This window comes from Aotus nancymaae, unplaced genomic scaffold (genome assembly GCF_030222135.1).
Source record: "Aotus nancymaae isolate 86718 unplaced genomic scaffold, 86718_ANA_hifiasm-v0.15.2.pri h1tg000155l, whole genome shotgun sequence".
Taxonomy (NCBI): domain Eukaryota; kingdom Metazoa; phylum Chordata; class Mammalia; order Primates; family Aotidae; genus Aotus; species Aotus nancymaae.
The window spans coordinates 4,270,961-4,415,139 of NW_026988570.1; the positions used below are offsets into that span (position 1 = coordinate 4,270,961).

General features: G+C 38.1%; 2 protein-coding genes across 2 annotated transcripts; both read right to left on the bottom strand.

Moving 5' to 3' along the window:
• Positions 1-93,667: 93,667 nt before the first annotated feature.
• On the bottom strand, positions 93,668-94,687 carry LOC105732249 (small ribosomal subunit protein RACK1-like). Its single transcript, XM_064371623.1, has one exon. The coding sequence runs from the start codon at positions 94,646-94,648 to the stop codon at positions 93,695-93,697; it is 954 nt and encodes a 317-aa protein (XP_064227693.1). The 5' UTR covers positions 94,649-94,687; the 3' UTR covers positions 93,668-93,694.
• A 1,463-nt stretch (positions 94,688-96,150) lies between these two features.
• Positions 96,151-98,065, bottom strand: LOC105732238 (dihydropyrimidinase-related protein 3-like). Its single transcript, XM_064371622.1, is given in 2 exon segments — positions 96,151-98,023; positions 98,026-98,065. Coding segments are annotated over 2 exon segments (1,707 nt in total). The 3' UTR covers positions 96,151-96,356.
• Positions 98,066-144,179: the final 46,114 nt, after the last annotated feature.

A 144,179-nucleotide genomic window follows, 5' to 3' on the forward strand; every position in this document is an offset into this window, starting at 1 on the left:
TTTGTCTTTCTCTTGTGACCTTCCTTTTTGGAAGATTTTCTTAAACTCAGTGGACAGGTTCAATAGTGTTTCTAAATTATGTTTTGACCTGTTTGTTTGTTTGTGAAATTTAATTCTAGTTTGCCCAGTTTGAAAGACTTTACCTAGAAAGTCACATGCTGGATTCTTTGCTGCATACCACACCTGGTGCCAGTCACAGAGGCTGGGAACTCCATGGATAGCCCAGGGATCTCCACACAATGTGTTGAATGATGGCTCTGCTCCAGGTGGTATGCCAAGGGCTGCAACAGGGATACAGCATCATCTTCAAGGAGCTTAGAATGTTCTAGAAAGGACAGATTCAACTGCCACAAATGTGCACAAGGCAGGAAGAAATTATTTCTGACTAGAGAGAATAAGGAAGGCTTTATGGAAGAGACGTGATTTGGGTAGGTTGAAAGATGACTGAATGGTGAGGAGGTAGTGAGTAAGATACAGAAGTAAGAGTTTCAGAGAGAGAGAATTGAATGAAATCCATAGAGAGACTGTAAGGGACACTGCTGTGAATACTTGGATAAGCTTGCATTGTTGTCAGTGCATGTTGACCTAAGTGTAAACTTGGGCAGTGTTTGTATATTTTCCTATTTTAGTCTGCAGTTATCTTGCAAGAAAGATATTATTTAGAAGAGTTTATTTCCAGAAACCTCTTTGGAGATGCAAGCCTGGCAGCTGGCATGATAATGAACCCATTTCAGTGGAATAAATCCCATTACTATTAATATTAAGCAGCCACAGAATGATTCATGAGGCTCTTTTCAAGATTCAAAAAAGTGCTTAATCAAAAGGAGGGGGAGGAGAAAGAATAAATAGAAATCATGTCGGGAGTTGATTGTTGTTGGCATTCTTTGAGAGTCAGTTCCACTGTGTCTCAGGCTGACTGCAGTGGAGGTAGAGGGCATTGATTTATTTTACTAAACAAAACCGTGCATTTGGGCTGGTAGAGGAAAATCTAACAAAAGGTCCTAAATGCCCAGAAAGTTAATTGATTTTTGCAGGTCACACAACTGCCCCAAGGTTTATAAGTTCTGTGTTCAGGATTTTTGATATGTTTCTAGCTCATGAATTTTCTTTTTGCCTCTCTCTCTCTCTGTGTGTCTGTCTCTCTTTCTTTCTGTTTCTTGATATTCACCTCTTCCTGCCCTTTGTTTCTCAACAAATAAATTCCCCTATTTTCTGTTGTTACAAGAGAAGCTTTTCAGGTAAGCTCTTGGTTACTCAGGTGAGAGTCAAATTTTAAATCTAAGATTGCATCATTATAGAGAGTTTCATCAGACAAAATTGATAGAACAAATTTACAATTGAGAAAGAAAGAAAGTTGCTATTTTAGGCAAGAAGGACACTAGAATGGAAGCTGTTGGGCAGCTGTATTACTCTAGTCCCAGGGCAGGAAATGAGGGTAAGTTGTCATTTCTGCCTGTTACTTTTTCCAGCACTCTTTTGACTGTGTTCCCTGTAAGAGTTTCTGTAAAGCCAAAAGTACACCTTTCAAAGGAGCTCCATGAAATTTAAAGAATTCTATAGGGTACTGGAGATTGCAGTAACTGTTACTATAGACACACCTGCATCAGCAAAAAATGCAGGATCAAAGTCACACTGATGTCTCCTTCCTCTCTGTTCTGCAAACTCAGCCAGCCTTGGATTTCAGGCTGAAACCTGTTCTCAGGAAGGACAACCACGCCCCTTCCTTCCCTTTCAGCTATTTTTTCCTCCTCCACCAGGTTTGTACACTTTTAAGGGGTAAATCCTGCTGTATCAGTTATCTCTTGCTGCTTAAAAATTACCTATGACTCAGTGGATTAAACAACAAACACTTATTATCTCACAGTCTCTGTGGGTCAGGAACCAGGTGCAGCTTGTGACTGAGGTGTCTGCTGGGAATGGCCAGTTTCCAGGTCGCTGTCCTGGTGGCCGCAGGCCTGGGTTGCTGTCTGCTAGCTGGAGCATCATTGCTTTCACACACAAACTTTCCTTAGGGCAGCTCACAGTATGGCAGCTGGCTTTCCTCAAAGTGAAGGAGAGAGCCAGAGAGATCACTCAAGATGGAAGTTTTTGTAACCTAACCTTGGAAATCAGATTTCTTTACTTTTGTCATATTCTACTTTTTGGAAGTAAATTGCCAGGTCCAGCCCACTCTCAAGGGGAGGACATTGCAAAAAGGAGGTGGGCACCATGCCAGCTGTCTTAGAGGTGTCTCCCACGTGTGTTTGTGAGTTATTGCAAACCCACACATTCTAGGAGAGAACTCTCTGAGGACAGGGGCTGGCGCTGCAGCATCTTGATGTTGTTGGTATTCTCTTTTAGTTTGTCTTTTTTGGGATACCAAAATACAAAGGCTTTCCATACCACCTTCCAAACATGGGAATTCATCTTAAGGAATTCTCAGATCAGTCTCACCAAGGAAAGGCTGTCTCTGGCCATCTGAGTGGCTCTCTCTCCTCCCCACCCCTCCTCGGATGCGTGTTCGTGGCTATCCCTTCACAGCCTTGCATTCCATGTGCCCATTGTGGCCAGCCGTGGCCTCTCTCCAACTCCTTTCTACATCCACTCTCATTGCTCTTTGTGACTTTCTTCCCAGGGCCTCATGCACCTCCTGAGATCACACTGGTACAGGAGCACGGCCAAGTAGTTCAAGCTCCACCCAGTTCCGTCACATTCAGAGGCTCAGCCCAAATGGACCCCACAGAGTTTTCAGCAATGATTAATGAATGATTCTGTCTCCTATCACTAGCCTTCTGCACCTGGAAAGAACCTCCCCACCTCCCCTACCAAGAACAGTTCCTCTCACCACCTTCTTGCTCTCCATCCACTCATAGGGGGTCACTTTTCCCAATCACCTACTGCTTTCTGAGAGTTTCTGCTCCACCTGACATTCAGAAATCCATCTGTATAGATTTTTTCTTCTGTTTGCTTGCCCATTTTCTCAGTTCTTCATCACAAAAGGATAAAGGAGCTATTTTAACAAAGGCAGAGCCCTCTGCACAGAGGAAGGAATTAAGGGATCAAGAGATACCTAAGGAGTGGGTGAGGGGAGGAGTCTGGGCTGCTACGTATTTGCTGATACAGTTGTGGTTGTGTTGCTTTTCACATTCTTCAAGGACTTATAACTGGATAGACCAACTCATCGCTTCAAAACAGCACTAATTAGGTGACCAGCCGTAATGTAGATGTTCTTCCCTTTCATTAAGGGACATCCGTTTATCCACATACCTTTGGAGATTCTGGGTTGTGGTATAGGTAATGTGGTCATTTAGGTAGCAGGGCCTGGGGGTGAGGCAAATCCCTTTAGAGTCAAGTACTGTCAGGGATGGCAATGATTAAGTTAAGCCCATACATTCCTAATAAATGCAGAAAGTATAATCTGCATATGCATTAAAAACCCAACAGGATACTGGTTCAGTAGAGATATCTAAATGATGTGAACTTATGTAAGAGTAGATGCTCAGCAAAAGAATGCATATATTCCAGTGGAATGGTGATCAGACTCAACGTTTTGGAGAGCATGTCTTCAGGGAAAGGCTTACCCTGATCTTTATCAATACAGGACTAAAAGAACACAACCTCTTCCAAACTTTCATACAATCTGACAGCAATAACCAAAAACAGCTATTTTAATAATCGCATCAAGACAATAATAATATCTGATGAATGCTTATTATGCAGAAAATAATTTTATGTGCACTAATTTATTTAAATTACCCCAACAACTCAATGAGATGGTATGATTGATATACTCATTTTACTCATGAGAAAACTGAAGATGGTGAAGGTTTAGATACTGGCCCAGGTACAGGTGCCGAATTCAAACTCCAGAAAAATATGTTTGTCTCCAGACTCTATACTTGTACCCACTGTAGTGCACTGCATTCAAAACACCAATATTGTGGGAACATCAGACGATTACATCTCAAAGAACATTTTAACAGAAAAAAGTATGTCACTGAACTAAAATTAGTTCCTACCCTTCCAAATTGAGCAGCTTCTTAATAAATAATTTTGTCTGAGCAAATTCTCTGTGGTTGTAAGAACCTGGTGAGCAGGCTGGGCAGAGAGTGGAGGTTTCTGTGTAGTTGCAGTCTGGGCTTTGCCGCTCCTAGATCTATGACGTGGATTCATGTTTCTCCTCTTTCTGGCTCTTCTATGTAATCAGAGCAGATGTGTGTCTTTGAAGAAATGTGTGATAAACACCAGGTGAGTAACACTTAATAAATGAAAGCTACTGACATTATTGCTACTGAATAATTTCAGAGCTATGTCTAAAGAAGAGACCATGCTGAGAAAGCTCACAAAAGTTATTAAGGTAGGATCCACACAGGAGCAAAGGCACTGGATGGAAATATTAGGAAAGCATTTTTTTTTTTTGAGACAGAGTCTCACTCTGTCGCCCAGGCTGCAGTGCAGTGACGTGATCTCGGCTCACTGCAACATTCGCCTTCTGGGTTCAAGCAATTCTCCTGCCTCAGCCTCCTGAGTAGCTGGGATTACAGGTGCAAAGCATCACACCTGGCTAATTTTTGTATTTTTAGTAGAGATGGGGTTTCACCATGTTGACGAAGCTGGTCTCGAATTTCTGAACTCGTGATCCGCCCACCTCGACCTCACAAAGTGCTGGGATTACAGGCATAAGCCACCGTGCCCAGCCAGGAAAACAGCTTAATAGATACCTGCCTGGTGCTGCATGTTCAGCTGTCCTCCAGCTGAGTGATGAACTGAGATTTTCCACATTTTACCTGGGGCATAGACAAAGTCCCTATTTTTCTACATTTCTTCTTATGAAGATAAAAATAATTCTTACCATCAACCACAAAAAAACAATAGGAGAGTTTGCATTTTAAAGTGAGTTGACTTTCTCACTACAAATAACCCCATGTTTATAATTTATAGACCAGCCACTTTTTATGATTCTTAATGGAGTAGTTTATTCCTGAATTTACTTATTGTCCAGAATTCTATATGCTGCATTCCTAACTATTTAACTGTAAGTGTCCTGATTTGTGAGAGGAATTGCCATTATTTCTGTGGTGGGGAATTGAGAGTAAGGATACAAGATCCATGAATGTTAAATCTACAATCCATAGAGCACTATTGTGTGAGGGGTGTAATAAGAGATAGTATTTGTTTAACTCCTATAAGCTTTTCCCTTTCTCATTCCTATGCCTGTCCTCCCACATTTACCCAGGCTTATTTGCTGCTTTGCACCCCCATGCCAGCTGAAGAAAGAATTTCATGTATATAGTGTTTAGGTAGATTTTTTTTTTCCCTATAGAATTTATGGCAGGAAACTAAAATTGTCACTTCTATTTCTAACTAATAATGCAGATGCAAAATAATTTGAATTTTCTAGCTTGGCACATCTTTTCAATCAGTAGAACTTGCAAAGCAAGGTGGAGTGGTAGAGAGAGAGACACAGAGCAGGAGCCAGATGGCATCTGTGCATTAGAGGGAGCATCTAGGGAGCCTCTCTTTTTCTATTACTCTAAACACCATAAAGAGGAGCCAATCTTTACGTCAGTGGTCCCCCTCAGGAACCTGTGGCAGGATCAACTCAGAAGAAATAAGATCAGAATTTTATGTCTCCCAGGAAGGAAAATAATGGATTGTTTTCCCTCACAAACCCTGGAAGTTCTTCTTTCTTTAGTGCAATTATATGAGATATACAAAGAACATCACATGACTTAGGGAAATGCCTCCATGAGAGAGCATTCATTTGATGCCTCATTAGAAGGGAAACTAGTGCCTCGACAGAATCTGCTTTGCTTTCAGGATAAATTAATAACCAGTATCAAGCTTGCCATCCAGAAGAGGACCGACCCACAGAAAGCACTTGAACTGTTAGCCCACCCAGGCATCTGGGGTCGGGGGGATCAGGACATAACCCTTCTCAGGCATTCTCAACCTGGGCATCTACTTAGGGGCACTTGCCTCACTTTGTCATGAAGATTACCATGAGGAATCTGGTGGTTCACAAATGTGACTTTCCATGACAGTCCTCCCTTTTGAAATGTCCTAACTACAAACTGTGCGGTGGTGGTGGAGGGGGGGGCGCTGTTTCTATCAGTTGTGTGAGTTGTGTGATGCCATCTTTGATGTTTAGAAATACGTGATTGATTTCCTTTTCAACAGAAGAAGAGACATCCAGGCTAATTGTGTTATTGCTGCTTGTTTTGAGCTTCCTCCCTTTACAGCTTTCACTAAACAGTCGTATAATATAGTTATTTTCTCATATACACAACATGGTTAATAATGATTTATATTTCCTGTTGCTGCTGCTGTCAGAGCAGCAGTGAGGAATCTTCTTGCTTAGGTCTGCTGGGATGCAACTTTTTAAGTTTTGCTAAATATCCTTCCAGGTTGGCAGCAGTATGGACGAGGTGACAAACCCAGCTTATCTGATGAGAATTTTTTATGACTGTGCTGATAACATACTATGCAAACCATATGTAATTTTCAAAAGGTGTGTTAGAGCTGGCATCAGTTTGTCTATTTGGAAGGTTCTAGCTGTCATATGTTTTGCTACAACATAAAAGCAAGCCTCCCCAGAGACGCAGAGCTAGCTCCTCAAGTGGAAGCCTGGCTGTGTTGTTTCCACTTGATGTGAGCTCACCATCATTGAATGGAAGATACTGCTTCCCTGTGGGAGGAGAACGTTGTGTGCCATAAGGCACTGGAGAAATTCATGTGGACTCTGTGTGACTATTTGCTGGGGATTTTATAGAGGACATGTTTGTACTCTGAATGGTTAGACTCTCAATATTTCTTATTTGATTTCGCCAAAATACCCAGAATGACTGAGAAGATTCAATATTTATCCTTAAGGTGATAAAGGCAGGTAGTACTAAATTACCCTCCGCAAACATAAAATGTCTTTGAAGTTGTAAAAGCCATGCATAATTTACAACTTAAACCAAAATATATTTGTGTTTATCTTAATATGTTCTATTCAGATTATTATGGTGCAAGGAACTAGAAACTTAGTTGAACAAGTGAGGTAAAAAAGGCCAGTTTATGTTAAATGAACCTGTCACATAGAATCCAAGAACTGTGAAGCCCCAGGGTAGCTGTACTTTGTGGGGTGTTGGAGAGCTGTCAGGATTGAGGGGGCTCTTCCCATTTCTCAGGGCTGCTTGTGTTTCCTCTCAGCTTCTCTCTGCGGGTCTGCTCACTTACATTTATTTGTGGTTTAAAACAGAACTCTTTACTTTTGGGTCTACTCAATCTTTTACTCCCAGCCTTCAAGATCAAATATCTACAGCCTATTAGCTCAGAATTGGAATGGTTATGTTCATTGGACCAGGTGACTATCTCTAGAGCAAATTACCTAAGGCTGGGAAGGCAGTGGGTTTCAACCACTTGATGTATACAGTTGGTGTTTCAGGGAATAAGGTAGGACAGGTCAAATGACAGGGGGAGTTGTACATACAAAGCAGGTAATCTATATGTAAATTGATGTTCCAAGTTACTTTCCATCTTGAGAAGTCAATTACAAACAACAAAAAAGTATTTCACTTTCTCCTGTACCTTAGTGTAGCATGGAACTAGACAAGGCCTAAGTTAAGGCTAAATTCTAGATTGTATGAGCTCTTCCAAGGCCTGAATAATGTAATTCTTTTGCAAAAGGAAAAAAAAAATAGTGATTTTACTTTGAAAAGTAGAATAATATTTATCAGACCAGACCTCATATGTTTTAGCTGTGTGCTCACAGAGTACAAATAAAAAACATAAAGAAAAGTAGTTTTTGAAGTCGCCCTCCAGTTTAGTATTAAATAGAATGACATCTTCAAACTTGAGTGATGTTTACATCTTTAAGAAAAAACACTGTTATTGTGGTGAAGTATGTTACATAAAATTTATCATTTTAACCATGCTGAAATGTACAATTCAATGGGATTGAATTGAAGATATTTTACTCTTTTAGATCCTATTGTAAATATGATTATTTGCTGGTGTATAGAAATACAATTGAATTTTGTGTATTTGATCTTATACTCTGCGAATTTACTGAGCTCATTTGTAGCCTATTTTTTTAAATTCTTTTGGAATTCTTCATGTAAGGATCATGTCACCTGTGAATAGATAGTTTTATTTTATCCTTCCCCATTTGGAGGTCTTCAATTTCTTTTCTAGACTAATTTTTAACAAAAATATATCATTTAAAATATGTCATGTAAATATATCAGTTGTTTAAATATATCATTCCATCCCCTTGCTGCTAAATATGTAATTCTGCTCTTTAAATACATCTTTTCTCTTCCTTCTAGTCTCCATTATTTCTGAAGATTCATTTACTGATAAGATTGTTGAGAATACCTTGCATATAACAAGTCGTTTCTTTTTTTTGCTTTCAACATTTTCTTTTTGGCTTTGACTTTGGCAGCTTGACTGAGTGTTTTTATGTGTATCTCTGAGTTTATCCTACTTGGAATTCATTGAACTTCCTGGATGCATAGATTTATGTAATTCATCAAATTGGGTCAGTTTTTGAACTATTTTTCAAATACGTTTTTATCCATTTCTCTTTCTCTTCTCTGTCTGGAATTCACACAAGTTCAATTGGTCTGTTTGCACTAGTCTACAGATACCTTAGGCTCTGCTTAGTTTTCTTCATCCTCTTCCCTCTCTGCTCTTCAGACTTAATAATTTCAGTTGTCCTATCTTCAAGTTAACTGATTTCTTCTTTTTCATGCCCAAATCAACTGTTGATTTCCTCCAGTAAATTTTTCATTTCAGTTATTATGTATTTTCGTCAATAACTTTTGTTTTTTAAGAATATTTTCTGTCTATTGACATCCTCATCTGTTCATACATTGTTCCCCTTATTTTCTGTAGCTCTTTGTCCAGTGTTCCCCTTAGTTCTTTGAGTATATTACAACAGTTCTTTTAAAGTCATTGTCGATCAGGCATGGCAGCTCACACCTATAATCTCAGCACTTTGGGAGGCTGATCACTTGAGGTCAAGAATTCGAGACAAGCCTGTTCAACATGGTCAAACCCCATCTCTACTAAAAATACAAAAATTAGCCAGGTGTGGTGGTGCATGCTGGTAGTCCCAGCTACTCAGGAGGCTAAGGCAGGAGAATTGCTTGAATCCAAAAGATGGAGGCTGCAGTGAGCCAAGATCACACCACTGTACTCTGGCCTGGGCACAGAGCAAGACTACCTCAAGAAATAAATCAATAAAATAAAGTCATCGACTAGTAACTCCAATTGTTGGACTTCCTCAGGGATAGTTTCTGTCAATTTATTTAGCTTATTTTGTTTTTCCAATAGGTCATATGTTCTTGTTTCTTTGTATGCTTTATGATTTTTCATTGAAATCTGAACATTTTACTACTATAATATAGTAACTCTGGAAATCAAGCTTTCCCTCTTTTCCAGAGTTTGCTAATTTGTGATTGTTAAAGGTTAAATTTGTTTAGTGACCTTTCCAAAACACTTTTAGAAAAACCGTATTTCTTGTTTGTGGTTACTGAAGTCTCTGTTCCTTGAGTCATCCAGCTAATATCATATATATATGTTATACACACACACACGTATACACATATATTATATATACATATGCACATATACATGTGTAAACACACACACATATATAAATATATGAATATATATATGTGTGTATATGTAATGTTCAGCTAATAATTTGACAGTGATTTTCTTGAATGCCAAGTGTTTAAGAAACAAACATCTTTGCAGTTTAGCTATGTGTCAAGTTATGCCTTCAGTGGTTAGACTGGTCTTGCACTGAACTTAAAGCTCAGTCAAAGATAAAAGATTAGGATCTTCTGAGGTCTTTCTAGAGAATGCATCTTGCTTTGGGCATGTATGTGGCTTTCTATATTCCCCTGTATACAGGGCTGCCTTTTAATTCCTAATTTGCTAAAGAAACTCTCTCCAGCTTTTCTTCTGAGGCCTTAGGCAGTCTATTACCTGTTTCTTTTTTCCTTCTTTCTTTCATTCTGTTTTTTGTTTGTTTGTTTTGTTTTGTTTTGAGAGAGAGTCTCACTCTGTCACCCAGGCTGGAGAGCAGTGGTGCATGGGTCACTGCAGCCTCAACTCCTGAGCTTAGGTAATCCTCCCACCTCAGCAGCCGGACTATAAGTGTGCACTACCACACCTGGCTAAATTGTGTGTGTGTGTGTGTGTAGAGATGGGCTATCACTATGTTGCCTAGACTGGTCTCAAACTCCTGGGCTCAAGTGATCCTCTCTCCTTGGCTTTTCCAAGTGCTGGGATTATAGGTGTGAGCCACTGTGCCTGGCCTTGTAAGTTTCAACTGTATGTTACCATCGCTCACTATGAGTGGTTGGTTAGCCTAGCAGAGGCTGCCATCTTTAACACTGCTACAGATTTGACTAGTGCATGGGGTAAGATAAAGAAAAAGAAAAATGCTACAAAGCTTTTCTACCATTTTCATGTTTTCTTTTCCTGATTCAGCGTTCTCTTAGTTGTTATAATATTTTGAGAGTGTTCTGACAATGCTGATTTTGAAAGTTTCTGTTTTATTAAAATGTTTCTGGGAGTGGGGCAGGAACTTGAAGTTGCTACTCTGCCAATTTGCTGATATCATTCCAGTATGGCTTATTTTATTTTTTACTATTTTGAAAAGGGTGTTTGGTTTACTTTTAAAGCACAAATTGACAAACTATATCCTGTATATCACATGTGGCCTGCTGTGTGGTTTAATGAAGTTTTATGGGAATAATCATGGTCATTTATTTATTTATTATCTATAGCTTCTTTCATGCCGTAACAGTAAAGTCAAGTGGTTTTAACAAAGACCCTATGGGCTGCAAAGTCAAATATTCACTATCTAGACCTTTACAGAAGAAGTTTGAAGATTTGTTTTGAAGCTATTCTGGTGGACCCATTATTGTTTACTTAAATTGTTTTCTATGTAATTTAAATATGTGTGAACAAATAAACTGTGTGTACATATAGCATTCACAAATGTTTGAAACAAAAACAAATTTTAAAATGAAACAAAACACCTTAAAAACTTAATGCAGCTAAAATTAACTAACTTGATTTAATGTGAGGTTCCTTTGATAAGGCAAAATTGGTGATGCTGGCTTTAAGTAGAGAAATTATTCAACTTCATTTAGTTCTTGTGGACTTGATTTTATTTTTTATTGAGAAAATGATTCGTTTGAATTTTATTTATTACATTTTAATTTCTTATTTTTTAAAAAATGAGCTTACTAAATATCATTGCAAAGTCCCTTCATTTTGAAAGTACAACCATTAAAATTGTGCATTTTTCTTAGTTTGGGACCTTAGTAACATGCTTTGAGAATAAGCTTCTCATGAAAGTGATATATTTGAGAAGTTTTCTCAGGATAACTGAGAAAAGAATGGTAGAAGCAATATGGGGAAAAGAAAGAATCCAAGCAAAGGCTTGATTTTATTAGAAGCTCTAGACTTAGCCTGATCCTACAGGGAGCTCTGAAATGCAAGGTACACCTCCAGGTTTGTCCAGGGTTAAAGTCAGAAAGCTGGGCTCTCACTTTCATGGAATCACTCTGACATTGCCTAAGGATGCCTAGGGCATATACACTCCAAGACATTTGTGGTTCCCTGCAGCTGTAAACAAAGTGGTTTCAGTAGCCAAACAACAGTTCCATTAAGACAGTTACAAGGGCTATTTCTTAATGAAAGAGTACACAGAAGCCAGGGGAAGTGGTGCACAGAAACACTGAGAGGAATCTCAGGGAACCCGAGCAGAACACTGTGTCTGCTGCATGCTCTTAAATACAATGCTAGAAAATCAAGTATATAATGACAAACTATTTATTGTATATTTGCCACTATATTATTTGCTTTTTTGATTGTAAGTAAATATGAACAGAACAATATGTTGGCCCACACTGTGAATATAATACCGATTGCTGTGGCGCAAGTTTTCATTAGTTTAGGATATCTATACTGCAATGAACTGTGGAAGGACTGAATTCTCTCACCATATTTTTCTATTCAAATGGCTGCACGATTTTTATTTGTACAGTGCAGTGGCAGGCCATTTGGCTCCCACTTTGAGAGGATGCATTATTTACATATTAAGTCCTTTGTCCTTTTCTCATTATCTCTCAGCTAGTAAAGTAATATATTTTTTCTGATATGTTATGTGCTTTCTATGATGTCAAATCGAAATTTTGATTTACTAAATAATTTACAAAATTTGGTCTTACTGTAAAAAGTTTCTTTCAATTGTGAATTATCGCCCTCATTTCTGTCACCTTTATATCAAGTAAAATAAGTTCATAAGTTCCATGGCAAATGAAGAATTGTTATGTCACTTTGATATTACAGTATGTTGACTCCAGGGTGGACAGACATGCTCTGTAACATGTTAAAAATTAAACACTATCACTCTACATGATCATTTGACTCCAACACATTCATAAAAACAAATCAAACAGAAATACTGGAACTAAAATTTGATTACAATGCATTTAAAAAATTTATCACAAAATAAATTTACTTAATTAAAAACTATTGTTGCAAACTTGTGGACTCCTGACAATATGTTGGCAGGTCCCACAGGGTCTGAGGACATGATATGAAATACTAATGACTTTAGACTTGCATGTACGTGCCTTTGTACTGGTTTTTGAATTGCCTGATGTATACTTGGTCTCCCAATTAGTGTGATGATTGAGAGCAGAACTTTATTTTCTATTTCTTTAGAATCTCCCTAAGTCACGTGGGGTATGGTTTGTACATAGCAGATGCTTGGTAAGTCATATAATGTCATAGATAGGAGGAATTCAGACAGAAGCCCAAAGACTTCACATGTCATTTAAATCAAGGCTGGGAGTTGGAGACTATAGAGATGTATCATGAGAAGACCTGGGCTTATCAATGATTGACTACTTATTTGCTGTATAAAAATGCACAAGTTCAACTCTCTCATTTGTAAAATAGGAATAATAAAATTAATAAATAAGGAGACTTTAGTTTCAGCTTCAAAACATGAAGAACTTGGAAATGGTCAACTCCTGTCTTTTCAATCAGAATAAGGTGGGAAAACTGAAGTCAACAGAGAAATAAATAAACAGGGTAAATTGCCACCTTGTAATCTGGAATGACAGGTCATTTAGAGGGACACAGCATCCAGGGCTTTCTTACCTGGGGCAGAAGCCACTGGACTACATAAATCAGTAAGAAAACACTTAAACATTAATCCTGACAAATAGTTGAAGACCAAGCATGGACTAGTATCAGCATGAGAAACTCCTAAGGGCTACAGACATAGGGGAGCCCCACAGGTGTATAGACTTTCCCTGGAGGAACTCCACCAGGTTCTCATGGTGACGGTCTGAGCAATATCCCATTGTGGCCCTCAAAGAAGAAGGAATGAGAAGCCATCGTTAAACATTTCTAGATGGTTCACCTAACAAAGGCACTGACTCCAGGGGACGGGATTCATCACAGAGTGATTCTAAAGCTTTATCTCAGCTGGGTAAAGAAATTTCACCTCACTCCAGTCAGTCTTAACAAAGGGGTAAAGAGGAACACAGTTAATAAGGAAAATCGTTTTAAAAAAATTTGTTGGAAGGGTTATATCCAAAAAAAATGAGAAAACAGCTATACCCCCTGGAGAAGGAACAGAAACATATGTGAAGGACACAGGCCTAAGACGCGGCATTCTTATAGTCAGATAAGACTCCTCAACCTCACCTTCATACTCTCCCCCACATCCCGCCTCCACCCCAACAAGCCTCCAGCATAAGAACAGCTTACAGCCAGAAGAACTGCAAGACACAGATTCCCTGAGAGAAGCAGGAGAACAGGAAGTTGCAAAGCCAAAAGCAGAGACAAAAAATAAGAGCACCTGAGGGCTTTGGAATGGCCAGTACCTGTAGTTTCAACAAACTTTAAACCCAGTCCAACTTCTACCAGTCTAACCAATCCTCACATAAAAAGCCTATTTATCTCAATTCTTATGACCCAATACAATATGTCTGTATTTCAACAAAAAAAATTACCAGGCATATCAAAGACAAGAAGAAACACAGTCTGAAGGGACAAAGAAAGTATTAGAGCAAGACTCAGATATGACACATATAGGTCATGGTTCTTCAGGAAACAGAATCAACAGGATGAGAAACTGTCACTACACACACAATAGAATGGCTAAAATCCCAAATTGGAAACACCAGCTGCTGGTGACAATGTAGAGCAATAGAAGCTCTTGTTCATTGCCGGTAGGAGTGGAAAATGGCACAGCCACTTTGGAAGGTGATTTGAAAGTTTCTTACGTGGCCTAACTTTATCTTACCATATAATCCTGTAATTTCACTTCTAGGTATTTATCCAACTAATATGAAAAACTATGTTTTTAATGTTCATGGCAGCTTTATGCATAATCACCCTAAACTAGAAGCAACTAAGATGCTTGCTATGTTTGAATGTGTCTCCTCCAACATTCAAGTGTTGCCAGTGTGATAGTGTATTATTCCATTCTCACATTGCTATAAAGAACTTCCTGAGACTGAGTAATTTATGAAGAACAGAGGCTTAATTGACTCACGGTTCAGCAGGCTGTACAGGGAGCATGGCTGGGAGGCCTCAGGAAACACAATCATGGCAGAAGGTGAAGGGGAAGAAAACACATCTTCACATGTAGGAACAGGAGGAAGAGAGTGAAGGGGAAAGTGCTACACACTTTTAAACAACTAGCTCTTGTGAGAACTCACTCACTATCATGAGAATAGCAAGGAGGAAATCCACCTCATGATCCATTCACCTCCTACCAGGTCCCTCCCCCAACATTGGGGATTACAATTCAACATGAGATTTGGGTGGGGACACAGAGGCAAACTATATCAAACAGTATTTAGAGGTGGATCTAAGAGGTGATTAGGCCACAGGGGCTCCTCCCTCATAAATGAGATGAAGGCCTTTATAAAAGGGGCTCCAGGTAGCATTTGGCCCTCTTGCCCTCCTGCCTTCTGCCAGGTGGAGACACAGTCTTCCTTTCCTCCAGAGGACACATATTAGGAGCAGAGAGCAGCCATCACCACACATCGGAACCTGCTGGTTCTTTGATCTTGGACTTCCCAGCCTCTAGAAATGTGAGAAATTTCTTTTCTTTATAAATTACTCATTCTCAGGTGTTTGTTGTAGCAGCACAAACAGACTAAGACAGACTCTTTTAATAGGTGAATGAACAAAAATCCTATAGTCTATCTGCATGTTGGAATACTATTCAGTCATATAAAAGGAGTTACCTATCAGGCTTATAAAGATGTGGATGAGTCACAAATGAATTTTGCTTAATGAAAGGATTTATCTTGAACAGTTTATGTAGTGTATGATTCTCTTTATGTAACATTTTTTTTTTTAAAGGCAGAACTGTAAAGTTGGAGAACAGAGTAATGGTTGCCAGGGGTTTGAGGAAGGAGGGAGGTAGAATAGATGAACTACAGGAATATTTTTAGGGGAATAAAGCTATTCTGTATGACACTGTAGTGGTGGATACACAACACTATGCATTTGTCAAAATTCATAGAACTTTGCAGCAAAAAGAGCAAACCTAATGCATGCAAATTAAAAAAAATTCCAGATTGGAATGCAGACTCTGAGAGAAGAATCTAGTTGTATTATAAACGTATGTCATATTCTCACTGAAAAAGGTAGAGTAAAAGGGGCTGCCCTACACAATTTTGGATTTGAGTGAAGACAGTAAGACTAACATTAAAAGGACTTGTACACGATTGCTGCACACTAGGTGGTAAAGTTGTTTTCCATGGCGGTATAGGCTTGCAATTCTGAAACCACTACTCATTATGCTGAAATTGAGTAAGTAAGTAAATGGATGGAAGAAAGTCAAAGCCAGATTTGTCACTATTGAAGAGGGAAGTTACAGATAAACAGAAGGTAGGGGCAGAATGAACCATATGCTGCTGAACTATATAGTTGGAGACATCAATATAAATTCATGTTTATCTTAATATACATATAAATAAAAACACATTGCAATAATTATAGACATGTATGGATACCTGATTTAGTATACCTACTTCTATTTCCATTTACTAAGAGGGTCTAGAAGTAATGCCACTGCAGTAGGAACAAGTGCACCTATTATCCAGATCTTGTTTTCACAATCATTCTCTTACAAAAGGAACTGAAACTCCTTGGAAAAATGGCTGATTCTAATACTAAGCAGGAATACACAAGATGAATGTGAAGCCTTTTGCAGTGCCAGAAAATAAAGAAGTGCGCACACACACACACATGCACACACATGCACAAACACATAATGACAGAAATATTTCAAAGGGACACTGAAGCCAACTGAAGGAGTTCTCAATGGCCAAACCTGGAAAAATTTGAGCTACAAAATAAACAAAGCAGTATTGCATTATAACCTAAGTATAAAATAAATATTCATAAATCTGTATTGTTATTAATAAAGGATTAAATAAATAAATGGGAGAAAATATGCAAATCTCCCATACAGAATTTCAAATAATGTAACAATTACTTTCTTTTAAGCATACAGTATAGAAGTTGAGGGGACAGAGAAGTAACTTTACAGTGGACAAACATGACAAACTTTGCCTTTTCATCAATCTTAGCATCCTTAGTGATAAGTCACATTGACACGATGTGACAAAGATAGAAATTTACCTCTGTGGTCTTCCTCTCAAAGACATATAACTCCAGTCTGGTCACAAAAAAAATATATGCTTCCAGATTGAAAGTCTACAAAACACGTGACCGCTCCTGCTAAAATCTGTCAAGTTCATCAGAAACAAGAAATGTCTGAGAAACTGTCACAGCCAAGGTTAGCTAAGGAGACATGATGACTAAATGTAATGTAATATGGGATCCAGGATGAGATCCTGGGATGAAAAAAGGACATTAGAGAAAACTAGGAAAATCTGAATGTTACTGACTTTAGTTAATAATAATATTGTCTCATTGTTGGTTTATTATCTGTGACAAATGCACCATAGAATTGTAAAATGTTAACTAGTGAGGACACTGAGTGTGGGGTTTATAGAAACTCTCTGTATTAGCCTTGCAATTTTTCTGTAAATCTGAAGCTATTCTAAATTTAAAAGTTTATTTAAAAAGTAAATAAGCAACTCATGAGATTGTCAAGAATTTTAAATATACATACATATATATGTGAAATCATACATATTTGTAAATAACAGATATTAGTTACAATTGAGATTTTGAGGTGAGGTCAATACAGAACACCTCTTTCTTAATTTCTTGAGTTCAGAATTAACTGAAAAATTGACATACATATCAGACAAAATGAAGATCAAAATATCAACTTTGTTGCTCATAGAACCTGGACTGGAATACATGGCTCTGTGTGTAATCATGGTAGTCTTTCTAATATTTCACACCAGAACTAAATTAAGTCACCCAGTTAGAGGTATAAGTTACAACTCCTTGTGGCCTGGGAGAAATCACCTCCAGATTGAAATTTCTCTGCAGGCAGGTGCTAAGAAAACAAAGCTCACAAAAGGCCGAGCCACATACCTACCCTACTCTTTTTTCCAATATCACTAATTAAAATATGTCACACTCCTTCTAATGGAGAGGAATGAATGAGGAATGCAGAAAGACTAAGAAAGCTAACCTGGCTGATGTCCTTCCAATTGGACACACAGATCCGGGAAAAGGGTACTTCTATCTCTAGAGTTAGAACAAACACTCGAGAAGAAGCTGCATGAGACAAGGCAGATGTACACCAGCATCTTCTGGTGCCTCGCTGATGGTCGTTCTTACACATCACAAGGCTTGTGAGCTAAATAACTGAATTTGAAGGCACAGGCTCTTTGCTCTGAATCTCATGAAACAGTTGCCAAATCATTTTGAGTCCATGTGATGATTATAATTCTTTCATGCTGACTTTGTAAAGAGATCTAAGCAGACCCTTGGGAAGTCACTGAAAACATACTGTGCTCTAGTTCTTCTAGCTGGCCATATAAAGAGGTTGTTTATTGTTCATCATGTCTAGCTAATGGGGTAATGAGCTGGGAAATAGAAGGGAAAACGCTATGGGAAGGAAAATAAGAAGATGTGGTTCTGCATACTATTATTAAAAGGTCAAGAATTATCTAATTGAAATTTTCTTCAGAGGCAAAGTTAAGGAGATTCACATCCTACTCTGAAAACCTAGAGATCATTCCATGAATTAAATTTAAATTGTTTTCTAAGTATATTAGGAAAATGATAAATGTATTTTAATTGTCTATACAGAGACACTTCGTGTACTTTGTATTTAACTCTGCTTATGGATTGTTGCAATTTTAAATATATTTAATTTGGATAGAGACAAAATAATTCAAATTATAGTTCTGCAAAACTAAATTTCACAAAAAACCTTTGGAAAATTCTACATAGGTAAAGAACAGGTATATGTATTCCGCTACTACATGAAAAAGTATATTTACAATAATTTAGAGTAACAAAAGTGAACCCAAAATACTATATAGATAGCAATTTTTTCTTCCATAGCTTGATATTAATTTTTTTATTTACAGAAGACTTGTGAAGATAATAAGAGTTCCAATATATTATTCGCTTAGCTTCCATTAATGTACCATCTTACATAATTATGGCACATTCAGAAAAGCCAACAAATTAGCACCAGTACAATACTATTAACCAAAATGCAGACCTTATTTGGATACCCAACTTCTTCACAAATGCCCTTAGCACAGCACTTTTAACATGTACTATGCGGAGGTCCTCTTCTCCTTCCGCCACTGTTTCCATTACTCGTGGCCACCTACCTGTACTTCCTCTCCTGCTTCCCATCCATTCTCTGTCATACCCCCTCCAGAACAGTCTTGCTATTGCCAGTGTTGTTCCTGGAGATTTTGCTGCAGAGCTAGAGAATGGCAGGGCAGGACCAGAACACGTAGTCCAGAGGAAAGAGGGGAGAGGACGCAGCCCTTAGACGAGGGCCGAGGAAAGAGGGGAGAGGACGCAGCCCTTAGACGAAGGCCGTCTACACAGAAAGGAGTTTAGAAAAAGCAGAGGGAGGAGAAGCCAAAAAATGCATTTTGGGAGCTGTAACTTTGGCTGATGATATATCCTAGATTCATATGCAATACAACAGAGTTGGGTGAAAAGAGGCTATGGGAAGTACTAATGGAAGAGTAAAATATATTAGACTCGTTTAACTTTTCTTTGAAGAGATGATAGTTACAGAATTAAACTCTACTTCTTTTTAACATTTTAATGCTTACACTGTTTTTTTGGGGGAACCACTTCCTATTAAGACTTGACCACGTAGACCTATCACTTATTTAGATGATAAAATTGTATATGTATAGATTCTAATACTATATAAATTTAGATTAGTATAGACTGCAATGTACGGTAGGTCTTTATTTACTTAAATATTTTCTTTAGTAAAGTCTCTGTGAGTGCTACAAAAATAGAAATGCTAAAGAAATATTCAGAGCCAGTGGATTAGATAAGTCAACTTCTGTACTACAAAGGTAAGACGAGGTGTTCATGTTTTAAAGGTACATATTTATTTAATAGTAAAAGTCTCCATGACTGACTACTTTAAAGACATCATGCTCTCATTTAGGTTTTTTTTTTTTTTTTTTTTTTTTTTTTTTAGGAATCTTCAGGTTAAATACCACACTTCTCAGTGTGGGCTGAATCTAATCTTTCATTTCTGTTTGCTAAATGCTCACTCCATCTATCATTAGACACAACTTCTTACTGCCTGAGACAATGGCCCTTTTTGCCTTGTTTCAGAAGTTTTGCTTTAAGGGGAATGCATCTTGACATTAGTTCCTTACCTCCTCATGTCCTATTAATATGTTTCTTACAGCTCCACTCAAAATTAAAATTTTTCATCTTAGTTAAATCACTTTTGATTATCATGGCACCATTAACAGCTGAAAACAGTTTTCTAAGTATGCACTGCGAGTAATATTAAGATGTCTGAAAATACAGAGGTTGAGTTTAAATTCTTCAAATACTGCCAAATGAAATCTTAGAGTCCAGGGAGCCCTCCCGTCAATCTAAGCAGCTGGTGATAATCAGCACAGTTCCTAACAATCAGTGTGGTCATCTGTTCTTAGCAGTCAAGGTCATTACCAATTTTAGATTTGATATTTGTGTGATGGTGTCCTGCCTCTAGTGAAACTGCCAAGGGCAAAGTCTAAACCAAGGCACTTGACATGTCATCCAAGGAGGCTCAAGAGAACCTGAGAGAGACCCTTTCTTTGTTTTCCTTGCTGTTCTCGTGGTCCTCAACACAGTAATAGTCAATAATGCAGTGTAAGCATCAGACATTCTCCTACAGAATCTAGGCTATGTGGATCACACTCTAATCTCACAGGTCTCTGACTGTACATCTCTGTGAAATTCAATAATGTGTGAACTGGTGAATTGTTGAGTCAATTCTTGGTCGATGATATCTTCTTTAACAACATGCATTGGCATTCTTAGGCAGATTTCATAATAACTCTGAGCATCTCTTTTATTATCTGTGGAAAGGAGGTAATTATTATCTCAAAGAACTATTGTGGGGATTAAATTAGAGAGTGTGTGTAAAGTACCCAGCACTGCACATGGGAAATAGTTGCATTTCCTGAAGATATGTCAGCTTTCATGTGCCATGGAGATCCGTATCTGGGTGTGAGCTACCTGCCAAAAAGTTATGTTCCTTGAGCAGTATGTTTTCATTCTGATTATCTCTGTCTCACTCACAGTAGCTGCCATGGGACAGGTAGGTGCCCATAAAAGCTGCTCAATCAATATTTTCTGTATCCTTGGTGTCTAGCTCAGTACCAGGCACAGAGTTGACCCTTAGTACTCTTCCTACCAACACCCATCCATGGGACTCATGCTCAATCTGGAGTTAAAACTTCCCTGGCTTCTGCAGAGATTGGATCTCCTGATCTTCCCAGCTCTGTCCTGACCTGGGGAAGTAGTGCAAGGTGGAAGGAAGAGAGAGGGAAAACAGAGGCTTCAGTAGGCAGTCCAGACCACCACCTCTGGCATCTTAGCAATGATAACTGAAGAGCCAGCATGTTTAAATCTATCTCAAAAGGTAAAGCTCACAATAAATTCAAATTGCCTAAAAATTTATAGAGTGACAGCAGCTGTTATTTGACTTCAAAGTGACTCGAGATGTAGGTGGGTGTCCCAAAGCTACTTTACCATTCTATTAATCAAATTATCCAAACTTACTTTGCCACTTTCCACTCTCTTGTTAATTGTGGCATTCAGAATTTACTAGGTTACATTTTTAATCTTTTAAAGCTGAGGATCCTTTTAGTATCCTCATAAAAGCTATAAATCTTTTACCAGAAATTTGTATGCACACATACACACAAAATTGACATGTAATTTCTATTACTTAACAGATCCTCCAAAAATAACTTTTGGAATCCCATTTCCATGGACCTTGAGTTAAGAAATCTAGTGTAGAATACTTTATACATTCAGCTAGCAGTAAAAATAGGCTGATACAATACAAGATGCTGGAGATACAGACTCACATGGATCTTTCAATCTACCTATCCTTGTAATGTGCAACGTTACAACCTGTGCAAATGATGTTATAGGAATGTGTGAATAGAGGCATTTCTGTAAAAATTTCCATGACAATTAAATTCCTGTAAGAGAAAGGATCTTTTGGAGAACGGATCCTCATCAGAATCCCAAGTATAATGCAACATCTATCTCCCCAGCAAAATGCCAAAGACTTCACAGTGGGAGAGGAGTCACTCTACCTCATGGAGAGATTGATGGGTACTCATGGCCTTAAGAAGTCGACCAAGACCACGAGGGAAGTCTTGACCTTCTCAAAAGCAAAAATGTCTTTTTAGAATGTTCTTACATAGATATTCCCAGTAGTAGTATGTCAGTGACCAAAGTGAGCACAATGCCCATTTTCTTAAAGCATTAAAGATTCTTCAATAAGATATTGAAGAATATTTATCTAATATTGAAGAATATTAATGAATTAACCCTTATCAATTCATTAATCAATTATATTTCACAGTAGCTTAAGCTAAAGCTGTCTAATGTTTACTTTCAATTGCCTACAGATCTCTGTTTTTCTCTTTCTCTCTTTCTATCTCTAATAGTGGGTATACAGATACATGTATATCACCAGGCATGGTGGTGCGCACCTATGATCTCAGCTACTCGGGAGGCTAAATTTTCCATTTTATAAATGGAAAAATACATCATGCAGTCTTTTCTGTTAGGTTTCTTTTGTCTGACATTATATTTATGTAATTTATTTGTGTTGAGTATAGTGGTAGTTCTTTTTCACTTTGATATAGTGAATTTCTGGGCTCAAGCAATCTTCTGGCCTCAGCTTCACAAAGTGTTGGGATTACAGGCATGAGTCGCTGCACCCAGCCACATATGTATTTTAATAGATATTAAATATCCAAAGTAAAACAATATCCAAAGCATTTTTACCAATTTATTCTTCTACCAATGGTGGCTAAGTATTCTAGCTGTCACTGTTTGATATCATCAGTTTATTTGTTTTTGTTGTTGCTATAGGAGGATTGCTTGTGTCAGGGAGATAGAGGCTGCAGTAAGCCACGATTGTCCCACTTTACTCCGTGTGTGTGTGTGTATGTATTTATGTGTGTGTATGTATGTAGGTGCATGTTCATACGTGTGTGTATGTGTATATACACCAACATACACAAACATACCCACATGCAATATACACATATATGTATAAATATTTTATGTAAACATTATTGAAGTGTAATATATATATAAATCCCAAAGATACAGCTCCATTAAATTTTTAAAATGTAAACACCAATTTAAACCCACTCAAATAAAAAGATAGACTATAAGTACCCCAGGAGTCACTATTGCTTCCTATTCATTTACTATCTAGACACCTTCTTTCAGGAAAAGTCAGGTTGGTTTGTTTTTATAAATGAAAAAATACATCATGCAGTCTTTTCTGTAAGGCATCTTTTGTCTGACATTATATCTAGGTAATTTATATGTGTTGAGTGTAGTGGTAGTTCTTTTTCACATTGATATAGCAATTCATTATATAAATGTATCACTATATATTTTACTATTGATGGACATTTGTATCATTTCCTATTTATCACTTTATGAATGATTCAGCTGTAAACATTTTTATATAAAGATGTTATACAAATGTATTTTTGTACATCTGTATTTTTGCATACAGATGTTATTCTATATTATCTTCTAGAAATTGTATTGTTTTTAGCTTTCTTGTTTAGGTATACAGTTCACCTAGTTTGAGGTAGAGGTCAAAATTTATTTTTTCCATATTCCTATCCAATTGATTCAGTATTAGTTATTTACAAGATTATCTTTTCTTCACTGTATTGTATTAGAAACTTTGTACAAACCAAGTAACTATTTGTGTGTGTTTGTCTTTTTCTGAACTTCTTATTTTGTTCAATCTGTCAATTTATCTGTCCTTGCACAAATTTCACACTGTCTTGATTGCTGTAGCTTTAATAAGTCTACCTGTTAATCTAAGTCCTTCATATAAAATTTAGAATTATCTTGTCAATTTTCTAACATGAACTCTTGATAAGGGAAATTGACATCACTTGAAGAAATAATATATTTGGCACATTGGGTCTTCCATATTCATGAACATGGTATATCTTTTGTTTGTATAGGATCTTTAATTTATGCAAAATGTATTATTTCATTTTCTGTAAAGTAGAAATTTATTGTATTTATTTCCAAATATTTGATGTTTCTTTATGGTATTGTAAGTGGCATAATTTTAAAATTGTATTTTGTAATTGCCTGTTGTTTATATGTAGAAATGCATTAGACTTTTGATGGTTCACCTTATGTATAGGGAATTTGCTATATTTACTTATTAATGCTATAGTTTGTCTATAGTACCTTATTTATTATTTTGTGTTATTGCATGAGCTGGAACTACTAATACAATGCTGATTCTGCTGGTATGCTTGACATTGCCCTTTCACTACCCAGCTTTTCTATTCTATTACCTTTCTTCACCAGTGAAAAAATGATTGCCTTATTTCTCAACTTTCTTCATATTTCAAGCTTCTACTTATTTAAGAATATTAATAGTTTGCTACATAAAATTGATTTTTTGAGGTTTTGTTTGCATTTTTCAAATTTATTTGTTGTCTGTTATTTGCCTTGCTCTAACATAGTATCTACAGTTCAGCATACGACCTGTATATGTAACTGTATAAAGAGCAAATATATATATATATATATATATATATATTTTGTGCAAGGACAGATAAATTGACAGATTGAACAAAACAAGAAGTTCAGAAAAAGACAAACACACACAAATAGTTACTTGGTTTGTACAAAGCTTCTAATACAATACAGTGAAGAAAAGATAATCTTGTAAATAACTATATATATATATATATCAATACTGGTTGTTTTGTGATCAAAAAGCAATTTTGTGAGAAATTTCGTCCTAACATGATAGTTTGTTACTTCTGTGAAATATTTTGCTGAGTTTTCACTGTGTTAAGAATTGGTTAGGGATTTTGGCTTAATATGCAATGCATTGCATTTTTTTTTTACATTTAAGATGAAGTGTTTCTACTTTGCATTTTTGTAAAGAAGGTCTGGTTTTAAGGAATGAATTAATGGCAAAATGGGAGATGCCTGTATTTTTAAATGGTTCCATTGCTGTGCTAAAATGAAAATAATAGATAACATAATGAATCTATACCCTTGATTTCAAAATCAATAAAATCACCTCATTATATTTTATTGGGGAAATAAAATGACAGTAATTAATGGCATTATATATTTCAATAAGTAAGCTCTTGGACACCATTATGGTAGAAGACATAGTTAAGTAGTGAGTTGTATACATTGATATATAAAGAAGTGATTAAGAAAGTAGCAAATACAGACTACCCAAATATCACAAGTGATCCTGTCCAGGAGATATGATTTTCCAAAATAGTGAACTCCTTTTGGAAAGTTCTGAATTAAGCAAAATACAAATTTTCTTTAACTTACATAGCATTGCATTCCTGGAAAATTCAATGTATAATAAAAACAAGAAACATTTTTATGATTTGTATATAAAAACAGAGTTAGGTTCTCACTCATATAATTTTAAATAGATTTTTTCACTTATATAAATTTTACTTGGGTTATTTGAAAGTTGAGCAGGATGCATGATAATGCTTCACTCTATGATACTGTTCTGTATTTTGCATGAAGTATAGCACATCTGAATTGCAATCACTACATTCTTGTAGAGTCTCTCAATTATTGCAACTGCCAAAAATCACCCTGATAAATTTTAAAAACACCTTATGAAGATCACAGGTGGTATAGATTGTTAAATAAATAATTGTTGATTGTCTATAGTATTAGGGTTTAGCCTAAAGCGTAAACATCAAATGGTTGAGTATTAGCAGGCATATATGATCAAAACCTAGATGTGATCATAATTCTTTTGGGTTTGAAGATGCATGAGAGTCCCATCTTTAATTTCCAGGATTTTTAGGACCAAGGATGCTGAAGAAGGCATTGAAATTCACAGTCCAGTTTAGAGCTCTATTGGCAGCTGTCCCTTTAGAAGCTGGGTAAATGCAGAACTAAAAGTGAGTCATTTCACTAGTTTGAAGTCAATTTTCTAAATGATCAACATAGGAGAAGTTGTGAGTGTTATAGATTGAATTGTGTCTACCTCCAAATTTTAAAGTTGAAGATCAAAACTCCAACATGACTATATTTGGAGATAGGCTATTTAGGGAGTTAAGTAAGGTTTAATGAGACCATCAGCATTTGGTTTCAATAGACTGGTGTCCTTCTAAGAAGAGAAAGAGACACCAAAGCGCTTTCTCGCTCTCTCGCTCTCTCTCTCTCTCTCTCTCTCTCTCTCTCTCTCTCTCTCTCCGCCCCCCACAAAGCAAAGGGCAGTTTAGAACACAGCAAGAAGGTTGTGAGGTTGTGGTCTACGAGCTAGAGAGAAAGCCTTCATCAAAACCAACCTTTACCCTCATCTTGGACTTTCAGCCTCTTGACCCATTAGAAGATATATTTCTGTTGTTTAAGGCACCTGGTCTGTGATATTTTGCTATGGCAGCTTTAGTAGACTAATAGAGTAAGATTACAATTTATATGTCTAATAGATTTCATTTTCTTTATTATATTTTCGTATTAGAATAATATCGCACAGATGGAAGTTTACGTCTTAAAATAATTTTATATCAGCTTTTATCTGCAATCAACATTCTACCTGTGTTAGCCAAGAGAGGAGTGAACCTGGGATCTCTCTGGCCACCAAGAATAATCATAACTATCCCTCTACCTTGCCCTCTTCTATGGGATTGCCTTGCTGATCAGGTATTCCCCAGGAGGAGAGGGTTGTCTGCCTGGAGTGTATTTGCATTTGGTGTTCTGTACAGTTTTCACATCTCCTCTTGCAAGCATTAGCCATCATTTGAATTTTAATGATGAATTATCTAAATATGATTTCTGCTCTGTGTTTTTGCGGCTCCTTGAATTTTAATCTGCTGCTACTGTCAGTTCCAGTCACTCCATTTTAAATAGACTGCTCCATCTGTGGCTCCACGTTTTTGGCATCATCAGTGGGAAGCTCTTGGTGGCACATAGTAGTCACAGACAGTAAGAATCTACCTGTCCCACATATCAGAATTCAAAAGGATGCTACATCTTTGATGCCTGACTCACCCACTCTTGGGTAGCAATGGCACAGTGATTCCTAGGCTTACATAGTCAAAGGGAATTAGCAGAAAAATTGGGTCTGCAGGTTGCTAGGTAATCAGGAATAAACAGGCATAGAAGTGGGGAGCTTACTACAGAGGGAAGGCAACAGGCACAGACATCTTAAGGACATGTTAGAAAAGCCCCAGATTTTATTTAAACCTTCTAAAAATTCAAAGACTGAATGTCAGAGACTCACCACAGTTTTTTTCAATAGAAGAATATGTAATAGAAAAATGCTATTCAAATACTATCTTCATCTTGAACTTGTGAGTTGGGATCAGTTTGGAAGGTATTAATTTTCCATATTAAGCCACAATGCTGAGGCAACTGAAGGAGGTGCTGAATTGTAGCCAGGTGGGCAACAATTACTTTTTTTTTTCATAGCACAGATTACGGCATATACTAGTCACTCCATAAATGTTTGTTTTCACTTGCAACTTACTATTTCTGCTGGTTCTGTGTTACTTAGCAAGTGATTTACTCTCTTAATTTATTCAATTAGTATTTACCAAATTATCCAACCTCCAAGTTAGAGAAAAATGAAAACAGATACATGGATCTAGGGATGCTAATCTGTAAGGGAATATAAACATAAACATAAGTAATGTTTTGCTTTGATACTATAAAGCACCACACCATTTTTTCTTGCAATGCTGAGATTGGGCAGGCACAATCATTGCTACTCAATGGTTATATGTTGACTAACAAATTGATCTCTGCAGTCAGAGTATGATCTAGGAAGCTGGTGATCACAGATAGGATCAAATGCATCTAATGAAACTATTAATCACAACTTTCATTTTACAGATTAAAAAAAAATAACTGCCTGAGAGAGGTAAATGGTTTGTCAAAAGTCATGTGACCACTATGTGGCAGACCCACCAATTGAACTCAGATGGAATTCCAAATGCCAAGCTCTTTACCTTCTTTCATACTGCATAAGAGAACTTCAGACAAAGTGGTTTGCAAAGAAAGAAACTGGAAATTATCTGTGCGCTCCACAAATGAAGAAATGAGTATGTGAATCATGATATTGCTCAGTGGTAGAAAATTATGTAGCTATTAAATATTATATTACTAACTATGATCTTTTGAGACAGTTTTATGCAGCCATGTTAAGTTTGTGTGGGGATTAGAGCTTGAGTGGAGGTTGTCAGCATAGAAGAGTGTCTGTTTGGCACAAATTACAACCATATTTAAATATAAATCAAAAAAGTATAAAAGAGGAAATCTACCATAATATATTTTTATACAAGAATTTTTCCTTTTCTGTCACCTCTTCTATTTATTTCCTTCTGCTTATGTTCTCTTTTTACTCCTTTTGCCCTCTCTCCTTCCTGTTTTCCTTTTCCTTCCTCGTCCTTTCTTTGTTTTTATTGTTTCCAAATTTTGGATAATAAGCCAGTATTATATTGATGAAGAGGAAAATGGAAATTCTGAGGAGAGAAATTACTTCCACCTGAAATGCTCAGACAGAGGAAAGGCTCTGTGTGAGGAATGGCATCCGAGAGGCTGGGTGAAGAGATGCCACACCCTAGGAGGTGTGCAGGGACAGCGTTCCAGGAGCAGGACAGCAGATGCAGAGACAATGTGCAGGCTGTATGGAGAACCCTCAGAGCAGTTCAGCTCCTGGAAGCAGAAGATGCCAAGAGTGAAATAGTGCAAACTAAGGTTGGTGAGGTAGGCCATGGCCACTCTGTGCATTTGTGGGGTGGGAGGGAGTTGTCTTTGCTTCTCTGTGCTGTGATTTGGTTTTATGTAATTGGAAAGGAGCCTTGTATTTTTAGTGCAATCCTTAGGAACAAACTTGCAAAGTCTGTTCTGTCTGAAGGCGCAGAAGGCAGAAACCTCTTAGTTTTCTCGAAACAAATAAAATAGTGAGAAATTGTCATGTTCATAAGGAGATGTTAAATCTAGGACGCATACTTGCCAAAAACATAGGGCACTTGGCAAGCTCTCCCAGAGCCATTAAACATGAACGCTTATTACTGAATATTTATGGTCTGCACCAATCTTGAAATGACCTAATTTGAGTGCCCTCCAACAGTTTATGGCAGGTATTTCTATAGCAATCATGAACACACTAGCGAGTTTCAGCAGCAAGGAAGTCAGCATTATTTTTGCCTTGCATTTTCATGCTCCCTCAGTAGCATACATGTACATTTCATATAAACATAGTATAGCACAGATAGTATAAAAACATTATTTTTCAACTTCAAGTATTTTCACCTGGAAATAAATTTCTCTTTTAAAGAATATCTACTTCTATTTTTATTAGGTAGGAAGAGAAAACAATTAATTCTAAATATTGCTGGGGTGGATTTTCGTCATTGATTCCACCTAAGCCTTCTTTTGTCCCTGATGAGTCCCATGATTTAATTTCTCTTCACTGGTACCTTAACCTGGGGCCAATGACATCAGGGTGCGTTTTGGACTTATTTTAACATCTCCCGTTATTGTTTTTTAAAAATTCCTTTAAATTTTTATTTATTTTGAGACAGAGTCTCGCTCTGTCTCCCAGGCTGCAGTGCAGTGGCACGATCTTGACTCACTGCAACTTCTGCCTCCAGGGTTCAAGTGATTCTCCTGCCTTAACCTCCTGAGTAGCTGGGATTATAGGCATGTGCCCCCACACCCAGCTAATTTTTTTTTTTTAATATTGTTGGTAGAGATGTGTTTCACCAAGTTGAGTAGGCTGGTCTCAAACCCCTGACCTCAAGTGATCCACTTGCCTGGGCCTCCCAAAGTGCTGGGATTACAGGCGTGAGCCACTGAGCCTGGCCTCTTCCTTTATTTCTGACTACGAAAGGAGATGAACCCTCCCCTCATATTCTGTTGTTCAGGGAAGCCCATTGCTACCTCAGTGTGCCAACCTCTGATGGTCTATGGGTTCTTCCCAGTTTTAGTTTTACCCAACAACTGGAGTCCACCCAATAGGAAAATGTTTGGGTTTTGAGGTGATCAACTTAAATTCTCCCACTTCACTAACACCCTGGGAAGTTACTTCCGTCTTGGTGCCTTAGCCTTTTGTGTAAGAACGGGACTAATAATACCGTACTCTTAAGAATGGCAGAAGTGTTATTTGGGGTAAGAGCTACAACCTTGCTGAACATAGGGCCAGGCCCCGGGCAGATGGTGCAGTCTGACTCAACTTCCTAGTGTCCATAGCACTTATGTTCTGTCTTGCTCTGAATTAGGCTTTCAAGTCTTGTCGTGAAAGGTGAGGTGAAATTTCATGATTTTTCAACTTTCCCTTCTGCTAACATGGTTTAAATACTAGTCTAAAAATGGTCCTTTCAAATGATTTATCATTTTTATTTATCACAGTCATTTTTCCAAGGGTAGTCAACAACTGATGTCATGTTGAAAATAATCCCATAAGGTGTAGAGTGGATAAAACTGGGACTGACAGGAAATCCATGATATAGAGAGGTGTCTGTTCTACTCCCTAAGGCCAGGTCCCTTGGGGAGATTAAAACTGTGAGGTGCCAGGACTGCATATTCAGGCCAAGGACACCACCACGCTATGTTCCCTGACAGCCCATTCTTCAGAATTAACTGTCTTCGATGCCAGGAAAGTCTTCCATTTAGTTGAGTCTAGCTCCAACACTAATTAAACCTGTTAGACATGAAGCAAAAGTATTTCAAGGACTTTGCCAAAATTTAAGTAAAAATTGCTCACATCTTGGTGCAGATTCAGGAGCGATTAACTTGTTACCACTTATAGCTCTTATATCTTCTTATCTTTTTATCTTGAAAATGAACAGCAGGGCATTATATAATCTGGCAGGATTTATTGTATCAGATAATAGAAATACATATGATATTTGTTGGCAACACCATTTAATATTCATTTCTAGAACATTCCTCATATAGACATAGAAGTGAGTAAAATGTACTCTGAACCAGTTTCAAGATTTGGGGTTAATATGAAATGGGAGATGTTGGGATGAGTTTTCTTTTCTTTTTCGGAGACTGAAATGAGACCAGGGCTATTGTCATGTAAGTCCAGAAGTGAAACTTCCGGCACCTCATTCCTTCCATAGTCCTATCATGGTTAGTCAGGTGTGGTGCTAAAGTGGAAAGGAGGATACGAGATGTGTTTTAGAAGCATAAATACAGGGTGCTAATGGGGAGGTATAAGGAGGCCTTTCAGCAAATCGTAAAGCAGCAAAAGGTAGGTAAAATGTAGCTACATATAACTTCCACCCCAAGTTCATTCATTATCTTATTTTTTGCTTCATTTCACAGTCTTCCCTTTCCCTCTACACACACACACGCACACACACACAGAGCAGCCTGTAAGGTGTAGAACTGTCATGATTCTACACTTTAATGTAGGGGTTCTGCAGTCTGGATGAGTAGAGATAATGTGGGGGTTCTGCAGTCTGGATGAGTAGAGAAGAGCTAACTAAGAGATTTAACCTTTATCAAACTGCTTTTCTATTGGGGGCTGAGAGTGAGGAATGCATTGCAAAGGGATGTAGAAATCTTGGATCCCATTGGATTGATTGTAACACCAAATCAGGTCTTAGCTGAGGATTGGGGCAGAGTAGCAGAGTCTCTTGACATTTAATAATCATGCTTCTCAGTGGCCCATTCAATTTAAAGCAGGACTTCAGCCAACCCTCAGATAATCAGAACAAGGCTGAGCTCCAAAGACTTGGTGAGGAGCCTGCCTTCATTGTTCCAACATATTTTAACTGCACCCCTATTTTTTTAAAAGTACCTTCTTCCTCAATGTACACACATTTATTTTATATAAATTATATAAATGTTCTATTTTACATCTTAAAACAAAACATCATACATGTACCTCATAAAACAAGCACAAAAACTGAACAATTATTTTAAAAGGATAAAATTTTAAAAATAACTGCAGGTAGAGGTTGTACTCGTGCTTCCTATGCTTCAGTGGATCCCTTTGCACAATCTCTGTCAGACAAATGGGCCAGAGATCATGAGAAGGCTTGGACGCTACTGGGAGCAGTTCTTGGAATCTAAAGGCTAAGCCAAGTATGAAAACTAGGATAAGGCCAGGTGCAGAGGTTCACGTCTATAATCCCAATACTTTGGGAGGCAGAGGTGGGTGGATACCTGAGGTTAGGAGTTCGAGACCAGTCTGGCCAACATGGTGAAATCCCATCTCTACTAAACATACAAAAATTTGCTGGGCATGGTGGCACGTGCCTTTAATCTCAACTACTTGGGAAACTGAGGCAGGAGAATCGCTTGAACCCAGGAGGCAGAGGTTGCAATGAGCTGAAATCATGCCATTGCACTCCAGCCTAGGCAACAAGAGCAAAACTCTGTCTCAAAAACAAACAGACGAAACTCAAACAAACTGGGGTAGCACAATGGGCATGAGAGGACACCCCAGTTGTAGGGGAAGGGCAAGGGAGCCCTGGGGTCACCTTCAGAAGAATGGATATTACATACATGACAGCAAAACTGATGCTATGTACTCTAAACTGCCAGAACTTAGAATCTGAATATACTCCTTCCCTCCACAAAGATTGCTCTGGAATCTGCATAGAGCTAAGTATGCAGACAGAAGACAATAGTGATGCAGGTGAATAGTATGTATATTTATGATATAAACTGGTAGAATATGCGTACCTTTTCCCAGCATTTTCAGTCATTTCTTAGAGGTCTCTCAGGAGAAAGAAGCATCTCTATACCCCTTTTCTTACTAAAGTAGGCTAAAAGAAGTGAATGCAAACTTGGAAAGTCATGAGAGAGAGAGCATCAACTTCTGAGTTTAGGAGTTCTCTGGAATTCCAGGAATGAGGTACGTATGAAGTGGACTGAAACCCAGCAGAAGCCTTGATCCAAAGGCTTTTTTTTAATCTTATTTTCTCAGCAACAGAAGCAACATGGATTTCTTAGAAAACATATGCTTTAGCCCATGCACCAAAACACAGTAGCTCTGTTAGGGAGGTATGTTGTGCAGTAGCAGTTTGAGAGCAGGTGTAACCTTTGAGAATTAGTCTGTGATCTCACTTATTGTTCCAAACTTTCTGCTATTTTTAAATTGTGGTTAAATTCACATAACAAAATTTATCATCTTAACCATTTTTGAGTGTACTGTTCTATGGTGTTAAGGGCGTTCTCATTGTTGTGCAGTCTTTAAAACTATTTGTCTTATAACACTGAAAGCCTATACCCATTAAACCACAGCTTCCCATCTCCCTTCTTCCTCTTCCCCGCAGCCCCTGGCAACCACTATACTACTACTTTCTGTCTCTGAATTCAACTACCCCAGGTATCTCATATGAGTGGGATCATACAGCACTTGTCTTTTTGGGACAAGTGCTGGCATAGCGTCCTCAAGTCTTATCCGCACTGTAGCATGTGTCAGACTTTCCTTTCCAAGACTGAATAATATTCTATTTTATACACACACACCACATTCTATTTCTCCTTTCATCTGCAGATGGACATTTGCATTACTTCCACTTCTGGGCTATTATTAATAATGCTACTCTGGACAAGGGCATGCAAACATCTATTCAATATCACGTTTTCAATTTCTTTGCATGCAAACACACACACACACACACACACACACACACGCACGTGTGGAGTTGCTGGATCATATGGCAATTCAATCTCTAATTTTTTGAGGAAACTCCAAACTGTTTTCAATAGTGGCTACACCATTTTACACTCCCACTAACAGTGCACAGGGATGGCCGTTTCTCCACATTCCCACTAACACTTGCTATTTTCTGAATTCCCTTTTGATAGTGGCCATCCTCTTAATGGTGTAAAGTGATATTTCATTGTGGCTTTGATTTACATTCGTCTAATGATAATTGTTGTTGAGCATCTTCTCATAGCCTTGCTCACTTTTTAGTTGTTATATGTATCTTTCATTGTTGAGTTTAGGAATTCTTCATATATTTTTGACACTAACATCTTATCAGATATATGATTTGCCAGTATTTCCTCCTGTTTTGTAGGTTGTCTTTTACTCAGCTGATAGTGTCCTTTGACACACAGACCTTTCTGGGTACAAGGTGATATGTGCTCTCCTTTCTCATCCTTTCTGTACAGAGCTGCTTCCCAAGCATGCTGCCTCTGCAACTTTTTGTTTTGTCTTTTATTCTTGTTTTTGAGATAGTGTCTCATGCTGGAGTGCTCACTGCAGCCTTCACCTCCAGAGTTCAAGTGATTCCCCTGTCTCAATCTCCTGAGTAGCTGGAACTACAGGCACACGTCAGTCACTACACCCCAGCTAATCCAGCTATTTTTTTTTTTTTTTAGTAGAGATGGGATTTTGCCATGTGGCCAGGCTGGTCTGAAACTCCTGGCCCCAAGTGAGTCACCTGCCTCAGCCTCCCAAAGTGCTGGGATTACAGGTGTAAGCCACTGCGCCCAGCCTGCCTGTGCAGTGTTATGCAGTTCTATGCTTGGCTTAACACTCTACTGTGACCGCCTTGAAATTTTTAATACCTTTTGAACAAGGGGCCTTGCATTTTTATTTTGCACTGGCCCCACAGGTGATATCACCAGCCCTGCTTCCCTGTTGCACTGTCGCCCTGCTCTACCCTCCTACTGTCCTTGGGCACTCTCTGAACTTTCTTTTTTGATCTTCACATTCGCCTTTATTATCCACAAACCCTAGATTTTCTTTGTTTTACATTTTGACAAAGCTGTATTTTACGTGCAACTGATCAGCACAGAAATCCCATCTGCTAAAGTGAATTAAATTGGTTTGACTTAATTTAGGGTCGGTGTGGCAATCATAACATGTAAACATGCAAGAAATGATATGGAGAAAAAATTTCAGTACTTATTAAAAATGTCAGGAAGACTTTTTGATCTGAAAGGATATGCCTAACATTTGGTTATATCTTGGTTGACTCATACCCATTTGTGAGAGCAGGTATTATTGGGAGAGTCTTTTAAACATAGAAAACATAGCAGCTGAACCACTATCACTCTGCTAAGGCTGCATCCATAAAGCATTTCCCATTGAATGAACTGTCAGGAGAGTTTTGTTAGAAAATTAGCTCTTTTGTTCGTAGAATACAGGTAAAAATAAATGACAAGAAGGCAGAGAGTTGCCAAAAGGACAAAGAAAACCAGAATTTTGTACTGCTTGCCTTTCACACAGTAATTTTCCCTAATTGTGGTGTTGGAGAGCCTCCGGAGGAAAAGAGAAACAGGGAATATGTCACACCGTGTAACTTTTCTCAAATAAATAGCTGGTGCTATCTATCTATCTCTCCATTCGAGATGAACTGCCAGCGAATACTAATGGCCGGGAGATCTGCATCATTGATCTTCATCAGGCGAGTGTATTATCCTTAGTGAAGTGATGCTGTGCCGCCTGTGCGCCCACCTCCTGGTACAGACCACCACTTCCTCTTTCTCTTGCCTGTAACTTTCATTTTAACTTTTGAGTCATTAATCAAGCAGTGACCTTGACTATGAAAGTCTAAATTTGGTGAATAAATGGAATAGAAATCTGAAGATGTACAGCTCCAGAAACAGAGACCGCATACACTGATTCTTGACTTTTAGTAGGAACGCTGAAGGAATGATACCATTTACTGCAAACTTCTTACACCTGCCCTAGTGTCTCAGCTTCCCACTGTCCTCCAGTGATGGAATTTAGAAAATTAATGTTACTTGTAAGTGCCTTTTATTGTTCAAATTTTTAGAAAGAGTGATTATAAAACTTGCAGATGAGATTTGACATAAAAATGCAAAATGAGTCTCATTTTTCTCAGTTCTGATGGTAGATTTCTTCTCTACAAAATGTATTGATGTTGCATACGGGCAGATTCAGATTTTAATCCCAATGAGACTGAGCAAATTTCAGGGAGTGTCAGGGTCCAGGGGTCATTGGTAGGACTTCACCTTCACCTTTCTACTCAGCTGCAGTCCTCCCTCTAGCTGTCCCAAATGAACCCAGGATCTCTGGAACAGCCTGTTTTCTGTGTAAGCATGACTATTTGCGATGTAGATCCTTTGCCTTGCCTTCAGCCAGAGCGCTTCCCCAGGGATATTTACAGGGGACTTCTGGAGCCTTCAGCAAGGGAAGCTCAACTTTTCACTTATCTAAGTTTCAGTTTAACATCTGTAAATCTGGGATTCACAGTCCCTGTCTTGTAATATTTCCTGTGAAGACTAAATAAGGCACATTTATAGAAGTACCTAGTACAATGTCTGAGATGAATGGGATGCTATTTTTAATGCAATAAAGCTTGTAGTTATAAAACCAGGCAGCCAGAATCTGTGAACTTGTGACAGGAAGTCTTTAGAATGTGTCATTCTGGATGGGTGAATATTCTATATAATCTGCAATTATCCTTTCATGATCCTGAAAGTGTTTCCAAATTTTATAAAAATATTTCTTATATCTAGAATACAATTTCTTCCACTCACAAGTACATTAACTATAATCGTGTGTGTGTTGTGTTTCAGTGTGTGTGTGTTTGGTGTGTCTGATATGGAGGGTGTACGTGTGTGTAGTGTGTTTTTGGTGTGGCTGATATGGAGTGTATGCATGTGTGTGTGTTGGGGTGGGTGTATGTGTTTGGCTTTTCTGGTGTGGGGGTATGTGTGCATGTGTGTGTTGTGTTTTGGGGTGTTTATGTGTATTTGGTTTGTCTAGTGTGGGGGTGTGTGCATGTATGTGTGCCTGTGTGTGTTGTGTGTTGGTGTGTGTATATGTGTTTTTGGTTTGTCTGGTGTGGGGAGTGTGTGTACTGTGGGTACCTACATGTGTTGTGTTTTGGGGTATGTGTATGTGTGTGTTTGGTTTGTGTGATGTGGGGGTGTGTGTGGATATGTGTATGTGGTATTCTGATATCCCTGTTGTCATTATGAACAGGAGTCATGGAAAAACATTTCTTTTCCAACTAGAAGTGTTATGTCTCTGAAAATCTCATGGTAGAAATTCGAGGTTGAGGACCTTAAATATGTTATAGGGCAATAGTGTTTGGTGTTACTTGCTTGTGAGAAAAACTACAAAAACATTTAAAACTAGTTTGACATTTATTAAAATAATGGTACCATAAAAAGGTTATCACTAGTGTCAAAATGTCACTGTATCCCAAAAATATGTACAATTATTATGTTCCCTAATAATATAAGGAAAAAAATAAGGCTATCATTAGTATTTTGCATACCTGAAAATTGTAAGACTAGATATGTAAAATGAAATTATCTCTTTTTATCTCTTATTTACTAATCTTCTGCCTGAAAATTCCTCTGAAATGATGGAGTGGATTTATTTTATTTAATACGCCAAAGGAATGTTGCATTGTTTATCTCTCCTTTTCTGATTTTGTCTCCAGCTTCTGACCTTTCCTTTCTTGGGTCCTCCATCTTCCCCATGCAGGTCTAGGCCTAGAATCTGAAACATTGCACCCAAAGTAGCCCTGCAAAGTCCCTCCCCTCCTCCAGGCCTTCTCTTTTTCCAAAGGGTACTTTCCTTTTTGCTATTATTTCCTAAAAGGCATGACGTTTATAAATTTAAATAAACATTCTTATTATTTTGGAAAGAGATGTGCAAAAGTAAATCTGTATTTATGTAATTATACGAAAGGGAACATGCAGTTGGAAGGATTACTGTGGCCCTCAGTAAGGGATGGCTAACCTGTACTAACTGGCCCTACTGAATCATACTCTTTTATGTTTCAGCATTCATGTCAAAGATCATTTGATGATATATGTGGGCTTCTCTTTTATACGTCTAAATGACCATCTTTATGTTCTTACCATACTACTTGATTACTGTAACTTTGTAATATGTTTTGAAATCAGGAAGTGTGAGGCCTCCAGCTTTGTTTTTCCTCTCTCAAGATTGCTGTGGTTATTAGGGGTTCTTTGAGGTTCATATAAATTTTGGGATTTGTTTTTATAGTTTTGAAAAACTTTTTCAAATTTTGGAAAAAAAAAATGCCATTGGGAATTTGTTAGGGATTTCATTGAATCTGTAGCTCACCTTGAATAATATGGACATTTTAACAATATAAAGTCTTCTAGTAAATAAAGATGGGATATTTTTCCACTTATTTGTGTCTTCTTTAATTTCTTTAGGCAATCCTTTGTAGTTTTCAGTTCACGTCTCATGCCTTTTTGGTCGAGTTTATTCCTAAATATTTTATTATATTTTTTGATTGCCACTGTAAATGAGATTAGTTTCTTAGTTGTCTTTTCAGATTGTTCATTGATAGTGTATTGAAATGCAGCTGATTTGCTGAATTGTTTTTAGTTCTAAGAGTTTTTTTGTGAAATCTTTATAGAGTATTCTACTCATAAGATTATATTATTGTAAACAGAGTTAAATTTAGTTATCCCTTTCTGATTCCAGTGCCCGTTTTTTTTGTTTTCTTTTTTCCTTGACAGATTGTTCTGGCAAGGATACCCAGTACGATGTTGAATAGAAGTGGCGAGACTGGGCATCCTTGTCTTGTTCCTGATCTGAGAGAAGCTTTCAGTTTCTAAACATTAAGTGCTAGCTGTGGGCTTTTCATAAAGGGCTTTTTAATTTTGTGGTTATTTTATTTTATTCCTAATTCATTAAGATTATTTTCTAAATCATAAAAGTGTGTTAAATTTGGTCAAATGATTTTTCTGCTTTGAGATGGCAGTGGCATTATTATCTATCATTTCATTAATATAGTGTGTTACATTTATCAATTTTTATATATGAAACCATTCTTGCATTGCATGATGGTCACATGTGTAATACTTCTTTATATATATATATATATATATTTTATTGTATTTTAGATTCTGGGGTACATGGGCAGATCATGCAGAATTGTATAGGTACATACATGGCAATGTGGTTTGCTGCCTCCATCTCCCTGTCACCTATATCTGGCATTTCTCCCCATGTTATCCCTCCCCAACCTTCCTACCCCCTGCTGTCCCTACCCTAGTCCCCACAAACAGACCCCAGTTTGTGATGCTCCCCTCCCTGTGTCCAAGTGTTCTCATTGTTCAACAACTACTTATGAGTGAGAACATGCAGTGTTTGATTTTCTGTTCTTGTGTCAGTTTGTTGAGAATGATGGTTTCCAGATTCATCCATGTCCCTACAAAGGACACAAACTCATCTTTTTTTGTGGCTGCATAGTATTCCATGGTGTATATATGCCACATTTTCATTGTCCAGTCTATCATCGATGGGCATTTGGGTTGGTTTCAAGTCTTTGCTATTGTAAACAGTGCTGCAATGATCATACGTGTGCATGTGTCTTTATAATAGAATGATTTATAATCCTTTGGATATATACCCAGTAATGGGATTGCTGGGTCAAATGGAATTTCTATTTCTAGGTCCTTGAGGAATCACCACACTGTCTTCCACAATGGTTGAACTAATTTACACTCCCACTAACAGCATAAAAGTGTTCCTATTTCTCCATGTCCTCTCCAGCATCTGTTGTCTCCAGATTTTTTAATGATTGCCATTCTAACTGGTGTGAGATGGTATCTCAATGTGGTTTTGATTTGCATTTCTCTAATAATCAGTGATCATGAGCATTTTTTCATATGTTTGTTGGCCTCATATATGTCTTTTGAAGAGCATCTGTTTACATCCTTTGCCCACTTTTGAATGGAGTTGGTTGTTTTTTTTCTTGTAAAACTGTTTTAGTTCTTTGTAGATTCTGGATATTAGCCCTTGTCAGATGGGTAGATTGCAAAAAATTTTTCCCATTCTGTTGGTTGCTGGTTCACTCTCATGATTGTTTCTTTTGCTGTACAGATGCTCTGGAGTTTAATTAGATCCTGTTTGTCTATTTTGGCTTTTGTTGCCAATGCTTTTGGTGTTTTAGTCATGAAGTCCTTGCCTATGCCTATGTCCTGAATGGTTTTGCCTAGTTTTTCTTCTAGGGTTTTCATGGCATTAGGTCTTATGCTTAAGTCTTTAATCCATCTGGAGTTAATTTTAGTGTAAGATGTCAGGAAGGGGTCCAGTTTCTGCTTTCTGCACATGGCTAGCCAGTTTCCCCAATACCATTTATTAAACAGGGAAACCTTTCCCCATTGCTTATTTTTGTCAGGTTTGTCAAATATCAGATAGTTGTAGATGTGTGGCATTGCTTCTGAGGCCTTTGTTCTGTTCCATTGGTCTATATCTCTGTTTTGGTACCAGTATCATGCTGTTTTGATTACTGTGGCCTTGCAGTATAGTTTGAAGTCAGGTAGCGTGATGCCTCCAGCTTTGTTCTTTTTGCTTAGCATTATCTTGGCTATGTGGGCTCTCTTTTGGTTCCATATGAAGTTTAAGGTGTTTTTTTCCAGTTCTGTGAGGAGGGTCATAGGTAGCTTGATGGGGATAGTGTTGAATCTATAAATTACTTTGGACAGTGTGGCCATTGTCACAATATTGATTCTTCCTAACCATGAACATGGAATGTTTTTCCATCTGTTTGTGTCCTCTCTTATTTCCTTGACCAGTGGTTCATAGTTCTCCACATATGTAATACTTCTAATGGTTGTTGAATTTGGTTTGCTAGTATTTGTTGAGAATTTTTATGTCAGTATTTGTCAAGGTATTGATTTGTCATTTTCTTCTCTTACAGTGTCTTTTTTTTGCTAAAGTATCAGGGTAAACGACCTCACAGAATAAGTTTGGGAGTGTTTTTGTTCTTCAGTTTTTTTGAAAGAGTTTGAGAAGAATGGGTATTTATTTTTCTTTAAATGGTGGGTAGAACTCTCCAGTGAAGCCATCTGGACCTGGGCTTTCCTTTGTTAGGAGATAGTTGTTACTGATTCAATCTCCTTTCTAGTCATAGGTATTTACAGAATTGTTATTTCTTTGTGAGTTAATCATGGCCTCTCTTTTTCTTTTAATAGCTACAGATTAGTTTCTCCCAGTGTTTAATCTGGATCTTTTTTTTTCCGGTTCTGAATTTACAGTTTATGAAGTTTACCTAGATAAGGCAGAATATCAATGGAAATTGTACCAACAAAGATTTCCTGGTGTAATTTAATAGGCCGAATTTCAAACTCAATTTGGTTATAATGACTGAATTGAAAAAAACCTTGAAAAACAATGTTCCAAACGATCTAGCTGTGTTCAATACTTATAATAGTAATTGTTCCTTTTCATTTGATTGAAGGGATAGAGAGATATAATAGCCATTAAATAATTTTGATTTAACATAACATTTCTGTTCAAGATTGAAAATTATTTAACAATCCATAGATTTCAATAGAATTGTGACTTCTTATTTTTTTATCACCTTGTTCACCAAATTTCAGGCTCATGTTTTACTCATGTATTTATAATCTGTATTTCCATAGCCCACTCCCTAACAACCCATCACAGCTCAATATTCTAAGGTGCTTAATGTGATTCATATTGGTTTGCTTCATTCTCATAAATTATGTAGAATTGATCTATGCATATAAAGCTTAAATTTATGTGAATGCCAAATTCATGTTAAATACATTAATTTGATTCTCAATTTTTCCCTCAGCAGCCTATTTTTAAGATCCAGCTATATCAAGATGCATACAGTTAATCTGTCACTTCTAGGTGCTTCATAGAGTTCTACGATGTGCAGTCATATTTCATCTGCCCACTCCCCCACACATGGGCACATGGCAGCTGTCCCCACCCCCCACAGCTGCAGTGAACTTCCTTGTACATCTTAATTCTGGTTTTGTAACACCTCAGACTGACATGTCTCCCACCATCTCATGGACTTTTGTAAAACTCTCAGAATATCCTCAAAGAACAGTTCATTTTAGCTCACTTAAGATTTTATAGTTCCCCAAATCGAAATAGTAAGTAGAACATCAGAATTTTAAGAGTTGGTGAAAACAACCAAAGGCAGGTCTACCGCAGAATATATCAACACAACTCTAAAGATTACTTAGTATAACTTCTGGTTCTAGCAAGGACTTCACCAGTCTTCAAATTTCTTTTGATCCCCTTCCAGGCTCATCCAAAGAAAAACTAACACTTTTAAGGGCTGGTTTTTGCCTCTTTATTTTTTTCCACCATCTCATTTTGGTGGAGTCTCAGTCTTCTCAGGGAACCCCACTTTGGCCAGATGTTCAGTTTATCCTCCTTGCCATCACTAGCATGTTCTCATCTTACACCTGTGTTACGTAGTCTATTCTAGATAATTAGACACTAGGATGGCATGCAAAGTATCTTCCAAATTGGGATACTTTTTAAGAGTGAGAGGGACCCTATCAATAAAGAAGCTGGGATCATAGGCAAAATTCTGAGCTGCGCTAAGCAAATGAGGATGCCTGGCCATTGTACTAAAAGCCGAAAGGTTGAATTGAGTCTTTAGAAGGATTTATATATTTAGGATTTATCAATTTGGCTTCCCATGCCTTTCCAACCAAAATGCCTACAGTGGAAAGTTCAGGTGTTATGACAAAGTCGGTTGGAAGGCTATTTTTGGCAGACACAGGGCATCCTTCCAATCATACCACACAGGCAGCTGCCAAATCCCCTGTTTTAACCACATTTATTTCTGCCTTCTTCTTCCCTTTCTGTGTTCTCCAACCCCATGAGGCATGGGCTCTGCTTACACTCCACACTCCCAAGGGAGAGCAAGAACAGGTGGTTCCCGAAGATGCACAGTCGCTGAGCCCTGGTAGGCTTTCATGTGATTTTTCTGGGTCCAAGCACAAACAGAGCTGTGCTTGTGTATATGTCTTCACATATACCTTCTTTTGTCTGATCTCCCTAATTGGAATTGAAGGGAGATTAACAGAGATGTTAGAGGCGGTGGATTAGTCTGTGGTAGACCTGACTTCTTGCCAGAGCAGTTTATTCTTTCTCCAGCTAGACTGTGAATTTCTAAAGGGCCATGTGTCTCCCTTAATTTCTTAAAATCTTATCCTCAAAACCCTATTCTTTGCTCATTTTTCATGAAAACAAGTAGGACAGGTTTCTAAAACAATAGATACCTAATAAGTCATTTTTATCTGATTAATCAAGCTTCTCATTTATCTAGATTTGTCAAAGCCCGATAAATACTCTCCCTAGGAATTGCTTTATTAAATCTTTGCTTTGCTTGCAAAACAGCTTTTTTCTAAAGTTTGGCAAACAATACCTGTTTGTTTGAAAGATGATTTGTTTACCTTGAGAAAGGCCTTTGGATAGTATCACTTCTCTTATTTTTTATGTTAATTTAGAGACCCAAATCTTTATCCACTAACCTTATGATCAAAGATGTATTTGTGTGTTTACTGGCCTTTAACACTGAATTGAAGAGTGGATAAGTCAGTGATTTCCTTGGTTCCCTTGAAATGGCACAAAAGAGATCACATACGGTAGGAGCGTGCTCTCTGTGATGGTGTAAGAAGATTGATTGACGTGTGTCTAACGGTTGCTTTTATCTTTTCCCATCCTGCTGCCATCATGTGACTTTTTGTTTCTCCCTCCAAAGTCTTACCAAATGTGTTTGAAACTTCTTGAAACGGGCCCAAACTTCTGCCCTTGAGCAGGATGTGACACCCACTGTTCCGCACCCCTTCCTTTTGATGACGACATTCAGCTAGCTCCAAAAATGCCTCCTCACAGCACTGTGACTAGTGCTGACCCCCTCCTCATGCCTCTTGTTTTGGGGCTTCTGACCTCAGACAGAACTTCAGCTGCTTTGGGAATATGACTCCTTTCCAACACACAAACACTTGGGCCATACCAGTACAAGGTTTCCACAGGAAGGCTGTGCTCAGTCCCAAAGTCTGAGGGAGATCTTGGTGCAAGCATTTCAATTTCAGCACCTTTTCATATCCCTTCTATAAAATGTGGCTAGTGACAATACTTTCCTTATAAGATTGTTGCAAGTTTGAAATTGCTTATCACATATAAATAGTACTTAGATCAATGATTGCTTTGTAGGAAGCCTTCAGAGAACATTAGATACTAGTGCTATCATATATGCATCCACTTTCTCCTAGAGTTTTAAGATGAACTCATTTGTGTTATAGAGTCATCATCATAGAACTTGGATTGATAATACAAATCCTGGAGGATTTGACTAGAAGAGATTCTGCTAAATGTCAAATCCATTGACAGAGGCCCTTTATATAGACCTCCATTAATTTTAGAATTGAGGGAACTGAGCAAAGGGAAAATTGCATCTACTTTATTTCACACATAATGCCAAAGTATGGCAGCAAATACTATAGGGTAAGAAGGATATTACCAAGAAGATGATTTTTTTTTAATTTCAAAGAGATAAAAATGATATAACAAACTGTCAAATATTTGTAAAATCTTGAACTTCTCCTCTGCCATCCTTTTTGTGTTCTGTAATGTGCTGTGATGAATTGTACAGCATGGGTCATGGGAAGATGTGGGTTTAGGTTATTTAAGACTTTTGCCACAAGAACAAGTCACTTTATTTTTCGGAATCTACATTTTTCTTCTGAAAGTTGGAGATAACAGCAGTTGCTTCACAAACCTCACAGGATGGGTAGATCAAACAAGATCACATCTGAATATGCTCTGTAAACATCTAAGTTCTGCCAGAAAATCATGCTTTTATCTTGTTATTAATACTTCATTAGAAACATTCTATAACCTCCTTTGAAAAAATAAAATCTGCAATATTTGACTCTTCCCTGGCCTCCAAGACCTTTAATAATCTGACCTCTGCCAGGCAATCCACTCACGCTATTGCTCCCTCCTACTCAACTAAAAAGCAATCTACTAAATGCCTACTTTGACCACTTTGGTCTTTAGTCATTAATTTTCCTGTTTAGATTGTCCTTTTCTCTACTTGAATAGCATGATAATATTAATTATTAGCCATTCTAAGTGTTTTGCATTAACACCTCAGAACAATAATGCATTTTTATTACTTACCCTTTGTACGATAGAGACAGCAAGTCTCAGAGCAGCCCACACGGGCACAGCTTGCTATGGACACAGCTGAACGGTAACCCTTGCGTGGGTTAGCAGGTATTCTGAACACACTCACAGTCACCACCTTTCATTGCCTACCTAGATTTTCCTGAGCACGACCTTGTTTGTTCTTTATGGATGCTGAGCATGTACCCTCTGCCTTATGGAAAGGATCTCAGAGGTCAGCCTCAACATTTGTGTCTTGGAGACTCTTCTTAAGTAAGAGAAAAATGTTCACTATGTTTCAAGATAGTTCATTGAATTACTGGGCAGCTATAATTCACAGAAAAGAGTTTTCTCCCGTAGAATACATATTCCACTACTGTTGCCTCACTGCAATCTTTAGCAATTTGAATTCCACTCAGTCTCATCACCAAGGACTAATGCAGGATTCCCATCCCCTAAGTTATGTTTAGACCTGTACTCTTAAATAATACTGATTCTCTCTACTACCTCTTTCTATAGCAAAGCTTTAAAAATGGCTGGAGGCTCTCATAGATTTCCTTATATAATATGCTCTGATATTTTGAATGCCTATATTGAACCAGACTCCTTATTAAATAATAACAACAACAAAGACAAAGTTAATGTTTACTGAATGTGTACTGTGTGCCAGGCATCTGCTAATAACTTTTCCGGCATTAACTTATTGAATCTTTAGCACGCTCACGTCTGAGGACCTGACCACCAGGCGTCTTTTGTCACCGACATCTCTCACCTTTCAGTGGACGTGACAATGAACATAATACCCAGCTATGAGGAGAGAATCAGCAGAGAAAAGAGCCTGAACTCCTCTTGTGCTGGACTCTCTATGACCCTCCCCACCAACTAAGCCTTCCTAAAGGGCACAGCACACACATCTCCTAATAAAGCTGTGTTCTGCACTCTTCTCCGGTGAAAGTTATTTATGTTCAGGCACTATGCTAGGAGTGCTTTTCATATAGTTTGTCAGTGCTTGAATTTGACAAATAAAAAAAAAAAGACTCAGGAAAATGAAGGGCACAGTCCAAGGTGATGTAGTAAGCAGCAGAGCTGAGGTTGGAAGACTGACCTCTCAGCCAATCCAAGGAGCATATCTTCTGCCAGTCTTGCACTACTGAGCTGGCCAGTTTAATAATCACGCATCTAGTCTAAGCCTTCTGCTGTTTTCTAACTGCTTCCTGGATGTGAGAATTTCCATATCATCTCTAAGACAGGTTTCTGGTTCTTGAAGATAGGTGCGGTGATAGTCTTCTCTTGTATTACCTATAATAAGCACAGTGGCAGGTGTGCATCAAGGACACTATTCATGTCTCTTGATTGGAATTAAGGATGTAGCAACTCTCTGAATTCCTTTGTTTTATGTGCAGGGAAAAACATTTTCTCAAGCTCTAGCTCAATAATTTGTGCTCAGAAGGACAAAGTAAAAATTTTAAAGCAATTTATTAGGATGGGTCAGTTTCTTCAAAACATGAGTGGTCTCTTTCTCATCGCATTAATTGCTTGCCAGTATTTTAGAAGAAACAGAGAGGTGTTAATGAGGCACTAATCACCCCCCCATACACACACTCTTTTAAGCAACTAATTATGACTAACAGCTACGAATCTATATCAGCTTTAAAACCGAATGAATTTAACCTTATGAAGAAAAATGATTAATTACTATGTCTGCACATAACAAGAAAAGGTAATGGTGGCTATTGAGAGTAAGATGTTGAAAATGTTGCAAATTACAAAATGGTTTTATCTTAATCTTTTATTTGAAACAAAAAAGGGTGTCTTCCTACCTCGTTTTTATAAGCAATCTGAAGGTTCAGCCAGCACTCTTTACTCCTAGGGCCAAGGGAACCTTTGAAAATTGAAGCCGTTCTCTCCTTGGAACAGTCAAGGATTTCTTTCTCTCTGTAGGGTTGATACCTCATTTGCAAGTTTTAAGAGAGCTTTGCAAGCTTGAAGGATTTGGGACTCCAGGGCAGGAATGAACCAGGAACTCACGTCTGTCCCTGTTGGTGCTGCTGTCTAGATTCTGTGCCTGCTTAATATCCTTTTCAGTGACTGACCGTGTAACTGCCCTCTGGCTACATATTAACTATTTTTCAACTTTACAGTTTCTCCTGGTTTTGGCTGCAAGCTCATCTTTAAGTTTTTACAGTGCCCTTGAATGATAACATAGAAATAGGATATAAAAATTAATAGGACATTACCTATTTTTAAATTGAAAGAACGAGGTTTTTCTTATTTTAAGTTTTGTATTTTGTAATAACTTTCCCTTCACACTGGTCTTGAAAGGTAATTCACACAGCTAATATATATGCGTGCCCAAGGCTCACAACACAGAGCACTTAACCATTGCCTTACTGCAATCTGTAGCAATTTGAATTCTGCTCAGTCTCATCACTAAGGACTGATGCAGGATTCCCATCCCCTAAAGTATGTTTATACCCAAAACTGTTCTTGTAAGGCACTCCTCAGCTGGGAGGCCTGCCGAGCTGAAGCTGCTCAGGGGTTTCTGTTGATTTGGGAGACTGCATCCCAACACTTGGATTACACTCAGATGCCTGCAAAGCCATGCTTCTTGTGTCCTCGTGTTATAAAGAGTTCCAACTCTTTCAGTTCTGACCTCCATCTTTGTCTCTTTCAAGGTTCTTCAAGATACAATCTTGGAGCTGGATTGGGAAGCACACAAATGAGAGCCAATAGGTAGTATGTCTCCCATCAAAGTCATGAGTTTCCATGCCTGGATCTTCCAGAGTTATAAGAATTGTGAATACGTACCCAGGAAACCATAGGACAATTTTGTGATACCCAAGTCAATAAGTTTTCATTAAGAAAAATTTCCTCTGTAACCCTGAATCTGTTAACCATAATTCCCAGATATGGTGTGTGCCATAGTTGGAAGTATTACGTTGATGCAAAAGTAATTGCGATTTTTGCCATTGAAATAGCAAAAAACACAATTACTTTTGCACTAATCTAATATCTGCTTCACTCCCTCAAAATCTGGTGGCTCCATTATATTAATATTAATGCCTCACTCATGTTAACCTGGGAGATTTTGGTAATCATTTGCATGTGTTTTCTAATTGGTCTTCCTTACAACATGTGATGGCTTGCTTTTATATAAATATTATCTTAATAAGAGTTAAACATACTTAAATTAGATTACTTTCCTCTTTTTTAAAATCAGCATAATTACTTTTACATCATTAAGATGTCTAAAATAATTAACAAATACGGAAACTAATAATCTTTCAATAATTGGCTCAGATATATTTAAATGTGTATAAATTTATGTGTTCTCACATCAATACAACACACGTTTACCAAATGAATTACCTTCCTTTAACCTTCAAGTTTAATACTTAGCTATCCATCAGATTTTTAAATTCTTGAAGGTGCATTGAATCCTTATTTTTTTTTCTCATAACATCCAGCAGAGTGTTAGTACTAGAGTCTATCACATAAAAAATATTCCACGTGAATCTTTTGGCTATTTATCAAGTTACTGATTCAAAATACAGACAATTATATTGTTACTTGTCAAGTAGTATTTAAGGGTCTGGATTAGAGTCGTCCTAGGTCTGAACCTTATTTCTGCCCTATATTCATTGCATGACCCTGAGCAAGTTACAATACTTCTTTCTCCTTCTGTTTTCTCATCAGTAAAAGTAGGATAATGAGAAAATATACATCATAGGGTTGTTGTAGAAATTACATGAATTAATACTTGTGTAGCATTCGCTACGTAGCTTGTATAATGAGACATTAAACAGAGGTGTGTGAAGCAAAGCAAGAACTGAAAACCAGTATCATAAATTGAGCAGCATGATCAGAAAGTACATTATTTGAATTCAGGCTTTTCTATAATATTCCTGATTTCCAATATTCTCTTCAGTCACTCCTATGATAAATATATTTGACAATGCTCCCCGTAGTCATGTCTATAGAGTACTTGAGACCTCACATGATAGCCAGCATCAGGACCAGTAAATAACCTTTAAACAAACTGTGACAAGGATGCTGAACTAAATTTACAAATCTTTAAGTAGTTTAACCACTGCCCTCCCCCACCCCTCCTGCCCAATTAACAGGGGAGCACAGGCAGGCTGGGGTCAACCTGACAGTGCCCTCCTTTTTTTCCCTGACTCTGTGGGACTATTAATCATTAGCCAGGAAGAGAGGCTGCAAAGTAGCAAGTCCCTGTCATCTTATTGTGAAAAGTGGAGTATCCACCCTGACAGGCAGACCCTGCCTGCATCCTAAGCTTCTGTTACCTGCTAGAAATTACCTCACCACTTTAAAACAAAGCTTCCTGTTAACAAATGTATTGAAGAAAAGAGTTAAATATTTTAAAAATAAAATCCTGTGTCTTTTTCTATCTTGTACTTTACCAGCAAGGAACGGTTCCTGTTTTCTTCCTATATTGTATTTTCTGCAACAAAGCTACTAATCCACAGTCATGAAAGTCTAAAAATGTCTATCCTGACATGGGAAGCCTAAAATAATCAAATTCTATTGGAAAAAAATTAGTGAAGTGCAGTCTAATGCATATTTTATAGCTTACTTTTATCCATCTACTGGTATAAACCTTTAATCCTTAGTCCCACCTCTTGTTTAGGGATTGCTTGTAGAAAGTCTCCAAAATCAGGATTATATGGCCTAATGCTAAAAACAGTTGATGCTCTTAAAGTATTTAGCTATTTGCATCATGAAAATATTGGATTGCACTAAGTACTGGCTAAGTGAGATTCTGGTGATGCAGGCTACATTTTACTGGGAAGTTAAGTAGGAGATTGGTTCTCTTTTCCTGGCAGCTCCACTTGCAATTGTTTTAAAAAGCTTTACCTTCTGAGAACAAATGTGGCAGCTTGTAATATTTAAGTGTCCAACATTTCATCCTTTCAAACTAAAGCAAATTGTGAGGAAAGGCTCATCGGCATGTTCTGTACCAAAAGGTAGATGAATGTATCTAGAGAGACTCTTAAACTCAACACCTTCTTGCTCCTCATCAATAAGGAAAGCTAATTTCACAGTACTAACGTGATGTATTTTTGGCACCTTTGTTAGGAATCATTCATCATGAAACATCTGGCGGACTCATAAAAGCCTTGCAGTTTCAAATAACTTTCTAGCCTAAATTGCTCTGAATGTACCAGCATTTCTTTGATTATTAATATAATGGACAAGTTTTGTATTGTTTGGTGCCAATTCGAAGGAGCAGTGGCAAATGAAATTGGTTCTCAATGTGTCTAGTATTGCGCGAGTGAGGAATGCTCTTCTCCTGAGAGCTTTATCTCCCCTTTTGGTGAACTTGGCAACATAAACATTTGCTCCTCATGAGGATCACATCTGGGTGGAATTACAAATTCTGCATTAAGCTGTTTGAGATTTTCTTTTTTTTAAAGGGTTTTCTTATTTGGAAGTTTGCTTCCATATATTGTATTATTATTGTGCAGCCATAAAAATGTGATTGTGGTTGACTTCAGTTCAATAGAAAAGCAATATATGCTAAATGCACTAATTTTGCATAATTTGATAAGCAAATCGATCTTCCATGAAAAATGAGCTCTGCAATTTTGAGACTGGCATCTATCAGAAAATAATCCACATAGCTTATAAAAACATGCCTCATATGAAATTTCCAAATATTAAAAAATTGCACACTACATATTTTCCAAAAACCCTTCAAAACTTTAGTGTCATTTAAAAGAACATAAAATAAGAAAATAAAAATTGGAATACAATGTGGGGTAATGAAATAAAATTATAAAGAAAATGAAGCATTTTGATTGTAATTATTAAATTATACCTATATCTGAAGAAAAAACTGAGTCTTCAGCTTCCTTTTAGCCAAGGCAAGCACAGCATATGACAAAATGATCTAATTCTAATGATCAGTATGGAGGAAACGGTTTTCTTTAAGAATGTGTGCATTTGATTCACTGATTTATCCCTCAAACAACAATTGCCTCAATTGCAAATAGCAGTGTAGAGCCCAAGGTGCTTCAAAGGAGCTAATTAAAACAAGTTGCATATGATATTTTGTTTCTAATCTCCTTTATAAATTAAGTGGTATGGGTTGTTAGTTACAATATCATCATCTAATTAAGGCACACTTATTGCATAGTCATTATAATAAATATGTAAATATAATGGCAATTACAGCTGTAATGTCAGGTCATAAATGTGGTTATGAATTTATAAGAAGTTCCTAGAATAATTCATGGTAAAGTATTTCATTCAAATTTAAAGATGGAAATTGTCACTAAGATGACAAGAAGCTCAGACTCTGCAGACTTTTTAATCCATTTAATTGTACATAGAAATTGTATAAATTGCAATTGAGCCTACATAACATTACTGGGAGACTTAAATTAACATCATGGGTCTCATGTAAAAGATCCAGCATCAAATCAGGATTTCCATCCCTAGATATATTTTTCACCCTTCTGCATCTGCTGTGTATCCCATGAAGCTGACCTGTGTGTTGGGTTTGACCAGTCAGGAGCATTCAGGGATCAAAGGCAGGGAGGACAGAATTTGGAGAACTTATTCCTTTGGATCCTTCCAGTGGCATGATATGATCCTCTCCTTGTGGCGACAGCTCCTGCCAGGCAGCCCTTTCCACGCACCTCCTGCCTATTTTTTCCACCTACTCCCACCCTCTTGCTCCTTCAGGGCCTTGAGTAAGGGCTCCCTGATGTTGCTAGTCCCACGGTACTTCACTACCTCTTGGTTCTCTATACCTGTCCCATTTTGAAAATATTCCATTGTTAATTCTCACATTTTCCAGTTTCAGTTAGTCATGTTTCATGTTTGTACACTGACTGTTATACATCACAGATATTATTAATTAGGCCTTCAAACTCCACATAGACATTCTTCCATTGAGAATTTGGTTGTTGTAAAATTTAAGTTTCCTCAATTTTCATTATTTTATAATGACAGAGATAATAAAAAGTCAAAGAAATGATAAGAATAACAGCAAATGTTTCATAAACACAAATCAGATGCCATGCTAGGACTTTTACATTCTATGTTTCATTTAAACTTCATCAAAATCCTTTGGAGTGTGTAGTGTTTTCATCCCATTTTACACAAAAAGAAACTGTAGCTGGCAGGTGAAAAGGTCTGGATTGGCATCCTGTGTTTGGATTCTGCAGTCCCTGTATAAATAGGAAGAAGGGCAATTCAGACATGGGGTATGTTGAACTGGGAAGAAGGCGGAGAGTCCTGAGAAGCAACACCTTATAGGAAAGATTTTGTGAAAAGAAAGGAGAAAACAATGATGAATAACAGAGTAACTGGTGGAGAAAAGTAAAAGGACTAAGTGATTAGAAGAAAGCAGTGAGGGAAGAACAGAATGGAAAGGAGAGGGAAGGCATGAGAATGGAAGAGTGAGGGAAGCTAGGAAGGTTCTGGAAATGACATCTTCATGTGACCTGGCCTTGAAGTTCTGACTTACTCAAAACCAAAGAAATGAGACAGAGAGAGGGAGTTGAGAGGAAGGGATGTGAAGGGAGGAAGTGAGAGAAAGAGAGAGAAAGAGAGAGAGTGAGTAAAAAGACAAATTATCAATCATGACCACTTTTTAAAATGAAAAATGCTAATAGTTTTATTAGCAGTATCTAGTTAAACATAATATGGAGACCTGGCCTTAGTGGAATTTTAAATGAGAGAGACATAGAGGTAGAAAGCATCTTTTTAAATGAAATATCCACCACACCAAGCAACTGTACATTAATGGCAGAGTTGCATGTTCACTTTAGAACAAGATCGTCTAGTATTTGAGTGTTGTACTTGGAGAAAACATTTTAAAAATATTCAGCATTTGATGCTTGGCATTTTTCAAATTAAGAAAGTTTTTATTGTTATATTTGAATATAGCTTGAGCATTAATTCTATTGCTCACTCTCTTGACATTAACCATTTGCTATTATAACAACTTGCTTATTAACTAAAAAATGGGACATAATGAACCTTTGCAATATGTGCTGGGTATTTTTGTTAGAGCCATCTGGCAACCATAGTGCACGTCTCATTTGGAATTGTACCAGCTATTGATGATTGCAAAAGGCGTCGCCCATTCTCCTAATCTCCCTTCCTACTTGGTAATTTCCTTTTATTTCTTCATTTCCCTTTATAATAGAAGCTTTCTGGGTTGTTTTACTCCACATCACCACCTCTTCTTTATTCTCATTGGGCAGACATTATCCAGACTTTTGTCTTTATCACGCCACTAACATTTTCCTTGTTAAGGTCACCGGTAACTTACATGCTGCCTCATTCTGGGATCACTTCTCAGCCCTCATCTTACTTGCTCTATTGGCCATTTGACTCCTTCTTTGAAACACTTTCTTATGTGGCTTCCAGGCCACCACACCTTCTTGACTTTCCTCCTGCCTCCCTGGTTGCTCCTTCTGGATCTTTATTAGAGGGTCCTCCTCCTGGTCCTGGTTTCAAAGCTCAGTTTTTTGTTTTTTGACTTTTTGAGACAGGTCTTGCCCTGTTGCTCAGGCTGGAATGCAGTGGTGCAATCATAGGTCACTGCAGCCTCGACTTCCTGGGCTCAAGTAATCCTCCTGTTTCAGCCTCCTGAGTAGCTGGGACTATAGGTATGCACTACTATGCAGGGCTAATTTTTTATTTTTAACAGAGACAGGTTCTCTGGGGTCTTTCTATGTTGCCTAGGCTGTTCTTGTACTCCTGACTCAAGCCATCCTCCCTCCTCAGCCTCCCAAAATGCTGGGACTACAGGTCTGAGCCACTGTGCTGGGCCAAAACTCAGTTTTAAAGTTCTCTGTTTGTTTCCACTGCTCTGCTCCACATCTTTAAGTGGCATCTCTATCCCAGTGGTTCCCAAATTGACCTTTCCAGCTCCAGCTTCAGCCTTGAGCTCCAGACCGCACATCCAACTCTCCACTCTGCATTTACCATTAGATATCTAGCAGACATCTCAAATTCAGCATGCTTCAAATCAAAACTTTTTAAAAAGTTTTTTAAAAATATGTAATTGCAGCTTTCATAAAACAGAATGAGTTCATGTCCTTTGCAGGGACATGGATGAAGCTGGAAGCCATTATTCTCAGCAAACTAACACAGAAATAGGAAAACAAACATCACATGTTCTCACTCATAAGTGGGAGTTGAACAATGAGAACACATGGACACTGGGAGGGGAACATCACACAACTGGGGCCTGTTGGGGGGTGGAGGTCAAGGGGAAGGAGAGCATTAGGACAAATATCTAATGCATTCGGGGCTTAAAACCTAGAGGATGGGTTGATGGGTGCAGCAAACCACCATGGCACATGTATACCTATGTAACAAACCTGCATGTTCTGCATATGTATCCCAGAACTTAAAGTAAAATAAGAAAAAATTAATTGACGCATGCCAATTATACATGTTTATGGAGTACAGTGTGATTGTTTGGTACTTGTATAAAACTTGTAATGATCAATTCTGGTAATTAGCATATTCATTACCTCAGGCATTTATCATCTCTTTGTGGTGAGAACATTCAAAATCCTCTCTTCCAGCTATTTTAAAATATGCAACATAATAATTAACTATAGTCACCCTATTGTGCAATGGAACACTAGAATGCATTTATTTCTCTTATCTGACTGCAGCTTTGTACCTGCTGATTAATCTCTCCCTCTCTCCCCTGCCCCTGTCACTCCCTTGGCTTCACAGCCTCTGGTAAACACTGTTGTACTCTGCTGCCATGATAGCAACATTTTTCTTTTATTCCACATATGAATGAGCTCATGGAGTATTTGTTTTTCTTCATCTAGCTTATGTCTCTTAGGCAATTGTCCTCCAGTCTCATCCATGTTGCCAGTGACAGAATTTTGTTCTCTGTATGGCTGAATAATATTCCGTGTGTGTGTGTATATAAAACATATTTTTACCCATTCATCCACTGATGGACACTTGGGTTGATGCCATATCTTGGCTATTGTGAACAGTGCTGCAATAAACATGGGAGTGCCGATATCTCTTTGGCATACTGATGTCATTTCTTTTGGATATATACCTAGTGGAGGGATTGCTGGAACATATAGTAATTTTATTTAAAATTTTTAAGGACCTCCATACTGCTTTCCATAATTGCTGTACTAATTCACATTCCCACCAACAATGTATAAGAGTTCTTTTTTCTCCACATCCTTGACAGCATTTGTCATGTTTTTTCTTTTTAGTAATAGCCATTCTAACTGGCGTAGGATATGTCATATGGTTTTGATTTACGTTTCCCTGATTATTAGTGATGTTGAGCAGTTTTTCATATACTCAGTGGCTATTTGTATATCTTCTTTTCAGAAATGTCTACTCATATTATTTGCCTTTTTTATAATCAGATTCTTTTATTTTTTCTATTGAATTCCTTATATGTTCTGGATATTAACCCCTTATCAAATGCATAGTTGGCAAATATTTTTTCAAATTATATAGATTGTCTCTTCATTCTATTGATTGTTTCTTTTGCAGTGTAGAAGCTTTGTTTTATATAATCCCATTTGTCAATTTTTACTTTTGTTGCCTATACTTTTGAGGTCTTATCCAAATACATTCTTGCCTATACCAATGTCATGAAACATTCCCTGTATATTTTCTTTTAGTAGTTTTGTAGTTTGAGGTCTTACATTTAAGTCTTTAATTCATTTTGAATAGATCTTTATAAGTGGGGGGAGATAGGAGTCTAGTTTCATTCTTCTGCATGTAGATACTCAGTTTTCCCAGCACCATTTATTGAAGAGACTGTCATTTCCCCAATGTATGTTCTTAACGTCTATCAAGTATCAGTTGGTTCTAAATACCTGGATTTCTTTCTGGGTTAGCTATTCGTATCAATTTGCCTATATATTTAATGCTGGTATCATGCCATTTTGGTTACTATTGCTTTGTAGTATATTTCAAAGTCAGGTACTGTGATGCCTCCTGCTTTGTTCTTTTTGTTGAAGATTGCTTTACCTATTCAGAATCCTTTGTGATTCCACACAAATTTTAGAGTATTTTTTTTCTATTTCTGTGGAGAACATTATTGGTATTTTGATAGGGATTGCATTGAATCTGAAAATCACTTTGGATACAAACTAAAACATTTCACACGTCCCATGAATCACTTCTTTCTCAGGCTTTCCCTTCTCAGCAAATAGTACCAAGAACTTAGGAATAATTCTTAATTCCTGTCTTTCTTTCATACCTCCATCTAACTCATTATCAATTTCTGATAGTTACACCTTCTAAATACATCCCGAACACAGTCACCTCTTCCTGAAAGCCACTGCCACCCTATGCATTCACGCTGACGTTCCTTTGCCTGAACTATCACACTAACTGTATTGGCCAGCTTCCAGCTTTGGCTAGTCTTGTTTCCTATTAATAGACAGAGTCTTGTTTCAGAAAGACCAGGTTATGCTTCTTTATTTCCTCAAATTTCCCAAGTCCATCTTTTCATACTGGGAAAAAGTGTCTAAGTCTTTACAATGGCTTAAAGGACCCTTCAGCTTTCCAGCCCTGCCTGCTTTCTCTGCCTTATTTCCATCAGTGCCCTCACTCTTAAATCCTTATTTCATTCCAATCTTATTGGCCTTTTCAACAATATTTGAACATGCTACGCTTGTTTTCACCTTTAAGTCTTCTCCCTTGCTATTCTTTCTTCCTGAAATTCTATTTGCTTTGATATTTTTATGACTGCCTCTCAAACTTTATTCAAGCCTTTTCTCAAATTTTAGCTTCTCTGATCAATTGAAAGTAGGGTTTTTTTCTTTCTAGAAAACTTACAATTTGGATTCTCACATCTTGCTTAATTAGTTTTGTAACACTTATAATTATCTGAAATTATATTGTACATTTATTAGCTTGTTATTTTTATTTAATACTACAACATAACTTCAGGAAGGCAGGGACATAGATGGTTTTATTGCTATGTCCCTAGTGCTGATACCTATTCATTGTAAATGCTCAATTAATATTGAATCAATAACTCTCTATTGACTATCACCATTCCTGAATACTCATATGTAATGAGAATCTCAGAACTCAAAAAGAGGTGTGTGTGTGTGTTTGTGTGTGTGTGTGTGCATGTGAGAGAGAGGGAGAAAGAGAGAGATAAAGAGAGAGACAGGTATCCTAGAATTATCTTCTAAAAAAATCTAAAATGACACCCTGGCAGCAATGGACACACCTAGCACCCAGATATTTACTTCTAAATATTTTCCCCATTTAAAGTAACTAGAATGCCTTTGAGAAATGGCTGATTCTAGGCATAGAGTAGAAAAAGTATAATGTAAGCCTAAAATATCTTGATAGGTCAGAAAGCAAGAATTGCTCTAAGGCTAATGTGAGTGTTTCAAGGAAAAATAGAAAAAATAGGTGTGCTGTTGGAGAAATTTTCACTGGCCAAATTCAGAGAAACTAAAGCATGAAAAAGGAAGAAATGCTATTTATTAAAACAATATGTTCAAAGTTTATGTGGGAAGGGCAAAAAGCAATGCTTTTTTGAGAGACAGAATGTTTTTTACAAGTAATCTTTTTTTGTACCAGAATCTAATTAAGTTTTTTGTGTTATATTTGATTATTAATTAAAGTAATTGAAAAAAGCTGAAAAGCAGGAAATGTTTCCTAAATGAGGGTTTGAGAATGTAATTTTAGGACTTACTGAAGAAGAGCTCTTTCCTACTCCTTGGCAAGATAAACCCCGGGAATATGGCAACTGAAAACCTGAGTCCCTCTACAGGGGCTGGCATCATTAGAAAGTAGTGGGGTTGGAGGTAGCAGTGCCAGAGGTGGAGCAGCAAACCCAATTTATTGGCTGCAGAGACCCTCCATAGAAAGAGGTGAAAGCTGCCCAAGTAGCCAGCCAAAGGTGGGGGTGAGGTTGCAGAGGTTAGGTCTGAGGATTGACCAGTTACTCCTGATATTGGTACCCATATCTCCTTAGCTCAACCTGGCCCAGGTGATGATGCTGAAGGCAGGAAATTCATACAGAGTGCAAATGACATTTTGTAATGATGTACCATTAACATATAAGACTAGTATATATTTGCCTAAGACTGGAGGGAAAATACATTTCCCCAAATGTGCCATTCCTCAAAATCCTGGATTGCAAGGAGAGAAGGAAGAAGCTCCTATAGGTGATTAAAGGACTATCTGAGTTACAGCTTCAGGCAGCAGTGTGCCCTATTGTGTGCCAGCATTATCTGGGTGAATTTAAAGTGATGATAATTTGCTCCTTTCTTCCTTTACTGTAATTCAGAGAACAAGCTCCTTGAGCCAGATGAATGCGTTATGCATCTTTTTAAAATGAAGGACTAAAAATAACTCAGGGAGTAACCAAACAAAGTAAAGATTATTAGAATTTTTTTTTCTATACAAGTGCAATATTCTAAAAGGGAAAAGAAAAGAAAAATCCAAAGCTTTGTTTTTCGTTGCTAATTGAAAAATTATCTTAATGGCATAAAACAATATTTAGGAACAGCTGTAGGACTAAGGACCATGATGGAACTGAATAAACACCCACACATCCTTATAATGTAATTGAAACCTCACATGAATGTTTTGGAAGCCATTTAGTGGGCAAAACTCAAAATTGCTCATATCTGTACTTAAACATGCATTAAAATCATAATGAAGTAGAAATCTCAGAATACAGGTTGGTCTCATTAATGAATACTTTGGTAAACAAAATTTGTTTTTATTTCTTTTATATCTTCTTATTTCCTTTTATAGTGTGATAATCATTGTAAAGAGCATGAGTGTGCTTAGATTAAATATGATACAGTGAGCATGAATTCATTCTGTAATGGTTCAGGTTCTTGTAATGCCCTCGGGATACCATTGCTACTATTCTCTCTGCAGTAATTATGCAAGACCGTGTGACTGAGGATGGTGTAGTGCATAAAACCAAATGGTTATTAAACTCAGGACAAATCATGGATGTCCGTTCCTCCTATGAACTGGGTTTTTCTGTCATTTATCTGACTCTTCGCTCCAGCAAGATACTGGAATTACTTTCGCTGAAACATCATTTTCTGGTGTTAACTCACTGATCCTGCTCATCCCACCCTTTCCTAAGGTACTGTGTAATATCTCCTTGTCATGGAACCTTCACAGCCCCCGTATTTCTCCTCTACAGTGACAGAGACTCAAGCCCAATATATATAGGACAACCACCTCAGTGAATCCCAGGTTTCAGGAAAAATTTTGCACTACTTCACAATCAGTTAGATTACAAGAAAAGAAACGCCTATTTAAGTCCATTTGTTACATAATGCTTTCTCAAGTATTACCAGAAAAACTAATAAATTGTTGAACATGTATTAGTTATTAATAAAGGTTATAGGTTATGAATAAAGAGTCATTGTTCTTTTTCAAAACGGATGTAGATTTATAAGCAGTGGCCTAATTCTGTTGTAATTTAGGTCCAAACTCCTTTCTTTGAAAATTTCAAAGGAAGGTGATCCCCAGGCAAGCAGAACACACAGCACTGTCATCTGAAGTCAATCATTCAGTGATGATGAGCTGGGGTTTTGCTGTGAAGTTTTATGCGGCTGTAGGAACCTACTGGCAAAATGATAGCCTTTGTATATTAATGTTGTAGTATGCTCTGCTACCACCACTGGGTCTAAATCCCATGGAAAACCTCTTTTTCTGGCTCTGTAATAATCCTCCTAGTCCAGTGGTCAGTGTGATGTCTCAGTACTTAGATTGCTGTGCATGTTCATCATCAGAATCGGTCTAGACAAAAACGGAACTGGGTGAAGTTTCGTTTGGCACCTTCTGTTTACTCCTGTGTTCCCCTTTAGCCCCTGCCCCAGGCCTAGCCCATTTCCTGCCCTTTGATTATTAAAAAATGTCCCCTCTGACTCTATACTTAGCCACCATGATTGGCTCTTTCTGTTCCTTTTTCTATTGCTTTTCATCAAAGCATCCCGTCTTATGTTCCATTGAAGCTGAGGAGGCTGGCTTAATATTTTCTGAAAAAATGCTTCATTCAAATTCAATGTCATGTAATATTTATTAAGCATCTATTCTTCAAAATAACCAGGCATAGAAGAAACGGCATGGTTTGCAGAGTGACCAGAGTTACTTTCACACCTCCACCCTCACTCTTATGGCCTATGTGATCTGGTGCTGGGAATGGTGATGTTGAGTGAAATAATTTTAAAATATCATTTTGGTGGAAAAGAAGCACGAGGAGGATAGGGACTTTAAATTATCACCGTACTCGGGCACCTAGAACAGTGTTTGGCACAAACTAGAACCGCAATAGGTATTGGTTCTGTTCTTATGTTACGTGTCACCCACTGAGCTACAGGCAGAGGGTTCGTTCAATGACATGTTAGAAACGGCCCAGCCTGCAAAGGACGTGCTGTGCTGGCCCAGCAACGGGCCTTCCTGACACTCTTTGAGAGCTTTGGGAGGCAACAATTACTGTTTCTTCCATTGGGAGCTGCTTAGTTCTAGCATGCCATACTCTGCAGAGTGACCCATTACCTTGAGCAACAGCCTGTCTGATAAGGGGTGGGTGTCTGACCCACCTGGAAGACACTCAGTGGCCTCAGAAGTGTTGTAGTTCATTAGCTCTGCCAGACAGGCTCTGTCTGCTAGAGAAGGGGTCAGCAAATTTTGCTGTAAATAGCCAGATAGTAAATATTTCAGGTGTTCTTGTAGAGATATAAAATCTAGGATATTCTGTAGGTACTTTGATAACAAGAGGGAGAACTGCTGCCTTGCTCTTTACTTTCTGCCTGGGAAGAGTCATCCCTGGTGGTGAGCTGCTTTGTACCCAGTGACGTCCACTGGAAGAGGAGTGACTGCTAAGGAGCAGAGCCTGGCAGGCCAAGGAGAAGGTGGGTGGTGGCATTGGTCAGTTTCACTCTCTACACTGTGACACCCAGATCTGATGAGTTCCCTGGAAATCATGGCTGTCTCACCATTAGGAGCTTGGCTGGAGTGAGGTGACTTGGAGTCACCTTTGCTGACCCCTTCTCTAGCAAACAGAACCTGTCTGGCAGAGCTAGTGAACTATAATACTTCTGAGGTCACCGACTCATTGGCTGGAGTCACCGTCTCTGGACTGTCACCACTCTGTGCTGGGCCACTGACAACAGCAGAGTCCTTAGAGTGTCAGTGGAAACTAATGCAGGCTGTAGGCAGTGGCAAGAGGTAGCCATCAACAGGGAAGCTGGCGCTGGGGGTAAAGGGGCAGTGAGGTGCTGGTGTTGCGTCTGCTACTCTACATGCTAGCTGGAGCACGCCTGACTTTGGTGATATCAAAGCTGTTGTTGGATGGATTTGGTCTGCAGGCCATAGTTTACCAATCCCTAGATGCCTGCTGGCTGAACTATCAGATATGGTTGCTTGGGGGAATTTGAACTTCAGGTTTAGAAAGAGGGCGTCCATTATTTGGTCACCCTACGTAAGCAGTCATCATGACGGACAAACACTGAATTAGGAGCAAGAACTTCTGCTGCGGAAGGCTGTCCAGATAACCTGGCTCCCAAGGCCCTGTCCTCCCTGCATGGTGTCCCAGTGTGCTGGTGGCTGGGGTGGGGGTGCCTAGCTGGGAGGTAGCTGAGATTACTCTCCTGGATTCCTCAATTCTCTTTTTATTTTTGTAAGAACTCAGGTCACTTCTGTCTTCCTCGAAGCCTAAAAAGTCCTAACCGCAACAAAGCATTTGCTCTTCATGCCTGTTTCCTTCCTTGACTCTTTAGTTTTCTTTTGATGCCTTTATCAGAATTCGCAAAACAGGATGTCTCCCTCAGGACACTTGTACTATTCCACCTGAGGGTGAGATGTGTTTGCCTTTCCCAATCTGAGAGACCATATCTGTTTTAGCTCCTAAACTTTGATGAATGAATGAATGATTTATAAGCCAAAGGGATGAGGGTAAGCCGTACGCTCTGTATTATAATAACTCATAGCTCGAGGATTTCTCTGTGTAATCACCATGCCAAAGACGCGTATATTTATTGGTTTGTTTACTGATATTTTTCTTATACATCTTTTATTTATTAATTAGAATAATTAATTTTCCAAAGAAAAGCTGGAAATTGTCTTTATCACTGGCCATTAGACGGAACATTTACTGTGGCTAATTCTGCTTCAGGATAGTCACACAAATGCCTCCAAATTCCCTAAGATCATGTTCAGCTTCAGTCATTTAATGATTCAGAACAAGATTCAGTACAACTCTCTGTTCCTCTACTTTTGGGAACACCAAGTGCTCAGGGCGTGTCCTCATCACTGCTTATATACAGATCCATTGTGACACTTTAGGCATGAGTGATTAGGCCTTGGAGAAATGAATTGCTTAACCAAATGCATAGGAAATTAATGAATAAAATACGATATTAAATTTAAATTTGATAGTTAGCAATGTAACTGCTAGGTAGTTAGAAATAGTCTTGCCTGTCGGGCACTGTGGCTCGTGCTTGTAATCCCAGCACTTTGGGAGGCTGAGGCGGGCTAATGACCTGAGGTCAGGAGTTCAAGAGCCTGGCCAACATGGTGAAACACTGTCTTTACTAAAAATATAAAAATTAGCTGGGCACGGTGACGGGTGCCTATAATCCCAGATACTTGGGAGGCTGAGGCAGGAGAATTGCTTGAACCTGGGAGGCGGAGGTTACAGTGAGCCCAGATCACATCACTGCACTCCAGCCTGGGTGACAAAGTGAGTCTTCATCTCAAAAAAAAAAAAAAGTCTTGCCTGATATTGCACCCATACCAACCTGGGGACACAGCAGGAGGACCAGAAGACACTGAGTGTCAGCTCATGGGTCGTGGGCAATGTTGACAACACACCGAGAAACTCCCACCACTTGCCTTTCCCATTGCTAGGCATCTGACACATCCCTCCTTCGGACTTTCAAAATCATCTAAGATCAGTTCAATCAATTGTGTCACAACCCATCTTGTATTTACCACATTTTTTCCCTTTTGTGGAAGTTGGAAATATACTTTAGTTTGGGTATTCTTAAAATTTTTGTGTTAGAACCTCTTGGACTCTCTGATGAGGGCTGTCACCCAGCTGAGCATGCAAAGCTCACATTCCCCAGCCCCGCTCTCGCCACCAGCATTGGCACTCACTCCAGAGAGTCCACTGCAGAGCCCTGCAACCCCAGTCAGTCTCAGCTCTTTTTCATACACTGTGGCAAGGTATCATTTATCATTGGTAAGTAGTTCGTAAATCTCTTGCATATTAAAATGTCCATCATTTACTTTATCAGTTTAAGCTGAAATTCACTTGCTTTCCTCAAGATGATTAAAGCTAGTAAGAAATATTTGAATGGTAATACTTCATTTTTAACATTTGGCCATTTAAAATTGATAACACAGTTATCAATGTGGTGAGTTTATGACTGAAAACAGTGTAGTTGGTTGTAATGTTTCTACTTTTTGTAATGCTTTTCTCTACCTTGACTGACACTAGAAACAGTTTCAGGAAGAAGAGAGTTAAAAGGTGACTTTGGCCGAGGTCTTACCCATGATACAATTAGCTAACGTTTTATGAGCGTGTACCTTGTCCCGGGCATTGTGCCTCACCAGTGTCCATGCCTTCTTTCATGTTGTCTTTACAACAGCTGATGATCTGGGTACCATTAACACAAGCACAGCTGAGCAAAGATTTTTGGTTTGTTTGCATGCGATCCTCATGCCAGCTAGACTGCCTGGTTAATGTAGGTATCGTATATACATTTTTGTTGAATGAATGAATCATCACAATGGAAAGGAGACTTAGAGAGTTTAGCGACTTACTGAAAGCTAAACAACTCATAAGTGCTATAACCAAGTCCAAATCCAGATTCAGGTCCTTCATCGGTGGGCTGCCCTTCCTTCTCTAACTAGACAGACTGCCTTTAATGCATTCTGTACCTTTTGATCCTCATGGTTATTAGATCAGGTGTGATCACCCAAGGTGAGGAAGCGGAGGATGGGGAAGTTAAGAAATGATTGGCAGCCTGGTAGTTCACACAGATGGAACTAAGTGAGGTTAAGTGACTGCAGCTTCGTGAGATGATAAGGTTTCAGTAGTGGAGTTCAATCTGCTGTAGCTCTGAAATAACAATACAGATCATCACAATGGCCAAACAATGTTAATTTGATTTTTCCACCCACAAATCTTGATACTCCTCAGTCTCTTAATTTTCACACTATTAAGGTTCTCCTTGTGTGATGACGTGACCACACTCATTGTCCTGCATTCACCTACGTGCTCGTAATTCCCAATCTCAGTCCCTAGACCTCTTCCTTGAGGAGTAAACTTCTATTCCTTAGTGTGCAGGAGATACCCATGGATGTCTCTTATCTGAGTGGCCTATAGTCATTGCAACTTACCCTACTCTGAGGAACTTATCACATCTGGTCTTTATGCCCTGTCTGCAAGTTTATACCCATCTTCCACCCGCTAATTTGACTCATCCCAACCTCATCCAGCTGGGCTTCCAAGATAACATGTCACAATCATCTTTACCAATTCTCCGCTCATCCAAGTAGTTGCCAAGTCCTGCTCAAGTCACTTTTCAATACCCACTCCACCTCTGCACCTCCGGGGCCACTGACTAATTGAGGCTGTCTTTATCTCCTACGGATCTACCACAAGTCTCCTAACCCTTCCTGCCCAACCTTCACATTCTATCTTCTTAAAACAATCTAACCAAGCTACAGACTGAGTGACCTCTGCTGGGCTCCTGATTTCTGGGGAGGAGACAGAGTTACAGGCCCTAAAATACATTACCAGCTTTTAATCCTACTCCTGGACAACATGAACCCTAGCCTGGGGTTGCACTGTTGTCTTTCATAGTTCTGAATTTTAGAGTTTACCATTTATTCTCCTATCTTTTTCAAGATTCAACCCATATGTCATCTCCTTAGTGTGGAGTTTTCTTCACCTTCCCACCTTCCCTACTTCCCTACGTCAACATTAGCTTTCTTCCTTATTTTTTTTCTTTTTTCTTTTCTTTGAGATGGAGTCTCGCTGTGTCACCCAGGCTGGAGTGCAGTGGTGTGATCTTGGCTAACTGCAACCTCCACCTCCCAGGTTCAAGCGATTCTCCTGCCTCAGCCTCCTGAGTAGCTGGGATTATAGGCACTCACCACCATGCCTGGCTAACTTTTGTATTTTTAGTAGAGACAGGGTTTCGCCATGTTTGCTAGGTTGGTCTTGAACTCCTGATCTCAGATAATCCAGCTTCTTTGGCCTCCCAAAGTACTGGGATTACAGGTGTGAGCCTCCACTCCCGGCCGACATTAGCTTTCTATGCAGTGCTTCTTTAAAGTCATTTTAATGTATATGCAGTCAGGTGAAGCATAATGACATTTTGGTCAATTATGGGCTATATAAATGACAGTGATCATACCAGATTATGATACCACATTTTTACTGTACCTTTTCTCTTTTGATATATTTAGAGCCATGAATACTTACCATTGTGTCATACTTGCCTACAATATTCAGTGAAGTACATGATATAGAGGATTTTTTTTTTTAGATGGAGTCTCATTCTGTTGCCAGGCTGGAGTGCAGTGGTGTGATGATCTCTGCTCACTGCAACCTCCACCTCCCACGTTCAAGAGATTCTCCTGCCTCAGCCTCCAGAGTAGCTGGGACTACAGGCGCATGCCACCACACCCAGCTAATTTTTGTATTTTTAGTTGAGACGGGGTTTCACCATGTCGGCCAGGATGGTTTCCATCTATTGCCCTCATGATCTACCTGCCTTGGCCTCCCAAAGTGCTGGGATTACAGGCATGAGCCACCGTGCCCGGCCTGCTGTAGAGTTTTGTAGCTTAAGAGCAATAAGCTGTACCATGGAGCCTAGGTTTTCAGTAGGCTGTTCCATCTAGTTTTGTTTGCATAATGAAAAAAAAATCACCTAAGGATGCATTTCTCAGAATGTATCTCTGTCATTAAGCAATGCATGACTGTATAAGTACATAAATATGCATATATTTACATATGCATATACATAAATATGCATATGTAAATATACAGAAAAGTGTATGTATTTATATATGGTTTTTATTATTCATTTTATTGAAATTGTTATTTTATGGATCTTTTTCTTTGACCTTATTTACGGTTATGTTTTGGTTATGTTTTTAGCATGCAAAGACAATTTTCTTAAATGCTAAACAATTTGTATAAGTTACAGAGGCTCTGGATGATATTCCCTTCTTCCAGAGAGGCTCCTTTCTGTCCTTGGAAGGCAGATAGATAGGAGTAAATTATCTCAATCTAAACTGAGCAGACTGAGATGGGGTTGTAGTTTCATGAGACCTTGTCTACCTCTAGTCTATTTCACACCCTCTTCAGGAGTTCCAACCATGAACCTTAGGTGTCTACTGGGGCTTCTTCCCTTCAGTGGAGTACTCCCTAGGCCACAAAAATGGCAAACAAAAAGTTTATTCTGCCCGTTTTTTGTTTTATTTTTATTCCCTTGCTCTTTGCAATTCCAGATGTCAGCAGATGCCTCAAGGGGAACGAAGCTGAGAGCAGGATCGCCTCCCAGTACGCACTTTGTCACCTAGACACCGCTCCCCACGTCTTGCTGATGTGGCCAATGTCAAATCTGCTTTGTTTTTCCAGCATCACGAGATTGCAGAAAGCTCTACCTGCTCCTTTCCCTGCTGGCGGTGGCCTTGTGCCCAGGCCCTCTGGCTGCATGCTCACTCTCTGCCTCCCACAGAGAGCTGGCAAGGTCTCCAAAGAGAAAGGAGCAGTGTCAGCACCTAGGCTCACCTCCTTAAAGTGCCTTCTCACAGGGACCTTGGCCACCTAAGTTCTTGTTACCTCAGCAAATCATCAACACCTTCAAGCACTTTCTCTGTCTCTCTCTTTTGTATTTAATCTAGTTTTTCCAGTTTTTCTTCAGGGAAGTGTTGGGGTCTGCTGCAAGTCCTTCAGCATAGTCAGAAATGGGGTCTGAAATCGATTCTTTTAAGCAATAGTATTTCAAAGCAGAATATGCTACATTTTCTGTTACTTTTGAAAGAGATGATGACTTTTATATCTTGGAGTTCTGCTTCATAAATCTATAATGGGCAATGCTGAGAAACTAGACAAATAGTCAAAACTATGCATTTCTTTATATATATTCTATGTTATTTTATAGTAATCTAGAAGTCTTTTGTGTTTGTACACCATTCTAAATTTTCCAGAAGTCACACAGACAAACCAGGAAAATAAGCCTCCTGGAATTTTATTTGTCTATTTAAATCTATTATATCATATAACCATAAATACAGTCATGCCTAGCAAAATATTATAGCAAGTCCACATATACTTATATCAGCATATATAAATACGTCGGAGATATACTTCAACTAGTAAAAAACTGTAGTAGGAATGTAACTGTTTGGAATTCAAGCTTAAAATGCATCAGTCAAAGGAGACAGAAGTGTAATTATTCAGTGTTAATGCTTTGCTTATTACCCTAACTTAAATAAGAAAACTCTGGTTTCCTAGGATAAAATTCAGATGACCTGAATTTACATCCCTGTTGTTTGGCCTTAAGCAAGTAGCATTTTCCCTGGGTCCATTTTCTCCTTTATAAAATGGGCCAGTATTATTTATTTTATTCTTTTCTTGTGGCTGTTTAGAGAAAATTAGGTCATTATATACAAAACTACTCTGAAAAGTTAAGCGCACTTATTAATATGTGTTATTAGTTTTTAAAAGTTTTGGGGGATTATTAGCAATATATTAATATAGAAGTTCAGACAAACTCACACTTGGGCATCTGACTCAGAAAATCGATTTAAGGAAAACAAGCTGGGTTGCAAAGCAAAAGGAGGTTCTGGCAGCTGAGTCTTAACTTAGTGTAGGTGTTCATATACCTGTGCTGATTTTGAAGGAGCGAGGGCCTTTTCTGCTTCTCTATTTCTGGTCCTCTTCCCTCTCCTTTTATCCCCACTCTCTCCCAAATACATGAAAATACACACACACATACAAACACACACACTCTCTCTCTCTCTCGCACTACTCCAGGATTTACACCTAAATTTGCATCCTGACATCACTTATTCTATGGGGACAAGCACATGTGGGGAGGAGTGTTTTAGTCATTTAGTCCCTTCACACAAGCAAGGCCTAATTTTGTAGCCTAGGAGTAAAGAGCTGTACCATCAGCTTATTGTAAATCGCTACCATCAACTATCTATTTATTTGTGATACTGGAAGTTCCAAAGGGCCTGAGAGCTTGGAATTTCCAGAAGGATGGGCTGAAGCACTGGAAATGAGGAGGAAGGTATCAAGGGGGTTCAGGAGGATAATATGAAAATAGCATCTGCCTCGCTTGACACAAGGCCTAGGGCCAACCTTAGGTGTGCGGAGATGAGAAAGGGGCAGAGTCACTTGGCAAGGGTGCTTTAGCCCTGTCTGCAAGATTCTGGATAAATAAGCATCAGCCCCTCCTTACGGGAAACACTCTGTACCAGGTGCTCCACTGAGTACTTTGACATTTGATCTTCACAATAACCCGCAATCTAGACCATATGTAATGGGCTGAATTGTTACCCCACTTTCTACCACATGCATATGTTGAAGTCCTAACCCCCAGTACCTTGGAATGTGACTGTGTCTGAAGACGGGGTCTTTAGAGAGGTAATTAACTGAAAATGAGGTCATGGGGATGGGCCATAATCTAATCTGACTGGTGTCCTTGTAAGAAAAGGGGATTAGGACACAGGTGCACACCAAGGGCTGACCATGTGGAAACACAAGGAGAAGATGGCATCTGCAATTCAAAGAGAGAGGCCTCAGAGGAAACCAACACGCTACGAACACCTTGATCTTGGAATTCCAGCCTCCAGAACTGTGAGAATAAATGAATAAATGTCCGTTGTTTGAGCTCCCAGTCTGTGATACTTGGTTACGGCCATCCTGGTAAGCTAGTGCACCACCGTATACAGCAGAAAATGGAGGGCAGTTCCGGGTGGGGAGAAAAAGACACTCACCATTGTCTTTTGAGCCCTTTTCTGGTACTACATATAAATATCAGAAAAATATTTCTTCATCTTAGTGTCAGTTTTGAATAGACAAGTCTATTTAAGCTTCATAACTAAAAGAAACTAGGTTTCTTCATCTCGTTATTTTATGCGTGCTTTGTAAACTAGCTTGGGTTTTATTGGTAATCCCTTTTTTCTTTTAATTTGATCCTCTAACTTTGAAATCCATAGATTCTTCTTAATCCTCCCCTAATCATTACTATAAAAATTGGGCTTGCATTTAAGACTTGTTTTATTAAGATCTACCTAATGTTCTCTTAATATTCCTCTCATTCAGTAATAATTAGTGATAGAAACTAATATTATTGAGTAGTCATTTAGTGCATAAAGAACTTAAAATTATATGACTTCAGTTTTTAAATAAAATATATATATTTAGAACAGTTTTAGGTTTTCAGAAAAATCTTTAAATCTAAATATAGTAAAGAGAGTTTCCACATAGGTTCTCTTGTTATTAAACTCTACATTGTGATGGATATTTGTTGCAATTAATGAAGTAACATTGATACATTATTATTATTAGCTAAAGCCTATGCTACATTAGAATATCCTTAGCTGTTTCCTAATGTTCTTTTTCTATCCCAGGATTCCATCCAGGATACCACATTACGCCAAGTCATCCAGTCTCCTTAAGCTCCTCTTGGTTGTGACAATTTATCAGACTTTCCTTGTTTTTGATGCCCTTGATATATATATATATATTTTTTGAGATGGTCCCTCACTGTGTTGCCCAGGCTGGAGTGCAGTGGTGTGATCTCAGCTCACTGCAACCTCCACCTCCTGGGTTCAAGTGATTCTCCTGCCTCCGCCTTGGGAGTAGCTGGGAATTTAGGTGCCCACCACCATGCCAAGCTAAATTTTTTTGTATTTTTAGTAGAGACAGGGTCTTACTATGTTGGCCAGGCTGCTTTTAAACTCCTGACCTCAAGTAATCTGCCCGCCTCAGCCTCCCAAAGTGCTAGGAGCCCTTGATAATTTTGAGGAGCACTGGTCAGGTATTTTGTAGGCTGTTTCTCAACTGAGATTTTTCTGATATTTTTCATATGATTAGACTGGGATTATGTGTATCTTGGAGGAAGACCACAGGGGTAAAGTGTCATTTTCACCACATCATATCTAAGGTACACACTATCAATATGACTTGTCATTGTTGGTGTTAACCTTGACCATCTGGCTCAAGTAGCATTTGTCTGGTATTTCCACTGTACAATGATTCTCTCTCCCTTTCCATAGTGTATTCTCTTGTGCGGGTCACTAGGTACCTCCCACACTTAAGAAATGAGGACTAATTCTCTGCATAAATTATTTGCAATGTTTCTGATTTGGAAATGTGTCCCCCTTCTCCATTTATTCCAATCAGTTGTGTCATCATGGACCCGGGGATGTTTTACATATATGCATTTAAAATTTATTTTATTTATATGTTAAACATCGAGTTATCATCTAATACCACTTTTGTGGCTCAGCTCACTCCCCTCATCATTGTGACATTTTTTTGTTTGCTTGCTTTTTTTTTTTTTTTTTTTGAGCATATCTTTAGTTCCTGGTACTATAAGGTGCTCCAGACTCATCTTGTGAATTTTGATTCACTTTTAGAGTTGACTCTTTCTCAAGGCTCCCCTATTCATTTTCCTGGAGAATAACACTAGAAACCAAGCTCTGGGTGCTAGAGGAACTGGTGCTACTGATGACTAATGGCTTCCAGGCCCGCAAGAGATGTCCGTATACTAACCCCTGTATATACATGTATCCATAACTATTTCTGTAGGTAATCTTGCATCTATATTAGTCTATACATCAGTTTATACTGCTGTCTGCAACTCCATTTATGACCACATGGATTATTCTAATCTCCCCCTGGCTTCTGTAAATCCCTACCATCAGCTCTCTAATTGCTGAATTCCAGTGTATATCTATAGCGGTATGAAGATTGTGAAACCATGCCTCTGTGGGAAATAACTTTACCATTCAGAGTGTAGTGCTTTGTGCTGTTTCCTCTGCTTTTATTGCACATTTAAAGCTTTTTCAGGTCAGCACCTTTTCTCCACCCATGATGTAGTAGTAATACGTTAGATCGTTTGGTGACATTCTGCCCTCCATCCTGGAATCCTATCATTTCATTTTTGTTTTCACAATAAACCTTTTAAGGAGAAATTTTAAAAATGCTTGTTTTCCAGATAAGGAAACTGAGGCACAGAGAGTTTAAGGTGCCCAGGGATTTCACAGCTGGTAATTAGTGGAGGTTAAATTTGATGTTAGATTTCTATGTCCCAATTTGAAGGTTAATGTTTTCCTTGAAAAGGTAAACATTTATTACATTTTCATAAAACAAACCCAAACGCATGCTTTTCAATGAAAGTGAGCCTGGAGATGAAGACATGTCGTTGGGGTGATGGGTCACACTCAAAGCCACAGCACGACACCATACTATCACTTCTTACAGCTCAGTCCTCACCCAAACTGCTACTGGAGGGATTCATCTCAGGGAATTATGTGGTTTCCAAGTATTTCTATATCAAGTGAAGGTCTGAGGTAGCAAAATTGAAAACCTGAGCATTTAAGGTAGATGAACCATTTTCCTTCCACTGATGTGTGTGGGTTCTCTAGAGAAGGAGAACCAATAGAATATATATGTACAAAAACGTGCAAATAATTAGAAGAAGAAATCCACTTTATTTTTAGAGGCATTTAGCTCTATAAGGTTAAATGCATAGACTTATGCTAGGAGAATTAGAATTTCATATATATGATTTAGGTTGCATTTATCCCATACATATATTATATGTGATTTATTGAAAGGAATTAGCTCTTGTGATTAGGTAAAGGCTGAGAAGTTCAAAATCTGCAGCGTGGTCCAGCTAGAGACCCTAGAGACCTGAAAGGGCAGATAGTCTGGTAGGCCAGCTACTGGAGAAGGAGTACTTGAGGACCTCTTGCTTGGAGAGGTCAGTCTTATTGTTCTGTTAATAGGCCTTCTATTGATAGGTTGAGGTCCACCTACATTTTGGAGGGCAATCTGTTTTACCCAAAGACTATCAATTTAAATGTTAATCTCATACAAAATCTCATCTCTTCAGGCTGACAGATAAACTTAGCAACCATTCCTGAAATGGCTACACAGAGCTTGTACTTCCCTTAGGAGTGGAAGAAAAACGTTAGGAAAAACGATGCCTCTTATAAACTATATGCAAACAGGTCTCATTGGAGTAGCATTTGTACATGTTTAATTGCAGCTAATTGGAGGACCCTAGAAAGGTTTGAACTAGCTTATGCCTGAGTTAGGCATGTTGTGAAGAAAGAAAACACTTTTCAAAGAAATGAACAACTTTCTTGTTATGCCTAAGCAGCTGCAGTTTCTATTCTTAGCAGACAAGGGGATAATTGACTAAACAAAAACATCACGGCATTGAGGCATTCAGGCTTCACAAGGTGAAGCATTATTGCACTGACAACTTTATTGCCTTTTTTCCCCCCTCTCCCTGAAATGAGTTTTCTGGGGATGAGGGCTGTTGCCTTCGGTTCACCAGCTGCTGTGTGCTCTATCGTGCCAATGATAATGAAGATCCCCCAGAAGACCATGGCAGACACAATCAAAATATGACTTACTCATTTTGGAGACTGGTGGAAATAGTCAAATTTCCTGTGATATAAGGTGAAGCTGACAGCCTAGCTTGTCTCAGAGAAACTCTGGGCTCTAGTGGATTAAGATCATAGTTTCTGAATGAATGGTGTTGTCAGAGACACCGGCTGTAAGCAAATATTTTTCCTGGATGGGGCTACATGTAGTCTGAGGGTTGCAATTCAGAATCTCTGGGGCCTTTTTCTGCTTCCAGGAAAGCCGTGTGGCTTAACATTGATGATTGACTTTAGTATTATTATTTCATATTAATAAATTTTTCAGATATGTACAAAAGTACAGGGAAGTTAATGGAACCCTGTTGTCCATTGGCCACTTCAACAATGCATTCACTTATCTTGTTGCAGTATAACTCCTCACACTTCCTGTCATTCCCCCATCTCCCTTGAAGTGTTCTAAAGAGATCCCAAACATAATATCACTTACTTATAAATACTGCAGGATGTCTCTGTAGCAGATGAGACTTTAAATCATAACCATAATAACTTTTTCACACCCAGCAAACTTAAAGTAATTTCTCAGTATTATTATATATCTGGCCTGTGTACAAATTTCTACTTTTCTGAAAAATGTCTTTTTGGAGATGATTTGTTAGAATTAGAGCCCCAAAGCTTCCTGGGCAGCATTGCTTGGCGTGTCTCTCAATGTCTCTTTTTTTCCCTCTGTAGTAATTCTCTCTCCATCTTTTTTCCCAGGCCATATATTACATGATAGCAACTAGATGATTTAAATAAAAAGCACCAGCTACTTTCTGCATTGATAATGGTTTCTTCAAGACGTAGTTACTCATGCTTATGCTTTTTCTATTACAGAGGCTGGACTAGAATGAACAACTTTCTTACTTCTTTGGTGACACTGGGTGTTTCGTTACAACAGAAGGCTCCTAGGAACTCATGGTCCTACCTACCGCAAGGTGTTTGAACAGTGGGTTTCAATGTTGTCAACCCAATTCTGCATTCTAAAGTTGCCCTTTAACTTTTCACTAAATGGCTCCACAGCCATTGATGAAAACAGTCTACATCCACTACTTCATAGTAGTGGTGGTACAAAGTAGAAGTGGTGATTTCTTTTCTCTCTCCTTTCTTTTTTTTTCTTTCTTTCTTTGTCTTTCTTTCTTTCTCTTTCTTTCTTTCCCTTCCCCCCTTTCTCCCTCCCTCCCTCCCTTCATCTCTTCCTCCCTCCCTTCCTCTCTTCCACCCTCTCTTCATCCCTTCCTCCCTTTCTCCCTTCCTTCCCTCCTTCCCTCCTTCACTCTTTCCTTCTTTCTTTTTGATGGAGTCTCACTCTGTCACTCAGGCTGGAGTGCAGTGGCATGATTTAGGCTCACTGCAACCTCTGCCTCTCGGGTTCAAGCAACTCTCCTGCTTTAGCCTCCCAAGTAGCTGGGATTACAGGCACCTGCCATCATACCCAGCTAATTTTTTTTTTTTTTTTTTTTTTTTTTTTTTTTTGTAGAGAATGGGGTTTCACCATGTTGGCCAGGCTAGTCTTGAACTCCTGACCTGAGGTCATCCACCTGCCTCCGCCTCCCAAAGTGCTGGTATTACAGGCGTGAAATAGTGAGTTTCTAATCCTGCCACTTAATAATAAGCTTTTTTTTCATACAAAATTTTCCATCATTAACTATACGGGTACCAGAAGTAGGTTTGTATGGAAAAGATAGGATATATGCTGACCCTTTCCCTTTATTTACCAATTTTCAAAAAAAATAAAGCTGATGCCTTAGCAACTTCCAAGAATAAGCAAGGATTTTTCTTTTCTTTTCTTTTCTTTTCTTTTCGAGACGGAGTTTCGCTCTTGTTACCCAGGCTGGAGTGCAATGGCGCGATCTCGGCTCCGCCTCCTGGGTTCAGGCAATTCTCCTGCCTCAGCCTCCTGAGTAGCTGGGATTACAGGCACGCGCCACCATGCCCAGCTAATTTTTTGTATTTTTAGTAGAGACGGGTTTTCACCATGTTGACCAGGATGGTCTCAATCTCTTGACCTCGTGATCCACCCTCCTCGGCCTCCCAAAGTGCTGGGATTATAGGCGTGAGCCACCGCACCCGGCCAAGGATTTTTTTTATCATTATGAACATATAAGTTTTTATGAACTTGACATTTTAATCCATTGCAGACATTATTTTATTTTTTGATGCTTAAAATATCTCATCTTGATTTTGGGGAACTCCTTTAGGCTGAGTCCTTGACATGATTCCTGTGGTTGTTGGTAGCCCTGTTGCCTTCCAGCCACACAAGATGCTCAGGGTTTACTTTACACATGTTCTACCTTAGACTTAGAACACTGTTCCTTTGGTGGGAAATGGTAGCCAGAGGCCACAGTTATGTGTGAGGGTTGCTAATTACTACTAGACTGTCCTTCCATTTTCTTGGCCTTTCCACTGGACCGAACTGGGAAGTCTTTGTTTTATAAGAACAAGAAAATAAGTCATGAGCCCATAATAGTATTTCTAATTCAGATTTAAGATCGTAGTTTTCATGTTATTGATTTTGTATTTTTACCTCTTTTATGTTACGCTAAACTTTGTTATTAACTATGTTAACATTATTTGCTTAACAATTAACAATTACATGCAAAATTACATATTTTTTCTTGAACGTATATGTCAATTTCAAAATAACACTAGTATATTAAAAACTATAATTAACTACATGCAGTTTAAAATTCCTTTGTGTAGATGAATATACACTAAAATTCTTCTATTTAGAGCCATTGGAAATATTTTTTTGCTTTATGGCAATACACTAACTTGATATGCAGTTAGGTTCATTTAATTTTCAAATGGTGATTTCATTCATATTTTGGATTGTGGTGGGGGTGGGGAAAGTTCACACATTTCCTGGCCATCTCTCTGTTAGCTGGTGCATGCCCCAAGGTGTCTCCTGGGTCAGGCAGTTTCCCAGGTTCCCTGTAAGCCCAGCAATTTTCTCCACCTCTGCACTCCTCTCAAGAATCCTTTGGGATGGACCAGGCAAGTGGGGAGGTCGGTGTTGATTCAGTCCCTACTTACACTGCTCATACACAACCCATCTAGAAAGCTACTACAAATTGTACTTCAAATTGGATATCACAGTTGATCATGGGTTTACTTCCAAATTCACGTCAGATGGAAATCTGGCATTGCAAATGTGACTGTCTGCTTCAGAGTCTGCCCATACTCTATCATCCTTCCAAGTGTTCTCCATTTTCCCAGTACCTGAGCAACTTGATCTGAAGTCAGTTACAGAACTGTTGAGCAACTGGACTCCTATGGGACTGTCTACCATTCATAGACCAAAACCCCTCAATAATTTCCTGGTAGACTCCTTTACTAAGGCCAAGTCTACAGCGTGATTAACACTGCCCTCTAGGCTTCTCCTTCTCCTCACCCTGTGGGTAGAGATTTGCTAGCCTAAAGCTGGGAGGGTATTAAAGAATAGATGTTCTCCTTCATCCTTCCAACCTGTTTCCCCTCCGGATTTCTGTAGAACAAGCTGAATTTGTTTTGTCCTATTACTGCAACAGAGATGTTATAAATTTCAACCAAGTCTTAGGGCTGCAGATGTTTCTCCCAGTGGTCCAGTGACATTCTCTATCATCCGTACCCGAGGTTCCCTTTTACATTCTTCTTTGGCTATTGTAATTCACACAAGCCCAAGGACCTCACTGCCTTGGGCCTGTGTGAATGAGCAGATACTTCCTGGACATCTAAATTAACCTTGCAAACACCTCAAGTGGCTGAACAGAGCCACTCAAGAGGCTGGATACTATATAGAGATTGCTACGAAAGCCATTTTATTTTCAAAACTTGCTAGAATTTCTTAGGCATACTTGCCAAACATAGGAATCTTTGGTGATAAATAGGCCTTTAGATACTCAAACTTTGCATGATTCATATAATAGGAGAATAAATTTGCTAGCTAAGTAGACACCAGGTTGTTAAGGATTTGTTCACTTGGCTGTAGGTAGAAGACATTTATCATTTGTTATCTTTAAGCCCTCTTTCCCCTATTGCAGCTCTAGAAATATATTTCAGCTAAGAGCTGTCCAGGTAAATGGATGATGTTGCTGTATGTTAAATTTATGGCTCAATTACAATCAATCTTATGCTATCGCCTTCTAGTGTCTGTATATAATTAATATAAACAAAGTAGTAAACCGACATTTCTTATGCCACTTTGTTTCTTGCTGGTAAAAAATAAAATAAAATCAATGCCTACTTTTAAAGTAATTGGCTCCAGATGTGATCTTAGATTGTCCAGATAGGCGTGATGGTAAAGAGAATTATTTCCTTGGGTAGCATTTATTCTAGTATTGTAAATTAGTATGTGATATTTACCTTACTTAAATTAACAGCTCAAATTGTTTTTTTCTCCACCTCCAACTCCCATCATTCCTGGCAGGTTAATTGGGCTGTGGGGATCAAATGTACAGAGGTCAGCTTCTAAAGCTTCCACTAGCAGTATGACAAGACAGTACAGTGGTTAGGTGAGCTGTGTCATTTGAGAATATCGAGCGCAAACAAAGTCACTGTCTACTTTGCCCAGCCAGAGTCAATCCTGGGCCATCTTGGATTAGTATCTATGTTTTGCTACACATCTGTCATGATAAATCATTTTTAAAAAGCCTTGTAAATATTTGCCTTTTAAACGAACAGAATTCTAAACTGTAAGCCAATCAAACATATTTCTCTTGTTATAACAAAGCCATTCAATTAAAACAAAATGGCTTGCTCAGAGTGACTTCCTGGCATTTAGATATTTCGCATTCTGGATCCAGATGCACTGGGAAGCTGAGCTGCTTACCACTTATGGTCCATGGCACACTAAGGTTGCTGAAGACATTGGACACTAATTTTTCCACTGAAAACTTTATTAGGCATTCTTTCGTTTGGCCAGATAGACATCTGTGTTTTCAGATTAATGTATTAGGAATTTTTAAATCCTAGAAACACATTTAGCTGCTTTGCAGAAATTTCAATATGTGCTCAAAGGATTATCACAGATCTATAAAGGATATTATTATGTACATTCATCTGTTCGCCCTGCAAAAGACTGAGGCTTACAGCAAATCTTTTTTTATATATATATATATATATATAAAATCAGAGTTGGTATATATTTTGGCAAATCTCCAGATTCTTTGATAATGAGTGTCACCTTGGTACTTTATCCGAGTGTTCTTCTCAAAATATATTTCCTCCTGAATTTAAATAGCTCATATATGCAAGGTGACTATATTTATGCTATTTTTAAGAATAGCATAATATTTAATGCATAAAACTAAACAGTTTAGCATTAACCTAATTAATATGAAAATGAAGGTCAAATGAAAACTGGCATCAAATTGCAACATAATGTAATGTGTTAACATTCCTAACATATAAAGAGCATAAATACATTTTAAAAATGATATTTATCATAATTAGAAGCTAGGTGAGAGCATTAACAAGTAGTTTATAAAATAAATTCAGATAGGCAATAAAAATAGAAGAAATGTTAGCCTTGTCAGTAACCAGGAAAAGGCTGATTAAACAAAGAGAATCATTTGTTTCCTTAAGAAAGTCCAAAGATGAAAACAAAAGAAGAGCCATAAGAAACATCAGGGAGCACATGTTCACTTTAGCAATGCTGGTCTCGTTGACCAGGGAGCCCCCCAGAGAGTAAGTTGTCAGCATATATTTCAAGCTCTAAATTAATGAATCTTCTCCTGATCCACCAACCAAACAAGATTACAAAGTGTATATAAAGCATTTTTGTGTCACAGTGTTTTGAAGGGAAGAGAAAATAAAAATAACAACCTAAATCTCTAATGATAAGATCTTGGTTAGATAAATTATGGTATAGTCATATAATAGGATAATAGGCAGCTACTAAAATAGTTAATAGAATTCTATTTCTTGACATGAAAAGATGTTGATTGCATATTTCACTAGAAAAAATCAAGTTATAAAATAGCTCTGCAGCAACAAAAACTATTTTAAAATAAATTGTAACACCAAGAATATCAAAAAGTCTAAAAGCATGTACATCTCCTTAGCAGGCTTAAGGATGGATTTTTTTCTCGATTTGGCTTATCTGTATGTTTTTTCCTCTCTGCCTTTCTCCCCACTTTTATATTTAATAAGCAAATATTACTTTTGCAATATAAAAATAAAAGTAACATATTTTTAAAACAGAATGCATGCATCTGAATGAGCATTATCTCTTGCTGTCACCTTGGGAAACAATAAAAGTCTAATGATTGATGTAAAACTACTTTTGTGCCTCTTCACTAGACTCATGTTTTATACTGAAAAAGCATCAGTTTTCATCAGCCTTGCTGAGATGACATCTTAATATTTCTTATTTCCTGTGTTTTCTTAGAGGAGGATTGCAACCTCCAGTGTAACCTGTGTACATACCTGTCTTCACAGCTGGAAAGAACTTAATGCATCTGTGTAAATTAATTAAGAATTGCAAATCACAAAGACAAAACCATCAATGAGTTTCTTTTGATAAGATCCACATATATTTTAAAGGCCATACATTGTTTTTCTCATAAATGTAAGCATGCAAGCATTTAAGATATATTTTGAAAAAAGTCACACTTTCATGATTTAAAAAAATGAATACAATGTAAGATCATCTTGATTCGAGACACACCCACAGACACATATATTTCACCATTAACCATCTTTAGATTATACCAATTGAAACAAAAGTCCAACCCAAGGGGTTTTGAAAATACTGTAGTAGTAATTCAACATCAGGAAGCTGGGAATATGGCAATCCAATCTGCAGCGCATCTGTCTGGCATAAAAAATGACCAGACCACTATTAGCTACCATTTACTGACCGTATGCTCCATGTTATATCCTTTACATCCGTGATCTCTCTTAATCCTCATGACAGTCCTAAGAGGAAAACGCTGTTGTCCTCAAATGCTGAGGCCTAGAGAATCTCAATGACTTGCTCAATTTCACTTTCTATAAAGTGGCAGAACCCAGGAAGTTTTGACTCCAGGGTTCTTGCTCTTCACAATACATTAAACTAGTGGTGATGAGGAAAATGCAATTAGAAAAATCATGGATTTGCTGATTGCATTTCTTTTGCGGAGCTAACTCATTTCTTTATTTTTTGTACTTTTTAGGAAATAAGACTTGCTTTCCTTACTGAAAACACCATCTATGAATGAATGACAGAGTAGGCACATTCCACAAATATACTTAAATTTCAAATATTTTCATTTTCTAAAGAGACCCAGGATCAGTCAATTATTTATTCCCTATATAATATTCTACTGATATCTATAATCAAGACAATTATTCGTTACACATGTGAAATTGTATTGCTACAAATAATCAAGGCAGAGAATTTTTGACACACTGACAAGTGATAACATTTTGCAATAAGAAAGTCCTCTGGGGCCCTATAGAACACTCCTTAATTGTTCCTCCTCTGTTTTATTTAAATTATTTTACTCTAAATTATAAAGATGAATGTGAATGTCATTTCTGTTGTTAATAAGTTTTGTGATGACAAGCACTTGTCATGTGACACCCAGAGAGGGGAGCATGCATTGGAAAAACATGCGAGAACCAGACAGGAGACAGACACTAAAACTGAAGTATGCCAGTCCTTAGAATTAACAGCCAGCACAACAAACAAAATCAAAGCAAAGGAAAACCAAAGAAGCAGACATCCCATGAGGAAGACAACACTCTTCCCTCTGAAACTGCCACGGTTTGGGGTTGAGTGAGGAACCTAACTCTAGCACAAGACTGAGAGAGATGGCACAGCCGCCTCTGGTGGCCCAGATGCTTCAGAAAGGAAAGTAACTGCTGTGGAGAACGAGTGATCTGTCTTCCTGAACAGACCATGCAGTCAGCTCATGTCTGTGTGCTTCTCTTCTCTGGTTCCTATAATGCCCTCTGCTCACCACTCAAACTGTAGGGCACTTGGGAGCGTGCTGGCTTACTATCTTCTTCTTCAATTCTGTGGAGGACTTAATGGCAGAGGGCAAAGCTTTGCCTTCCAGGTCCCAGCACATGCCAGTGATTTCCAGTCTGAGCAAGCATCGTCAGTAGGGGTGACTTCTCTGTCCATATACTCCAGGGGTTATCCTGTGGCTGGGCCCACCATGGTCTGCTAGCTTGCTGCTGGCTGGTTCCTGTACTTTCCTGGCCTACTCCTCTGCTTCTGAGAATAGCAACCTACCCAGCAAAGGCAGTTACCCACCTGCCTGATATTCAGGTCTTTCTACTTTATTTATAAGGCTTTTCATTTTTAACCTAAAGCATTTTGTTCATAATGTAAGCAGCAGCATGGGGTGGTGATGTGATCTTGAATTTTCTTTTTTTTTCCTAATTTTTATTTGATTATATCTTATTATATATATATTATTGCATTTTAGGTTTTGGGGTACATGTGAAGAACATGCAAGATTCTTGCATAGGTACATACATGGCAATGTGGTTTGCTGCCTTCCTCCCCATCACCTATATCTGGCATTTCTCCCCATGCTATCTCTCCCGAACTCCCCACCCCACACTGTCCCTCCCCTAGTTCCCCCACACAGACCGTAGTGTGTGATGCTCCCCTCTCTGTTTCCATGTGTTCTCACTGTTGAACAACTGCCTATGAGTGAGAACATGCGGTGTTTGATTTTCTGTCCTTTTCAATCAAACAGACCTGGTTTGAATTCTGGCTGGGCCCTTATGCTGTGTAGGCTTAAAGAAATGGCTTTCCCACTAACCTTCAGTTTCCTTCAAATGGACAAAATGATACCTTACATAGGCTCATTGAGATAAATAGATGAAACAGGAAGGTGAAAGCCTTGTGTTCTTCATTATAAAGCTCATGATATGTTTCTATCCTTCTCCTACCCCTCCATCATCCGTTTACTCCAAGACTTCAGTCCAAATAAAATTTGGCTATGAATAAATACCAAATACATTTTTAAAGGATGGTGTATTAGTCTGTTCTCATGCTGCTAATAAAGCCACATCTGAGACTGGGTAACTTATAAAGAAAAAGAGGTTTATTGGACTCACAGTTCCACATGGCTGGGGAGGCCTCACAATCATGGCAGAGTGTGAAGGAGAAGCAAAGGCATGTCTTACACGGTGGCAGGCAAGAGGGTTTGTGCAGGGGAACTCGCATTTATAAAACCATCAGATCTCATGAGACTTATTCACCACCATGAGAACAGTATGGAGGAAACGGCCCCCATGATTCAATTATCCCCACCTGGCCCACCCTTGACATGTGGGGATTATTACAATTCAAGGTGACATTTGGGTGGGGACACAGCCAAACCATTTCAGATAGAAAGCAATGAAGAAATCCACAAAGAAACATGCTACAAGTTTCTTGGGACAGCTTTGAAATCAGCAATGCAAAAACCTAAGTAACAGCAGCTCCATTAGAGTGAAACAAACATCTCAAGGTGGACCTTGAAAGGAAACAAAATTCCCTTTGTTGTGAAAACTTGAGCCCATTTTTTTTTTTTAAAAAAAAGAAAGAAAATCAGTCATGCTCTTTTATAGCTGTGTTTCATACATTTTCATTTCAAATCACACTTATATCAACAGATAAATGTTTCTTTGCAGCTCTCCAAAAATGTTTTACATTTAAGTACCACATGTTTAGCTCGACCCAGTTTTCCACTAGAATAAATAACTTTCTTTAAATAGACAGGTGGTAAAAGTGGAGATTATGCTGTCCAGTATTTGACATAAATCCAGTCATAAAATTTAGGGACAAAATGATAGTTAGATTTTCCTTTCAAAGCATTCAGTAGAAGAACTGCTTAGAATTAGCTTCATGTTTAGAATGAAACTTTTATCCATGAAGTGAATTTATTTGTAGCCTGATCAGGGATTTGCATTTCTGCCATTCTTATTTCTCTGTTCCCCTGGCAATCCTTTACTTGTGCAAAAATTCTTAGAAATCCACAAGGCGTGGTGGTTCACACCTGTAATCCCAGCACTTTGGGAGGCCGAGGCAGGTGGGTCACTTGAGGTCATTTGAGACCATCCTGGCCAACATGGCAAAACCCCGTCTCGACTGAAAATACAAAAGTTAGGGGTGTAGTGACCTGCACCTGTAATCCCAGCTATTTGGGAGGCTCAGGCATGAGAATCGATTGAATCTGGGAGGCGGAGGTTGCAGTGAGCCGAGATCATGCCGCTGTACTTCAGCCTGGGTGATAAAGTGAGACTCTGTCTCAAACAAAAAAAATTCTTAGAAGTTGAGGTATATTCCATCTGATTCCTTCCTGTCACTACCTGCAGGGAAGTCAAAGACTGGGATGCACAGGGCACTCCAGGCATGCATAAGGGATGTGTTTGAAATAGCACCCATCCCCCAAGTTAAATTTTTTTGTATTGGTAATTCATTTATATAATTTAAACATCAAAAATTTTAAAAGGGAAGACAATGAAAGGCCCCTTTCCTACCCTCCCTGTGCTCCCAATCTGTTCCATTTCCAACATGCACAGTATATAAATACTGTTCAAGTCCTTATTTATTCTTCCAGATAAATTATATGACTATGCTAGCCTTTCTAGGTAAGTATACACAGATACACACACACACTCATTTACAAATATTCACACATGGCTAATTTTCTATTGCTACAAATTTAGCAGCTTAAAAAAGTCATAGTTACTATTTCATAGTGTCAGTGGGTAAGGAGTCTGGAAGTGGCTTTGCTGGGTCCACTACTCAGGTTCTCACAAGATTGCACTCAAAGTTTCAGTTGAGCTGTGTTCCTCTTGGGAGCTACGGACCCTCTTCTCAGCTATAGATGAGGAAAAATATCTGTTCTTCACTCATCCTAGGTTCATGGCTGAGGACTCTATAACCAAAGATAAATCAACAGAAGAAAAGCATATGGATTTATTTAATGTAAGTTGTACAAGATGCAGGAGCCTCCATAACAAAATAAAGCCCCAAAGAAATTGGTAAAACTGTTTTTTTTTGTGGTAGGTTTGATGAAGAAGTGAACAGTGATAGAGAAGTGCGATTGGATTAAAATGTATGATTTAATGGCAGGAAACTGAATGCCTGTTTATTCAGCTTCTTCTCTGTGTCCCTGTATCACCAATAAGAAGATGGTGCTTTCCTCTGGGTATAGGGAAGTTACCGCTTTCATGAAGGCCTTACGGCCTGCTTCACAGGAAGGTCAGAAACTTCTCTCTAGGTTTTATGGCCTGCTTCAAGGGAGAAGGGCAGGAGGAAGGTTAGAGAGATTCTCCTGTTTCTGCTGTTTTCTCAGATGCCAAGGTGCCATATTTCAGGATACTGTGTCCTGAACCCCATCAGAGTACACGATTGTTAGCAGAGTTCAGTTCCTTGTATTTGTAGGACTGGGGCCTCAGCTTCCAGAGGCTGAGCATAGTTTCCTACGTGTGGCCCAATCACGTTAATTTCACTTAATAACAACTTGCATCTACAACGCCAGGTCAGAAGTCTCGTGGACCCTCTGGAAGGGCCCAGACCCTCTTTTAAGGACTCCATCTAATTAAACCAGGCTCAATCAGGATAACCTCTCTGCATGGACTCAAAGTCAACTGATTTGTGGTTTTCAGTTTTCCTTTTGGACAGATAGAGAGTTTGGCAGTTAGCACTCTCATTTTCACAACAGTAGCAACAATAAAAAACATGAACAAACTGAAAATTAACATTTTTCTTAGATCATTTAGAGAATTGAGGTCACAGGGCAAACCACCACCTGAAAAGTGGTGATAAAGGCAAATGAAGAGAATCACATCCTGATATGAGCAAAAGCCTCGGGAAGCTTGTAGGAATACTGAGGTAATTGAAGGCTTGCTGGAGTCTGAGCGTGGGCTACCTTGAGAGAGAAAAATGCCTGAAAGCCTAGTCTTAAGGGTGGGGGAGGCCCACAGTTTCTTGAGTTTTACCTCCAGAAGGCTTACCAGATTTTCACTGTGAAAATCAAAAACACCTTCTGGAGGAAGGAGGGGGGAAAAATAACTGTTTTGGAATATGCCCAGGCTGTTCTGTTCTTCACAGCACAGACATGTTCTTTATGGAACTAATTTACATGAGCTTAGAGAAAGGTCAATTCATGTCTGCAGGCTTCTCTGCCTTTCCTGTCTCACATAACGTGAGGGAAAAAAAGGCTAAAAATTTCTTCTGGAAGTCAAGTCCCAGGGATGCTGGCCCACCAAAAATGAAAGATTTAATCATAGAATGCTTCCCCTCCCTAATATTTTACCACCACATCAACAGGGCTTCACTGTGATGATAGCAGATCACACTGAGAGCACAGAACTAACTCCTAGCCAGATAAGCATAAAACCTCATACTAATGGCCTATTTACCTCAGTTCACATTAACTGATAAGTCATGTCTATCTATCAAACGATTTTAAAAGGCAAAAAACAACCGGAAGAGACAATGCAGGCATCAGAGCCAGCCTCAGGTATGACAGAGATGTTTAGTTTATTATATTGCAAATTTAAAACATTAATATGCTAAAGGCTTTAGTTGAAGAAGTGAACAACATGTAAGATCAGATGGTTTATGTAAGCAGAGAGAAGAAAATCTTAAGAAAAAATAAAAAGGAATTGCCCAGAAATTAAGAATGTTTTTAGTGAGCTCATTAGTAGATTGAACACAGCTGAGGAAAGAATCAGTGAGCCTGAAGATACATCAGTGGAAACTTTCAAAATTAATATGCAAAGAAAAAAAAAGGATGAAAGGGATGAAACTGAAACAGAATATCCAAAAACTATGGGATGATCCCAAATGGTGTAACATACATGTAATAGTAGTACTAAAAGAAGAAGAAAGAGAGAAAGAAACAGAAGAAATATCTGAAAACAAGACTGAGAATTTCCTAAATGTTAATAACAGACACCAAATATCCAAGAAGCTCAGAGAACACAAACCAGAATAAATACCAAAATATCTATACTTGGTCATCTCACGTTTGCTGCAGAAAAAATCAAAGACAAAAAATATCTTCCAAGAAGTCAGAGGAAAAAAATAGCTTACCTACAAGATGAAGGAGGATAGGAATTATATTAGACTTCTCTTTAGAAAGCATGCAAGCAAGAATAGAGTGGAATTAAATGTTTTAAGTGCTGGAAGACAAAAACCCACCAGCCTGTAATTCTGTCCACAACAAAATTATTCTTCAAAAGTAAAGGAGGAATAAAGACTTTCTTAAAAAAAATAAAACTATGGGAATGTGTTGTCTTAGATGTGACTTGCTAAAAAATGTTAAAAAGAACTTCAAAATTTGTGCAAGATGACCAACTAGACACAGCCACGTAGAACAGCTACCACTAAGGGATGAGGAAGACAGACACACTCCTAACAGATATTCAGAGGGAAAGACCTGAGAGTGGATGGAGGGAAGACACAAAAGCTGGGCTAATGGAAGAGGAAGCTGGGAACCCTGCATGGGGCTACTGCACACTGGGGCTCATTCCTGGCCTCCTATTACTCTGGGGGAATGGGTGAGTTGAATTGGCAAGGAAAAACTCACTCACCCCAGAAGCCTCTGAAATTCTGGCAGGAGAGAGACCCCTCAACCACCACAGACACTTGAGTTGGCAGGGAGAGATGCTTAGAGAAGTGGCAGAGGAAGCAAGCCAGCTGATTAGGAGCTGAGAGGGTTTGGTGTGGGAGTGTAAATTGTGGAGACTGGCCAGAGATACCCATTCCCCTAGGCTCAACTTGCTCCCATAGGAGACTGTAGCCCCAGGGAAACTGTTGCACCTGAACTCTGCAGGGAAGTCTTGCCCATCAGATGAGGCTAGTCCAATCTGAGCACCTCTTGGTCTGCTGGCTTCTCCTGGGGCCCCAGCCTGGCCATGTCTGCTTGCAGGCATTCTATGCATGGGCTTTGTGACCCACATAAAGCTCCTGTGCTGGTGTACCATGCCTGACAGGTGGAGAGCTCCAGCAGTGTGGCCCTTGCAGAGGGACATACACCAGTCCACCTGCTTCCTCCCCAGCTGTGGTTTCCCATGGGGCCATGGCCACTCCCCACATTGCTTTGCCAGAGTGTATGTGCCTGGGTAGACTTTGCCTGCCCTGGCTTGCCAGAATACTTATGCATATGTACCCTGCCCTACCATTACTGCTGGCAGGAGTGCACTCCATCCTCCCCCATTCCATCTGCCATACTGCCATTGCAGTTGGAGTCTTGGCAGGCACAGAGCCCACCAACCACGCCCTCACCAATGCCCTGCCCCTATGCCAACACTGCTGCAGGAGTAAAACTAGGCACAGAAAACAGAAGACCCTCCCCTGCCTTGAGCAGCCAACCCTGCCTGTGTGAATGCACATAGAGGGTACACTCAGACCTGGGCTCACTAGAGCCCCACCCTTGTGCGAACACCATCACCAGCATGACCATACACATAGTCACCAGTTGGAGACCTCTACCCACCCCCCAGCCATACCACCATTACAGCTGCTGTGAATGTTCACACAGAGGCAGGCACGCCAGCATCTGCCAGCACCCTGCTGCTGCTGCTGAGCATGCACGCTGCCATGCTGTTGCTGCTGCTGCTGACTGCTGGCACATGTGATCAAGGACAGAACCCATTGCCAGCACCCTATGAAATGCTTTGGTTGGCACTACACATTAGATTGTAGAGATCAGTGGTTTAGGAGCACCTCAGCCTCTTCAGTACAGTGGGTTCCTAAGTTTGAGGAGCCAGAGAACAAAGTTGGGACCTGACACAAGTCCCTCAGAATTAGAGCATACAGTCAGGAGTTGAGAGCTGAGCCTTGGTACCCCAAAAGCTTCCAGAAATGAAGGCAGTTAACGGAATCTAACTTATACCACAATCAAAACCTCAATGGCTTCAAAAAATAAAGGAAAAAATTTCAGAAGACAGCAACTTCAAAGACTGAAGGAACATTAGCCCACAAAGATGAGAAAGAATCAGTGCAAGAACTCAAAAAAGTCAGAGTGTCTTCATTCCTTAAAATGACCACAATATCTCTCCAACAAGGGTTCTGAACTGGGCTGAGATGGCTGAAATGACAGAAAAAGAATTTAAAATATGGATTGAGATGCAGGAGCACATTGAAATTCAATCCAAGGAAGCTAAGAATAACAATAAAACAATACAGAAGCTAACAGACAAATAGTCAGTATAGAGAAGAACATAACCAGACAGAGCTGCAAAACGCACTATGAGAATGTCATAATGCAGTCACAAGTATTGATAGCAGAATAAACCTAGCAGAGGAAAGAATCTCAGATCCCGAAGACTGGATTTCTGAAATAAGTTAGTCAGACAACAATAGAGAAGAAAGGATAAAAAGGAATGAATAAAACCTCCAAGAAATATGGGATAATGTAAAAAGACTGAATCTATGATTCGTTTGTGTCCCTGAAAGAGACGGGGAGACTGGAAGCAACCTGGGAAACATATTTCAGGAGAACTTGATATTCATGAGAACTTCCCCAAACCTAGCTAGAGAAACCAACGTTCAAATTCAGGAAATGCAGAGAACCCCAGTAAGATACATTGCAAGAAAATCATCCCCAAGACACATAATCATTAGATTCTCCAAGGTTGGAGTGAAAGAAAAAAATGTTAAAGGCAACTGGAGAGAAGGGGCAGGTCACCTACAAAGGAAACCCCATCAGACCTCTCAGGAGAAACCCTACAAGCCAGAAGAAACTGGGGGCCAATATTCAATATTGTTAAAGAAAAGAAATTACAACCCAGAATGTAATATCTGGCCAAACTAAGCTTCATAATCAAAGGAGATATAAGATCCTTTTCAGACAAGTAAATGCTGAGGGAATTTACTACTACCAGACCTGCCTTACAAGAGCTCCTGAAGGAAGCACTAAATATGGAAAGAAAAAATTGTTACCAGCCACTATGAAAACACACAAGTACACAGATCAATGACACTATAAAGCAACCTCATAAACAAGTCTGCATAATAACCAGCTAACATTATGATGACAGGATCAAATCTACATACACCAATAATAACCTTGAATGTAAATGGTCTAAATGTCCCAATTAAAAGTCACAGAGTGGCAAGCTGGACAAAGAACAAGACTGATTGAGAGATCCATCTGACATGCAGTGCCACCAATAGGCTCAAAATAAAGGGATGGAGAAAAATCTACCAAGCAAATGGAAAATAGAAAAAAAGCAGAGGTTGTAAACCTAATTTCAGACAAAACAGACTTTAAACCAACAAAGATCAAAAAAGATAAAGAAAGGCATTGCATAATGGTAAATGGTTTGATTCAACAAGGAGAACTAACTATCCTAAATATATATGTACCCAACCCAGGAGCACCAATTTTATAAAATTCTACCAAATGTACAAAGAAGAGATGGTACCATTCCTACTGAAACAATTCCAAAAAATGGGGGAGAAGGGACTCTTTCCTAACTCAAGCTATAGGGTCACCACCATCCTGATACCAAAATCTGAGAAAAACACAACAAAAAAGGAAAACTCTAGGCTAGTATCCCTGATGAACATTAATGCAAAAATTCTTAACAAAATACAGGCAAACCAAATCCAGCAGCACATTAAAATGCTTATTCACCAAGATCAACTATGCTTTATCTCTGGGATGCAAGGCTGGTTCAATATACATGTATTAGTCTGTTTTTATACTGCTAAAAAGAATTACCTGATACTGGGTAATTTATAAAGGAAAGAGGTTTAATTGACCACAGTTCATCATGGCTGGGAAGACCTCAGGAAACTTACATTCACTGCATAAAGTGAATGGGAAACAAAGTATCTTCTTCACAAGGTGGCAGGAAGAAGTTCTGAGTGAAGCGGGAAAGAACCCCTTGAAGAACCATGAGATCCTGTGAGAAGTCACTCACTATCATGAGAATAGCATGGGGGAACCACTCCCATGCTTCAATTACCTCTACCTTCTCTTTCCTTTGACATGTGAAGATTATGGGAATTATAATTCAAGATGAAATTTGGGTGAGGACTAAAAGCCATATGCAAATCAATAAAAGTGATTCATCACATAAACAGAACTAAATACAAAAACCACATGAATATCTCAGAAGCAGAAAAGGCTTTTAATAAAATTCAACACAATTTCATGTTAAAAACTCTCAATAAATAAAGTATTAAAAGGCTTTCAATAAAATTCAACACCATTTTATGTTAAAAACTCTCAATAAACTAAGTGTTGAAGGAATATGCCTCCAAATCATAAGAGCCATCTATGACAAATCCAAAACCATTATCAGACAGAATGGTCAAAATATGGAAGGATTCCTGTTGAAACCTGGGACAAGACAAGGATGCCCTCTCTTACCACTCCTATTCAACATAGTATTAGAAGTCCTGGCCAGAGCAATTATGCAAGAGAAAAAAATAAAAGGCATCCAAACAGGAAAAAGAAAGTCAAACTGTCCCTGTTTGCAGATTATATGATTTTATATCTAGAAAACCCCATATTCTCAGCCCAAAAGCTCCTTCATCTAATAAACAACTTCAGTGAAGTCTTTGGATACAAAATCAGTATACAAAAATCACTAGCATTTCTGTACACTAACAACAGTCAAGCTGAGAGCCAGATCAGGAACACATTTCATAATTGCCACAAAAAAGAATAAAATACCAGGGAGGTAAACGATCTCTACAAAGTGAATTACAAAAACTGTTCAAAGAAATCAGAGAGAACACAAACAAATGGAAAAATATTCCATGCTCGTGAATAGGAAGAATCATTAAAATGGATATACTTTCCAAAGCAAATTATAGATTCAGTGCTATTCCTATCAAACTACAAGTGATATTTGTAACAGAAGTAGAAAAAATGATTTTAAAAATTTATATGGAACCCAAAGAGAGCCTGAATAGCCAGAGCAATTCTAAGCAAAATGATCAAAGCTGGAAGCATCATGCTACCTAACTCCAAACTATATTACAGGGCTATAGTAACCAAAACTGCATGATATTGGCACAAGAGTAGACATTTAGACCAATGGAACAGAATAGAGAGCTCAGAAATAAGGCCACACACCTACAACCATCTAATCTTCGACAAAGCTTACAAAAACAAGCAAAGGAGGAAAGGACTCTATTCAATAAATGGCTCTGGGATAACTGGCAAAGCAAAATTTTCAAATGGAATCAAATTAAACTAAAGAGCTTCTCCACAACAAAACTCCTTAGTTTAATTGTAGTAGTTTAGTTGAAGATAGTAATAGCATCAATACACTGAGTGATCACAGCTTATGGATAAGGAAAACAAATAACAATGTTTATAAGGGATGGGAGGGAAGAATTGAGAATACTTTGTTATAAGATATTGTGCTACTATGAAGTGGTATACTGTTATAGGCTGAACCTCCCAAATCCAAAAATTCAAAATCCAAAATGCTCTAAAATCCTAAACGTTTTGAGCATTGACATGAAACTCAAAGGAAGCTCTCACTAGAGCATGTTGGATTTCAGACTTTCAGATTTGGGATGCTCAATGCATATGTATAATGCAAATATTCCTTTTTAAAAGAAAGAAAGAAAGAAAGAAATCTGAGGCACTTGTGGTCCCAAGCATTTTGGATAATAAATACTCAACCGGTCTTTGAATGTGAAGTTAGATTAATGGTAAATGGGCATTGCAAACTGTAGAGCAATTTAAAAAAATGTTACAATCGGGTGTGCTAAGAGAGAAGAGAAAATAAAATAACATAAAATGCTTAATCAAAATTAGAGAAGGCATAAAACAGAAGGTTAAAAATAACAAAAAAAGTTCAATGAATAGAAAACAGTTACGAATAAGGTAGATGTTAACTCAATTATGTCAATAATCATTTTAAATGTGAATCATTTGAATACTTTAAGCAAATGACAGGGACATATAGAGTGCATAAAAAACAGAACTCAATTATACGTTGTCTGTAAAACTCTCTAAATGTTATGGCATAGATAGATGAAAAGTAAAGGGATGTAGAAAAACATGTTATGATAACTCTAATAAAAAGAAAGCTGGAGTAGCTGTGCTAATTTTAGGCAAAACAGACATCTGAGCAAGAAAAATAATCAGGGACAAAAAGGACCATTATATAATGATAAAGGGAGCAATTCTCCAAGAGGGCATAAAATTTCTTACTGTGTATGTGTCTCACTACAGAGCATCAAAATACATGGGTCCAAAACTGATAGAACTGCAAGGACAAACAGATAAATTGACTATGATAGTTGGAGATGTTAACACCCTCTACCAGAAATGGACACAACCAGCAAGAATATATGTGAGTTCAACAGCATCATAAATCAACTGGATATAATTGACATCTATGGACTATTTCATCCAACAACAGCAAAATACACATTGTTCTCAAACACACATAGAACACTTACCAAGATAAATGACAACCTGGGCCTAACCATACCACATTTAAAAGAATAAAAATCTTACAATGTATGCTCTTAGACCACAGTGAAATTAAACCAAAAATCTGTAACAGAAAAACATCTGGGAAACACAGAAATATTGGGTCCTTAAAAAACACACTTCTAAATAACCAATGGGTCAAATAAGTCTCAATAAAAATTTTTAAATATTTTGAACTAAATGAAATGAAAATACAATCTATCAACATTTTTGGATACAGTGAAAGTAGTGCTTTAAATGAAAATCTATAGCATTAAATGCAAATATTAGACCAGAAGAAAATGAAGATTTAAAATTAATAATCTAAGTTTCCACATTTGGAAATTAGAGAAAGAAGAGTAATACAAACTGAAAGCAATAATATAAAAGAAATAATAAAAATTAGTGCAGAAGGCAATGAAATTGGAAACCAAAAGTTAATAGAGAAAATCAACAAAATCAAAAGCTGTTTCTTTGAAAAGACCGACATAATTGATAAACCTCTAGCCACTCTAACCAAGAATAAAAGAGAAGATGTAAATTTCTATTATCAGAAATGAAAAAGGGACCATTACTACTGATCCCATGGATACTAAAAAGATAATAAAAGAACATTACGAACAACTCTATTCTCACCAACTTTATAACTTAGATTAAATGGACCAATTGCATTAAAGACAAAAATCTATCATAATTCACACAGCGTGAAGTAGATATCTGAATAGGGTTATATACATTTTAAAAACTGGAGTAATGTTAATAACCTTCCAAAACAGAAAGCATCAGCCTCAGTTTCACCAGCCAATTCTACCAAACACTGAAGGAAGAAATAATATCACTTCTCTACAATCTCTTCTAGAAAAATAAAAAGTAGAGAGAGCACTTTTTAATTTATTCTATGAGGTCAGAATTACCTTAATACCCAAAACAGAAAAATACATTACAAGAAAACTAAAGAATATCTCTCATACACATCTATGCAGAAGTCTTCAACCAAATATCAACAATTTGAATCCAGCAATGTATAAGAAGAATATCTACCATAAACAAGGGAGGTTTATGCCAGATATGGAAGCTGATTCAACAGTCTAAAATGTTTGTAATGCAATCCATTACAAAACATCAAAAACTTCAAGAAAGAAATATGTGATCATATCAATCAATGCAGAAAATGCATTTGAAAATATCAGACAACCATTTGTATTTAAACCTCTCAACACACTAGGCTTGTAGAGAAACTTCCTCAACTTGTTAACCAGTATCTCCAATAAACCAGCAGTTGACACTGTATTTAATGGTGAGACACAAAATCAGTTGACTTGGAACCTTAATTATTTCTGGAAATCATTTCATCTTTGTTATTTTCTATTAGCTAGAACAGTCCCATCTTCTATCCACACTGAAGAGGAGGGCAGTTGAGTGTAACCACCAGGATGTGGGGACCTTGAGTGCTATCTTAGAATTCAAGTGTGTGTGTGTGTGTGTGTGTGTGTGTGTGTGAGAAAATCAGCACATAACTTTTGATTCCACAAAATTTAAGAACTCATATTGTTGACTAAAAGCCTTACCAATAACATAAATAGTCGATTAACATATATCTTGTATGTTATATATATTATGTAATATATTCTTACAATAAGTAAGCTGGAGAAAATAAAATATTATTTAGAAAATTGTAAGAAAGAGAAAATACATTTACTACGTATTAAGTGGAAGTAAATCATCATAAAAGTCTTCATCCTTATTGTCTTCACGTTGAGTAAGCTGAAGGGGAGGAGGAAGAGTAGGGGTTGGTCTTTGTGTCTCAGGGTGGTAGAGGCAGAAGAAAATATAAGTGGACCTGTGTAGTTCAAAACTGTGTTGCTCAAGAATCTAGTGCATGTATATACACACACATATGCATGCGCACATACGTACAAAGGTTCCTCTTCTCTTCCTAAATAAATTTCTCCACTTTGCTTTTTTTTTTTACCTATTGATGTATCTTAGATAGCATTCCAACTCCATACAAATTTCCTCATTCTTCTTTTTTTTTTTTTAAGTCAAAAAAGCCAGTTTTGTTCTTTAATTTGTAAAGCTGTGCCACAAACTTCTAGCGGGTGCCGATGGTCACCTGCCACACTCGCACCAGGTTGTCTGTGTAGCCAGCAAACAGAGTCTGGCCATCAGCAGACCAGGCCAGGGAGGTGCACTGGGGTGGTTCTGCCTTGCTGCTGGTGCTGATAACTTCCTGCTTCAGTTCGTCTACAATGATCTTCCCCTCTAAATCCCAAATCTTGATGCTGGGGCCTGTGGCAGCACAGAGCCAGTAGCGGTTAGGGCTGAAGCATAGGGCGTTGATGATGTCCCCACCATCTAGGGTGTAAAGGTGCTTGCCTTCGTTGAGATCCCATAACATGGCCTGGCCATCCTTGCCTCCAGAAGGACAGAGGGATCCATCTGGAGAGACAGTCACTGTGTTCAGATAGCCTGTGTGGCCAATGTGTTTGGTCTTCAGCTTGCAGTTAGCCAGGTTCCATACCTTGACCAGCTTGTCCCTGCCGCAGGAGACAATGATAGGGTTGCTGCTGTTGGGTGAGAAGCGGACACAAGACACCCACTCTGAGTGACTCTCATCTGGGACAGTGTATTTGAACACACCCAGGGTATTCCATAGCTTGATGGTTTTATCTCGAGATCCAGAGACAATCTGCCAGTTGTCAGAGGAGAAGGCCACACTCAGCACATCCTTGGTATGGCCCACAAATCGCCTCATGGTGGTGCCTGTTGTGAGATCCCAGAGGCGCAGGGTTCCATCCCAGGAGCCTGAGAGGGCAAACTGGCCATCTGAGGAGATAACCACATCACTAACAAAGTGGGAGTGACCTTGCAGAGCACGCTGTGGAATTCCATAGTTGGTCTCATCCCTGGTCAGTTTCCACATGATGATGGTCTTGTCTCGAGAGGCAGATAGGATCATGTTTGGAAACTGAGGAGTGGTAGCGATCTGTGTTACCCAGACGTTGTGGCCCTTGAGGGTACCACGAAGGGTCATCTGCTCAGTCATGGCGGTGGAGAGCGTATGTGCCGCTGCACCAACGAGGATGGCACTCATTCTTTTTTTGTAGTTGTGTGATATTCCACTTTGTAAATAAATTATATATCTAAATAACCAATCACCAATTTTCTGTTGGCAGATACTCAGGTTATTTCCAATTTTTCCTATTAGAAACAATGCTGCAAGGAATAACCTTATTTCATACTTATATATTTGTGGAAAAAGTGTCTAAAGGTGGAAAATCATGCATCATTTTCTCCACAGCCTTACACTTTGCATGAACAGACTTTTGCTTATTTACCAATGTGGTGAAAAATATTTTGAAGTCTATGAGGCAAGATAAGCAAGGTTATGCATCACTCAGAGCTCAGTGGCTGAACACAACAGTGTGTTCTTTGTGCACCTTAACTACCTCATGCAGGAGAGATGGGCTCTACTTCCACATGACTCTCCAGCTCCAGATCCAGAAAGGAGGGAGGAGGAAGAAAAAGAGGGAGGGACAGAGACTTAAGAAGGAACAAATACACACACTTAATTTTGCTATCTTTGATTTTTTAAAGACATAATTTTAATTCTCAGACATATAAATAGTAAAAAATATATATATAAAAAACTCATGTGGGCTGGGCACAGTGGCTAATGCCTGTATGCCCAGCACTTTGGGAGGCTGAGGCAGGCAGATCACTTGAGGTTAGGAGTTTGAGACCAGCCTGGCCAACATGGGGAAACCCTGTCTCTACTAAAAATACAAAAATTAGCCAGGCGTGGTGGCAGGCACCTGTAATCCCAGCTACTCGGGAGGCTAAGCCAGGAGAGCACCTTGGACCTGGGAGGTAGATGTTGCAGTGAGTTGAGATTGTGCAACTGCACTCCAGCCTGGGTGACAGAGAGAAACAATCTGAAAAAAACAAAAAACCATGTGTAACTCTTGTAAAAATTTTTTCCCTTTGCTTTCTCATTCTTTCTTTCTCTGTGTATATATATATACGTGTGTGAGTATGTACATACACACACATATAAATACACACACACACACACAGTAGTTTTTTTGGGGGGGGTTTGGCATTTTAATAAATGTTCAAAGAAACAAAATTTACTTGTAGGGTATATGACAAGGAACAGAACCCAAAGACTGCCTGCCTTCTCCGCAAACCCCAGGAGGCTATGGTAATGTGACAGCTGCCACAAGCGACTATCTTCCATGGAAATAACGAACGTCATCAACACAATATACAACACCCCTTCCGCTCACCTGCCCACCCACCTCCCTCCTACATGCCCTACCCCAGCCCCTCTGCACCCTCCAGCTTGCTCCGGTCTCCCACCACCCACTCACCCCAAATAACCTGCGTCCCTTTTGTTCATTTCCCTGACGTCCCAGCTTGTCTGTCCCCTTGTCATAAGATGCAGCACTACACACGCTCTCAATACTGTGATAGAGCAGACTTTTTTTACCTTAGTGGCCTGTCTGATTGCATGCATGTAAATGGAGGGAGGGGGATCAAACAAATCAAGGCTGTGCATAAACAGAAAACAAAGCAATATTCGTAAAGCTAGGCAAGCGAGCGTAACATTGGAGAAACATAAGGCTTGAGGCTTATTGATTCTTTAGATCGCAACCGTTTGGATTCGTTTTCCTTCTTAAATATCGGTGTACCATTTTGGCTTCAAAAAAATCTCTTCTTGCTTCTGCCCCCCTCTTTAAGGAAAGGCTTGCTTAACTCAGAGATGTAATATTAGAACGGCCACCCGGGGGCGCCACGATGCGCTTGCTGGCTGAGCAAACCCCCTCATCCACTTGGGTGCCTGACAGGCTAAATCCCGATTGATGAAGATTCCTCACAGGTGGGTTCGGCCGAGTAGGAGAGCCTCGAGCAGAGCCCGCGGGAGTGCCCCCCTTGGGGATGGTGGTCAGGTCAAACACGGGCCCATCATACATGGCCCTCGGGACAGCATGCAGGTCTGCCATCTTCCTCTGGGCTTTGATGTGCTTGTAGACATAGTCAGAGAACGGGCTGCAGGGGATGAAGCGGCCGGCCCCCTGTGTCACATGCAGGTTGCCATCTTCCAGCATGATCTTGCCCTGGCAGATGACCACCAGAGGAGCCCCGCGCAGCTCCATCCCTTCAAAGATGTTGTACTCTGTGGCAGACTGGTGGTTCTTGGCAGAGACGATCTTCACAGCATCTGGGTCCCAGATGACCAGGTCGCTGTCAGAACCCACAGATATTCTTCCCTTGCGGGGATACAGGTTGAAGATCTTGGCAGCGTTTGTGCTTGTCACAGCCACAAACTGGTTTTCATCCATTTTCCCTGTGGCCACAACCTTGTCCCAGATGACAGACATCCGCTCCTCCACACCATTGGTGCCCTCAGGAATGGCTGTGAAGTTGTCCTTCCCAATTGCTTTCTGGGCAGTGCTGAAGGTGCAGTGGGCACTCCCAGATAGTTGCAGATCCCCACTGGCCAGCAAGGAGTTGATGTAGTCAGGAGTGGTTGGGTCAGGGCTCAGGGATGGGGATGTCACGAATGCAGCCGCCTTGGCCCAGTTCTTGCTCCAATAATGGGTTCCATCTATGCCGAGGCTGGCGGTGATGGGCTCGCCAAAGACCACATTTCCGTTTTTCCTGGCTTGTGAGATGAGGTCAGCTGCACTCTTGCTCATGACCTTTGTGACATAGAGAGGGCAATTGGTTTGGCTGGCAATGGTGATGGCACGGAACACAGCCTCAGCTTCCAGCTCCTCCGGCCTGCTCAGTACATGGCCTTCTGGACCAGTTATCCCCATTTCCAACATGTGGGTTTGCTCCTGGGCAATGATATCCCCATTTTCAGCATGAACTTGAGCAATGGCCCCCAGCTCTCCCAGGTAGGTGAAGATCTCATAGAGCTCTGTGTTAGATACTTGATACAAATACTTATAAGCCATATAAACCATGAAGGAGTTAACCCCTTTGTCTTTGATGAGGTTGTGCACTTCCTGCTTGACGCTGTCATTCCAGTGGGTGATGTCCACATGCAGGGCATAGTCACAACAGCTCTTCCCATCAGCCCACTCTCTCCACTTCTAATAGGCCTCAGTCAGGCTGGACTCAGGCTCAGGCACCACATGTTCAATGATCATGGTGGTGCCACCTGCTAAGGCTGCCTTTGTCCCTTGGAAGAAGTCATCCACTGTGGTCATTCCCTTATATGGCATCTGGAAGTGAGTATGGACATCGATGCCTCCAGGGATCACCATCTTCCCATTGGCTTCGATGGTTTTCACTCCTCCAGGAACAATCAGATTGTCTCCAATTTGTTTTATTAAACCATCTTCCATGTAAATATCAGCATAAAAGGACTGATCATTGTTGACAATTTGGCCTCCCTTGATAAGGAGACAGTCGTGATCCGCGGGATGTTCTTCTTGCCTTGGTAGGACATGGTGGCAGCAGTGGCTGCAGCGGCTGCCTCCCTCCCTCCTCCACACAGTAGTTTTGAACCATTTGAGTATAAGTTATATTATGGCTTGTCACCTAAACATTTCAATGTGCATTTTCTAAAAACAGGGATAGTCTTTTACATAACCACACTGGAGTTAACCTCAGTAAGTTCACTGCTATAACACTGACACAGTAATTTCTCTGGTTGATTGTACATACGTCAATTTTTCCATTCACCCAATAGTGATCCTTAGTGCCTTTCCCTTTTCTTTCCTTTTCTTGTCATGTCTCTTTAGCTCTTTTAATCTGGGGATTTCCACCTCCTTTCTTTTTTTCTTTACCCGACTGACATTTTTGAAGGTATCTCATTTCTTTTTGCTAAAATTAAAAGGATATTTCCTCCTGGTCTAAGATAGATTGTGCATTCTGGGCCAAAATATTGCATTCATGATTCTATCTACCTAAGAGAGAAAACTGATCCTGTTACAGCTAAATTTTAAAATAAGATGGTGTTTCAAAGGAAGGTTGGAAGCTAAAAGGTCCCCTTTTACTGTAACAAGCTGCACCACAGTGGCTTCTCCTGAAATCTTCTTGAAGTTTTTAATCATCAAGCTCCTCTCTGCCCCATGTTACCTGCTTCATCCTCCCCAGTCTCCCGCCTCAGCCTCATCTCTCACTGGGGCTCTTTGTTTCCTGAGCTCCTTACCTTAACTGTGACAAGAGAGTGTATTTCACACCTTAGGGGCTTCCACACCTCTGCCCCCATTGCTTCCTTGGCTCGAGGAACTTCCCTCCTGGGATCCACTGCCTTATTCCCAAGGAGAAGATGCTTCTTATCCCAAGCTGTCCTGTACCGCCACCTCTCCACAGAACCTCTCCTCTCTGCCTCAGTTCAATGTGACCACCATGCTTTCTGTCCACTTTATTGCCTTGTGTTTATCTTCCCCTACTAGACAATATGTTTTCTAGGGATAAGGAATATGTACAATTAATCTGTAATTAATTCATCTGTAGTTAATTTAGCTGTAATTTTGGCACATAGAATAAATATTCAATAAATGAATGTATTAATTAATAAATAAATGTATAGATAAGTGCCAGTGACAAACCTCATCATGTGGCTGAGGGCAGATTTCCATTATTTAGTGACAGTAGAGGGCTATTAGATCAATAGCCCTAGATTGGTCATTGTGGCCTTAGAGAAGGAATCACTAACAAATAGTCAATTTAGTCATATACCTAAAGTCGATTGGGGTCATAATTACTGCTCCCAAGTAATTTCACTGTTTCAGAAGTTTGACATTTGGTGAAGGCTGTTTGTTTACTTTTCCAAGAAAGTTCATCACATATGCAGTATTGAGCTTCTTCTCTGGAAATATCACTGTAACAGTCACTTATTCATTGGAAAGTGCTTATATTATGTTTTACTTGCATCTGACTCCTTATTCTAATACACAAAAATCAGGTGACTTAAAACATAAGAAAACACATTCATTTATAGATATTGGACAGCAACTAGGCTTATTCTTTCAAGTTAGACATTTATCTTCCTTTTTCATACTGCAAGCACCATATAACATAATTCTGTACAGCATGTGGAATTTACATGTCAGAATTTCGATAATTTCAGTAAGTAGAACTTGGTGGCTGGTGTGACTGTTTATCAAAACCCCAAAACAGCCCAACCCAGAAAAATAGACCTCTTCTTATTAGACATTATTTAAGAATTACACTTGAATTTTTTTTTCTATTTTGGAAAAATATGATTCATCTTATCTCTTTAAGTACTCCAATGGGCAATTATTTAGCACTAATTAGGCCCAATGTGCTAGGCATTGGCCATGCTCCAGAAGACTGAATCAGACATGATCTTGCCTCTAGGGCAGCTTACACTCTGTTGAAGGAGAAACCAGTATAAACCAATCACTTGCTTATCAATTTCCCAGCAGTTACTCTATCTATCCTGTAGTTATGTTAATTACACTCTCCCTTCTCCTTTACCAAAGCATCCATCATTTGGCAAACCAGTAGGACACTGACCATTTCTCTCTGCTTGGACTAAGATTTCTTTGAATGCATTGAAATCTTCCCCTGGGTTAGCTCCTTTCTTATTCTCCCACAGCACCTGTGGGGTTCCCTATCTCAGCACTAACCTTACCGTGTTCATATATTACTGTCTCCTTCCCAACCTAAATGAACAGTAATGTGAGGAGACAGTTGTCCTTTTCAGTTTTGCATCCCCAGCGCTGAGGGGCACACATCTGGGCACAATAAATCTTTGCTGGACAAATGGATGGAAGGACAGATGAGGTGAGCCTTAGCTGAGTCTCCAGTGATGGTAGAAGCAGACTGCCAGGAAGGCAGGGAAATAAAATATAGGTGCAGAGTTTGGGACTTTTATTAAATCCCCAAATCCTTATGGTTAGCATGCCTCTAAAATAGATGATAATTATTTCAGAATAGTTGTCTAGAGAGGCTGTCTACTCATATCAGAGATTCTGTCATGTTTCTACACAGTTTGGAACTACCGATTCCAAACTGTACCGATTCTAAGTCTGTAGCACATTCTTTTGCATTCTTTTAAATGTTTTTGATGCTGGTGAATCTTTGCTTCTTTCTTTAAACTTTGTAAACAGATCCAAGATATTTCATTTAGCAACTGTTTGCTGCTGAGTCCCTAACTCTTAGAGCTGTTCCAGGCACACGGTACATGTTTCAAAATGTCCATTGAATGAAAACATTCTTTTACTTCCAAAACAAGTGTGGCTAAAAATAATCACAGTTTTTTTCATGTGACTCAGACTGAATCCAAATGCTAGTTCCAATGGAAAGTTTCAAAAATGTTTGAGAAAAGATAATAATGTTTGAGTAAGACATTGCCACCATAGTAGTTAGTTATAATGCTGCTATAAAGAACCACCTGAAACTGAGTGATTTATGAAGACAAGAGGTGTAATCGACTCATGGTTCTGTAGGCTGTACAGGAAGCATGGGTGGGAGACCTCAGGAAACTTACAATTATGGTGGAAGGTGAAGGGAAAGCAAGGCATGACTTCATGTGGCCCGAACAGGAGTAAGTGAGCAAAGGGGAAGTGCTACACATACACTTTTGAACAACCAGATCTCAAGAGAACTCTATCATGAGACAGCACTAAGGAGATGGTGCTAAACCATTAGAAACCTCCCCTTCCTGCATAATCCAATCATTTCCCACCAGGTCCCTCCCCTAACTTTGGGTATTACAATTCAACATGAGATTTGGGTGGAGACAGAGAGCCAAACCATGTCAGCCACCTAAATAATTCCTTCGAAGGACTATCTAGATGAATGACAACTACAGAAATATTAATCGTGTATACTACAGTCACAGTGTAAATAGATGTTTGATACCTATTTTTAAATGAACGTATGAATTGACTCAACACCAGAGTTCTGAATGGGGGTATTAAGAATTTCTGGGGGTATAGATAGAGGCAGAGTGAAAATGATTTTGTTGTATGAGCTTCTTAAAAGTTAATTTCTTTATTGATAAGCTTCTAGGAAGAGGAAGTAAAGATTCCAAGATCTTTCCTATAAAGAAACATAAGTGAACACCAGACAGAACTTTTTCTCCACCTTTATCCAGAGGAAATATACAAATGGTTTTCTTAATGGGAAGAAGAGAGAACCAGACTAAAAAAGGACTATGCCTTTTGGTGATGAAGATGATAAATTTTCATGATATGTATTTACTTGTAAAGAATGCACATACCAAAATATTCAGTTATCTTTCACTCATATCCTTTCTTTTATAACCATTAGCAATTCTGTTGGTGCCACCTTAAAAAAATATATCAGACCACTTTATCTCCTGAAAGTCCAATTCATCAGCTTCTCCATTTGATTTAAAGATCGGAAGATTAGAAAATGCTGCTCTAGTCTGAGTAGTTTATAAAACTTCCTCTTTTTAAACTTTATCACATGGCCTGTTGTCATGTTTTTATTATGTCCCTAATTACCTTTATGTCTTCTGGTCATTTCTCATTTTCAAATGTCTGCCATGGGTATCTCTGCCTAGGAAATACTTAATCATTTCCCCTCTGATGTTTATTTTTCTCAAAAATTTTCCTATTATGAATATTGTCTGGTGGTTTTAATAAGATATTCCACATTTGTTAATTGATTTAAAGCCACCTATGATGACAGCATTTCATTTCTGTGAAGTAACCCATTTTTAGGACACCTCTAAAAATATTAATTGCACTTGTAGAAATAGCTTACGTTAATGGATTGTTTGGGGGAACATACTACTCCTAAAACCTAGGCTCCTTTAAGAGAGTAAGAATCGAGGAGTTTGCAAAGACTAAGCAGGAGGATTCAGGTTTTTGTAAGGCTGGGAATAGGTAGGTCAGGGTGGGAGGGTGATCAAAACTGATTAAATTTAGATTTCCAGAAAATGTCAGGGCTCAGCTGACTGTTGGACTACACAAATATTTTATTTTACCAAGAACTCAGGGATTGCAGGTCTCTTGAACTACCAAAAATTTTTAATGTAGCATTTCAAGTGTAATCTTTTATATGTTAAAATAGACAATAGGGCTTGGGTTTTTTAGAAACATTGGGGTCCTTTGAACATTTTGGTTTCAGCCTATTAGTAGTTGTAAAATTCGTTTAATGGGTCATTTAAGAGAGCAATAGAATAAAGTAGCAAGTGTTGTTGAGCATCACACATAGTAAGAGAAAGTATTACTTAAAAAAATTTTGTTTCCTTTATATGTCTTTTATTTGTGCGTCTACATATGTACATATGTGCATGTGCATGTGCATATGAGCACTTTTTTGAGCAAAATACCAAATTTAAAGAATCAATATTTGGCTGAAGGAGATAAGTTTAATGTCAGCATCAAAAAGTAAATTTCTGATATAAGAATAAATCTGAATTTTAATACTTATTATTCTTAGTTTATTATAAATAGTTTAGTAGTCATCTTTTGAAGCTGGGCATTGTGGTGCCGGAACAGCAATTGCTGAGCATCACGGGCAGCTAGATTGCCCTGAATTCAGTGCAGTGCATGTTTGCAATATCAGAAAGGACAGATTTTCATTGAGTTAGTGGGGACAAGATAACTGACTGGGATACCACTATTTTCTCTAGCAGCTCCTTCTCTTTTTTTGCATTATTTATATTATTTATGTTATCTGTATCCTTCGACGAACTGATGGAATGCACCGTGTCCAGGATTCAAGGAAAAGTCACAGCTGATACCTTAGGACCTCTGGAGCCCAAAGAAATTACACCACAAAGCTGGCCCAACCTGGAGTAAGGATCTGGACTTTGTACCCCTGTGCTAGTCAGTCACAGGCTACAGACGGGTCCCAGGGGTTGGGGTTGGATGGGGAGTTGAGGGACTGGTGGATGTGGGGAGTGATCTGGAACAAGTCATGTCATATTGCCACACATATGTGTGAGGGGCTCCTGTTTGGCCAAGTGCGATTTTCCTAAGAGGAATCGGAGGGTCCTATGATCCCTGAATAGCCAGCACTCTCCGTGGGATAGTTGTGCTGGCCAGGTAAAGGAGACTGGGAGGGCACTGACTTTGTCTCCCTCCATCTTTGACCTATTTTCACACACCTTGATCAAGAACCCTCCTCTCTTCCTGTTTACTTGTCTCTGCACCAGTCCTACTGCTTCTTACTGCCAGGCACAAACTGCTCCTCTGAACTTTATGTAAGAGCTGTCTAATCATGTGCAGAATTATAGTGTCTGTTGATGAGGTGTTATATTTTAATTAATATACTCCATAAGCTCATTATCTTTTTTGGCAACCACATCTCACTGATGACTTGAATTATGAACACAAATTTTGTTCCTGTGTGCTACAGGGAAGCAATATTTGTTCCATCTTGCACTTCTAACTTTTTTTGTTGTTGGACCCAAGAGCAGATCATGTCATCATTCCCTATTAAATTCGAACTTGTCAGATTTTTTCCTATCATTTTATCCTGATAGCTCAGATTCAATCAACCAATACAGTATTTGCCTGTTGAACTTTTAAAAACTCAGAAATATAATGATTATGTCTTTAAAATGTAATACAAGTTCTTTAGCTTGTCTATAGAAACTTCTTTCCAGATTGGCATCAGTCCCTTAATCACCTTAATCATTTTTGTGGTTGCAAAGCTAACTACAGTTCACCCAATACTACATTCAGCATATAGTTTTCGATTTGTCCTTAAAATAGCATAAGGGACCACTTCATGCTGAATGCTGAGCTAGGGGCTGGACATGGTGGCTCACGCCTGTGATCTCAGCACTTTGAGAGGCTGAGGTGAGTGGATCACCTGAGGTTAGGAATTAGAGACCAGACTAACCAATATGGTGAAGCCCCGTTTACTAAAAATACAAAAATTAGCAGGGCATGGTGGCATGCGCTTGTAGTCCCAGAGATGTGTGAGGCTGAGATAGGGGAATTGCATGAACCTGGGAGGCAGATATTGCAGTGAGCCGAGATCACACCACTGCACTCCAGCCTGGGCGACAGAGCAAGACTCCATCTCAAAAAAACAAAAATAAAAAAGTAAATAAATGCTGAACTAGAAATATATAATGCCCATAGCATTTCTACAATGTAGCAGTTTAGAAATCTTGTTAAAATGAAGTGTGGATAATATGATATGACTTGTTCCAGATCTCAGTAATTCTTTCCTTTTCTGCTTACTCATAAAATATCTGGGACAAAAGCTCATATATTTTTTGTTATCTGTATACTTCAACTAACTGATATAACCTGTGATGCTACGTCCCTGGGCTCTAAGAGATGTAGCATCACAGGTTATAGGAAAGTGAAGGGAGAGATCCTAAGGTATCAGCTGTGACTTTTCCTTGAATCCTGGACATGGTGCATTCCATCAGTTCATCAGAGTATACCGATAACATAAAATATCTGAGCTTTTGTCCCAGATATTGTATGGAACTTTATCTTGTCACCTGAAGTTTTGATAATTTGAGTCTAAAAAAAGTTGATAATAAACAGATTAATAAGAGAAAAAGGCCTACATATTTATTAATGTGCATATGAACACAGAAATCATACAAAATATGGAAACTCAAAGAAGGAGCTTGATGGTTAACATTTAAATATCCTCTTCATTAGGGAGAGGGAAAATGGGGTGGAGTGTGTATGAGTAAATGATTTTTAGGGAAAGTAAATGACGCCAAAGAACAATGATGTGGGGTTACATTTCACTGGGCTCTAAGGGACGGAGCATCACAGGTTATAGGAAAGTGAAGGAAGAAAAGCATGTCAAGCAAAGACTGATTTGTTTCCAGATGAAACTAGTTCAGGGAACCTTGGAGCTACCTTAGAAAGGATAGATGGTAGTTTATCCCATCAATGTAGATATTTTTCTTCAGATGCAAAACTTTTCCACAAAGCCAGCTTCTCAGGGAAATTCTGGTCTGCAGGCCCTCCCTTATTTGAAACTTTATTTTCAGAATGTTTCACATATTGAAGTAGGATTGGTAGCGATAGAAAGATGTGATTAGAGATTGTGAGATAAGAGATTAGCAAGGGGAGGTATAGGTTGGAACAAGCAACACTTAACGTTTTTAAATCAGCCTTTTAGTTCTGAGAATAGATCAGTTCAGTTAAAGAGTTCTGTCCCATTCCAGGAGCTGGCATTGCAGATGGGCATTCAAACCTAAGCCTCTATTATGATGCAGGCAAACAAATCTTTAATAAGAGGCATTTCTATGGAAACAGAAGAAAAAGCAAAGGTTAATGACTAGAGTAGCACATAAGCTAGATTTCCTAGAGTTTCTAAGGCATCTTCAGTTGGAGAGGGCTAGAAGTGACAAACTGATACACTTTTCTGGATTGTAGTTTGAATCAGGTGTTCCAGGGAATGATCTGAGTAGTCCATACATCAACAGGCACAAAGGCTATTTATATACCAGTTGCTGTAGTACTTTCTCCTGAATAGCATATCAATTTCATATCTAGCTTCAGTTTAAAGTGCTCTAAGAAAAGAATGGTTTTAATTTCTTGTGATTTCAAGTCAGAAAAATTAGAAATGTTAGTCTGGAGTGTATTAGCCAGGTATTGGAGTAAACGTAACATTCAGAATTAGTCCAGATAATAAAAAACAAACTAACAAAAAAAACCCTAGAAAATAATGGACAAGACTAGAATCTACTAATAAGTGCTCTATACATTTTTTTCTTGAAATATATATGTGTATGTATATATATATATTTTTTCTCTCTCTCTCTACTACCTATTTTTACCAAAGATAAAAAATCATGATAAAATTAATCTATTTGCAAATAAATTGCCTTTGGTCTGATTATTTGCATAAATTTAGCAAGAATAGTGATTTATCACATACGCTCTTTTCAAGTTGACTTTGCTGAAACATTTTACAAAGCAAAAATTTAGATTAGGCCAGACATAGTGATTCAACCCTATAATTCTAGCACTTTGGAAGGCCAGGGCAAGAGGAGGTTTGTGCCTAGGAGTCAATAACCAGCCTGGAAACATAGTAAGACTCCATCTTTATTTATGTAAAAAGAAAACAATTAGACTGGACTTTTTAAAAGCCTCTCAAGACTAGGAAACCAAAACAAAAATTGGACTTGTCCTCAGGCTGTGTCTGTAATATCCCTACAAACTGGGTGATTATCTCTCTTCTCAGGGTATCCAAAATAACCTGAAGTTCCTGGGTCTGTCAGAAAGTGACATTCTTTACGTTGCAAAAGGTTGGGAACTCTGTAAGGGAGCCATGTAGACAAGATACTGGGCCAGTCTTTTTTCCAAGTTTATTGACTTTTAAGTCAACCTCCATTTCTCGAAGAAGCCTCATAGTATCTGAAAATATGACATTCCAATTAAAGCCTTGGTAAAATAACCAGTGTCTCCAATTGTGTCCTGTTACAAAAGAAAAGAGATTGTTATTTATGCAAATAATCATATTGCCTTTAAAAATTCTTGAATAGTTTTCAAGACTTTTTGATTCTCTAGGGATCAGTTAAAGATTTCGGCAAATGTTTCAGTTTTGCTCACAAAAGTGTATTTTGCCCAATAACTGCAAGTTATAGATAGCTTAAAGAGAAAAGGAGTTTTCTTGACTCTGGAAAACAAAACATAAAAAGGATCAGCAATGTTTCAAACAAAAAATTCATAAAAATTGCTTTCAATCCTCTATTCTTTCAGTTCTATATAATTATTGTTTTGATTGTTGTTAGATTAGCAATTTTATGGATCCATTTTTTTGTTCAAATTTTTGAAAGTCTTATTTAGTCCAATTGCTTAATCTTAAGCTTGTAAGAAACCTGTATTTAAGAGCACTCATTGTCTTTTTCAAGAACCTCTTTGAAAACACAGCACTTTAGGATTTCCAAAGAGCTTTTAGAAAAAAAAAACAACTTCATTATAAAACTATGGGCAATAAGACAAAATGGTCATGGTTCAAAATGCAATTGACAAAGAAATGTGATTATTTTTGCGGCCTACAACAACTTAATAAAATAGCCATTATTATAATTGATTACATATACAAAAATAAATCAAATTTTGGGAATCTTGTACATTTTTGAACACATACTAATGATGTATTTAAAGAAATATAATTCAAAGGTTAAGCATCATTTCTCATTTGACAATGCTTCCCATATGACTTTAACATATACAAAATAAGCCTAATATTTATCTGTTGGATTTTCAGGGATGCTTCTGGAATATCTAAAACTTATTTTTAGTTCCCCCAAAATTTAGAGTTTTGAATTTGGAAATCTTGTCAAATACCAAGGGTTTAAAACATTTGATCAAAATAGGATTACAGATTACTGTAAAATAATAGTCATTCATTTAGGCAAAATGATAATGAAAATATTTCAAAAAGGAAAAACCTTTACTCTTTGAGATAGAGAAGACTCAGTTTGCAAATAACCAAAAGATCTAATAAAGACAGCATGAGGCACAAGAATTGGTTTGTCTCTCTGTCTCTCCCTCTTTCTTTCCCCTGAGGTTTACTCAAAAGGTAAACAAAAACATTTTTCTTATAGTCTCTTATTAAATCTACACAAAATTATGTTTAAAAGAGAAGACCAATTCCTAAAGTCATGTGAACTTGAAAAGCATTTGGACTAGTTATTTAACTTATTATTACTTGCATATGTATAAGTCAATTTGGTGCCACGTAGACAATATACAAACACATGTATAGACATATACATACATGCAGATACAACATGCAGCACATATATGTATGCGTGTATGTATCCAAAAGCCAAAGACATCAGAGAGTTTAAAGCAAAATTTTAGTTAACAGGAATTTGAGCTTACAAAAGATTTTAATTTTGTTTCAAATACAATTTATGCTTTACTTTAAAAGTCTTCCCAAGGGAGTTTCTAAGCCTATATTCTGTTTGTATCTTTTCATAGGTACCAATGAGATAGTTTTTTAAGATGAGAAGTCTCTAAAAAGGTTTTTAATATATTCAATTTATTTTAAAAGCAATTCCAACCAATACAAGAATGAATTTACATATTTTATTTTAATTCAAATTTAGAACAAAAAGAGAAGAGCTTTAGACCTGAGAGGAACCCATTCATGACTCTTGGGGATCTGTGAGGAAAATAGGGGATCCCAAAAGAGGGGATCAGTGATGTCTTGACTGTATTCCTCAAGGGGTCTCAGGGTTACTACAAATCCCTGCTAGATCCCTTCATGTGGTATCAAAGGTGGCAAAAGGGAAAAAGGGCAAAAGTGGAAGGAAATGAGAGAACAACACTTAGAGGAGCCAATTTAGGGAGATCTAAACTTTTCAAAAAAGTGATGAAATTTTAGTTAGTAGGAATTTGAGAAAAAAAAAATCTAGTCAACTAAATGCTTCCCATGGGAGAAACAGCAGAGAACAGAGAAGGATATCTGCTTTTAACCAAACTGACTTTTGACAATAGAACTCATAAGACAAAACAAACAAACAAAACAACTTTTCTGAATATATTGGCAGCAAAACTTTTTGTCCCATGAGCATCTGGCTTTTCACTGGGCCAAAGAGAACTGTGGCTGCAGTGGGAGTGCCTTGCCTCCCCCAGCCTCTGCTTTCTAGGAGAACCCCACCTTGCTCCCTCACTGGTTTGGTTCCTAGAAGCAGGGAGTGTGACTTTCTGGCCCAGGGGAGTGATTTTATTCTCTCAATCTAAACCAAGGTTTTAAATCAAAGGTGTACTTCAAGAAATAAAAAACAAAGAAAGTACTTATTTCACATGGGACTGAAACCAACATGTCATTTGCAACTTTAATCAAAGTCCACAAAGAGGGAGCAAAAGCTGCAACCCTCTCAAGCTCCATACCACTTTCATCAACAGGTGAGGGAAAGGAACGTTTTGCTACTACCTGCAAATGAGGCATAACTCATATTTCTGTCCAGCCCTACTCTCTAGGGTCTTGGCTTCTCAGCTTGCCATCTGCACAGAAAGGTCTGACAGTTCCTGTGCCCCATAAATGGAAGATTATAAGAGTCAAACAGTAAGAACGAAAATCAAAAGCTGTTATGGGGGTAGAACATATTACAAATGGATACTCAACAAAACAAAGAATTATACAAACAATTTTAAAAATGCACATTCATTCTTATAAATGTTTCTCTCCTGAGCCAAAGGAATACATGGGAGGATTTCTTTGAGATGTTTACATTTCAGAAACATGGTAAACTGTACATCTCCAGGGACCTAGTTCTTTGACTAGAAATCAAATGTGTTCCAACAGTGATAGTTCTGAATTCTAACCACTAGACTACAGCATGTAGTGTCTCTGTAGCAAATCTCACAGATGATGAAAAGAAGGCAGTTTGAACTTACAAAAGATTTTAATTTCATTTCAAATACAATTTATGCTTTACTTTAAAAGTCTTTCCAAGGAAGTTTCTAAGTCTATATTCTGTTTATATCTTTTCATAGGTACTAATAAGATAGCTCTTCAAGATTAGAAGTCTCTAAAAAGGTTTTTAATATATTCAAATTATTTTAAAAGCAATTCCAACCAATACAATAATGAATTTACGTATTTTATTTTAATACAAATTTAGAAATAATAAAAAGACAAAAAGAGATTCTTAGCACCTTCACTCAAGTGGGCTCTATAGGCAGAGGTATTTTAAAACTGACCTGGTAGAGAAATTCTTACCTTTTTCAGCAAGCTGTTCCTCAGTTGTCCCAAGATAACCTTCATGGGCTCCACAATGAACAGAATGATTTGTTATCCTGCTCACAGAGCCAAAACTCTAGGGAGTCAATATTTTCCCCTGAAGGCTTGATAATTCAAGTCTATAAAAAACTGATAATAGACAGATTAATAAGAGAAAAGGGCACACACATTTATTAATCTGCCCATGAACACAGAAATCATACAAAATATAAAAATTCAAAGAAGAGGCTAGATATTTGACATATAATATCCTTTTGACTGGGGAGAGAGGAGATGGGGGGTGTACAGGAGTAAATAATTTTCAATGGGGGCAAATGAGGCCAGAGAAAAATGTCATGGGACCAAGTTTCTTGATGCTGTAATGGAGGTAGCATCAGAGGTTACGGGAGAATGAAGGAAGGAAAGCATGTCAAGCAAAGACTGACTTGTTTGCAGATGAAACTATCTCAGGCTATCTTGGAGCTGCCTCAGAAAGGACAGATGGTAGCCTGTGGCATGCATTAATATTTTCCTAGATCTGAGCCATGGCAGCATGAGGGGTTCTCAGAGAAAGCCTGGCTGTCCATCACTATAGATTTTTATCTTCAGGTGCAAAATTTCTCCCCCAAAGGCAGTTTTTTAGGGCAATTTTTGTCTGCATGTCCTCTGAATAGCTATCTTGACATATTTCAAAGAAGTGTATTTTGGGGTAAAATATTTTTGGTTTCCTTTAGTAGTAAAGTTTATGTCCATTTCCCTTACCGCCTTAGAAGGCAGAGTCACACCTGTCTACTGGCAGATATTCTGTATCTTTCCCATTCTTCACCCTTAACTAGAAATCACTGGTAGACTTGGTGATTTTTATCTACAATTTCCTCAGTGACTACTCTGTAATTCACTTTTGGCGTAAGACATCAATCCATTCAGCAGTACTTAGTAGTATTGTATACCATCACACACACACCACACAACATTTTATACATACTTTAATTCTCTCTTATAAGTGATTGTCTCATTTTCATGCAGAAGAGGAAAAAATAATTTTTATTCTAGCCTTCTAAGTTCTTATTTTGACCCCTATAATAAAGGACAGACAATAAATGTTAACAGAAAAACCAAACTCTGCAATATATTTTAGCGAGGTTTATTCTGAGCCAATGTGAGTGACCATGGCCCAAGGAACAGTCTCTGGAAGTCCTGAGAAAGTGTGCCTGCGGTGGCTGGGTTATGGGTTGGTTTTATACATTTTAGGGAGACTGGAATTATGGGTAAAATCATTAATCAATGCATGGAAGGTATACATTGATTCTGGCCAAAAAAGGTGGGACATCTCAAAGGGTCAGAGGAGGAGTTATAGGTCATAGGTGGATTCTGAGGTTTTCAGATTGGCAATTGGTTGAAAAGCTCTAAAGGTTTGAAGTCAGTAGAAAGAAATAGATGACTTAAGATAAGGGGGGATTGTGAAGGCCAGTGTTCTTATTTTTATGCAGATGAAGCCTCTTCATGGGTGGAAATCTTCAGAGCAAATCAATGGTAAATGTTTCTTTTCAGATCTTAAAAGATGTCAGACTCAGTCTCTCTTAGATCTGGGAAAGGTCTGGAAAGGGAAGCTGTGGCTGCATTTATGGAGATTCTCTACTGATGCAAATTGCTCTCACAAAAGATGGCTTTGCAGGGCCACTTCAAAATATGCCAGAGAAAAATATTTTGGGGTACAGTATTTTGATTTCCTTCAGGGTGTGCTATCTGCCATGTGATGCTATACCAGAGTCAGGTTGAAATTTAGTATCCTATTGCAATAAGCTGTCTGTTTGGTCAGTCTTATGATTTCTATTTCAATGTCGATGCTAGTCACTTGTGCCTAAACCCCAAAAGGGAGGAAGTATAAAGAGTTGTGTACAATCTCCCTTCCCATTATCACTCTAAATTCAGTTTTTCAGATTACTCTGGGGTCCCTTTGGCCCACAGCATGTCCATTCAGTTGGTTGGGGGGCTTAGGATTTTATTTTTGGTATACACAGAGAAAAACAAACATACATATATTAACAAGTATGTTGCATATGCACATATGCAAAGAAGTGGCATAGAATTCTCACTTACACAGCATCTTCAAATAAAACAAAAAGGGTGTTAAGGAGGCAAATTATGATAAAGCGACAAGGAAAAGGAATAAACTAGAGTAAGGTTTGTTATGCAGATTTAAGGCCCTGGCTTCTCTAATGATAACAGTATCTTGTAACTTCTTAATCACCCTTCTCTTCCTGGTGCAGAAAGAGAGGCACTCTTACAAATGGAGGTTTCAAATGGATGGAAATTTTCCTTACAAAACATCAACTTCTACTCTATTTTTAGAGTGTCTGTTGTGTCTGAATAATCAGCTGAAAATAATCCTTTTGCCAAAGAAGCATATTTTGGGGTTGGGAGACCATACTCTGGTCTCCAACATATTCAATCTCAGAATCATTTTAAACAGTGAAGAACAAAATAGAAAGATCCAGCTTTCCCTTGTCATCAGTCAGCTTGTTTCTATCAAATTAAGTTTGGTCTAAAGCTGCCTCTATACATATTTTAAATTTGGCCTAAAGGTTTCTCCACACATATTGAATGGTAACCCAACGTGATGTATAAATAGGCTGTAACTTACTCATATAACAAATAACTGAGTCTTAGCCAACTACAGGCAGACAACTGTTCAATGCACCTTTAAATAATACCAGCTGTAATCAATGTTTTTGTATCTTACTTTAGTTTTCTGGAAGTCACATTTCTTTTACTGTTCATAAATTTTATTCAACCGTGTTACAGCCCTGGAGTTACTCTGAATTTATTCTGGCTCTTCTGGCTCTCCAATTTGCTAATAATTCTTTGCTCAAGTGAACTCCGTAAAATTAAAGTTATTAAAAGTTTTTCTTTTAACAAGTAGTATTAGAAGTGGATTTCCAAGTAGAGCTTCCAGCAACCCCCAGGAGCATGGCGTGATCAAGGGAGAGACCCACCAAGCACATAGTGTCTACTGCTTTCTCAGCAACTGAGGACCGTGAGTAAATTCTCTCTCAGATTCTGTAGCTCCACGAATCTGTGTTTTGAGGTATTTCAGTTTATTTTAACAAATTTTTGATCTGTACTGGGATTGGAAGTCATGATAAAAACTGGACAGGGTTCAGGATTGGATTGGATTCAATAATTAACTGGACTGGATCCAGTTGGAGACCTCAGACGTCTGACTGGATGAGTCGAAAACTGGCCGTAAATGGCAGTTACTGCAGGGTGTGCAAAATTTGGCTTTCACAGATTCACAGAGGGGAGCCAGACACTGTGGCTCATGCCTGTAATCTCAAAACTTTGGGAGGCCGAGGTGGGTGGATCACTTGAGATCAGGAGTTTGAAACCAGCCTGACCAACATGGTGAAACGCTGTCTCTACTAAAAATACAAAAAAATTAGCCAGCCATGGTAGCAGACACCTGTAATCCCAGCTCCTCCAAGGCTGAGGCAAGAGAATTGTTCAAACCCGGGAGCCAGAGGTTGCAGTGAGCCAAGATCACACCACTGAACTCCAGCCTGGGTAACAGAGCAAGACTCCATCTCACGAAAAAAAATAAATAAATAAAAAAGGAAAAAGAAAGAAGTTCACAGGGACTTTGTATTGAATCCCCTTTGTTTCTTTTTCTGTGTGTGCTTAGGTAGAGAAAATTATTGGCTGAGTTGAACAAGGGGATCTGAGAGCTCAAGCCAAAATTTAATGTAAAAAAGGGATTTTTACTTTCTGAAGAACTGAGTACTTGTGATATAGGAGTTGAGAAGAAATTATTTAGGCAGAGAGTGAGGGTAAGGATGTCCTCAGGAACGTTTACCTTTTAATGAAAAGTAACCAGCCAAATCATTTTCTTTTCTAAGAGACCAGCCTGTAAAATCAAGCTGCAAACGTAGACAAGCAAGCTAGAAGCTTGTAATGGTGAATGCCAGCAGCTGTGTCAATAGGAAAAGGATACCTGGGACCAGGCGTGTTGAAAATGGCAGCTCCATCTTCCCTTCTCTTTGCCAGCCATGCGTACAGTAAGGAGCAGATAACATGGTGCAGGCCAAGTGGAAAGCCCATTTGCATAAGAAGATTACAGTGGGGTATCCATCTTCCACACATGCTATGTAAATATTACACCTGGTACAACCAATCTGTGGGCCCTATGTGAATCAGACACCACCTCCTCAAGGCTCTCTGTAAAACCTGGGGCACTCTGCTGCAGGCCAGAATTTGCACTAGGGCACCCCTCTTTCTCACAGGAGGGAGAGGTATTTTCTTTTTTGAGACGGAGTCTCTTTGCATCACCCATGCTGTAGTGCAATGGTACCATCTCGACTCACTGCAACCTCTGCCTCCCGAGTTCGAGGAATTCTCCTGCCCCAGTCTCTCAAGTAGCTGGGACTACAGGCACATGCCACCACACCCAGCTAATTTTTGTATTTTTAGTAGAGACAGGGTTTCACCATATTGGCCAGGCTGGACTTGAACTCCTGACCTCAAGTGATCTGCCTGCCTTCGCCTCCCAAAGTGCTGGGATTACAGATGTGAGCTACCATGCCCAGCACCTTTTTCTTTTCTCTATTAAACCTCTGCTTCTAAGCCCACTTCTTGTGTAGATGTCCTCAATTCCTTTAGCATGAGATGACAAACCCAGAGTATTTAAGCCAGACAATGATGCCTCTTCATTTGACTTTCTGACTATGCAGATTATTATATGTATAACTATTAGGCTCCAGGAACAGCAACTACTTACAAAAATGGTGAAATCTTTCTAAAGATAATTTACAATGTAAAATTACAGTGGTGAATTCAAAATGAACAACAAACTTCCTGCATTTTAGAAAGTTTATGTAAAAATTAGGACTACCAAGTTAGGCTCACCAAGGGTCACTTATTGATGTGCAGATCTTTGTACGTAATTATCATCCTGAAGGGTTGTGTTTTCAAGGAGGTTCATGGAAAGGATAGAAAGGACCCCGACAAGGATTCTTGAATATGGGTTTCTGATAAACTTTAGAATTATATCATTTGGGCTGAATAAGAATTCCCAGAACTCCGATAAAGAGACTGACTGGCTTATAAAACTGCTAACCCACAAAGGACAAAAATTAATTAAAATATCAAGGAAATACTTTGGCAGATTTTCATGCTAAGTCAACCAGTACTGAACTTGTTAAGATACATAATTCAAATGAACTCCATGATCCAAATCAAATTACCTATGATAACCATTTAGTAAACAGTGTTATGGACCTGAATTGGGGAAATAAAATTGGTATTTAAGTAAATATAAATTGAATGTTAAGTGTGGACTCAGGGAGAGCCTGGGCAGTAACCTGGATTTTCCTGCATCCTTAAAGCTTTCATTGTTAGAAGCTCTGCACTTCATGACTCATCATATAAGAGGTGAAATGATCCGAATTATGAAAAGATATTGGCATACTGAATATTCTTAATTGTTGAAATGGTTTATGATCGATATTTGGTTTGTCACACCCATAATTCTAGAAATGCAGTCAAAACTTCAGGTATATTTCTGCTACCTGATGGGCCATTTGAACATTTACAGAAGAATGTCGTTCAGTTGCCATTTTCAGTGCATATTTTCTGGTTGTATAGAAGCTTCCTCATGCAAGAAGTCCGATGCTATAACAGTAGCTAAATGGTTTTTAGGAAATGTATTTCTCTCATTGGGCATTTCTGGAGAAATCTCCATCAATACAGGTACATGTTTCACTAAGTTGTAAAACAGTTAAATAAATTATTACAGATGCAATAGCATTAGGCAAAGCAAATGGAATCGGTTGGATTGCCATGGCCACAGATGTTGCAGATTGAAGACAATCAGTTCCATTTCTAGCAGAAAACGTAAGTTAATCCTTTATGAAATTGTCACTGGTAGGTCTGTGTCCCTAATAACAGAACCTCATGTATATTTTACTCCTAAATCCTGATGTGAGTAAATGCTGCAAAGCTTTAATGTATTATGCCCAATTGTTTTTTCACCAAGTAAAGGAAGCTTTTTATGATCTGCTGCCTGAGGACAATTAAACCCTTCACAATCTAGAACCTAGAGAGATTGAGCCTTCTGGAAACAATGTCAGAGAAAGACTTCCCTTGCCATTCACACTGTAGCAAAACCTCAGGACCTCCAACCATGGGTATGTAATCTCACAGTTCAGAAAAGCCCCTCCAGACTCCTGGAATTGTCCACCCACTAGAGACCTAAGGTAAAGGAAGTTTCTCTCCAGAAACAGATGGCATCCTAAAGGTGTACAGCTTTCCCAGGATCATGGATTAGGCTGCGCTGACATCATACAATTCTTACCTGTTTAAATGTTTTTCTTGCTTTTGTCTCTATGAGCAATAGAACTGGAAAAGGTGCCTCATGTGCACCTGTAGGGTACACTTTTATTTATGGAGGATTTTGCAGCCAACCTTATACATTAGCAAACTTATATCTTGATGGATGGAAGATAAAAGATTAGTGTGTACTATGAATTTTAATGCTATTTTTGTTTCTACAGAATTGGTCAGAAACAGAACATTGGTCCTCTCCTCTTAACCTACATCATAGGTTAAAGAGATCATTGCCAGAAGGTCTTTTCCCTTCTGGATGGACATCATTGTGTTAGGTCTCCATTTTATAGTTTGGAGAAATTTTAAATGAGGCAATAATTGTACATTTATCCCTCATAGCAGACTCTATAGCAGATTCTACTGCAAAGACTATGGCTGCACAATAGGCTTTTTAAATTTTTCTTGCTACAGTTGTCCTAGGTAATTTAATTGCTCCAGATTACCTACTAGCTGAACAGGGAGGAGTCTGTGCAGTTGCTGACATTTTTTGCATATGGATGAATGCATTGGATGTTATAGAGTCTCGGTTTTATGAAATTAACCAACAGACTGCTTGGTTAAAGGGGGCAGACTCCTTATCTGGCTTGTTCTTTGATGTATTTGAGTTTGGTTGGTTTCGTTCATGGAGACCCTTACTAAGGAACATACTCCAAACCCTTGTTGTTATCCTCCTGATAGCCATAATAGAAGACTTTCTGATGCTTTGTATTCTCTCAAAAGTTTTTATTGTTTGCATGCAATCATCCTTAGAACAGCAAATGATCTCTCTTTGACTAGAATGACAAAATCTTAAAGAAATGCACAATCATAAGGACACTGTAACCTGTGAATGATACGTAGAGATCAGAAGCCCCAAATGATGGTAGCTGAGAATAGTACTAATGTCCTAAGTTTTGGTCACAGTTTCACGTGGGAATTGTGAAACAGAATTAGGAGTAGTCAGTGTTTTGGACTGAGCTCCTGCACTAGGTCCCAACAGACCAGACGAAACTGTCATGGAGCCATATAGTCAAACTGAAAAATTCAGAAAGCAGATAGATCCCAAAATAGGAGCTGAGACCAAACAAGACTTGCACATTTCATACTGTCACCAAATAAGGCCATTTATGATGGTGACAGAGTTACATCACTACCTAAAGTTTTTGTGAATATCTCAAAATTGAGAGATTGACCAAAAGAAGGAAATTATTAAATTAAGTTTGGCCTAAAGCTGCCTCTGTACATACTTTAAGTTTGGCCTAGACAGTTCTCCATACATATGAAACTGTAACTTGATGTAAAACTGACTGTAACTTACTCTTGTGAAAAGGTAACCAAGTCACAGCCAACTACCGGCATCCAGCTATTCAAAGTAGATTCAAATAAGACAGACGCCACATTGTATCGAATCACCTGTTTCTTCACCTCATTTCAATTTTCCGTAGTCACTTTCCTTTTTCTGTCTATAAGTCTTATCCAACCATGTGATAGCCCTGGAGTCACTTTGAACGTATTCTGATTTTGAGGGCTGCCCAATTCATGAATAATTTTTTTTGCTCGATTAAACACTATTAAATTTAATTTTTCTAAAGTGTTTCCTTTAACATTCTAACAATGAGGCCACTCCATCTTTGTTATTCTTGTTCTAAACATAATTTTTAAAAATAGTTTTTGAGTCATTTTTTTTGGATGGTGTTTTCCTGGTCACTTACAATTTTTTCATTTCAAATGATCTTTCATTTGCTGAATCCCTACTGTCACGATGCTTCTCTTTTCATCATTTCCTCTTTCTCTCTCTATTCTCTTCAGACAGTAGTGAAGCTCACCTACTCTTTCAGTCTGTCTTTCTTCACAGTTTTGACCTCTTTCCACCCGTCCTCCTTGGTCAAGCCACTAGACTCTCACAGTGATTGCATTTCCAGCCCCCACACGTGCTGTGCCCATGTGTGCAGACACTCTCTCACATACATAACCTGAGCAACTAGAAGAGTTGTTCAAGAGTTCAACCACCTCTTATTTCTAAACAGTTGCTACTCAAAACACATCACTATTTTCTATGATGTCAAATGAATTCCTCTTGTTTTAACTGTTTTTGATGGATTGATTTTCATAATACAATCCCTCCATAATTCAGGTTAACAATTCAGGTTTATTCTTGACAAATAAACATTAGTAATAAAATAAAATTCAGGTAATTGGGTAGCCCCTTTTCTTGGATTATATTTATTAAATATAGTCTATTCCTTTGTGTTAATGTCAGAACTAAATGAAAGTTAGGGAACAAAATGGAGAATAAATACTAGGAAATTCATTAATTAGAGTCATGTTTACATTCTCACTGTCAATTTTATTTGAACTAAATTATTGTAAGTTTAATGTGATTCTTAAAGTCTCCTATTAGGAAATAATATGCCTGAATTTCTGACTGTATGGGAGCACAGAAACCTTGCTACAGAAGATTTAATAAATTAACTGAGTAAAGCACTTACAACAATCCCTGACACATTGTAAGGGCTCAACCAGAGCTAGTTCATAAAATAATATATGTTTTTTACTTCATCAGTATTTTCAGATTATGAGAGATAGTAACAAGATTTTATTTAATAAAGAATATGGTTATTTTAACAGTAATAGAGCAAGAATCTAAATAATAAATTTGCTGATCGACTTTTTCATGTTCTATCTTATGTTACTAATTATTCTTAATATTACATTTTAATGATCTACACTAGAGTTAACTATAATATTTTAAAATGTCAGTTATTACAGGTACATTCTTGTGTATGAAGCCCTATATACGGAGAGAAAATACATTAACTCACACCACAGATGAATTCTTTATAAAGAAAATTTACTGTTGGGTTCCTCTAAGTAACAATGTCTGCCAGAGTAGCAGCCAGACCTTGAAGTCTTTCATACCAGTTCCTGCATAAATAAGGATCTTGGGTTAGAGTTGTAAACAACATACTGCTTTATTCAAGAAAATCTCATTACTAACCAAATGTCAGATGAGTAAAATCATGCCCAATGGCAGAGCTGATTTACATTCTGGCCTTATTGCAACGTGAATCCTGTTAGCAGAAACAAACACTTCAAGAATTGGCATTGGTCTGCAGAACACACTTTGGAGTAGTATTGCACAAGAATATTTACTAGATTATTTGAAATAAGTCAATTAAAATTTTGCCTCTTAAATAATGCAACCTATGAGTAAATGGATGCTGGATATGACAATAAATACGAATTAGTTCATTGGAATGGCTATACTGAAATATTATAAGTGATTAATGGCCACAAAAATATTTTGTCCTAAATCTCTGACTTTAATTTTCTGTATTGACAAGAAAGGTTAGTTGGTGAATATTAAGAGTTGAGAATGATGAGTAAGTTTTGAAAACTTTCACGAGAAGGAATTTGCTGTTTTATATCCATTAATCTTGATAAGGCAAGTAGCTAAAGAGAATTTTTCCAATGTTAGTCACGCATGAAATGACAAAGCTGATAGACAGTTAAAGCAAATAGGATTTTTGTTTGTATAATGAGTTTTGGGGGATACTATTATTAACCATTTTACCTTCATTAATTAGAGGAGCTTTATTTCCTCCACTGGGTTTCAGAATAGATAATGTACTTTAAGATTTTCTTTCAATTTAAAAATTCATTTGAATGAAACATGGAACACAGAAATTAGAGCATAATTTAACCTAATTATATCAGTCAATCATAATTAAGGGTAAATGGAGATGAGACCATTTTTACATACTAGACCATTTCATATATATTATCTTATTTAAAACTAATAATAATGCACAGAATGTAAATAGCTGATATTTGGATTAAAACCGGGTATGACTGCTTTAGAATCCACCTTCCAATCATCCCTCTCCCCAGCATTTTTCTAGGCAAGAATAGCAGCTGCTTTCAGTGTCACTACCGACACAACCCGGGGTCTTTATATTCTACCTTATTCCCACAGAATTACCTCACTCTGTCCCTTAACACATACTGTGCTCATGTTTTTAATATTTTTCTGTGTTTTCAAATTACTTACTTACATCAAATTTGTCTTTGAGTCTATTCTTGAGAAATAAATTCTTATGGAAAGCTTATAGAAGAGAAATCTGGGGTTTAGTAACCTGTCTGAGGTTACATTATCAAGGGGAACTAGAGTCCAGAATATCTAACTCTATTAGAACAACAGCTCCAACAAAACCTACTAGATTATATTTACTTTTTATTTTCAACACGTTTTATTATAGAGAATTGTGCTTGGTGAATTATCAGTAAGTGAACACATTCATATAACCTCACCCACATCTAGAAATAAAATAACTAGAATCCAGATGTTCTTTCATAAACCCTCCTGATTCCTACCCCTTCACATTCTTCAAAAATAGCCACTGTCCTGATGTTTAACTCCATAAATTTGTTCCTTCTGGTTTTAAGCCTTTTATTTTTTATTTATTTATTTTGAGATGGACTTTCACTCTTGTTACCCAGGCTGGAGTGCAATGGCTTGATCTCGGCTCACCGCAACCTCCGCCTCCTGGGTTCAAGCGATTCTCCTGCCTCAGCCTCCCAAGTAGCTGGGACTACAGGCGTGCGCCACCATGCCTGGCTAATTTTTGTATTTTTAGTAGAGACGGGTTTCATCATGTTGACCAGGATGGTCTCGATCTCTTGACCTTGTGATCCACCCACCTCGGTCTCCCAAAGTGCTGGGATTACAGGCGTGAGCCACCGTGCCTGGCGGTTTTAAGCCTTTTATAAGTGGAATTTTGTATTTCTATCTTAGTCCACTCAGGCTGCTATAACAAAATACCATACATTAGATGGCTAATAAACAACAGAAATTTATTTCTCATAATATTGGAGGCTGGAAATCCAAGATCAAGGTACTAGCAGATACAGGGGATGATTAGGAATCTCTTCCTGATTTATAGAACATGACTTCTTGCTGTGTCCTCACATGGTTGAAGGGGTGAGACAACTCTCTGGGGCCTCTTTCATAAGGGTATTAATTTCTTTCACAAGGGATCTGGCCTCATAAGAGAATTACTTTCCCAAAAGGCCTACTTTCTAATATTTTCATCTTAGGCGTGAGAATTTCAACATATAAATTTTGCAGATATATAACCATCCAGCCTGCAATATTCTTTGTAAATAGCTTACTCTACTCAGTGTTTGTGTAATTTATTCATATTGTTACCTGTGGCAGTAGTTTGTTCAATTTAAATACTGTATAGTATCCTATTGTAGGAATATACCCTTTAGTAAATATGTTTTACTATTGTCAACTTTTAGCTACTATAAATGTTGTGGCCATGAATATTCTTCTATTTTTGGGGGTATACATATATACACATGTTTTTTGATTTTATGTTTAGGAGATTAAAAAGTAGATGAATTTAGTTTACTGCAAAAATAAAGATGGCACAATTGGGGCAATTCTTAGCTTTTCCATTTGTATTTAAATTTTATAATTTTACTGTCAAAAAGAAATCCTGGATGATGTTATAATTAGGATGGTGTGGATTTATAGATTATCTGGGAAGACTTGATACTTTTATAATCTGTAGTTTTCCATACATGAACAAGGATTATATCTGCATCTTTTAATGTATTTATTAAAGAAGGTTTAAGTCTTATCATTAGAGATTATATATGCCTTTCACTGGTTTTGCTTCTGGGAATTTAAGGCTTTTCCATGCTGTTATATATTGTATTTTTAAATCTTTTTTTTTTTCCTAATTGAGTCTTTGTGGTTCATTAAAACACAGTTACTGTTTGTATGTTGAACTTGCATTTGGCACTCTTGGTTAATTTATGTGTTAATTCTAATAGTTTACTTATAATTTTTTGGGGGGGATTACTATATACACAGACATTTTGTGTACAAAAGAATGACAGTGACATTTTTCCTTGTGTCGTTTCTTTTTCTTGTCTTATGGCAATAGCTATGATCACCAGTGCAAAGTAGTGATGATGCTATAATAGCAGGCAATTTTGTATTATTTCTTATGTTGAAGATTTCAAATGTCACCATCAAGTATGTTGTTTGATATAGGGTATATATGTACTTTATCAAATTGAGAAATTTCCCTGTATCAGAATTGTTTTCCTGTATTTATTTCAATGATTATATTATTTTCTTCCTTTGTCCTGTTAGTAAACGGTGAATCATTTTTATTGATTTCTAAACTATACTCAAGGAATCCATCTAACTTTATTATAATGTATTATTCTTTTTATGTTACAAGATGATATGGTTCTGATTTGTGTTCCTGCCCACATCTCATGTCAAATTGTAATCCCCAGTGTTGAAAGAAGGGTCTGGTGGGAGGTGATTGGATTATGGGGGCAGACATCCCCCTTGCTGTTCTCGTGATAGTGAGTGAGTTCTCCTAAGGTCTGGTGGTTTAAAAGTGTGTAGCACCTCTCCCTTCTTTTTCTCCTACTCCTTTTCTCCTACTCCAGCCATGTAAGATGTGCCTGCTTCTCCTTCGCCTTCTGACATGATTGTAAGTTTCCTGAGGCCTCCTCAGCCATGGTTTCTGTACAGCCTGCAGAACCATGGGCCAATTAAACCTCTTTTCTTTATAAATTACCCAGTTTCAGGTAGTTCTTTATAGTAATGTGAGAATGAAATAATACAGAAGGCTTTTGGTTTGTTAACACATAGATTTTTAAATTACCATATAGTTCTTGGAAAAGTTGACCTGGATATAGACATTCTTGAGATTCTTACAATATCCTTTACAGGGATTCATGCCAAGTTTATGTTGAACTCATAACAATTTGGTAAGACCTTGTTTCTATTTTCTAGGTGAGTTGGGCAAGTCTGTATTATATCTCCCTAAAGTATTTGGTATAATTCATCAATAAAGCCAATTGGGTTTATAGTTTTATGTGTAGGAAGGCTTTAAATTATATATTCAATTTATTTAACAGACAGAGTACCTTTCAGATTTTAGTACACTGTGTTACTTTAAGAATTTGTCTATTTTATTTAAAATTTTACCAAATCAAAAGCATGAAGGTCTTTATAATACCATGTCATTATATTTTAAGGCTTGATAATCAATGTCAGGAGTAAAAAGGATGATACTCTGTAGAATTTATTCCTGTTATTGGTAATTTTGCATTCTCTCATTGACTTTTAATCAGCTTTACCAGCGGTGTATATCAATTTATCAGACTCTACAAGGTTTTGATCTTCATAATTATACATGTTTCTCTTTTTTCTTTAGTTACATTTCAAACTATCTTTGTCATTTCCTTTCTTCTACTATCTTTCACTTTCATGCACAGTGTTTTCCTGTTTTGTTTTTGCTTTGTTTTGCTAGCTTTCTGAGGCATAAATTAGGTCACTGGTGTCCTTTCCTCTTTCCAATTTTTACATTTAAAATAAAACATTTATCTATAAACACAACTTTAGCAATATACATGAAGTTTTGATATCCTATTTTCATTATAATTCACTTCAAAATATTTTCTAATTTCCAATGTAATGTTGTTTTACCTGTGAATTATTTAAGACTTCTGTGATTTATTTTCCAAAATGTGGGAATTTTCTTGTCAACTTTTGTTCTTAATATCTTATTAATTTTGTTATTTTCACTCTAGTCAGAGGCTTTGTATAACGGAAACCTTTAAAATTTGGTGAAACTTGCTTTATGGTTCAGTATGTGGTGAATTTAAGTAAATGTTTCATATTCAGTTAAAAATGTATTTTCTCTAGTAGCATGTTAATTAGGTCAAGTTGATTAATGACATACTTTCAAATATTTATGTAGTTATTGATTCCCCCCCATTTGTTCCATTATATAGTAAGAGATGTATACTGAAATTTCCCACTGTAATTGTGGATTTGTATGTTTGTTTGATTTTTTGAGTATTTGCTGAGTATTTTGTGAGGCTACACAATTGGGTGCCTACAAATTTAGAATTTTTTTCTTTCTGATGATTTGATCATCTTATAACTATGTAATTTTCTTCTTTTCCTCTGGTAGTGGTTTTTGCTTTAGTATTTACTTTGTTTTAAATTAATTATATTCACAACGTTTGAGGCATCCTAACCAGAGTGAGTCTATCTTGAATAAAGGCTTAATAAAGCCAAACTTTCTGGGTTACATTTCCATGGGTTGGGCACTTTTGGTCACAAGATGTTTATGGTTGAGGGACTGAGTTAACAATGCTTATTAACTAAATAAAGACCCAGAATTTATGGAAATGTCCAGGTACTTTAATAACAAAAAGAATTCTTAATTTAAGAATAGATTTTGCATTAAATATAATAGTACACTCATAAATTCTTGTTGAAATCAATAGTAACATAGGAAAATAGTAACACTAATAGCCTCTCACAAGCTGATTACAAGCCTCTGTAATATACACTCTTCTTAACAACACATATAAGCAAGCATAATGTTTAAGGTAGGAATGTTCCTCCTCTTGTTTTCTGAGGATGCCCTCTTCTGTAATAGAGTAGCCTCTAATGAACTATCTTAACTTCACTATACTGTGACTTTCCTTGAATTTTTTCCTGTGTGAGATCCAAAAACCTGCTCTTGGGGTCTTAGACAAGACCCCTTTTCAGGTGATATTTCCTCTGGTGACTTTACCACACCTTAATACCAACTCTCTTTTTCTTCCCTTTACCTTCACATTTCTATATTCTGATATTTAGGGCATGTGTGTGTGTATTTGTGTGTGTGTGTTTGTGTGTTTAATTGGTACATGGTTGTAATTTTAAAGACTTTAAACCTGATCTGACAATCATTGCTTTTCTCTTGTTTATTTCTTTAAGTTGAACTATAACTTACATACAAGCGAGGAAAGAAAAGAACTTTTATCTGAGGAAAAAGAACTTTTGTGTGTGAGAAACGTGAGCCCTTTCAAAATATTAGGAAAAAAGAGGCATTAAAATGAGACATCAATCATGTTCTATTCTGCCCTTTTGAGCTCTGTGTTAATCTCTTGAATCTGCTTGATATTGCCACAAGTGTGAATTAGCCTAACAATGCCACACTGTATGCTGTAACCCACACCCTGTAGCTTAACAGTGTATAGCCAATCCCTAATCAATGTTCTTTCTATAAACCAATGATAATTCATGACATAATGATTAATATATCAGCCTATTCTCTGTTCCTTTTTTTTTCTCCTTTAAAAACCTGCCTGTAACAAAGGTCAAACAGAGTTCATATCGATGGTTACTTAGGTCTGAGTCTTGCAGGTAGCCGTCCTTATTTGGCTCAAGTAAATGCTTTAAATCACATTCTGTGTGTTGGTCTCTTCCTTTTAGGTTGACACAAGAACGCTCACACCATAAACGTAGAGCTTAGTGAATTTTTGTAAATGCAACACACTCGTGTTACCAGCACTTGGATAAAGAGACACAATGTTACCAGTATGTCACCATTCTTCTGTTCCCCTTCCAGTCCTTGCCTACCCAAGGCACCACAGCATAAAAGAAGGCATAGGGTGTGCCATTTCACAATTTTCAACTCTTACTTGAGCTATTTGCAAAGATTCCTAAGGGTTCTCCCTAGGGTTTTCAATTCTCACTGAGTTTTTCTCAGAGGCCCCTGCTATGGAAGGTCCCTGTCTCCTCAGCATTGGGAAACTGCAGAAAAGTCCACTCTTCTCTAGTTTTGGCCTATCTTTTAGCCATCCAGACTGCACAGCTTCAGACTTCATCAGTTGTCTTGTGAGAAAGTGGCCCATGAAGCCTCTGCTTTTGTCATTCCCGTGTCTTTACGAGTACTGAAAGCTGGCTGATTTTTCCAGCTCCCGCAGCAGCCCTGTTAGGCCAAGTACAGATTCTCAGCCTCTAGCCCTGCTTAGAATCAGTAAGAGTAAGAGAAACAAACTCAAGAGCAGCAGCAAATCCTCAGCTTACCTCTGAAACTTTCTCCTCTCTCTGGAACTTTTGTTTTTCTAGATTTTATGGAAGCAGCTTTCAAAATAATGTGGTTGTATAACATAATGGGTTGTTCTCATTGGGACTGTAAGACAGCCATGAAAGATTCCACCTTATATGAAAGCAGAAGCAATGCATATTTCATATCTTTGTTCTCTAATTAGAATGTTTACGACATTTAAACTGAACAAAAGAACACACAATTGTATGGTTTTTTAATTTTTTTTTATTTCAACAGTTTCTGGGGTAAAGGTGGTTTTTGGTCATGTAGATGAGTTCTTTAGCGGTGACTTCTGAGATTTTAATGCACTCATCACCCAAGCAGTGTACACTGTACCCAATGTGTAGTTTTTTCCTCTCTCACCCACACAGCCCTTCCTCTTAAGACACCAAAGTCCATTAATTCTTATGCCTTTGCATTCTCATAGCTTAGCTCCCACTTTTAAATGATAACACATAATGTTTGGTTTTATACATACATACATACAAATAAAATGTGTGTGTGTGTGTGTGTGTGTGTATATATATATATATTATACACATACATATATTTTCTTTGTCAGCTTCTTGGTTGATAGACACCTAAGTTGGTTCCATATCTTTGCAGTGGTGAATTGTGCTGCTATAAGTGTATGTGCAGGTGTCTTTTAAAAATATAATGACTTCTTTTCTTTTCGGGAGATACCCAGTAGTGTGACTGCTGTATCCAACGGTAGTTCTATTTTGGTTCTGGAAGGAATCTCCATACTGTTTTCCATAGTGGTTGCACTAATTTACATTTCCACCAGCAGGGTAAAAATGTTCTGTTTTCAACACATCCATGCCAGCAACTGTTGTTTTTTTTCCTTTCTTGCAGGAGTAAGGTGGTATCTTATTGTGGTTTTAATTTGCATTTCCTTGATAATTAGTGATGTTGAGCACTGTTTTCATATTTATTGGCCATTGGTGTATATTCTTTTGAGAAATGTCTGTTTACGTTCTTCACCCACTTTTTGATAGGATTATTTGTTTTTTTGTTTTTGTTTTTTCTCATTCAGAGTACTAGTACTTTGTTAAAGATGCAGTTTGTGAATATTTTCTACCACTCCATGGGTTGTCTGTTTACTCTGCTGATTATTATTTTTGTTGTGCAGAAACTTTTTAGTTTAATTAGGTCCCATTGATTTATTTTTGTTTTTGTTGCATTTGCTTTTAGAGTCTTAGTCTTGAATGTTTTGCCTAAGCCAATGTCAAGAAGAGTTTTCCCAATGGTCCGGGAAGTTCATCCCCACTTGAGATGATACTGGAAAGTTCAGTTGAGAGCTTCTTTCACCCTGCAACCCCTCCCTGAGCTCATTGAATGACTTCCCTTAGGGCCCCTGTGAGATACAGTCAGGAAAGGATTTCCTCAGTTTATGCTGGAGGCTGGTTATGCCTACAAGGCACTTTCTGCTGCTGCTTCTAATTTTATATTTTATGCTGCTCCCTAAATCTGTTCAAGCTCTGGGTAGGGTTAAGGCCTTCTCCTTTGGACTGGATTTTCAGATTCCCCAGTGAGATGTGTACTTGGAGGCAGACTTTCCTCCTGTCACACTCTGGTAACTGACAATTTTTCACCTGTCTCACTGAGTACACTGCAACCTACTGCTTCTTTCAAAGGGTCTGTGGGTTCTTTCCATTTTCTGTTAAGTTCCTGTGGTGATTCTGGGGGGAAAATAAAATCACAGTGTGAATCTGTACCCACAATTCTGTCCTTCCAAGTGGAAGAGGTACGCAAACACTACCTTCTGTCCATCATCTTGAAAAACATAAAACAAAACAAAACAAAACACCCCCACACATTTAGTTTTAAATCCCCCATCTTTATATATGCCGTTTGTCCCACCTGTTCAATATAACTTTCTCATTCTTTGCCTTCTTTTAGATGATTTAAATATTTCTATCATTTTTTTCTCCATTCTAGCTCTATTGGCTCAAAAGGTGTACACGATTTTACTATGTTAGTAGTTAACCTAGAGATTACCACACGTACTTTCACTACATTTTGAAAAATACAAGGTCCTTGATAAGCTTAACCATGTTTCGTCTCCTCTACCAACTTATTATTCCTGTACTTGAATTCTTTTATAATTGAAATCCCTTAATGTTATTATTTTTATATTTTCGAACATGCATATGGATTTTTACAGATATTTATTCATTCCATTGCTTTTCATTGCATCTCTGAGCTGCCATCTGGGATCATTTTCCTTCTGTCTGTATTTTCATCATTAATACATCCATTAGTGCAGGTCTGCTTGATGACAAATTATTGTACTTTTTGTTTGTCTGAAAGTATTCTTATTCCATTTTCAATTTTAAGAGTTGTTTTCACGGGATGTAGGATTTTAGATTGGCAGCTATTTTTTTTCAACAGCTTGAAGATATGTCATTTTCTTCTGGCGTCCTGGTTTTCTGTTGAGAAGTTAGATATGAGTCCCATTGCTGCTCTTTTAAAGGAGAGTGTCTTTTTCATTGGTTGCTTTTACTTTTTTTTATTTGGCTTTGGTTCTCACAGGTTTGCTAGAAGACGCCTAAGTAGGGCTCTTTTGCTTTTTGATTATTGGTGTGTGTGTGCATCTTACTTGGGGTTAGTAAAATTTTTGAATTCATTGCTTGATATCTTGATATCAGTTCAGAAAATTCTCAGCCATTTTCTATATATTGCTTTGGTCCATTCATTTGTTCCTTTCTTTCTGGAACCCAACTACAGATATTATAGAATTTTCACACTTGAGGTATGTTTAATCTGATTTTAAATTTAACCAATGAATTCTGAATTCAAGAGTCTCAATTATTGAATTTCTTTACTCCAACAATTTCATTTAATCTTTTAAAATAATTTTCATTACCTACCCTAATGCTTAATCCTGTTTTTTAAATTATTTGAACATATGCTTGAACACATTAACTATAGTTATTTTATGCTCTTTTCTGATAATCTCACTGCCTGAATTTTTATGAATCTCTTTCTATAGTCTGCTTTTCCTCCTACCATCCTGTTTTCTTGTTATTGCTACCTCTCGTGTATTTTTTATTGAATGCCAGAGTTCGTATGTGAAAATTCTAGAGTCAAATTGAGCTTCTGAATAAACTCGTTTTCTTTAGAGAGTTTTTACTTTTGCTCTAAGTAGGCGTTTAGATTGTATGTATGTATGTATGGCACCCTAACTTGTCTTAATCCAGTTAGTACTTGAGGTGACAAAGGTGGGCTCTGGTCCTTGGTGAAGAGAGGCTTTTTTATTTCTGGTTCTCTCATACTCCTATAGTACAGCCTTTCATTGTTCCAAATGTAAGCCTTGAATATTGAAATAGCCCTCTTTGGTATATCCTGAGCTACAGTTTTTTTGTTTTTTTTTTTTTGAGTCAGGATTCACTGTCATTGCCCAGATGAGAGTGCAGTGATGCAATCACAACTTATTGCAGCCTTGACTTCCCAGGCTTGAGTAATCTTCCCACCTCATTTTTTGACTTTTTGTAGAGACAAAGTATAACCATGCTGCCCAGGCTGGTTTTGAACCCTGGGCTCAAGCAATCCTCCCACCTCAGCCTCCCAAAGTGCTGGGATTACAGGCGTGAGCCACTGCACTGAATCTTGAACTACAATTGTTGCCCTTTCAGCTGGAAACTACTTAGCCACTCAACCTCTTAAAAATTCCTTTTAGAATTGACAAATTCTCCAAAAGAAAAAGCAGCATAAGTTCTTGTCTTCTCAATATTAATTCTGCAAATTATTTCTGCTGTAAAGATGTCTTTTTCTTCTCTTTTTGGAGAGTGAGGAGGAAAATTAAGTTAATTTAATTGCTGAGGTTTTTTTTTTAAGGTTGGTTAGGTTAAGAACAATCTGATCCACTATGCCTAACGGTATTTGGTGGCTATTTATGCACTAAACATCAGAGCTCCTAAATATCTGATACAAACATTGATAGAATTGGAGGGAGAAATTGTAACATAATAGTAGACAACTTCAATACACAATTTTCAATAATGAATGAGACAACCAGACAGAAGATCAATAAGAAAATGGAGTACTTGAACAACACTGTAGACTAATTGGACCTGATGGACTTATACATAACACTGCACAACAACAAAGGAATCATCCTTCTTCTTAAGCACACATGGAACTTTCTCCAGCATAGATCACATGTTCGTCCACAAAACAAGTCTTCACAAATTTAAAAGATGGAAATCAAAGAGAGTATCTTTTGTGATTACAATGGAATGAAACTAGAAATCAACAGCAGAAGGAAAACTGAAAAATTCACAAATATGTGAAAATTAGAAAACTCATTTTTAAATGGCCAGTGGGTCAAAGAAAAGTCTAATGGGAAATCACAAAGTACCTTAAGACAAGTGAAAACAAAAACACAATAAATCAAAACGTACAGAAGCAAGTAAAAGCAACACTAAGAGAAAAACTAATAGTGGTTAAATAGTTGCATTTAAAACGAAAAATCTCAAATCAACTGCTTAACTTTATATCTCAAAGAAACAGAGAAACAAAGAACAAACTAAAACCAAAACAAGCAGGAAAAAGGATATAATAAAAATTAGAGCAAAGTTAAACAAAATAGAGAATAGAAAAACAATAGGAAAAAATTAAAACTAAAAGTTTGCTTTTAAAGAGATCAGCAAAATTGACAAAACCTTAGCTATGTTAACCAAGAGAAAAAGAAAAGACTCAAGTAACTAAAATAAAAAATGAAAGAGAGGACATTATAATTGATACCACAGAAATAGAAAAGTTTATTAGAGAATATAATTATACACCAACAAATTGTATAAGCTACAAAAATGAATAAATTCCTAGAAACATGCAACCTACTAAGACTGGATCATGAAGAAATGGAAAATCTAAACAGCCCAATAATGAGTAAGGGTGTTGACCCAAAAGCATCCCAAAAAAGAAAAGCCCAAGTTCAGGTGGCTTCACTGGACAATTTTACCAAACATAACACTCAAAGTGTCTCTATAACAAAAAATTTCAATCTTCTTGACATTTTTTCAAAAAAGCTGAAGAGAAAGAAACATTCCCAAACTCATTCTGTAAGGCCAGCATTGCCTTAATATTAAAACCAGAACAAGGTATTATAAGAAAAAAAAAGTCAAACTAATATCCCTGATGAATATTGATGTAAAAATCCCCAACAAAATATTAGCAAACCACATTCAACAAATCATTAAAAGACTTGTACACAATGACCAAGTGGAATTTATTGCTGCAATGCAAGAATGATTCAGCATATGAAAATCAATTAATGTAACATGCTACATTAACAGAATGAAGGACAAAACCACATGATTATGATAAGAAAACTCTCTCAAAGAACTAGAAACTAAAGAAAATGATGTCAACATTATAAAGGTCATATATAAAAAGTCCACTGTTAACATCATACTCAATGGTGAAAGATTGAAAGCCATTTATCTAAGATGAAGAACAAAAAAAAGGATCTCCCTCTGCCACTTCTGTTTGACGTAGTACTGGAAGCCCTAGCCAGAGCAACTAAGCAAGAAAAATAAATAAAAGTCTTCCAAATTGAAAAGAAAGAAGGAAAATTATCCCTATTCACAGAGGACATTATCTCACATGCAGAAAATCTAAAATTCCACCATAAGCCTTTTAAACTAACACGTTGAGCAAAATATTGGGATACAAAATCAATATGCAAAAATCAGTTGCACTTCTATTCACTAACAATGAACAACTTGAAGAGGAAATTAAGAAAACAATTTCATTTACAATAATGACAAAGAGAATAAAATAGACATAAACCTAGCCAAGGAAGTAAAAGTTTAGTATGCTAATAACTATAAAACATTACTGATGGAAATTAAAGACAGTTAAATCAAAAGACATCTTGTGTATCCGGATTGGAAGACTTAATATTGTTAATATGCTAGGTGAGGGGCCAAAATGGGCAAATAGAAACAGCTTTGGTCTGCAGCTCCCAGCAAGACCAATGCAGAAGGTGTGTGATTTCTGCATTTCCAAGTGAGGTCCCCAGCTTATCTCATTCCAGACTGGTTAGGCAGTGGGTGCAACCCATGGAGACTGAGCAGAAGCAGGGTGGGGCATTGCTTCAACTGGGAACTGCGTGGAGCCAGGGGACCTCCCTCTTCCACCCAAGGGAAGGGTGAGAGACTGTGCTATCTGCCCCAGGTACTACACTTTTCCCATGGATTTTTGCAATCCACAGATAAGGAGAGTCCCTCGTGAGCCTACGCCACCAGGACCCTGGGTTTCAAGCACAAAACTAGGCAGCTGTTTGGGCAGAAACCAAGCTACAGGATTCAGTGAGTCAGGGGCTGAAGCCAGGGAGCCAAGACGTCTTGCTCAGTGGGTCCCACTCTCATGGAACCCAGCAAGCTAAAAACTACTGGCTTGATACTCTCAATGCCAGCATAGCAGTCTGGAGTCAACTTGGAACGATCTAGCTTGGTGGGGGGAGGGGCAACGGTCATTGATGAAGCTTTAGTAGGTGAGTTTCCCCTGACAGTGCTAAGGAGACTGGGAGGTTTGGACTGGGCAGAATTCACCACAGCACGGCAAAGTGGTTATGGCCAGACTGCTTCTCTAAATTCCTCCTGATCGGGCAGGGCATCTCTGAAGGAAATGCAGAAGCCCTAGTCATGGGCTTACAGATAAAACTTTCATCTTCCTGGGACAGAGCGCCTGTGGGGAGGAGCAGCTGTGGTGGCAACTTCAGTGGACTTAGTCTTTCCTGCCTGCTGGCTCTGAAGAAAGTGGCTGATCCTCCCAGGACAACACATCATCTCTGCTAAGGGACAGCCTGCCACCTCAAGTGGATCCCTGACCCCCTTGCCTCCTGACTAGGAGAGACCTCCCAACAAGGGTTGACAGACACCTCATTCAGGAGAGCTCCTGCTAGCATAAGGCTGGTGCCCCCTGAGAAGAAGCTTCCAGAAGAAGGAGCAGGCAGCACTCTTTGCTGTCCTGCAGCCTCCACTGGTGATACCCAGATGAACAGCGTCTGGAGTGGACCTCCAGCAAACTGCAGCAGACCTACAGAAGAGGGGCCTGACTGCTAGAAGAAAAACTAACAAACAGAAAGCAACAACAACAAAAGCATCAGTAAAAGTACTCCCCCAACAGAAATCCCATACATAGATCATCAGCTTCAAAGATCAAAGACAGATAAATCCCTGGAGAAGAGGAAAACTCAGTGCAAAAACACTGAAAATTCCAAAACCCAGAACACCTCTCCTCCTCCAAATGATTGCAACACCTCTCCAGCAGAGGCACAAAATTGAATAGAGAATGAGATTTATGAATTGACAGAAGTAGGCTTCAAAAGGTGAGTAATAAGAAACTCCTCTGATCTAAAAGAGCATGTTCTATCCCAGTACAAGAATGCTAAGAACCTTGATAAATGGTTACAGGAACACTAACTAGAATAACCAGTTTAGAGGAACATAAATGGCCTGATGGAGCTGAAAAACACAGCATGAGAATTTCATGAAGCATACACAAGTATCAATAGCCAAACTGATCAAGCGGAAGAAAGGATATCAGAGACTGAAGATCACCTTGCTGAAATAAGGCACGCAGACAAGATTATAGAAAAAAGAATAAAAAGGAATGAACAAAGCCTCCAAGAAATATTGGACTATGTGAAAAACTCTTAATAAACTGATATTGGTGGAACATATCTCAAAATAATAAGAGCTGTATAAGACAAACCCATAGCCAATATCATACTGAATGGTCAAAAGCTGGAAGCATTCCTTAAAGTATAATAAAATAAAAAATAAATAAAAAGAAAACCGGCACAAGATAGGATACACTCTCTCACCACTCCTATTCAACATAATATTGGAAGCTCTGGCTAGTGCAATTAGACAAGAGAAAGAAATAAAAGGTATTTAAATAGGAAGAGAGGAAGTCAAATTGTCTCTGTTTGCAGATGACATGACGCTGTATTTAGAAAACCTCATCATCTCAGCCCCAAACCCATTAAGTTGATATGTAACTTCAGCAAAGTCAGGATACAAAATCAATGCACAAAAATCACTAGCATTCCTATACACCAACAATAGACAAGCAGAGAGCCCAATCATGAGTGAACTCCCATTCACAATTGATACAAATAGAGTAAAATATCAAACACAATTGCAATAGGAGTAACGAGGAATGTAACTTACAAGGGATGTGAAGGACCTCTTCAAGGACAACTGTAAATCACTGCTCAAGGAAGTAAGAGAGGACACAAACAAATGGAAAAACATTTCATGCTCATTAATAAGAAGAATTAATATCTTGAAAATGGCCTTATTGCTCAAAGTAATTTATAGATTCAATGCCATTCCCATAAAACTACCATTAACTTTCTTCACAGAATTAGGAAACACTGCTTTAAATTTCATATGGAACCAAAAAAGAGCCAAAACAATCCTAAGCAAAACACAATCCTAAGCAAAATGAACAAAGCTGGAGGCATCACGCTACCTGACTTCAAAGTATAGCACAAGGCTACAGTAACCGAAACAGCATGGTATCAGTACCAACACAGATATATAAACTAGTAGAACAGAACAGAGACCTAGAAATAACACCACACATCTACAACCATCTGATCTTTGACAAACCTGATAAAAACAAGCAATGGGGATAGGATTCCGTATTTAATAAATGGTGTTGGGAAAACTGGCTAGCCATATGCAGAAAACTGAAACTGTACTCCTTCCTTACGACTTATACAAAATTAACTCAAGATTGATTAAAAATATAAAGCCCCAAACCATAAAAAACCTCAAAGAAAACCTAAGCAATACCATTTAGGACATAGGTATGGACAAAAACTTCATGACGAAAACATCAAATGCGATTGCAGCAAAAGCCAAAATTGACCAATGAGATCTAATAAAACTAAAGAGTTCCTGCACAGCAAAAGAAACTAGCATAGAGTGAACAGAATAGGAGAAAATTTTGCAATCTACGCATTTGACAAAGGTCTAATATCCAGAATCTATCAGGAACTTAAACAAATTTACAAGAAAAAAACAACTCTATAAAAAAGTAGGCAAAGGATATGAACAGAATCTTCTCAAAAGAAGACATTTATGCAGCCAACAGACATGTGAAAAGAAACTCATCATTACTGATCATTAGAGAAATGCAAATCAAAACCCCGATGAGTTACCATCTCACCCCAGCCAGAATGGCAGTTATTAAAAAGTCAGTAAACAATAGATGCTGACAAGGCTGCAGAGAAATAGGAACACTTTTGCACTATTGGTGGTAGTGTCAATTAGTTCAACCATTGTGGAAGACCGTGTGGCAATTTCTCAAGGATCTAGAACCAGAAATGCCATTTGCCCAGCAATTATGTTATTTGTATACCCAAAGGAATATAAATCATCCTACTATAAAGACACATGCACACATATGTTTATTGCAGCACTATTTACAATAGCAAAGACATGGAATCAAACCAAATGCCCATTAATGATAGACTGGATAAAGAAAATGTGGTACATATACATCATGGAATACTGCATGCAGCCATAAAAAAGAATGAGATCATGTCCTTTGCAGGGACATGGATGAAACTGGAGGCCATTACCTCAGGAAACTAACACAGGAACAGAAAATCAAACACCTCATGTTCTCACTCATAATTGGGAGTTGAACAATGGGAATACATGGACACAGAGAGGGGTACAACACACACTGTCTGGTGTCGGGGACAAGGGGTGGGAGAGCATTAGGACAAATACCTAATGCATGTGGGGCTTAAACCATAGATGGTGGGTTGAGAGGTACAGCAAACCACCATGGCACATATATATTTATGTAACAAATTTTGCACTTTCTGCACATGTACCAGAGCTTAAAGTAAAAGAAAAAAGAAAAAAAATGTTAATATGCCAACACTACCTGCAATGACCTACAGATTCTGTGTAATCCCTAGGAAAAATGACTTTTTTTTGCAGTTAAAAAAAAAATACCAAAATTCATATGGTGACTTAAGGGATTCCAACTAGCCAAAACAATTTTGGTGGAAAGAAACCTAATTTTTTATACTTAGTGATTTCAAAACATATTACGATATGACAACAGTCAAAACAATGTGCCACTGGCATAAAAACAGACATGTAAACCAATGGAAAAGAATAGACTACCCAGAAATAATCCCTTATGTGTCTGATTAAGTAATCTTAACAAGGGTGCCAAAATCACCCAATGGGGAAAGATAGTCTCTATAACAAAATGGGGGTGGGAAAACTGGATATCCATGTGCAAACAATGAAGTTGGGCCTATGTATTTCTCCTTACAAAAAGATTAACTCAAAATGAATTAAAGACGGAAACATAAGAACCAAAACAATAAAATTCCTAGAAGCAAATGTAGAGGAAAAGCATCATAACATTGGACATGGCAATCAATTCTTGAAGATGACACCCAAGGCACAGGCAATAAAAGCAAAAATAAGCAAATGAGACTACATTGAATGTTTACATTTCTGTGCATCACAAGGCACAGTCAACAGAGTGAAAAGGTAATTTACATAATGAGAAAACATCTGCAAACTATATATCTGATAAAGAGTTAGAGTAGTATGCAGAATATGTGAAGAATTTCTACAACTCAGCAACGAAAACCAACCCAATTTAAAAATGGGCAAATGACTTAAACTGATATCTATTTCTCCAGTGACATGGAAATGGTAAACAAGCATAGGAAAAGATGCTTCACATCACTAGCCTTTAGAGAAAGGCAATTAAAACCACAATGAGGTATCATCTGACACCCATTAGAATGGATACTTTTGTTATCTAATGATAAGTAAAAATCAAGTGATGACAAAGACATAGAGAAATGGAGAAAGAGGAACCCTGTGCACTATTGTAGGAATGTAAAATCATACAACCACTATGGCAAACAGTATGGCACTTCCTAAGAAACTTAAAAATGGAACTATCATATGACTCAGCAATCCCACTTTTGGGTATATACTAAGAAAAGTTGAAAGCAAGGTCTCACAGAGATATTTGTGCATCCGTGTTCCTTGCAGCATTATTCACAAAAGCTAAAATGTGGAAGCAACTCAAAGTTCATCAGTGGATGAATGGATAAGCAAAATGAAGTATACACATACAGTGGAATATCATCCAGTCTTAAAAAGTAAGGACACTCTGTTGCATGCTACAACACGGCTGAGCCTGTCCAATCAGAAAATGAGAAATAATTTATAATTTTACTTACATGAGTTATATAAAGCATTCATATTCATAGAAACAGTGGAATAGGCTTATCACAGTTTTCAGGGGAGAAGGAAATGAAGAATTGTTGTTTAACAGGTACAATATTTTGGTTTTGCAAGTCGAAAAAGTTTTTGGGGATCTGTTACACAACAATGTGAATATACTTAATGCCACTTAAACATGGTTAAGATGCTAAATTTTATATTCTGTGTTTTTACCACCATCAAAAATAAATTTTTAATAGTTAAATAATTAAAAGAGAAAGTGATGGTCATGGCAGCCCCTGTGCTCACAGCATAATTATACTGGTGCAGGCACTGGGTTGATAAATCTCTCAGAAGAAGAGGAAATGATGGCTATAATAAAGTTATTATGAAGTACATATCAAAAGTATAACCTCGATGCCATGATAGAAGATGAAAAAGGCCAGAGGAGAGCAAAACACAAAAGACTAGGTGGCTTTTCAGAAGGGCCTTAAAGCATTTCTAAGATTTTGACCAGTGAAGCTGCTGAGTGAAAAAACAATTCATGTCCAGAGAAGTTTTTCAGGGCATTGTATTTGTAGAGGTATAGTGAAATTGAAACTGGAGTTGTCAGCTGGCGTGGAAGCCTTGAGTGCAAGATTAATAAGTATCATCTGGTTTGGGTAGCAGCCAAGAGGAGCAAGAAGGGGTTTTGGGCATGCATTCACTTGAACAGAGATGCACTTTAGGATGCTGAGCAGTAGCAGCAGCAGATAGGGTGAATGGCTGTGCTGTGAGAAAGAAGCAGACAGTGGTTAAGAGATGAATATCGCCAGCCATCTGAGAAGCAATGATATACCCTGTTACACCTTCATCAGGCAAGGTACGGCTCTGCTGAGTGAGGATAGTCACTGAAAATCAGCCAGTTCTCTGCACCCCAAACTGCTCCTGAGGGAAAAGATGGCTTTTCCTTATTTGTACAATATTATATTATGAGATGGAAGTGGTCTTGGTACTGGTGAGGCATTGTAAAATGCTACCCAAATCCAGATACATTGGTTTTAGAGAGAGGAATGAATAAAAGTCACCTTGGAAAGTTCATGTCAGGGAGTCATGGAGAATGAAGGTAATATTAACAGAAAGAGGGAGGTCAGGAGGATAAGTAACGTGTGGTTATTTAGATGTGTATGTTCATTTAAGATCTGAAAATACTGCAAAATAACAGCAACAAAATCTATCGGAAACTCTATAATGAAGCATATATATTTCTGGGTATTAAATATTAATGGAGGTTTCTAGATATCTCTGAGAACAGTGCTTTGTACATGATGACAGCTGTCTTTTGTTCCTTTATTTCATGCTTGCTAAAAATTGGGTGATCTTAGGCAACCATTTACAAAAATATATTCTACCCTGCACAGAGCATCCTCTCTGTGCCTGATCAGCAGTTACAATTGTTGCTTCTGGAAGTCTGTGTGGCTCTGTGTCTCCTCTGTAGGGAGCTCCTTCTCTGTCCACTAACTCTCTCTTCACGTTGGTCACCCTTTTTAGTTGATTGGATTTTTTCCCCATGTGTTGTGTGTTTGCCTGTTTCTCCATCGTCATCCCCCAACCTTGCTAGTTTACTCATTCACACATTCATTTGGTCATTATTCACACACATTCATTTATTTAAGCCCATGTGGTAGGCAGAATTCTAGGATGTTCCTCTGAATCCTGTCCATGTCTGAGATAGACGATGTCAGAGAGAGTCAAAGCTGCGGCAGATGATGTCCTTATTGGCCTGAAGGAACAAATTTCCGTGTTAAGGAGAAGGCTACAGAGCAAGAAACAACAGGCAGCCTCTAGGACCTGAGCCTGATCCCTGGCTGATGACTCAAAAGAAAGTGGGGACCTGCAGCTATAAGGAACCGAATTTTGCCAACAACCACATGATCTAGAAAGAAAACGCAGAGTCCCAGAAAGGAACGCAACCTGGCCAACATCTCTGATTCAGTCTTGTGGGTCCCTGAAACTGCATCTGTATTTTTGTCCTACAGAAACTGTGATATCATAAATAATGGCTGTTATTTTAAGCCTCTATGTTTGTGGTTACTTTTACATGGCCATAGAGAATTGGAACAGATTGGCCTTGATTCCTGTTAGTTTGCCTCTGGGCCTGAGTTCCAGAGGTACTAACTCTGCTTACCCAATCCTCTGTGCTAGCACCATTGTCCCTGGGTTCCCCAGTGGAGAGCCAGGATTCTCCATTTCCTGGACCCACACACAATTCTTGGTCAGGAAACTATTTACTGTGCTCATCTCCTGAGGTCTACATCCTTGTTTTGACTTAAACATATGACAGTTTAACCAATCTCTGTATGAACTGACCTGGCTGTTTCATTTTTGCCCACAACCTTGACAGCCACCCAATCACTTACCAGTCCAGGCAATCCTTTTCTTTAAGCCAATCTTTCTTTCTGCAGCTACTTAGAGACCTGATATTAAAGGGAGGAAAGAGTTTTGATCAGTCAGTGTAAAACAAAATAACCTCAGAAAAATAGACCTCACCTAATCTGGTCAGAATCATCACCATTTTAATGAAGGGGGACATAAAAATAATGCCTTCTTAGCTAGGAGTCACTGGTCCATCAGTGAGCAATAGAGACTCTGAACTTTTGAGGAAATGTTTGAGACAATCTGGCCGATGCCAATAGTGTGGAGGTAAATTCAGAACAATCGGGCAACCTTGCTGGTACAAGACCTCACCTGGTGAGGTGTGCCACAAGCTTGCCACCCTCAAATTGATATTCACTTTGCCCCCAAGACTGTGAACTCTGCCTGTGCCTTTGTCTACCACTCAGAGTTGCAGCTGCTCTGTTTGGAGGAGGGAGGAGAGAGACTTACCCGTGGTAGTCCAGATTTGTAGAAGTTCCAGGGAGAGGCAGGAGTCAGGAAAACAGGTGATATTTGTCTTCTGCAGCAGTTCACATCCTAAACATCTTTTTGTTTGTAAGGCACTAAAGGCCTAAATTGAAATTATCTTACACCAGTGTTTTCTCTCTCTTATTGCTATTGCACTTTATTCCTGCTGTCTGTGCTTTTCCTTTTCCTTTTTCGAATCCATAATAAGAGAATACCATTCACAACTTATGTGATGGGTCATCCTCCATTTACCCTCCTGTCTTTGGATAATTGTATGATGTCTCATATGGCAAATAACGTATCAAATGAATTGCATGACATAACTAGACATGGAGTAGCATTTTGTAAAAAGTAAGTACTTCTTTGGAATAAATAATACTTACAAAATTTTTTTTTTTTGAGATGGCGTTTCACTCTCGTTGCCTAGGCTGGAGTGCAATGGTGTGATCTTGGCTCACTGCAACCTTCACCTCCCGAGTTCAAGCGATTCTCCTGCCTCAGCCTCCTGAGTAGCTGGGATTACAGGTGCCTGCCACCACGTCCTGCTAATTTTTATGTTTTTAGAAGAGGCAAGGTTTCACTATGCTGGCCAGGCTGGTCTTGAACTTCTGACCTCAGTTGATCCTCTCACCTCAGCCTCCCAAAGTGCTGGGACTACAGGCTTGAGGCACCACGCCCGGCCACAAATCTTAATATAGTAAATATTTAGGATTCTTTGCTATTTGAGGGGTGGATAAAATTCTGAAACATTTGAAATTAATCATGAGGAGGATGAAGATTTTTTAAAAAAACCTTTCTATATAGGGATCTTCTAAGCAAAAGCAAAGGATTATACCCTACTCATCATATGAAAAAAATAAATAAAGCAAAGGAATACTGTAAATGTCTTATGAGTTGAATCACATTGAGGTGAAGTCTGCATTTACCACAATTAGAGTGAAACAAGTGGGTAATGTAAAGGTTGGAAATGTTTAATATATTTTCCAGATTTTCTGAGTTTCAACTGCTTAGATGAAAGTATTTAGACAAGACCAAGCCCTATGGGTGAGATCAAAATCTTAGAGATTGGAAAGAAGTGAGTTTTTTTCTCTGTTCCCCACAGCATGTGCACAGCCTGTGTCCTTCACTCACTGGCAGAATGTGAGGTGAACTTCACAGGGCCTGAGAATGTGGGTTTTTCTCACCAAAATTAGCAGCAGATATTTTAAAAACAGTTGTCAAAACAGCAGATTTTCTTTTTTTATTAAAAAAAAACCCACATGAGTTAGATTTAAGATAAACTAAAATATATTACTTTAGATGAAGACTTCTTGTTACTACTTAATAAAACTTTTGTCATAATAAATACAATTCATGGATTTATTATCAAATGAATGGTTGGGAAATAATCTTATGGCCCAGGTTCATCAAAAATGCAAAAAAGAAAGTGATATGTTGATTGATTATTTGATCAGTTAATTTACAGAAAGAACTCAGCCATTCTGGATAAATCCTATGTACAGTGAACATTCTGCATTATTTATTTTTTTTAATAAGGACTAGACATTAGTCTTAGCCCATCTTGTAGAGAACTAGTTTGTAGTTCAGATTTGTAAAATTCCTGCAAAGCAAAGTAACAAAGAAGAAAAACCTAGAGATTAGAAATAGGGAAGAGATCACTTTGCCTTGAGCCATGATAATATTTCTATGAGGTGAAGTGAGTTATACTTCTTCAGGTCGCTTGCAAACATTTGTTTAAAAGTAAAAAGGCATCTGTAACTTTAAGACACAAAAAATAGAGATGATAAACATCACTGCATAATGCAAATCTATGGCTCCCCAAACCTGTAATTTACACCTTCTAACATTCCAGTAACTTAGAAATTAGTTTAAAATTTATTTAAACATGTACCAAATGTAATTTACTTGGAGCTTCAGAACGATCCAGAGTAGATTTGTTAGGCCAGGCTCTGAACCACCAAATAAGAAAATTTGTCATATGAGTTGCTGACATACTCTTAACTCTGTAGCAGAGCACACTAAACTGTGATAATTATTCTTTAGTCATTTTCAGCTCTTAACCTCATTTGATGGTTGATGTGAGAGCTGATTCTCTTTCTCCTTTGATCATAGAAAGTTGAATTTTTAGTGATTACAGTTTTTAAGTTCTTATTTTTCTTTGATGAAAGAGTAAAGAAGGTCAGAGCTTTAATTCTGTCCTTTAAGGTGGGACAGAGCCGTAACTTAAAGGAGACAGTCACTGGAAAGGAGGCGACCAGCCTAGCGGCGTCTAATGAACATTATTTTCTGGTAGATGGTTGAGTTCTCTTGACCTCAATCTTATCCTTTAATTCTGGCATCTTTGGCCATTTCTGTTGCCTTTCTCAGCTTCAAAATCATTATGGACACAGTTTTAGTCATTTCTGGCATTCTTTTCCCCAATATTTTGTTCTTCTAAAATATTCTATGCTTTATCCCCACTCTATGTGTTCTTCTTTCAGCAGGCTTTTCCTTCTTACCCACACCTCGTTCTTCCTCAGGGCCATTTCCACGCTGCTCACCACAGTGTTGCTGGGTTTGCTTCCTCTCCACTAAGGTGCATGTGGTGTCTTGCACACTGCATGGCCCTTTCTCACCACGCGGTGAGTTAAACAAACATGCAGAGCACCCAGTACTTGCAGACATTTCTCTGGATCATCCAGAGTTCTTTCTTTCTACATATTAATTCTCTTCATAAGAACTTGTGGTTTTCACAACCTGTTTGGTAGCTACTTCATGGGGTAAACTAAATGGCAGTTATACATTTCTTCTGGAATGTGGCATTTTGTATTCATGCTTTTGGGAAGCATTATATTTTAAAAAGTATTCCAGCTGGCTGGAAACTGATAGCCAACAGTTTCTGCACATTACTGCCACGATTGTTTGTGCTTCCCACTATTTTGGGTTAGGAGTTAAATGACAATCCTGAGAAGTTTTGCAGTTGCCTTTATTGCGATGTCTTGGCGTATCACTGTCAGGCACACTTAGAATCTGGAACAGAGACAATGAGAAAAATATGTATGTTTTTAAAAAGTAGTGCTTTCAGGAAGCCTGATTCTTACTCCGAAATTTAATCGAAGATTTAAATCAGATTTTGAGTTCTGTGGAAACTTTACCTAGTTAAGATCTTTTTATTCTTATCTTGGTGTTTGAAAGTGTTCTTTCTTGCAAATCTTGCTAAAGTCTAAAAACCTTTCTAACATGCTGGGACTATCCTCTGCCTGAGGAAAGAAACCTAAAACTATCTATAATTAGTAGATCCTATTGTGAAACACCACCAGCATATTCAGCAGATTCTCAAGCTGCAGATTTAAAGATTGGTTATAAACCGTAAAGAAGGAGTTCAAGAGAAAATGTCTTGGCATTGCAAGTCTATTTCCATGTTGTTTTTTCTGAAAAAGGCAATCCTACTAGAGATGAGAAATGTAATACTGCAATTCAATGTGAAAGTATGTGGATTTCTAAGAAGGTCAAATTTTATATTTAACTTCATCAAGGTCACTCTCATTTTCCTATTTTATATGCT

Coding starts and splice junctions, on each gene's coding strand:
- LOC105732249 (XM_064371623.1), bottom strand. CDS start 94,648: ATGACTGAGCAGATGACCCTTCGTGGTACCCTCAAGGGCCACAACGTC.